The following is a 141,840-nucleotide window of genomic DNA, read 5'->3' as shown; positions in this document are numbered from 1 at the left end:
GTGTCAGCGTGTCTTTGATGAATCCCAGTTCGAGCTTTTTGCTTCAGATTGTCGTGATTAGTGTGGATGAGGGACAACAGTGCGTATACAGCCATGTATACAACTCAGTGAGGCCTCTGTCATTGTTTGGGGCTGCATTAGTGCCAGTAGTGTTTGGGCTTCACTTCCCAATGATCCCAGTTACACTGCCAGTACAGTAAAAGCATAACTGGATAATAAAATGCACAGTAAAACCCAATCAGTCATAGATCGACCTGCAAACACCAGACTGAAGCTGGTGTGACGACCTTTGGGCTTCTTAGTACCAAACATACTTTGTTGAAATGCCACAGTCCACCTGAGTGTTGCTGTGACCACGCCGGCCCCTTTGTGACCAAAGTGGAACCTCTTCATGGCTGCTTTTAGCGACATTACATGCCGATCCTCAGCGCACCGGCTTCTTGAACACGACATCCGTGCGCGTCATGGATGTTCAGCTTGGAAATCTGTTTGGGCCATATTGAAATGTCAGCATCATTGTGACGAACGCTTCCACCACCTTGTTGAATCTGTGACATTTACGGCAGTCCTGAAGTCAAAAGGGGGCCATCTGCTGCACTATGGGACGGAAATGAGTCACCGGAGGAAGCATGACTTCAGGCAGTGTTCTGCCGGTGAAGCCTGGGTCGTGCTTTTTCTTTTGTTCCTGTTAACTTAGTTGTTTTGCAGCAGTATATTTTATGCATTAATGCCCACTTACAGCAGTATACAGCATATAGCTTGAGATATTAATAAGTAATGTTTTTATTTGCAGTGTTGTAGCTAAAGTAGAACAATATCCTTCTGTGACTCTGTTAATCTTAGCCAGTTGGTCAACCTACCTACAAGGCCAAATATAAAGAGTCCTGACAAATCTACTTTGACCTAATTCTAACAAATGTCCCTCATAAGTTTCTGTCTCTAGGCGTGTTCTGTAATGATTTAAGCGATCATTGTGTAGTTGCTACCTGTAGGAACACTAAAATCCCTAAATGTAAACCGCGTATCATCTGTAAAAGAAATTTTAAAATATTTAGTGAGCAAGCGTTTCATTATGACTTGTCCATGGTAAACTGGGAAAATTTGAGTCTGATACCAGACATCCATGTGGCTTGGGCTTATTTTAAAGAAATTTTTATGAAGATTTTTAATAAGCATGCACCTGCCAGAAAATTTAGGGTCAAGGGACGGGAGAACCCTTGGTTTTCATAGGAATTATCAGAGTCCATCCATCAGCGCACCGTGGCATGGGCAAAAGCTAGGAAAAACGATTCCCTGACTGACTGGTTAGATTTCAGGAAATTAAGAAACAAATGCACGACACTTATCAAGAAGGCTAAGTCAGAATATTATTTATCTGTTACTACAGGAAACCTCAATAACCCTCAGAAATTTTGGAAAGTAATTAAGTCCTTATCTATAAATAAAATATCACAGGCTCTTCCAAAATTCATTTTAAAAGATTCTGTCCCAGTTTATGACAGAACTGAGGTCTTAAATAGCTTTAACAAGCACTTCGTAGCTACTGGTTTTTTTATTTAACTCTGTTGGAGCAGCCCCCATGACTCCCTGTACAGAACCCCAAACATATTTTGGGGAGCTTTTTGGTTTTTCTCCTTTTTCTGTCCAGGAAGTGCATAAAGCTCTTAAAGCCTTAGATCACAGGAAACCCCCAGGGCCAGACTTAATAGAGCCCTATTTTCTGAAAATAGCAGCTGATTACATTGCACAACCTCTTACGATCCTTTTTAATCTTTCAATCCAAAATAAAGAAATTCCACTTGTTTGGAAGTCTGCTTTTGTTACGTCAATATTAAAAGGAGGCGACCCGGCCATTTTGACTAATTACAGGCCAATATCAAACTTGTGTGTCTTGGCAAAAGTCCTTGAGTCTCTCGTCAGTGAGCAATTAAAAGAGTTCTTGTACTCCTAATGAAGTTCTCTCAAAACTGCAATCTGGGTTCAGAAAACAGCATCGTGCTGTCACGGCTGCCACAAAAGTGATAAATGACATACTTGCTCTGGATAAAAAACAGCACTGTGCTTCTCTCTTTATCGACCTGTCAAAAGCTTTCGACACTGTGGATCACGCCATTTTGAAGCATAGGCTTCTTTCTTTGGGGCTGTCTAGACATGTCGTCTCCTGGTTCACTAACTATTTGAGTGACAGGACTCAATGCATTAAATGTGAAAATCTGTGCTCAGAACTTTTGAATATTCACACTGGGGTGCCACAGGGTTCAATTTTAGGACCTCTGTTGTTCATCATGTATATAAATGATTTGGGACAAAATGTGTCCAATGCTAGTTATGCATTTTTATGCTGATGACACAGTTATTTATTCCTTTGGCTCAAACCTTGAAAAGGCAATAGAATCGTTGCAGAAAGCTTTTGACGTGGTTCAGCACACACTTCTGGAGCTGAAATTGGTTCTCAATGCTGAAAAGACAAAGCTAATGTTGTTTTCAAACATGAAGAGATTTCCTCAAACTGTCCCCTTGGTGTCCACTCTTGAGGGAAACCTCATAGAAGTGGTGCACACGTATAAATATCTTGGCTTTTTAATTGATGATTCTCTGACCTTTAAACCTCACATAGACAATCTTGTGAAAAAACTCAAACTAAAATTAGGATTTTTCTTTCGAAACAAATTTTGCTTTTCTTTTGAGACAAAAAAGCGTCTTGTAAATGCCACATTTTTATCTGTTTTAGATTATGGTGATCTGCTGTACATGAATGCTTCCGCCCAATGTCTTCATAAGATTGACTCAGTATATCATGCCTCTTTACGGTTTATTACAAACTGTAGGGCCTTGACCCATTGTTGTGATCTGTACGCTCGAGTGGGATGGCCTTCGTTGTCCTCCAGGAGGTTTGTTCACTGGTGCATCTTTATTTACAAGGCCCTGCTTGGATAAATGCCCACCTACATTTGCGATCTGCTCACACGGAGGAGTACTGTTTCTTATAGCCTGCGTTCAAGCGATCTTTTTTTGTTCCATTTGTCAGAACTGAACTGGGAAAGAGGGCTTTTACTTATGCTGCCTCTTTTACATGGAACATGATGCAAAAAGACTGGAAGATAGCAGATCTTATTTCATTAAATGCTTTTAAGTCCAGCTTGAGAGAGCCAGAGAAAAATGTTTTTAAAATGTAATTGTTATTTATAATATGTATGTAACTTTGTAATTTCAACGTGTTGTCGCCTCTTGGCCAGGACTCCCTTGAAAAAGAGGTTTTTAATCTCAATGGGACTTTTCCTGGTTAAATAAAGGTTAATAATAAATAATAATCCATTCACAGTCAGCCTTTTTACCCCAGACCGGGAGAACAGATCTGATTGGAGCAGAACACCAGGTGAGAGGATGATACCTGTGGAGCCGCAGTCAGACCCCACGCAGGTGCAGCGGGTCCTGGTGCACAACGATGCCTGGCCTGGTGGCGAAAGTATGCCGGCAGTTCCTGGAGGATGAAGGAGTTGATCCCACCCCATCCTCACCTGACCTAAATCCAGTAGAACACCTCTGGGAGATTATCTTTGGAGGATAACTGATCATGTGCTCATGTGAATACTTTAGGCAGCAGAAACCCGCGAAAGACCAGGAGCGAGAAAAAGAACCATCACGGATATGGATTCATGACTTTATCCGACACCACGCGTTTCACCTCAGTCCAGCTCAGGGATGCCCTGGTCCAGATCTGAGAGGAGATTCCCTTGAACACCACCCATCATCTTGCCGTGCCGATGTTGCCGATACATTAACCTCCAAACTGACATCTGAGATGTGTGGCCAGAAGAAGGCCGTTCTAGGAACAGATACGATGCTGTGGCAGATCCTCCTCTGGTACAGGAGCCGAGCTTACAGGACAAATACAGACAAATAAAGTGTGTGTGTGAGAAATGTGACCGATCTGTACAGCATAGAAACCCTAATATCTTTGTACGCTTCTCTGCTGCTGTCCAGCATTGTTGCTATCAAACGGTTTCAGACTGAAATACTGGACGTCTTCAATGTCTGTTTCTCTTTTTTGCAGCACCTACAGGATGCCCAGCCTTGGATGGATAAACTCGAACAAACGTGTAACCAGGTTGACTTTATAGAGAGACACATGAAATACCTAAGATGCCTTCAACACATAGAGGAGCTCAGGTAACACCCTCACTGTTTATGAGCAATTTAAAAACACAAAGCTTTATGCCGTCTTTTAAAGTCCAGATGCTGTGTGCATAAAAACAGAGTGCAATGATTTGTAAGTCCCATAAATCTGTATTTTATTCACAGCAGAAGATCTATTAGATGTTTAAATAAGGAAGGAAAGGAGCCAAGTTCTGCTGATTTTAAATTTGATGGCAGCAAACCTCTAAAGTTGGTACTGGGGCAACAAAAACGGGGAAAAGTGAGCGGCACTGAAACAAGTTTGAATGTTATTAAGTGGCAGCAGGTCTGTAACGTGACAGGATGTAAAAAGATTATCTAAGGAAGGCAGCGTGTCTCAGAACTGCATCAACACAACCTAATACTGCAGAGACTGTTGGATCATTAGATCATCTACAGACGACAATGTCATCGAAAGGTTCTGAGAATCTGCAGAAGTCTGTGTGCAGGGTCAAAAGTCAGTCCTGCATGTTGGGGGCACAGTGTGCCGTTCTCTGTGCCAGAGCTCGTGGAAAACAGACCGAAGCAAACTGTTGTGAAGGTCAGACAAATTGAAATCGTTTCCCCAAAACACAGATGCCCCATCCTTTGAACTGAAGAGGAGACGGGCCATGTGGCTGGTTATCAGCACTCTCTTATCAAGCCACTGATGAGAAATCCCAAAGGTTGAGTCTGTTCATCTGGATGTTTTCAGACGTCTTCAGTCAGCTGAGACTCGAGACGTGACGAAACGTTTCTCCCAATGAAAACGTCCAGATGAGCAGAACCTTTGGCATTTACTTACCTGGATGATTGAGCATGCATCTAGACTCTGATGGTACAGGGCAGCGGTGTCCAAGGCCTCCAGGGCCGGTGTCCTGCAGGTTTCAGATGTGTCCTTGATCCAACACAGCTGATTTAAACGGCTAAATGACTCAACATGTCTTGAAGTTCTCCAGAGGCCTGGTAACGAAATGGTCATTTGATTGAGGCGACCCAGGGTGAGATTTGCACATCATAGCTTATGTTTTTCTGTAACTCGGCGTCCCACCTCTCTGAGTCTCGTTCATGGCCTGTGGTCTTCCTGTTGGTGCCTGCTGTGGTGTAATGAAAGCAGTGACGTGCAGTCTTGTGTTCCAGTGCTACAGTTCAGCAGTGTCTGATGACCAGCAGTGCCTGGGAAGCCATAAGGGCAGTGGATAGCATGGCGGCTCTGGATTATGGACTAAACCAGTCTAGATGTTCTCATCTCCAGAACTTCCTCCAAGCAACTCTTAGCTTCTGGCACAAAATCATGAAGGACCGTCTGACCAGGTGGGAGCCCTCAAAGCTGCTGTGCCTTATTAGACTAAAGACATGGTGACAGGTTAATAATAAATAATAACCAGAACCACATATTTCAGAACATATGAAGCTGCTGCTGCCTCTCCCTGATGGGAGTTTCCAGGCTGCTTCAGTTCAGAAACACATTCATGAATCCGACACACGCTCCATCATCAGCTCGTTTGTAAATTTGCTGATGATTCTTTAAAACGAGCTAGCTGTTAATAAGCAAAGATGTCCCCTGACATGTGACCCAAATCCATTTTCTTCTTTCACAGTGATTTTGAGAAGCTGCTGACTCAGCTTCACTGGCCGATCATCTCTCCTCCCACTCAGTCACTGACACCGACGCCCAGCTGTCAGGAGACTGAAGGCCAGCTGGAGCTGCTGGTCGGGCAGCTCCTCGCCCTGCAGACCTCGTATCCTTGTAAATACTCCTAGGATGACTGGAAACTGTCTGCCATGTTTCTCATTTGTGACTTTAAATTGTTGGGAAATGTCCCTTCAGCTTCCATATTCATGGAGTTTTGTTAATAAAAAACTGAATGCTCTGCGTTTCTACAGGTGGGCAGGCTTAATGAATTTAATGGTAAATGTATTCGTATATAGCACTTTACTCAGTCCCTGAGGACCCCAAAGCACTTTACACCACATCCAGTCACACACACATCCACACACTGGTGATGGCAGCTACGTTGTAGCCACAGCCACCCTGGGGCGCACTGACAGAGGCGAGGCTGCCGGACACTGGCGCCACCGGGCCCTCTGACCACGTGGCCTGATCACGAACACCTGGCTGTTACTTTGCATGTTTTTATGTGGTTTTTTGTGCATTTTGGCTTCATTTTTGTTAAAGAAAAATGTAATCGGACATGTTTTCATTTGAGGTTAAAATTGACTTAATTTAAATAATTTAACTATTATTTCATTTACCTGATGTAAATGGGTGCACACGCACACACACACACACACACACACACACACACACACTCTAAGTTCTTAACATTATATACATTCCCATGCTTATATTTTGGTGTAACCAAAGAGACCTTTTAATTTCAGACGACCTTGTTTTGGGGACACTGTTTAAAAGTTTAAACATGGTTTGCAGGAGACGTGGAGACATGAACAGGAATGTTTGTTCCACCACACGCGTGCAGAGCCGTCTTTATAATAACACATGTTCCCTGCGCACACGTTGCTCTTTAACTGTCTGACAGTGATGATCTGCTGTCTCAGAGGACTTTGGACTCCAGTGAAGCTCTGTCCTCTCCTCAGATGTCCAAACCTGCTCCCCTCTGTCTGCCCATCCAGATCATGTTGTTGCCTCTCAACAAGAGGTTCAAATACCACTTCTATGGGAACCGGCAGACCAACTCTGTCAGTAAGGTGAGAGTTCAGAGGTCACTGAAAACAGCTTTGACCACTGAAACGTTTGGCAGCAACATGTCAAAGTCTGGACGCTGATTAACACAAGAGGGAACAAAGTGTTTGATGTGCGCCGTGATGCAGTGCTGCCGCAGTCCCGGATCACAGGGTTGCTGTTCTGTCAGTTTAAGGTGGGATCGCATTAGCTGTCATGATCAATGTTACAGGGAAGTCATGTTTCTGTGGCTTTATATTGAAATCCTAGTTGTTAAGCGTACATATGAGTTACTGAAGGAACCGCTGTTTGATTTCTGGATGATTAATAGATCCAAACCATCCTCTGAACCTTGGCGAGCACGTGGACAGCACCTCACCAAAAGCACAGATGGGGGTGCGGTGCACACTTTTCATTATTTTTAACTCTCGCTTTCAGTTTAACGCTTTGTAACTTTGTTCTCTTTCACGGCAGCACAAGCTTTAGAGTTGCTCACAGACTGCGTCCACTTGACAACACGCTGCAGGCAGGCGTGGAGCGTACAGCGAGTGCGCTCTGTCTGCTCCACAGTAAATTCCTCCTAATGCGGCCTTGAGCGATCGAGCGCTCCCTGGCTCCGAGGCCGGGTGCTCATCAGCGAGTGAAGTGTCATAACTTCTGCAATAAGCAGCTTGTTATTGATGCTGGGGGGCGATGGGGCCTCGAATCCATTCAGGGCGTCTCCTGCAAGAGTAAAGCATAGCTTACGAAAAGATTCAAGAAGAGGCTGAAAATTTCGCTCCTACATAGTTTCCTTAGGGATTGATAAAGTATCCTGATTCTGAAAAGGATTAACACGGAGTATTCAGAGCTGAGCCGTCGCTCTGAGAGGCGATGTCAGTAATCGTATGTACGTATGCTAAGGTTATGTGTTGTTTGGTAACACGTGTAATTACGCTGCTGTGGGTCATGTGCTGATGATGATGATCAGCTCCAGGGCATCCCCTCGTCCTCACCAGTGGGTTCAGTTGTTGTTGTGCATGTTTTTCTTTACTTGGAAGCGTTCAGAGGATGTTTGTTAGATTCTGAGTTGCAGTCTGTGCTTCTGTCATGGTTCAGACTGTCTGCTCCTGTGGTCACAGTCGTCATTGTTAGCAGGTCATCTGTAGAGTATTTTTGCAGTTGCATCCTCCTGCTGAGAAACTGGGTGCTGTTTGGAACAGGAATACTTGAGCCCTCTGTCATGGCTGCATAAACTTACCCTGTGAAATTACTTTAATCCAGGCTGTTATTTAGTCCTGTGTTTTCTACAAGAACAAGCTGTATCAGAGAGACTAGCTTTGTGACTGTCATCACAATCCAAAATAAACTTCTTTGTGTATTTTCAGCCAGAATGGTACCTCACACAGGTTCTCATGTGGATGGGAAACAACTCCACCTTCATGGAGGAAACGATCCAGCCGATCTTGGACCGAGGAGGGGTAACTCTAAGTGCCAAGGTATGCTTTCTGTTACTATGCTATAATTCACTCATTCCTAAAGTGTGGGCATAAAAGTGACTATAGGTGGACTGTAGGAGGATATTTGAAGTAAGAACTGTTTCAGCTAACTGAAATAATCGATGCTTATAAGATTCAAACACGGCTCATTAAACTGTAACACAGTAAACAGCTCAGGGCAGTTTGGGCAGTTTCTATTTCAGCGACGCCACAGAGAAGACTGACGTCAAACCTCAGAGGCAGATTTAATATTTATTACAACTTATTATTGTACAAGAGCACTACAATGTTTTCCCACCCTCTGCTGAGCAGCTTACAGGGAAGCCTCATGCAAACTCGTTGTTTCCTGAAACTGAGCAGTACCTTTGTGTTCGTGTAGGTGGAGTTGTGTCGAGGCCTGTTGTCTCTAGTCCAAGAGAAAGTGACCAGTGATGCTTCTAAGCTGCTGTATGATGATGTGCTCTTCTGTCACTTGGTGGAGGAGGTGCTGCAATTTGAGAAGGAGCTGAGAAGCAACCATTCCTACCCAGCAGAGCTGCCTGGTGTGCTTCACCTCCTTCTCGAGGATGCAGTCCTACAGAAGTGGCTCACTATGGAAAAGAAGAGTGAGTTTTTAAGGACGATTTGGTCTTTGCTGCTCCAAATGAGACCACGTTTTTCTTGGTCTCATTTGTTATGCTGTTATTTCAATATTAAATGAGCTAAACTCAGATTTTGTTTGAATGAGCTCCACCTGCTACATCACTCCAATCAGTGGAAAGTGACTGCTTTGCTAACCCCGAGTATACGTGTCGCACACCATATAAATGAGTCAGTCACAGAGGAGGTGACGTTCTTGCATCATTCACCTCTTTGACACCGTGAACTCTTTGGTCAATATGCGAAACAAATCTTACTGTGATGCTGTTAAGTCTTCATCCTGAAGCAGTTTGGACCACGTGTTTGGTTTGCAGCTGTAAAAACCCAAACTGCAGTGAATTACAGTCAAACATGAAGGACACGGTCTAATATTGCTGAGATCTTACTGAGATTGATGAAACATTAATGCTGCTCATCGACGGCGTAATGACGGTCATGCAGGGTGAAGTTTCTAACAGTAGTAGACTCTCACTGTCTCCCAGTGACACTAGGTTACTAAACAGTTTCTCAAAATTATTGTTAATGTTACAGCAAAGACTTAGCAATGCTGCATGATCCACTCCAGAGAAGTCGATTCACTCTTTTGGAGGATTTGCATTAAGTCCTAGCATCCGTTGCAGTGACGTGCCTGGTTATTCTTTAACACGGCCTTAGACTAAATGTCATTATAACAGCAAAAACACTCAGGAGCGCATTTAGTCAACAGGACGTCCTGGACCACTTTGTTGAAGTCAGATGGTGTGGTACTGCCTAAAATACAGAATCAGCTGTGTGTCAGCAGCTGCACAAAATATTTTATTCAATGGTCAGAACTCAGTGACAGCAGTGCGGCTAATCCGTGGACCCTGAGACTGACACACATGTAAAGATCTGATCGCACATATAGCCTCACAAACGTTGCCTTACAGTACCTTATATTGTAGCATAAAGGCCCTGCAGTCCTTCCAGATCATCCTGAATAATGTGACAGATTGTTTCTTTAAACTACATGTGGCTGTTCTTCGCTGTTACTGTTGCTCGTAAGATTTCATTTCATACGATAGCCTGCATTGCAATCTCATCGTCTCCAAGTTTGATCAGTAACTGACACAAATGTTTCTCTGTACATACAGTGGCAGTGGAAAAGATGGATGCCATGCTCTCGGCTGAAAGAGCCTGGAGCTCTCAGTATAAGGACATCAGTGATATGGATGATCTGAAGGCTCCAGACTGTGCGGAGACTTTCATGACTCTGCTGCAGGTTATTACTGGTAAGATTTGAGTATCGTTGTCTGCTTTAGGTTAGCTTGAGCTGTTTTGTTATGTTTAATAATATTCTAACTTATGTATAACACCATTTCACCAAAGAGCAAGAGGTGAGGTAAGGAAATGATCTTTGTTGTAAACTGCTTTATGGAAATAAATTCTATGCCGTTGGAAAGCCTGTTTTATCTTTCTTTAAATGGTGCCATGATGTAGTGAAAATGCGTTTGTGGGTTGAGTAGCAGAGTATGTTTGAGAAACATGAGAAACTTGCCAAATCTTCTGTGCCAACACCAAACAACTTTTTCTGCTGTTGACTCGTTTGGTCTCAGTTATTTGATTGGATGGTTGAAGTCTGAAGAAACGACATGCTGGAAACTGAACATTCATTTAACAAACAGGAGCTTCAGTAGCACCTGGAAGAACTATGTTTGTTTGTTTAGAGAAGTAAATGTGAGGCTTTTCAATCTCAGTACGCTTACAGGTCGCACTTACAGGTAAGTTATTACCACTAATAGGTTCTTTGTAATAAGCATAAATACAAACAGCCTGCGAGCTGCAGTGGTTTGTATCATATCTATCTAATAGACTCCAATTTGTGCATGTAAATGGAGAGTCCTCTTCACACACTGAGGTTAATTATGGAGTTCCACAGGGTTCAGTGCTAGGACCAATTCTCTTTACATTATACATGCTTCCCTTAGGCAGCATCATTAGAAGACATAGCATACATTTACACTGCTATGCAGATGACACCCAGCTCTATCTGTCCATGAAGCCAGATAACACACACCAATGAGTTAAACTGCAGGAATGTCTTAAAGACATAAAGACCTGGATGGCCGCTAACTTTCTGCTTCTTAATTCAGATCAAACTGAGGTTATTGTACTCGGCCCTGAAAATCTTAGAAATATGGTATCTAAGCAGATTCTTACTCTGGATGGCATTACCTTGGCCTCCAGTAACGCTGTGAGGAACCTTGGAGTCATGTTTGACCAGGACATGTCCTTCAATGCACATATTAAACAAATATGTAAGACTGCTTTCTTCCATTTGTGCAACATCTCTAAAGTTAGAAATATCCTGTCTCAGAGTGACGCTGAAAAACTAGTTCATGCATTTATTACTTCCAGGCTGGACGACTGTAATTCATTATTATCAGGAAGTCCAAAAAACTCCCTGAAAAGCCTTCAGCTAATCCAAAATGCTGCAGCAAGAGTCCTGACAGGGACTAGAAAGAGAGAGCAGATTTCTCCTGTTTTGGCTTCCTGTTAAATCCAGAATGATCAGGCCCCGCCCCTCCCTGAGCCTGGTTCTGTCGGAGGTTTCTTCCTGTTAAAGGGAGTTTTTCCTTCCCACTGTCGCCAAAGTGCTGCTCATAGGGGGTCATATGATTGTTGGGTTTTCCTGAATCTATTATTGTACGATCTACTGTACAACATAAAGCGCCCTGAGGCGACTGTTGTTGTGATTTGGCGCTATTATGCGGTTATTAATTTATTTGCATAGTATTAACTTTCCCCTGTTACCGTACTATTACCACTTTATTACAGAGCTGTAATAGAAAGTGCGGCCCACTTATAAAGAGTCAAGCATGGTGGTAGCATCAAACTCTTACCAGTGATACTGGTGCAAACGATTATACTGGTAAATCAACTTCATCGGGTGAAGAAGGAATCAAAAAATAACGATACGAGCTGTGTTTGGAAGGGATACAAAATAGTTTATAAAATATCTTATTTCCTGTTACTGCATATAAACATTTTTTGAATAATTTTATTTCTGTCGTCCCTCCATACTTAGAGCGGTACCGGACCTTACCTTGTCCTTCTGCACAACTGAAATTTTTGGAGCTGCAGAAAGAACTCGTGGATGACTTTCGTATACGACTCACTCAGGTAACATTCAGATTCAAAACAACAGCTGACAAAATGAGATGACAGATCAGGGAATTAGGTTAGCTCTCCATCATCTGCTCCAAATCAGTGAACAAAATCCTCTTTTTACCCAGAGACAATAATCACTCACAGTCATAGTGGATGAAGTGTGATGTCCATCCACTGCTGGACTATCAGGCACGTTCTTCCTTAGTGCAGTCCAGTTTAGTTGCATCCAGGTGACCACAGCTCTGAGCACCCACTCATGTGCACACGTTTCATAGTCTTTGTTAACCCCTTTAAGCACCAGATGGGCAAAACGTACGGGCATTAAAAAACACAATGTTTACCTCTTTGTTGATCTTATTATCTAAGCCTAAATGCAGAAGCAGTCCCGGTCTGGAGCATTTAGGTGTGTTATGGTCACAGTAGTATTGTCTCTCCTCATCAGTCTGGGAAAGGTTTTATGGCTATTTCAGAAACAGTTTTAAGTTCGTCAGTTTTTAAATGTTTTTCTGTTCGTTTCCCTTCTAGGTGATGAAGGAGGAGTCTCGCTGCCCACTGGGTGTCCGTTATTGTGCCATCCTCAATGCTGTCAACTACATTTCCACCATACTGGGAGACTGGGGAAACGATGTGGTGGGTGTTCTCTTTCAAACCTTTCTCCGTATCTCACTAGAAGTAGCAGTGACCAATCATGGAAGCGTCACTACCAGCTTGTCTGTCCAAGATGGACCAATCACTTCCAGGACACAGGGTCCCCTTGACCCCCTTATAAGAGCCCCAGGCCCCAAACCAGCCATCCTCGCTTTCTTTTCCATGAGCTCCTCAGTCTGTTCAACTTAATCTGTTCAATGATGCTGCCGTCAAGGTAGAACTTGTTTTTCTGGTTCTCAAGAACATCTGTTATGCTGTGATTCGTCGAGCTGATATATTGTTGTAATAGTGGGTGTTGTGTTACTGCTATCTGCGTGTTACAAAACGAGCTCGTCAAGTAGCTTCTGGTTTTGTGGCTATTGCTAGCTGCCAAAGCGAAGGTTTAGTACATACAGCCCCTGGATCCTCTCAGATGAACCCCAGTGGGGTGTCGTGTTTCGCCCTTGCCCAGCTGCGTGCAGACTAACCGTCTCAGCTATGACCCCCATCCCCTCTGCGTTGCCTAAATGGGCTTCAAGCACGCACAGGCATTGCAAGCAGACCCCGACTCCTGCAAACACTCCCACGTAATGCCCAGCAGAATCTGGGAGCAGCATTTGCAAGTGGCTGTGACCCCAAAGCCGATCCCTTCCTTCGCGTCACTGCAGCAAAGCCCAGTGGCGAATCCAGCTCAGCTGCTGCATGCTGGGGTCCCCCGAGGACCATGTCCCCCCAGAGGATCAACTTCCTCTCTTCAACCAGCTCTTCAACTTTGGGGAGAAGCACGGAGAAGATGAAGAGAAGGGTGTTAACATGGATATCCTTGTAGATGAAAATGAGGAGGATGCCATTCCTCCTGCCCAGGTGTTGCGGCCTGGCATCGCCATCGGTGGGGAAACTCACCCCTCCCCATGTCCGCTGTCCTGGCATGCATGAAGGAGCCGAGGCGTTACTGGGATAAGCCCTTTCACCATCAAGGGTCACTCTGGCCTGGAGATTGCTGACTGAGATTTTGGGGCTCACCGAACACCCAGCGATCAAGCATTAGATGGTTTCAGCTTCATCTGCACCGATGTGCCACACTCATGTCGGTGGGACTAACCTTCTCAGGTAAGATGGAGCGTTTCACAGCCTCCATGGTACCAAAAGGTGTATGGTCAGCCTGCGCTCAGCCTCCCAAACTGAGGACACGTGTATCGTCACTGATCTTATTCTCCAGGTCTCTCTGGGTGCAGCGCAAAGCTGTGGCCACGTCAGACCCAGCTGTTTAGGACTGAGCCTGGCCGGGACACATTGGTCAAGGTGCCGGGCCAATGTGGCCCTCGCCCTGGAGACTGTCCTGGGCTTGGCTCCAGGGTAGGACCCAGGTACCCCATTCCTGTAGGGTGCACTGGACTGTTCTGCTACTTGAGGGTTCTGTGAATTGCTTTTTGATCCTGGGTGTGGGGGCCATCTGCCATGGGAGACCCTACCAGAGGCAAATTTCTCCAGACAACATAGTCCCGTGATCACTGGGACACACAAATCCCTCCATTCATGCAGGGATGCCCAAAAAGTAAATCTTTAGAAGATCGTGCTGCATTGACCTGTTGCAGCTGAGCCAATGAGTGATATTTAAGATTTTATAATTCTGGTTCTTTTCCTTTCTTCAGTTTTTCCTACAGTTGCAGCAGACAGCGGTCTCACTCGGTGAAGAAGCCGTCCCCGGAGGCCTGGGCATCATGGAGATGGGTCGTCTGGCTTCTCTCGAGGGCTCTCTGTTTGACGGTCTCTTAGCGTTGCTGGATCGTTTAAAGGGAGATATGCTGGGAAGACTGCTGGATTTTCTCATGAGAGAAATAAAAGAAAAAGCCAAACCATATTGCCAAGAAAGGTGAGAATTACCTGTTGACGACAGGCTAATTCTTTGTATTGTTTTACACAATTTAAATCAAGTTTTAGCTTTCAGACATCTGTGTAGCTTTAGACTAACGGGACAGCAGTCCAGAGGCTTCACAACCACAACCTGGTTTAAAGATTTATTTTTGTGCATTAAAGTAATCCAGCGACAGTTTGTGTCAAACAATTACTGTTTGCTTTCCAAATCGTAAATGTATACATTAAACGAGGGCTTATGTTGTTTCACAGTAACTGCAGGACGCTTCGTCCTTCTGCTTCCAAACAGTCAAAAGTCATTTAATATAATTCCATACATCAGTTGTAATGCTTTTAACAAATGAAACTTGCTACGTAGATCTACAACAGTACGATGAAGCTTAAAATTTATATCGTAGTATCACTGAAGGTGACGAGCCTGACAGCTGAAGGCGCTGCCTCTCATACTACTTTTAAATATCCTGGAAGTAGACCAGCAATCTGAGAGTGAAGTGCTCTGTTGCTGTGTTATGGTACTGTGTTAACAGGGAGCCAATACAGGAGAAATCTGCTCTCTCTTTCTAGTCCCTGTCAGCACTCTTGCTGCAGCATTTTGGATCAGCTGAAGGCTTTTCAGGGAGTTTTTAGGACTTCCTGATAATAATGAATCACAGTCGTCCAGCCTGGAAGTAATAAGTAGTAAGAGTAAGCATCTGGTTATTTTTCTAATATTTTTAGGTCAAAATAACAATAACGTCAGTTTGATCTGAATGTGTCAGCAAGAAAACAGAAATACCAGGTGAAACAGGTGAGACTCACTACAATGTTGCAAAATAAGGAGGCGCCACCTTGTGGTGTCATCCAGCACTGCAGCATATTTACCTGGCCAGGTTATATTCCCCCCCCCACCTTTACAAGAGCTCGTAAATAACTACAGATAACACATGTTTGTGTCTGACAGAAGGAAAAATAATAATAGTTACTGTTGTTGTATAAAGTTAAAAGCCTGAAATGCTCGCGGGCCTGTGCCAGCGTTGGCTGTATTTACACTGTGGGGCTTTGCAGGACAACACTAATAAAAACTTCACATTATTTCTATTATTCAGATACATCATCAAAATAAAGTGACATCATATTTCTTATTTTTATAAAATTACATTCAATCTGTTGTTTTGATCATTATTTTTATTTATTATCGTTTCTTGAGTCCTTTTAATATTTTTTCTGCCACTAAGAAATATAACAAAGTCCCACATTACAGAGTTTCATTAAGTTTTTAGCTGTTACTCTGTTCTTCACTTAGGTGGTTGTCCCTGCTGTCACAACAAGACCAGTCCACCATGTCCCTGTCCAGTACAGCATGTCCCATGATGCTGTGCGTTAGGGACAGACTGTTGAACCTTCATCAGGTGCTTGGCTTTTCTCTGTTTCACCTGGCCTGGCAGGGCCTGGCGGAAAGACTCGACAACTTTCTCTACCAAGACGTAAGCAGTCAGTGCTCACTAAACCCACCTCACTGTTATTGTCCTTGATTTGTGTCAGAGCGTGCAAACAATAAACGTCTGCTCAGTGTGGAAGTGTGATGGAAGAGTCAAAACTGCTGAAGGTTCCCACCAAACGCTGCAGGCTGCTCTTTGCATTGGTTTATTTAATAAGAATAATGTTTACTTTATTGATCCCCGTGGGACCCGTTCACTCAGTGAAGCAGTGGGCAGTCACTAAGCAGGCGCCCAGGAGCAGTGTGCAGGGACCTTGCTCAGTGGCACCTCAGGGTAGCTGTTCGGTGGATTCGAACCCCCGACCTTCTGATCATGGGGCGACCAGTCTACCTACTGAGCTATCGCTGCCATGACGCCGCGTGTTGAATATATCGGTTGAATGTTGACATTTTTCCCTGCTGTGAATTTTTTGTTTCATATGTCAAAATATTTTTTATATATGTTTGAAAGATGTTCTTTTGAGCCACTTTCAGGCCATTTTTTCCCACATTGAACATGAATATTTCAAAAACAATGAAATATTAAATGCTCACCCTTTCTTGGCTCTGGTCTGTTTTTGGGACCAACACATTTAAAGATCTCTGAAAATTTGCCAGTTAAAAATTTAAAGAGAAAAAAAATTTGTTTAGTGACGTCTCTGAACGATACGGAGTTACACTGTAAAAGACTGTAGAATACTTTAAGTTGTTCCCTGTCCAGACATTTACTCCTAAATAAAAACAACAAACAAAAATATTTTTGAAACCAAACTAAATGTAACCTTTCAGTTTGACTTCACAGTAAATACACTTGATGTTCTGTCGGTTTTGTAGTGCTGAGCTTCCAGCACAAACGTGTCTCAGTGTATAACTTTATTCCTCTGGCAGGTGATCCTCTGTAACAACTTCAGTGATGGTGGAGCAGCTCAGCTTCAGTTTGACATGACCCGGAATCTGTTTCCTCTCTTTGGTCACTACTGCAAAAAACCAGAGAACTTCTTTAAGCAGTAAGTGTGTGTCTGTGCGTGCGTGTGCGTTTGTGTGTGCGTGGGGTAGGGGAACAAGAAGCCCTGGGTACCACAGAGTACAGGCTCAGGAAACAAATGCTACGGCAAATGGACGCCATCGTAACCGATACTGAGTTATCAGTCACGATGTCTGCGTCATACAGAAGTTTACAACTGTTCAAAATCACATTACATATATGCAAGATTATATAACAGATCAAGACGTCTTTATCCCAGATTTGTTGCAAAAATACAGAGAACAAACACAACAGCAGGAACCAGTAATGACTGTAGACAAACATAGCTGGTGTGGGGGGATCTGGGCACCTCTGCTTGGGCCGCTGCCCCCCACAGACACAGATAAGACGTCCATGTCATGAAGCCTTCATGCTTAAGAAACACTGCTGTGACCTAAGAGCGCATGTCAACTCATATTTGAAATGATATATTTTGTCCATCTGCTCTCTTTCTGCAGTGTAAAGGAGGCATGTATCATCTTGTGCCTTAATGTGGGCTCTGCTATTCTGCTGAGGTCTCTCATAAAAGAGTCTGACATGACCAGAGACTGTGCAGGTACGGGAGATCCTCCACCCGAGTCGGCGCTGAACGAGCTCGGTGTTTTCTGTTTGGCGCCGTGTGACGTGTTGATTCTCCTCTCTCTGAGAACCTCGTGGTTTCCCTCCTGATCAGTTTACTCTTTCTTTTGGTCATTAGCATTTATGTTCCTCGTAGCTTTCAGAGTTGGTCACATGATGTTCAGTAAGTTTGTCATTATTCGTTTCATCTGTTCTTTCATGGGGTATTTAATGGCTATGACATGAGATGACCCAAGTACACAACAACTGTATAAATAAACCCAAGTTGTGTAAAACAGTTCTTTTGTTGTTTTTGTGAGAGACACACACACACACACACACACTCACTCACTCACTCTCTCTGTTTTGGACAAACATAACAAAAGTAAACACAAAGTGCTGTTTCTAAATGAAGGTGTTTATTATTAAAGGAAAGAAAAATCTGTGTCGCTCCCTCTTGCAACATAAATCAACTGTGGTGCATCACATCTTTGGAAAGCAGAGATCAGTTTCTCTGACCACACCCACGCCTGGCCACACCCACTCCTGACCACACCCACACCTGTTCTCAGTCAGCAGATCATTTAAATAGAGCCTGCCTGACAAAGTGGAGTAGACCAAAGGATCCTCCAAACATCATGCGGTCATTGAAGGAAAATCAGGAACAAAATGGAAACAAAGTAATCAAGATCTCGCCGTCTGGAAAAAGTTATAAATCCATTTCTAAATCTCGGGTCTCCAGCGAACCACAGTGAGAGTCATTCACCGCGAATGGAAAAAACCTTCCCAGGAGTGGCTGCTGAGCCTAAGAGCACAGCGACAACTCGTCCAATAGATCACAAAACACCCCAGAACAACATCCACAGAACTGCCGGCCTCAGTTAAAGTCAGTGTTCACGGCTCCATCATAAGAAACTGGACAAAAGTGTCCTGCATGGCAGAGCTCCAAGATAAAAACCACTGCTGAGCAACAGGAACGTAAAGGTCATCCTGATGACCCCCGAGATGCTCTGTGGGCTGACAGACAACAGTTCAACTTTTTGGAAGGTGTGTCCTGTTCCATCTGGCGTAAAAATACCATTTCAGCAAAGGAAGATCATGCCAACAGCAAAACACGGTGGTGATAGTGTGATGGCCTGATGCTGTTCTGTGGGAAATGGAGCCACGAATTCTGCCGTCGACCAAAACATCCTGAAGGAAAGTGTCCCAACATCTTTCTGCAACCTCAAGCTGAAGCACGCTTGTGTTCTGCAACAATGATCCAAACCACAGCAGTGAGTCGTCCTCTGATTGGCTTAAGAAAAACCAAATGAAGACTGGTCAAAGTCCTGAGCTGAATCCAACTGAGACGCTGATGCAGGACCTTAAAAACACGGTTGATGCTCAAAAACCCTCCAATGTGGCTGAATTACAACAATTCTGCAAATATGAGTGGACCCAGATTCCTCCACAGAGCTGTAAAGACTCACTGCCAGTTATTACAGACGCTCAGGGGGCCCACCAGGGGGCCATCAGCGTTTGGATTTTTATTCCCCTTAAAATAAATGCATTCATTCAGAAACTGCATTTTGTGTTATCTTTGTCTAACATTTGATCTGAAACACTTTAGTTGTTTGTTTTTTTTTTTGGACTAAATTAATTCTAGTTAATTCTTTGGTGTTTACTTTTTCACTTCTGTTCTTCCTCTCATGTCAATTCTCCACAAAACTTTGACAATAACAACATATACTGCCAAAATATTAATGACAGAGGTTGCTATTTTTCTGTACCCAGATTCATTTGAAGATTTGAATAATGTAATATCTGAATGTAAGCTGTTAATCTTCACAGGAAAGACGTGCAGTGAAAGGTCAAAGCTACGTCCATCGGTTACGTTTCGCCCTGTGGGCATGGACGAATAGTCACCCTGTTACTCTGCAGGTCAGTCCGAATGTGACAGCACAAGACCGTCTGCCCTTTGTATACATGAGTGTGTTGGTGAACGTGCAGCAGAGTCACGTGAAGCAGCAGCTCCACCAACAAACATCTGAGTGAATCTGTGGCAGACGTGTACACACACGTTAGATTTGTATTGTTGATTGTCATTTATGCTTAGAAATATTTACTTATATATGCTTAGAGTTTTGTAATTAGTTGTAGATTGGTAGAGGTTTTGATCCTCGATAGTCTGCAAACTTTGTGTGTATTAGACAGCACTTTGGGAGCATGAGAGGTCATACCGTGTCTTATTGTTTTATGGTAGGATTAACGTAGTTGCGTCTGTTCGAGTCTAAGTGCTCTTTGTTTAGATGAACTGCAGGACTTCCTCACCGTGTTATCTAGGATGAACCATCTAGGGTGAGGGGGAGGCTACCCTCTTCCTGACCAAGGATGTTTGACCCTTTGATCAGCAGTCCACACACACACACACACACACACACACACACACACACACACACACACACACATATACACACACACACATACACACACACACACACACACACACAGGCAAGGTACTCTTTGTGTGTATGTAGACGTCATATGTTAATGAACTTATGCATATTCATGTAACCTCAATAAAAGAACAGTGGTACGGGAGAACGGACGAGAGCAACTGGGGTCAAGCGAAGGAACGGTGCCTGTCCGGTTCTCTCCCGTGCACGAGAAACATGAAGAAGCTTGCCTACTTGTGTCTTGCTTTGCAGTGTAATTATATTGCCTTTAACGTTCCAGCGGATGGGTTCAAGCTACAAACCTATCAACACACACACAGTATATTATTGCTATTGTGTCACTGTAGCTGTTATGTCCAAAGCTACGTTCTCATATCACACTGTGGTTCACTGTTGTGGTTTTATGGCCTCACTTCTATCTACACCAACCACCTAAAGAGCTCCAAAAACCTGCCTCATTATAAAAGCTCAGACCCCCGCAGCTGACTCATTATCAGCCTCAAACATACGTTCACAGAAAGGCTTTCTAAAACTTTTATGTCCTGTATTTTGTGTATCTTGTTCTGTAAGACATATTTTTATGTTTTCAAAGCATCCTGGAGAAACATCTGACAGAAGCTCAATATTACGGTCAGACGTAACATCTGATCGGTAACATAATGGTGTAAAGTTTATTAGTATTATTACCGACTGAGTGTTGCTGAGATGATCCACACTTTCATCTCTTAACTCAGTTGTTACCAGTCAGTACAAAATCATCTGTTTGTAGTTTAACACTGTAACACTAAGTAACACTAAGGTGACTAAGTACTTGTACTTCAGTGGAATTTTCTGGTATGTCTTGATGCTCAATCATCCAGGTAAGTGTTTCTTACCTGGATTCTTTTTTAAACTTTTTACTTTTGCTCTCGACATTTTTACACAAAGGTTTGAACTTTCTTCTCCTGACATTTTCAAAATGGTTTCATTTCATGAGGTTTAACCCAAAACATGCAGTTTGTCCATTGGTTACAGTGCTATACTCATGGTCAAAGTGAGGCAGAGGGATCCAGAACAGCATTTTTAGTCCAGGTGTCTTTAAGGCTACGTTCACACTGCAGGCGAAAGCGCATCAAATCCGATTTTTTGACCCTATGCGACCCATATCCGATCATGCTATGACAGTGTGAACGGCGCAAATCCGATATTTTCAAATCCGATCTGGGTCACTTTCGTATGTGGTACTGAATCCGATACATATCCGATGTTTTAGAAAGCGACTGCTGTTTGAACGGTCAAGTCGCATTAAATCCGCCTTTTACGTCACCGACACAAGACTGAAGCCAATTATCAGCGCCAGAGAAGCGCCCGAGAAGACATCGCGAACGCTTCCTGGCCATCCAGTGTAGATGTCAGTGAAACTGTTGGGAAGACAACGTAAACATTTTATTTGTACTGTATAATCTGCAGATTCTGACAGAAATCTGCAGCTATCCTTTGAAGCAGCGCTCCTCTCTTAAACAGCAATAAGGGTCATTATTAGGTTATTTACATTATTATGTAAATAACAAAATAACTTAAAGCAAAAATTGGGAAACGTGAAGACCGAAGTCTTTATATTAAGGGCCATCAGTCAAACAATACTGTTGCTCTGGGTCTAAACAGAGCGCGTTGTGTGTGACATCTTCTTTTGCGCATGCGGGCCGCTTTGAGCGTTCACACTAGAGAGCGTTTGCTGTCGCATTTTATTTGTAGTGTGAACGAGCAGACAAAAAAATCGGATTTGATCAAAAAATCGGAATTGAGCATTAAGACCTGCAGTGTGAACGTAGCCTAAGTTAAGGTCTCAATAATCCAGTTAAAAACAAGAGGGATCATAAAGGAAGTAACATGTTTTTACATGGAAGGTAATGCCAAATATCTATCAGCACATTTCTGTCAGCTCAACAAATATCAGCAAACTCATAAACTCTCCTTGTGCATTTTATCACACAGTGTGTCTGCCAGCAACAACCTGTACTCAGAAAATCTGCTGGAGTTCACAACAGAAATGACTCTTTTCCACTGATGTTAGGCTTCCTGTTATGTACTGTGTGCGACAGGCAGGATCGGTGGACCCAAAGTGGAGACTCACGGAGTAAACTCAAACTCAGATTTAATGCTACACGGCAGAAAAACAGAAAGCTCACTTAAACTAGAAACATTAAAAGGGCTTAAACAGGCAGAACACAGAGCATGAAACGACCAAAGGGCTACACAGAGGGATAACGAGGGAATGGGACACAGGAGGAGAGCACAGCTAAGAGAAATTAGACCTAACGAGACAAGGGAAGCAAAACTAGAAACACTGACATGAGACAGACTTTCAAAGTAACACAGGAAACACAGAGATGCAGACTTGACAAGGAGATACAGCTGACAGAGGCAGAGCAACACAGCGACAGAAACCAGAAGACTAGAAACTCCAACACTGAACCCCAAAGACTAGAAATAATAATAAAAAAGACAAAATCAAGTTCAATAATAATGCAAAACTCAGCACACTGGGTCAACGACCCAGGTACCCTAACATGCAAAAGTTGATACAGTGGAACCCTGGTTTACCCCATTTAACCAAAAATTCAAGTTACGGAGGCACTTAACGGCAACATTTCTGCCCGTGGTACGGCAAAATGCCCGCGTAACGAAATAGATAAAATAGAAAATCAAAACAAATTCAATTACATTCCATAATGTCATGTACATGTACGTATGTATGCATGCATACGCATGCTTTCTTCAACCTCCACCACCTCCTCCTCCACCAAGAACTTCGTCTTCAGCCAGCATCGCCTCACTCAAAAGGCGATGGAAAAAGGAAAAAGACCCTCTGGAACAAATTAATTTCGGGGTTCCACTGTATTCTCCTTTATTAATATTATTTTATTATTATATTCATATAGCACAAGGTTCAGTTAGCTTCAAACAAAGACAGCTGGTAGAAAAATCCTTCAAACAGCACTTTATACGTCGTACTTTGAGTGCATTTCAGTACCTGTACTTTTTCACATTTAATTGGATCAGTGAATCAGTGCTTGAACCCCAAATTTTTAACACGCCTATCTGTACTTCTACTTAAGTCGGGGGCGACCGTGGTTCAGGGGGTTGGGACGCTCATCTGTGTTCAATCCCCCTGCTCTGTCTGTCCTGGTCAACACTGGTTGTGTCCTTGGGCAAGACACTCCACCTACCGCCTACTGGTGTTGTCCAGAGGGGCCGATGGCGCGATATGGCAGCCTCGTAGTCTGTCCCAGGGCAGCTGTGGCTACAACTGTAGCTGCCTCCTCCAGTGTGTGAAATAGTGGAATTGTAAAGCGCTATATAAATACAATCATCATTATTATTACTTAAGTAGAAGTATATATGTGTATCAGAAGCTTTGTAATAAATGAATAAGACAAGAGGTAACTATATAATTAATAATCAATTCACTCTATAATCAATCTGATAACAATACTTCCTCTATTGTTTCGTGAAGTTGCTAAATGTTGGTGATGTTCTGAGGTCTTTGAACATCATGCTGCTTCTGGTCATGTGTGGATGTTTTTCAGTTTCAGAGGTGGTACAAAGTACAAATACTTCATTACTGTACTTAAGTAGAATTTTCAGGTAACTGGACTTAAGTATTTCTTTTCTGACACCGACATCTGTACTTTCTACTCCTCAGATTTCCAAAACAGGTCACTTTTGGTTTGAGACATTTGAGGGGAGATTTCTGGCGTGCTGGACATTTGCTCAGTGGGCCGATGCACTTGCAGGCTCATCGGTCATATTATTACTTTTTTCTTAGTAAATATAATTTTACATGTTATGGGCCGGTGTTGTGCCGAACAACAAAAATGAAGATTGTCTGTAAATGGTTGTAAATGACTTGCTGGCCTATAATCTGTGACACAGATATCAAACATATCTCGTGTCAGTTATTATTATTATTAAGTTATTTTAAGGCAGAAACAGCATTTCTGTCACACAGTTGTAGCTGCAGTCCTTATGTGGCAAAGGGACTTTATACATATATTCTTTATTCTGAATGTGACTTTTTCAAAGGTCAGGCCAAGAGGACAACAAAACTTGCAATGAATATAACATTAATATAACGATATTTTGAGATATTGATTATAAAGTAGAAGACAGAGTATGTACAATTACACAGAGTCATAAAGATACTTGCAAAACAGGTAATTTCCTGATGTTATATCTATTATATATGTTATATTTGCCCACGGTAAATTCTCTTGACTGCATCTGTATCAACTTGTGCAACGATGTTAGACATCACTCTTTGGTACAAGACTGGGACTTGTAGCCCGTCCAACAGAAGAGGAGGGGGCGCAAAGCGACTGATGAGTGTCTGGTCATTTCAAAAGGAGCTTTTCTATAAGTTCAACAAATATCAGCAAACACACAAATCGTTTGTGTGCAGCCTGTCGCACACTGTGTCTGCTAGCTAAAGGCACAGCTGATGTATTTCTCAAGCAGGGAAAAGAATAAAGATAAAGAATAAGGGAAGAGATCACTTCACTCAGAGATGATGAAAGACAAGACAGAAGAGGAAGACAAGTGGTTATATTTAAAGATAAGGATCTTCACTGTAAGGTGAGTATTTAAAGTTTACATAAGTCCTCATCCTGTTCTGCCGGAGGTTTCTTCCTGTTCAAAGGGAGTTTTTCCTTCCCACTGTTGCCAAAGTGCTTGCTCATAGGGGGTCATATGATTGTTGGGTTTTTCTCTGTGTGTATTATTTTAGGGTCTACTGTACAATATAAAGCGCCCTGAGGTGACTGTTGTTGGGATTTGAATTTAAAATTGAGTTCCGTCTCCTGCTGAGTCTGCTTTTGGGTCTGTTCACAAAACACACTGGCATACCCCGCCATGAAAGTTTGAAGCCTAATCCTAAAAGATATGATGGGGCCTGATTATTTAAGACCTTGTGTGTGAGGAGCAGGATTTTGAATTCTGGATTTAACAGGAAGCCAAAACAGGAGAAATCTGCTCTCTTTCTAGTCCCTGTCAGGACTCTTGCTGCAGCATTTTGGATCAGCTGAAGGCTTTTCAGGGAGTTTTTAGGACTTCCTGATAATAATGAATTACAGTCGTCCAGCCTGGAAGTAATAAATGCATGAACTAGTTTTTCAGCGTCACTCTGAGACAGGATATTTCTAACTTTAGAGATGTTGCACAAATGGAAGAAAGCAGTCTTACATATTTGTTTAATATGTGCATTGAAGGACATGTCCTGGTCAAACATGACTCCAAGGTTCCTCACAGTGTTACTGGAGGCCAAGGTAATGCCATCCAGGGTAAGAATCTGGTTAGATACCATATTTCTAAGCTTTTCAGGGCCGAGTACAATAACCTTTGATCTGAATTAAGAAGCAGAAAGTTAGCGGCCATCCAGGTCTTTATGTCTTTAAGACAGCGGTCCCCAACCCCCGGGCCTCGGACCGGTACCGGTCCGTGAGTCGTTTGGTACCAGGTCGCGAGAGTTGAGGCTCAGGTGTGAAATGTATAGTTTTCAGGGTTTTTATCAGTTTTCAGCGTTATTTTGTTATAGTTTTTATCGTTTACTCGGTTTTCCTGGGTCTTTTCACGTGTGTTATGAATAAATTTTCTTTTTTTCGGTACCGGTACTAGTTTTATTTTGTTGTATTTATCTGCGACACTTTAAAGGCCGGTCCGTGAAAATATTGTCGGGCATAAACCGGTCCGTGGCGCAAAAAAGGTTGGAGACCGCTGCTTTAAGACATTCCTGCAGTTTAACTCATTGGTGTGTGTTATCTGGCTTCATGGACAGATAGAGCTGGGTGTCATCTGCATAGCAGTGTAAATGTATGCTATGTCTTCTAATGATGCTGCCTAAGGGAAGCATGTATAATGTAAACAGAATTGGTCCTAGCACTGAACCCTGTGGAACTCCATAATTAACCTCAGTGTGTGAAGAGGACTCTCCATTTACATGCACAAACTGGAGTCTCTGTATTATCACAGTATTATTGAACATTTAAATCACCTTGAAGTGATTCTTGTTTTGTGCTATATAAATGAAACTGAATTGAATTTAGTCGATATAAATTCTTATCAAATATTAAGCATAACTTTTGCTTAGTGAATTCAGCTACACTGTAACCTTAAATCCAGAGTTGATGCTTGAAATAACATTGTGTTGTAACGGTTTTTGTCACAGAGGACAGTGAAGTTCATGCAGTGTAGCTCTGTTACAGACAACAGCTTTGTAGAAGAGCCTGGCCCATCCACTGTATAATGTATATTATTAAAAACAGTTTGTCACAAATATGCATTTAAAAAACCGACAAACATCTTTTGAAACACTGTGTTTTATTATTTATTATTGTGTCGCCCAAATCACAGCATAGATCACTATTAATGTTTCTCCGCCCACCCTCCCTCTCTTTGATATTAGAGTGTAAAGGGGAAACTGTCTGACCCTCACATGAAGCATTCAGGTTTGGAATAGGAGCACATCTGCACTCTCTGCTCTAAGACAGGATCTCCTTCTCTGCAGGATGCCTGGAAACATCCGATCAGGTATTTCAGGAACAGAATTGTGCATACAGGAGGTGAAAGGATGGACTGTGTCTTTATCTGCATGTAATCCAATCGTCCCCATGTGTGTGACTTTATAGTGGAGTTTTATTTCCTGATTTTTCGTCTTACCTTAAATATAAAAAAAATACATCTACACTTTCAAAAGGTAGGTTCTTTAGTAATAGATTACATTCAGGTTGAGACTAATGTTTTGAATTGTCCTTTGTCTCTCCTAGTCTCTGTGGTCTTGGTAGGTTTGTTGTGCTTGGTGTTCTGCAGTCAGCCGACCAGTCTGGATGCAGCCCCCCTCTGTACGAATGCCGAGGCTGGGTGTCACGTCCTCTCCCTGGCTAACCTGTTTGACCGGGTCATCCAACACTCAGCCAGAATGCACAGCATTTCAAATGACCTTCACTCTGAGTTTGTATGTTTCTTCATTGCAGTCGTCAGAAAAAGCTTTTTAAACGATATTTAATGAACAAGCTTGATTGTGACATGAGGATATGATATTCTGTCTGCAGATGCCTTTTAACTGAGACATTGTAGGTTTACATAACGTAGTCAATCAAACACTGCATTATCAGTTTATTAGATACACGCACAGTCATCCTGTTAGAACAGCAGAATCCAACCTGATGAGACAGTTTTTCAGTCTAATTAAATGCAAGGATGAACTTTTTTACTGTTAACTGAGCTGTACGAGATGTTTTCACAGTTCGCCCACACTTGCTAACATAAATCTGTATCATGTATAGTCTGCTATGCTGTTTACTGTTAAGATTTGGCGCCATATAAAAATAAAACTGAATTGAATGTGTGATAAAGACGCATCTATTGTACAGACAGACACCAGTAAGGATACAGAGATAGCAAGACATCGTATTAAGTCATTCATTGCTTTTGTGCTCCAGGCACGTTTGACATTTAGATGATATTTAACCTCTGACATTTCATTCATGTTTGTCCTCCCAGGAGCTTTACTTCCTGCCCAGTAAGAATCAGATTGGCCGGGTCAGTCGCAACTGTCACACGTCTAACATCCTCACCCCAAATGGAAAGGAGAACGCTCAGAGAATGGCGGTAAATTCACCTTTTTCAAAGTTAATCCCTCTCAACTATGCACATCATATTTACACCTGGAGTCTTGTCATGTGTTTCAGGTTCTTTCTTTTGTTGTCATAAACAACATTGTAGCTGTTTGAAACATGTTTTCCTTTCAAATGATAAAGAATTTTGTAAATTTGTTTCCCTTTGCTCTTTATGATATTACAGTAACACTCAGTGGTACAAATCCCACTCTAGTCACACCCATAATTTACATGTATGTCACTACAGAGGGAGGAGCTGACGGAGGTGATTCTAAAGCTCCTGGTGGCGTGGAGGGACCCTCTGTGGCATTTCCACCAGAGCATGACGCACTTCCACGACTTCATTGACTTCAGCTCCAATAAATCTCTTAAAATGAGTGATATGGTGCATGAGCTACGGAAAGGAGTACAGAAAGTAGTTGAGAAGGTAGTGTGTGTGTGTGTGTGTGTGTGTGTGTGTGTGTGTGTGTGTGTGTGTGTGTGTGTGCAAAACATACACAGCGGAGGAAATAAATATTTGTCCCCCAAAGAAATGAGCAGTACACACTCTCAGTGGTAGTTTGAGTTTCTCTGTCAGCTCCATGTCAGATGATCCTTCCACACATTCGTTCTCATCAGGGTTCAGCTGGTCACTGACAAGCTTCAGACACTTTGTTGAACGAGGGCTTTTGTGTTACCAACGATTAGCTTGATCGCATTCAGAATACTTTATTAATCCATAAGGACACTATATGGTTACAGTTGCTCAGTACAGTAACAGTAACAGACTCAGCTATTCAAACAATACAATATGTTACAGATTTACAAATTTAAGAAATAGCACTAATATATACAAATCACTCAATTATAAATATAAAGAATATTACAGAGGTGTAATATTTATGACTGACATTTGACTCTAACCTGTGAACTTTGTCATTTGCTATTTTACAGTAGAGCGTGTGCGAAAAGATGTAACTATTGCAGTGTTTACAGTGTGTTCAATGGAGTTGTACAGGGAGATGGCCACAGGCAGGAATGACTTCCTGTGTCGATCAGTGGTGCATTATGGGTAATCTCAGCCTCTCACTGAGCGTGCTCGTGTGGCTAGCCAGCACGTCATGGAGCGGGTGGGAGGTGTTATCCAACATTGTCTTTATCTTGGACAACATTCGCTTCTCTGACACCACCCTAAGGGAGTTCAGCTCCGTCCCCACAGCGTTACTGGCCTCTGCTACCCTCAACCTGCCGTCCCAGCATGCATCAGCACAGAGGATAGCACTGACCACAACAGCCTCATAGACAATCCTGAGCATTGTTCGACAGATGTTGAAGGACCTCATGCACTACTACCCTAGCTGCCTTGAGATCGTTCTCCTGTTGTAATCACTGATGTGAGCACAGACTGACGGTGACCAGCAGATGTTCTTGTAGTATATTTAAGCCTGTGAAGGGCAGCAGTCTAATCTATGATGCTTCACACAGCTCTGTGTTCATGTTCATGTTCAAATGCTTATTTTCCTGCAGTTAAAATTCAACCAGGGCAGAAACAGAGACAGAGCGAGACAGAGGCACTGATGTGTGTGCACTAGCATATGCACAGTTTAGATTGTCTCTGTTTGTGTAGTACTTTGTTTTGTAATTTTTTACTTAAGTGGGTGAAAGAAACTAAGTAAACACACAACAATATAAACAATTTGTCTTATCCATATGTTTTGTTCTTTTCACACCAGATGCAGATGTTGGGAATATTAAGTAACTCTGTCAGCAGCCTCATGTCTCCTGAGGCTTTCTTGGCACCAGGCAGCGCTGAGTGGCGCCTAATGAAAGACTACGAGCTCCTCTACTGCTTTCGCCGAGACTCCAACAAGGTCCAAAACTACCTGAAGATCCTGAAGTGTCGTATTGTTCCAGAGGATGGATGTTAAAAGCTAGAAACTCTTGACAAAGCTGAAGGTTTTGTTTTCTACTTATAGAGAATCAGAAACATCTCATCATGACTGCAGTGATACAACGGCCGCCCCGTCTGTCAGAATGTTTTCCATCCTCAGACAGGGTGCGATGAATGCACAGAATCACTAATTATTATAAGAGAAACCTGTAAATCGTCTGTTTCAATATATTATATAAATATTTCAAAATCATGTCTTTTTTGTTGTTTCTACAGAAAAGGTGCAGAAATACACTGAGGTCACATCATCACAGCATCATGACAAAAACTAACGATGTTCTGTCCTAATAAAAAATCTGAAACATTGTAACTAAACGTAAAAAACAAAGACAGTAAAGGACATAAACAAAAACAAAAACATGACACCTAATGCATTTATTTATCGAGGGATAACAGACAGTATTACATGTCTGACAGTCTGAAGCAGATTGTTAAATCATTTTAAGAGAAGTTCCTGATTTCAGTCTATGGGATGAAAAACATGTTGGTGGTTTCTCAGGTTTAATTAAAAAAGAAGCACGTTTACATATATGATGATGACGATGAATTAACGGTTTTCCTGAAGCCAGCTGACCAATGAACCGCTTAACTGGTGATTCTTAACTGCCCACAGGTGTGGGTTAGGGTTGGGGATGTGAGTCACCAGTCTGTCTCTGTGTGACAGACTGGTGACCTGTCCAGGGTGTAGCCTTGCCCTGTGATAGGCTTCAGACCCTCGTCATCCTGGTAAACATGAGCGGAAGAGAATGGATGGAAGAACCGCTCCATTTAACATTTACCAAAAGCATTAAAAACATCCTCACACATACATGTACAGTGGGGCAAAAAAGTATTTAGTCAGCCACCGATTGTGCAAGTTCCCCCACTTAAAATGATGACAGAGGTCAGTAATTTGCACCAGAGGTACACTTCAACTGTGAGAGACAGAATGTGAAAAAAAAAATCCATGAATCCACATGGTAGGATTTGTAAAGAATTTATTCGTAAATCAGGGTGGAAAATAAGTATTTGGTCAATAACAAAAATACAACTCAATACTTTGTAACATAACCTTTGTTGGCAATAACAGAGGTCAAACGTTTACTATAGGTCTTTACCAGGTTTGCACACACAGTAGCTGGTATTTTGGCCCATTCCTCCATGCAGATCTTCTCGAGAGCAGTGATGTTTTGGGGCTGTCGCCGAGCAACACGGACTTTCAACTCCCGCCACAGATTTTCTATGGGGTTGAGGTCTGGAGACTGGCTAGGCCACTCCAGGACTTTCAAATGCTTCTTACGGAGCCACTCCTTTGTTGCCCGGGCGGTGTGTTTTGGATCATTGTCATGTTGGAAGACCCAGCCTCGTTTCATCTTCAAAGTTCTCACTGATGGAAGGAGGTTTTGGCTCAAAATCTCACGATACATGGCCCCATTCATTCTGTCCTTAACACGGATCAGTCGTCCTGTCCCCTTGGCAGAAAAACAGCCCCATAGCATGATGTTTCCACCCCCATGCTTCACAGTAGGTATGGTGTTCTTGGGATGCAACTCAGTATTCTTCTTCCTCCAAACACGACGAGTTGAGTTTATACCAAAAAGTTTTACTTTGGTTTCATCTGACCACATGACATTCTCCCAATCCTCTGCTGTATCATCCATGTGCTCTCTGGCAAACTTCAGACGGGCCTGGACATGCACTGGCTTCAGCAGCGGAACACGTCTGGCACTGCGGGATTTGATTCCCTGCCGTTGTAGTGTGTTACTGATGGTGACCTTTGTTACTTTGGTCCCAGCTCTCTGCAGGTCATTCACCAGGTCCCCCCGTGTGGTTCTGGGATCTTTGCTCACCGTTCTCATGATCATTTTGACCCCACGGGATGAGATCTTGCGTGGAGCCCCAGATGGAGGGAGATTATCAGTGGTCTTGTATGTCTTCCATTTTCTGATGATTGCTCCCACAGTTGATTTTTTCACACCAAGCTGCTTGCCTATTGTAGATTCACTCTTCCCAGTCTGGTGCAGGTCTACAATACTTTTCCTGGTGTCCTTCGAAAGCTCTTTGGTCTTGGCCATGGCAGAGTTTGGAGTCTGACTGTTTGAGGCTGTGGACAGGTGTCTTTTATACAGATGATGAGTTCAAACAGGTGCCATTCATACAGGTAACGAGTGGGGGACAGAAAAGCTTCTTACAGAAGACGTTACAGGTCTGTGAGAGCCAGAGATTTTCCTTGTTTGAGGTGACCAAATACTTATTTTCCACCCTGATTTACAAATAACACTGTAATAAAACTGTTTTTAATAATATACACTGTAACAGCTCAAAACAAAGAAATGACACAAAAGGAGCTGACCAAGTTTCTAGGAATCAAGCAAAGAAACAAGGTTTGGAGGCCTATCTCCCCCCACCACCACTCCCCCTGCCGGTGGCGGACTCCCTCAGACATCGGTGCGTTGGTGGTTCTTTGTGTCTGGGGATGGGCGTCCAGGTACACACCGGCTCACTCCTTGGCGGCCGCTTATCGGGTCCTGGAGCCTGGGGCTCGCTCGGGCCACTTCGGAGGTGGGGTGCCCCCGGCCTCTCGGCCTGGGGCTCGGTCACTCAGGCGCAGCTGGCTGCCGGCGGAGCTCACGGGTGCGTCACTGCAACTCCCCCTGGCTTCTGCTCCGCGGCTGCTGAGTGAGCCCTCATCTGGGACTCTCCTCAGCTCTTTCTGGGACAGTGGCGCGGCTGCCCCTCTGTTGGTCTTCCTTGGTCTCTTGTGTTCTGGGGGCCTCTGGATGTCTGGAGTTTTGATCTCCTCCATACCTGCTTCATGCCCTGGAGGACGGGGCTGTGGCCCCCCCACACCCTCTAGCAGATCATTACATGAAGGAACCTTTTAAAAAAACAAAAAACAAACGCATCCATGCTCACAGGTGTACACACGGGTGATCACACCCACAAACTACACCCTTTTTGGCTCCTACCTCAAAGCACACTGTGTTCTGTTGATCTTATGTGCTGCACAATAATGTTTAATATTTACTGTCATATTCACATAGATTATTGCGATCATGTTTATTATGTTGCTCTTTTTTTGCTTGTTTTCTCTCTTTTCTTTCTCAGCAGGTGATCCAGGTGATTGATAGATGTGTTTTTGTCTGTTGGTTTTGTTGGTTTTTGCCCTTTATCCCCGTCCCTGTTTTTCTTTCTCCCGTTTCTTCTCCCAGTCAAGTCTGTGTAGCAAGTGAAAATTAAATGAAGTAAACAATAAAAGGTGAATCAAATAGACCAATACGGCAAGGCTGGGATGGCCCAGTTGGTAAAGTAAATCCGTTGGTTCTTTGCCTTTAGACAATAATTCTGATGGCAAAAGAGCCAAACAGGACAGGCGGAGAAAAAGAAACAAGCAAAGAGCTCGATAAACCCTCAAACAATGAGAGAAATCCTGACCTTATGGCAGTGCAGTCAAAACAGGTTAGGCAGCTCCACCCGAGGGATTTGGTGGAGCAGGAAATTTGCATCATTGATGTGCAGCAGCTGTGATGCTGTCAGCGTGGAAGCTTTCCAGCAGTTTGATATTTGATGAAGATCTCGATGGATGCTCCTGTTTGTGTGGACGTTGTGTTTTCAGCGGGATAAGGATGAAAGATGAATTATAGTTCGTCTCCCTGCTGAGAGCCTCGGTGTGTCGGTGCACTGGTCTGTTGAGGACCACTTTAAGCCCTGGCTGTTTGTAGAAGGACACTTCATGACCTTTCACCTCACCTGTCTGCTTCACAAACTGTGGAAAGCAGAAATCATATTAACGAGTCTGCGAACAGCAGTAATCTGTACGCTGATCTAAGTTTCAACTACAGGAAGCTGAACGAAACACGTGCGTGTGCTCATCCTGTGCTGTGGTCCAGAGATTGGGACCAAGACTGTTTAACCGTTCGACACGACAACAACTCCTGGCAGCACAGCGGCAAGAAGGTCCTGAGTTCGAGTCCAGCATCAGGCTGCGGGCTTTCTGAGCGGATACTGTCAGGCATTTGTCGTGTGTGTTATAAACACACACTTAAACATTTACACTTTGTACAACTTGGATACATCGACTTGCAATTTTCATTATGAACCATACAGGTACATACTCTCTATAGATGATCATAACTGACATAAGTATTCAGTCTTAGCTGTGCTTACAAATGTTTGCTGTTAAACTACAGCAGAGAACAAACGTGACGACAAACGTGCTGCAGTCAGTTTGAACAAAGAGTCAGAAACACGCACGTTTAATACGTTTATTGGGTAAAAAACAGAAAATAACATCGCACTGAGACCATGCTTCGTTTGTTTTTTGGAAAACACGTCACGATGCAGCTGCTATGGTGACGACCTCTGACCTTCCAGTGCCCTGTTCTACACAGGAAAGATGAATGGAGCCATCGCTGCAACATAAAGAAGAAACATATACATGTTTGCAACAACATCATCATCATCATCACGTGACTCTTGATGTTACCCAGGAAGGAAATACCTTTTCATGGTCACCACAGTGTCAATGCTGTGACTCTCCTCTGTGGGCTGCAGGTCTCTAAAAACAATCTGTGACACAGACACAAACATAAGCAGGAACCTGACAGTGATTCTAATAATAATGATGATTTTCTCTGGCTTATCCATCCTGGATCACAGGGGCAGCAGCCTAAGCAGAGAAACCAGACCTCTCCCCCGAGGCGATCTGAGGAATTTAGAGGCCAAGCCTAAAACTCAGGAACACCTCAGAGAAAACATTTCCCTGAAAGGGTGTATGTGGTCTGAGAGAATGCTGAGGTACTATGTGCCAAAGTAACATCCACATGGACCCAAGATTTCCCAGGAGAACATTGGCCAAATCATGAACTCTGGCTTGCTTCCCATAGTGCACCTGGTCTTGTCCAGGTAAGTGACAACACGGGGTATCTGTTCTAGGAGACACTTCACCATCAGTGCTGAGAGGAGCACGAGGCCACGGAGAGGACGAAGTCTCTGCTTAGACTTTAGTTTTTCTCTCTCTCATATCATCAGAGGAGAAACATGTTCAGATGAACCTCAGAAACTGCTGCAGGACGTCTCTGTCCAGCTCGGCAACAAGGTGCAGATGCTTAACATCAGCTTAACAAGCGTGCTTTCACCTTCATGTCCTCCACTGTTGTGTTTGTGTCGCAAACAAATGACGTCACCGGACTTTTGGCCAACATGGTTCCCAGCTTGTTGTGACGTTTTTCTAAAGCAGTTCGTAAACTGTGACTTGCACCAGCAGGCAGACAGGAAGCAGGAAGTCTGTTTGTGCTTACCTTGGACAGCTTCTCCGGCTGCTCTGTGATGAATCGCTGGTAAATCTCCAAACACAGCGAGGACAGTTTTCCGTCCCCCCTGAGGATGTGATGTCTGTGGGCAGGGAGGGGTGTGCCCACAGGAAGGAGAACCGTGAACATCTCAGCTCCAGACTCATCCATCTCCTCCAACACACCACAAAGGTCAGACAGAAGCCGTTAGAAATCGATTACAGTATTAACGAATGATATTATGTACAAATACATAAGTAGTGTACAAAGACTAGCTCTGCAGAGCTGAAACATTTATGTTCATGTGCATGCAACAAAGACCATGTGCAACATAAGATGTTTATCTGAGGTCTGAGTACTTTTACTAGTACGTCAGTGGAAGACACATCCACTGTGACAGAGTCTTCCTCTGGGGTAAGGCCATCTCTGCCGACCAGCAGGCCCGCCTCCAGGGCTGCGCCCACAGCGATGACCTCGTCAGGAGGTGCCGCGTTGAGAAGCTCCACATCCGGAAACATTTCACGGATCATCTGCTGCAGACGAGGAATTCTGGCCGAGCCGCCGCAAAGAACCACCTGCAACACATGGCAGCGATCGAGGAGCGGCTTTTCTATTTAACACACAGCTATGCCATCACTCGTGCATCAGTAAAGACCTGCACGCCGTACCTTGCTAATGTTGTGAGGTGTAAGACCCGCCTCCTCGAGGACGGCTTTGATTGGCTGGATGCTTTTGTTGAAGAGTGAAGAGCAGAGCAGCTCAAATCGAGCTCTGAAAGAAATAACGCACAGAGGTCGTCACGAAGGACAAAACATCTCAGTTATCAGAATCCTGATAATGTGTGTTTGGAAAAGTCATTTAACAAACGACTTTTCCCTTAATTCTGCTGCTCAATTGATTTCATTTAGTTCTTATTCGTTAGCTTTATGCTTTCAAACGTTTATCTCAAATGTTTCGTTCCACGTCCAGCTTCAGCTCAGGCTCAGCCAACGATAATATTCAGATTCTTACAATCTGTGCGTCGACACAACAGCTCACCTCGAGACGCTGCACTCGAAGTCGATACCATCATGAAGGGAGTCAACGAAGCAGTTGGCTGAACCCAGCGAGGACAGGGAGTGCTTAGCCATCTCTGCACCATTCATCAGCTTCAACATAGCCCGAGGATTAGAGCTCACATCGTGCTTAAACGTGCTGTACAACACACACACACACACACACACACACAGTGAGGACAGCTACACGGACTCAAACATACAGAAAAATCTTTAAGATGTTCGTCTGTTGCTTTGGTCCTTCTCAGTAAATCGTTCAGACTCTGATGTTCGGTTGGTACCGTTTGAATTCTGAGGCGAGGTGCTGCGCTAAGGCCTGAGTGAAAGCCTCTCCTCCGATGCTGTGGTCAGTGTGAGCGCTGCGACACAGGAACATTCCTCCATTGACCTGCAGCACTGTCACGCTCAGGGACGTCCCACCGAGCTTGTAGACGAGGACGTGACTGTGGAGACAGGACGCATCGCTAAAGGACAAGAAGATGGAAAATTCATTCAAACGGTGACTGCTCTGTCTGCTGGTAGCTGACGCACGCACGCACTACTTCTGCTGGCTGTGGGTGGGGTTCTGGGGGGTTTCCACTTGGCCGTAGTACCCGGTAGTTTTTTCGTTTCGAGGTTCCCAGCAATCAGAGCCGATCTAAAAATGTGACATCAGCAGACAGCCTACCACCGATTGGCTAGTCAGTGGCGTCACTGAGTAATGAAAGCGTCTCCTTCATGAGACCACGCCTAACGTGTCCTCCGCTGTTTGTTGTGTTTGCATACAAATGACATCACTGGACTTTGGACTGGGTTGCTATAACGACCCCTGGACATCGTGGTACTGATACCTACTCGAGTGGAGTCGAGCAGGTATCAGTGGAAGAGGTCGAGCAGAACTCCCACAAGGATTTTAGATGCTCCAGCTTTTTAAACATGTTGTTGGATAAAGTTTTTTCCAAACAACATTCACATCTGCGCCGTAAGTCGGATCAGCAGGAGCGTCGATCCCTGCTCGCCAACACAGCTTACAAAGGACCCCAAGCTGTGAGGAGCCCAAACTAATGTTAGGCTGATTCTACCAGTTGGATCAGGTGGTAGAAGTAACGGCAGTCCCATCCTCCTTAGATTCAGGAGAGTTCATGTAGGCTCGGGTACACGCCGACCACGTCAGTTTGAAACCAGTGACCATAATGAAATCTGAGGTGTTCCTTTCCTAAAACACACCTCTTCCCTGACGGCGACTCCTGTCCGATGTCATAGGCCAGCAAAGCAGCAGCAGGCTCGTGGATTAGCCTCAGGACATTGAACCCTGCAGCTTCAGCCGCGTTCCTGAAGGAAACAGAGGTGACGATTAAAAACTGAAACAGATGCATATTTTCAAAGTGACATAAAAAAGATGCACCTACCTAAGAGCACGCTTCTGAGCATGTGCAAACTCTGAGGGAACAGTAATGACAGCGTCACTTACATCCGAGCCTCCCAGAGCCGACTGAGCCGTTTCTGTGGAAACAGCCATAATCAGTCGGGTGATTACTTTACAGAAAACTGAATACCCACAATTCATTTCTGAGGCTTTACGTATCAGGACATTACAAAATCTCATCCTTCTGAAGTGAAACAAGCCCACATGACAAACACCAGGACATTATTACAGCACTGCTCAGTCCACTTTCAGTCACTGTGTAATAGCCGTGCATCGTTCTGTTGCATGACGCGGTTCAGCTGTTGGACAGATGCTCTCACACTTTAACACGCCCAGGACATGCAAACTTAACTGATGTCAGTCGATTAGAGAGTTTTCAAAAGTATCAGATGTCCAATGAGGACGATTTGATGGTGGGAAATTTCTGACACATTATCAGGACCACACGCTGTGAGAAGCTGACAATGTTGCCCCAGAAATAATATGTCAAAATATATAAACTGTAAAAACAAAAACGTGTTTGTATGAAGCTTATATGAAGCGTTTTTTGTCGCCTCGGGGCGGTGTTGTGCGATAACAGGAACTTGTTGAGTAAGACTTTGCCAACAGCAGGGGTGGGGAACCCCAAGCCTCCAGGGCCGGTGTCCTGCAGGTTTTAGATGTCCTTGATCCAACACAGCTGATCTAAATGGCTAAATGACCTCCTCAACATATCCTGAAGTTCTCCAGAGGCTGGTAATGAACTAATCAGGTGTGCTGAGCCAGGGTGAGCTCTGAAACCTGCAGGACACTGGCCGTCGAGGCTGCAGAAAGCTTGGAGGACCATCACTGAAGACCACATGAAAAATAATAAATCTACCAGCAACTTTGGCTCCTTGGAAATAATGACGAACATTTTCACACTAACAGATTTACCTTTCATTTTCTGGAAGATGAGCTTTGCGACATCTTCTGGAGCAACATACTTTGGCTGCTGTCCTGATGTGATCTCATAAAAAGGTTTGTTTTCTCTGCTGACAACCTAAACACACAAAACATCCTCAGACTCCAAAAACCAAACTGTGTTTTTGTGCCGTCATCACAGATCGTTCTAGAGAAACTCTCTCACAGACCATAAACTGGCATTTTCAGGAAGTTTAAATCTCAGCATGTGTGCCGCTGAAGGCAGCTTCTAAAAAACGAATAATGATAATATAATGCTATAATGCTTCTCAGTGTAAGTAATGCCAGTGTGTAGTTAGGATTATGTGTAAAATGTAAATAAGAAAACAAACTGCAGTTATCTGTAAATCCCTGCAGAACAATTCACTCATTATCTACTGAATCCAACATCAGAGGGATCCTGTCAATACGAGTCAGTAAATGGAGCTGTGATCTAAGGATGTAGTCAGGAGGGAGAAGTGTGACACAGGGCTGTTTAACATTAATGGATCATCAGCTTTAAATCAAACAAGACCTGAGGCAACGTTTTAAAATTGTGAGCACAGAAGAAGTGTTGAAAATGAGACGAGCTGGCTCAGCACCGCCTCCTGCCATCTGTAAAACACCAGGATCCAAACTGTGTGGATCTCCTGGCGTTTGGTCTGCAGGCTCTTTCAGAGGGTTGTTGGTGAAACCTACCTGACATTTGGTCTCCGTTCTGTGCCTTTGTATCTCTGGGTCATCAAAGCTTTTCAATCAGAGAGAAAGAAACAACACACACACACAGTTATGAGTTGCTGTCCACAGGATGTCGAGGATAATAAATAATAACAACACTCGTTCCTTCCTCACTCAGGCTACAACTATCACAGCATGAGTACAAATGTTGTCAGAAATGTAACTTTTGTCATTTCTGTCTCAAAAACATCGTTTCCTTTCTACTGGAGCTCACTGAGCAACTGCTACATGGATCAAAGCCATCCTCTCATATGTAACAGCTGATGGTCTGTCTCAGGTGTCTGACTGGATGTAGCAGCGAGTACAGGAGCCTCCATGTTCCTGCCACAGTGTTACTGTTTTTCCCAGAGGAGAAACCAGACTGATGTCCACGTGTGATGATACAATCAATCTGAACAAGCATCATCATCATCATCATCATTATTTTCTATGTTAGAGCTGCATAATCTTGCTTTTTTCCTTTGAGTTATTAATAATTACAATAATATGATGTAGGTTTCACATTTGCAAACAAAACATCGTCAGCTGTGTCACCTTCTCCCGAGCACTTGTTTCACTTTGATGACTGTGCTGGCAGCATTGCGGACCCGTCCCTGTTTTGCTGCTATACCTACAATCTGCAGAAGAGGTCAGAGGTTAAAAGGCTGCTGCAGTAGATATCTCACAGGTGCAGGAAGCAGCCGTCAGTAATGTAAGAATAATTCTGCACCTCAATGCAAAAAATCATCTTCTCCAAGTTCCAAAACCCAAAAAGCAAACAGCAGACGTGTCTGTGAAGGTTCTCAGTCATCCAGGTCATCGTAGTCTGAGGAGCTTGCAAAGAAAAGCGTCTGGACTTCTTTAAGTTGCTTGAAGACGTTTCACCTCTCATCCTAGAAGCTTCTTCAGTTTGAGGGTCAGATGGTGGAGAGTCCCAGATTTAAACTCAGTGGGAGTTTCCCCCCCACAGAGGGACAAAAGGACCCCTGATGATCCTCTAATCACATGAGCCAAGGTGTGTAAAGGGTGTGGGTCACAATCAGCCAGAGTTTCGGGTGAGCTCATTGTGAAACCTGGCCCCACCCTATCATGTGATTTCCTGAGGTCAGATGGCCCAGGATGTGATTGGGCCCAATTAGGATAGCCGCATGTTTTGAGTGCTTCCTTTACATGTGTGTTCCTTCTTTTTCCCTTCAGGCTTAGAGGGAACATTTGAGGGAGTGGTTATCCTAATTGGGCTTTTATAAAATCAGCAAAGATGCACAGAAAAGAAGATCAGACACCAGCGAGGGAGGATAAGAAGGACAGACGCAAAGGTGAAACGTCTTCAAGCAACTTGAAGTCCAGATGCTTTTGTTTCTAAGCTCCTCAGACCAAACAGCAGACAGATCTATGCTAGACAGATCTATGCTAGACAGATCTATGCTAGACAGATCTATGCTAGACAGATCTATGCGAGACAGATCTATGCTAGACACTATAAGGTGATATGACAAGACCATGACCACAGAAACATGTGACCTGTGATAACAGAGGAACTTCTCAGTTACTTTTAACACTGCAAATATTTTAGCAATATGTTTCATTGATTGGTCATCAACATTTCTTCTATACAGACATTGTGCAAAGCCAATATGATGCTTAGGGAATTTAAAATAGAAAGTAGCTCGTCCACAGAAGGACTGGTAGCTCCCCTTACGATAAGGGTTCAGATCGCGTGAACAGGTGTGAATGTGTGTGTTTAGTTAGTTAGTTTGTTTGCTTGTTTTAATCAATTTTAAATCCTGCTTTTTATTTGCTTTTGTTTCTAATGTCTCTGTAAAGCACTTTGAATCACCTTGTTGCTGAATTGTGCTATACAAATAAATTTGCCTTGCCTTGCCTTGCCTTGCCTTAGTGCTAACAGGAAAGACTGAGTGCATGGGTCAGGCACAAACCCAAGAAGTGAAGCCAAAGTCGTACCTGTTCAGTGTCTCTGTAGCCCACCACAGTTGGCGTTACTCTGTCTCCTGCATCGTTAGCCACCACATCAGCCCGTCCATCCTAAACAACACGCAGCATACATTCAGAAACACTTAAATATATACTTTGCTCAAAACTCTTGGATATTCAGATGCATCAGCAGCTGATTTCCAGGCTCACTTATCCACATATATTTCATGTATGAATCCAAGCTGCAGATCTTTGTGAAAAAGCAGAGAAGACTTCAGTCCCCGTAGGGCTCCTTAAGGAGTTCAGCTTGGCCCAAGGAACCTTGACTACATGCCATAAGACTGTTGTTTGACTGGAGTGGAAAGACATCACTGTCCTAAACTGGTTTACTGTTGAATTACTTGAAAAACCTCAAATTAACATGCAGCACAAATGTGAACTGAGCCTTAATAATCAGAGTCACGAAAGGTTTTGTGTAATCGTGAAATGAAAGGAGACAAGAGGCTGTTCAGCCTCCTCAAAGTAATATCTAATTAAGGTTTGTGGTACTTAGTTTGTATCGTCTACATGTGCCATTACAGGAAGGCAGCAATGACGCAGCTGCAAAAAGCCTGGTAGACTCCAACGTTTTCATTTTTTTGCTTTCAAGTTTCCTAAAATGTGAAACTTCTAAAACTTGCTTGGATTTAAGACCCAACATGCTGAAAGGCTGCAGTGGCCTGGGTGCAGTTTCTGTGTTCCTTTGTGCACTTTGTAACAAGTTAAGGCTGTTGTATAAAAAAGGGTAGTTGGGTAGTTTTTACAGTAACAAGCATGCAGGCCAAGCGTCAGCCTGTCAGCGCCTTTAGTCTGAATCGTGGACAAAGTAATCTTTAATGACTTTAAAAAGCAAAGGCTGGGAGCACAAGTCTGATTTACACTGCACAGTATTCACTCGTCTGCCTTTACACACATGTGAACTTGAGTGATGCTGCATTGTTAATCTTTCTAAAGTTTAATATGATGTTTGCAGCTGTGACAGTTTCAACCAGGGATGTACGCGATTACTCGCCGTCAGCAGTGATGTCACTAGTCCAGAAGTACTCGTCATGTAATTTAATTCTTTTACATTTATTGATACCCAAATGTTGTGTCCTAAATGTTATGCTGCCACCAGATGGCGCATCGTTGTTGAGAAATGCCATGAATCTGTTCATCTCATCTTTTTGTTCACACTATTATTTCTGGTTCTTTAAAAAAGCAAAAACTTAGATTGCAGATACAAGCGGCGAAAAGTTGGTTTTGTGTGAGTGTGGAGGGGCTCTCCCTGAGCGATGGAGGTCAGTCATTCAGGGGCTCAGAGGACAGCCTCTCCATCCACTGACACAGCTGTGTGACTTTATGTACACAAAAGCTGAAATATGAACATTATAAACTCCACTAATATTTAGTTCATGTTTCCTTAGCAAGCATATTTGACCCTTTTTCTTGGAAGTTCACTTAAATCACTTGGACCCTGCAGTCCACACTATAAGGTTGGGGGCGGGGCTTCGGGAAGGCCATCCAGGAGTTTAAGGTCATCTCTAAATCATGTTGGGGTGGAGCTGGACTCTAAGGTGGTGTCAGAGGTGGATGTTGTCCAAGTACAATACTGGACACTCAGTTTTCTCATGTGTTTGGCATCGATGTCCTATCGGAGCACCAAACTGTGTCCCAGTTTAAAATGCTTAGTTATTAATCTGAGATGAAGAATCTGGATGCAATCCTCTCTCCTTATTTTACCCACTGAACTAACTGAAACAATTCATTGACTTATATTCACTCTGCCAGCAGCTTATCGAGCACCGCCATCCTTCAGGACATGTAAATGTTCACATCAAAGACGACATGCGAGGTTTCATGAAGCGATACTCACCTTAAATATCGCCACACAAGCGGATGTATAACCGAAATGAACCCCAATCGCCGACATGCTGCCAGCCCTCAGCCTAAAAGACCGACAAACATGGATCCGGTTCTCCTCACCTTTGAACCGGAAGAATTTCTTCTTGGAGTAGTTCAAAACAAAAGCATGTATTTTTTCTGAAGTATTGATGTTTATTTATTTTTTTACTCTAATATCATTGTTTGTATTCATGATTTGTTTTGCAGATATCTTTGTGGCTGTATGATTGTAGTTGCCAACTAACCAGTCATATCTTTGAAGAAACGGCGACAAACGACCGTTTCCGTTTGATGTCCGTGAAACTGAAACAAATCAAATGTACATGGCTGACACGCTTTGATTCTCCTTTTGCACTAATTCTTTTATTACCGGTATTTGTAAACATATTTCAGACTATAACTAAGTACGTGTGTCAATGTCTGGTAGTGACTAAGTCATTACGCTGGGAAGCATCCAAAATAGACTGAAGGTGGCTGGGGGCGGAGCCTGATGCATAAAGAATTATGTCTGTTAAAAAAGGACACTGTTGTTAAGATAATACAAAGCATTTATGTACAAAGTAAATAAACCTCTCTGTCATTCTATTTATAAGGTTATGTGTCGTGCTTGACTGAGCAACAGTGACATCAGTCTGCATGTCCTGAGGAATGACTTTATAAACTGGGCCCTACTGACCGAGGTCATGAATATCACCTGTTGTTTACAGCTGAACAGCGGCTGCTGAGGTAAAGATATGAGACGATGTGGACAGATTATGTGAACACTTAAAGTTCTAGACTATCAGCACCAGTAGTTTAACTGAGAACATCGTCCCAATTTCATCCAAATTTGCACCCAAAAGAGAGACTGACAGACTGTGGACAGTCTCTGCGACGTCATGAACGGACTGTAGCTGAATCAGGAAACACAGACGAGAGGAAATGGTAATTACAAGCTATGATGATTGCCTTTAAGTAATGGGACTACATACTTACGTTTATGTAATATGAGCCCAGCACTTAGATGTATGCATTGAACTGAACCTCAGTCTCGAATTTTTAGAACTTTTTGGATTTCTTTTACAGAGCTTAAAAATAGCTCGATCAAATAGCTTGGGACAAATACTCGTGTACATGTAGTACAGCTTTAAAAAAGGGCTGTGTCCAGTCTGTAGTGCCTCTTCTGAAGCATCTGTGTAATGATGGGCTTAAAACACTGAAAGTTGTGGAGCTGAGAAGCATTTTAGCTTCCTGGGAGAAGAGTGTGAAGCCTGGCTGGATGATCCAGGACAAAGAGCCACCAAAGGAAGTGGTCTGATTATCAGCTACATTGATTGTCCTTATTGTACTTCAGACTCCTTATTAAACACTTATTAAATGATCGCTGAACAACTTAAAAAACCTTAAATTACCTGATAATCACGAAGTAAAAGTAAACATAAAAATGTCTGAACATTTCTGATTCCCATCCTACAATTACACCCGTTACTGCAGCTCTGCCATACTACACAGTATGTTTTTGTTATTGGGGAAATTAGAAATTCCCCTGGAATAAGAGCTGCTGCTGTGTGATAGCTAACAGTTCATATTAAGTTGATAGAAGTAACAGTAAACATACAATAAATCACATCAGAGCGCTTTTAAAACCTCGGGCATTCATTACTGCAGTAACACCGTTCACTAAAACTATGAAGCAGAGTCCTGCTGTGGGTTTGTGCAGCAAATGCAGCAGGAAATAATCCCACGCAGGGCTCTGCTACGACGCTTCACACTCATAAATTAGATTTAATATCATTTAGACACAGTAATTTAATTGTATATATATGTAACCTTACACAATAAGTAAGGATATTTTTGTTTGGTCAGCTCTTTGTTATAATAACGCTGACTGGCAGTAAACCTCGTGGCACCAATCATTCAGAAATAAAGAGCTATATTTGTGGTTAGCAGAGCTGAGTATGCAGGTTGTGCCCAGTAAAAACTTTATAATAATCCCTGTATTATATTATTATAAACTTTATATATAAAATATTCTCTGCCAGTGGCAAACAGCTTATTATGTTATTGATTGTTTGGAGTTTTCTGTAGCTCAGGCCAGACCCTGCAGTCCCCTCACACTGATGTGCTGGTGTCCATCTGTCCTGCAACCTGAATACATGGAGCAACGTCGTGTTTACCGAAGAGTCCAGACTCCGCCTACCTGCAGGTGGATCATGAGGTCACAGGTGGAGAGGAGATGCACAGTGCTCTGCTGCTTTTGGTGGAGGCAGTGGGGTGGGTGGAAACACGAGGTCCGTCAGTAAGAACAGCTGTTTCTATTCTTGTAGTTAAATCATATAAAGAACTTTGGTGCCTATCAAAAAGTTTAATGCACCTCGATTGTTTTGGTGAATTTGTCTGAATTTAGATCCAAACGTGTCATTTCCAGATTCCTCTGTGGAGATGTTACACGGTCTCCTTTTTACACCAAAAAGTCAATAAAGCGTGAAAACATACGTTACCCCAAATATACTAAATGATCCGTGAATACACCGAAGCATCAGACTTTCATGCACTTCTTGGAATTCTCCTGGATTCTCCAGTGAATTGAGAATTAAATACAAACCGTTTAGTGGTGAGAAACAACGACCTTTCTCATGTACGGAAGAATTCAAGCTTCAAACATACACAATGTATCACCTGCAGGGCCACAACCCCACACAGGAAGTCGGACTTGGCTCTCTGATGTTAAAAAGTCCTGACTATGAGTGTGACCCAGCAAGCATGCAGAGTGTAGTCGATGCAGGTGAGGGGACTCGCTCAGTCCGAACTCATCCAGCTGCCTTCCCTGCTAAACCATTAAGAAGAAAAATGAGCAGCCATGCATGAACCCACCAGCTCCACCTGTTAACAGTACGTGGAATCACTCTCACCCCATTTTCTCACTCATTGATTTCTCATTTATACAGTGAAAAAACTTATATTTTGATTCATCTTTGCTTACGAATAAATATTAGCAGATTATGAGGTTGGATATTAGGACCTTAAACCTCTCTTAGCTGTGACGTGGAGGCGGCGAGAGGAGGACTTCTTCTACGCCAGGTCACATGACACAGTTTAACATCACTATTATAATAACTCGCTGTGCACAGCTGGACTTCCAATGTGAATTAAACCAATATAGTTTTATTTTGCATAAAATATGCCAGAACAAACAGGAACCGTCTGGTTAACTTCATAAACTTGTAATGTTACAAACAAACCAAGCAAACGGTCACGTTTGGAGTCATTTCAACACAAAGCATGTTTTAGTAAAATAAACATTTTCAAATTGGATACATATTTACATTGATTACCTTATTACAACATTAATATGAAAGTCTTTAGTCTGTATAGATTTACCTTAAAAATCAGAGCAATGCAAACACTTCAGTTTCACCACCACCACAAAGTCGATACTCAGATCACCACAAGATTCCTAAAGGAATATTTATCTGAAGAGAAATCCATAACTAATCAAATCCTCAAAACTTCTGCACGTTTCCACGGACACTCCCACGGACACCACCTGGATGTGTGTTTCCTACAGCTAGTAGGAAACACACATCCAGACCTTTCACAGCAGATGCCAAAACTCATCATTCGAGATAACTTCAAATCAGGTGCTTCACACGTTCTGGATGTGTTAAAGGCAAAGTGTAGTTATGGGTTGTTCTGTCTTCCAGCTGTTTTAAGAGAATAAGGCACAGAAAATACATTTGGTTTGGCCTCAGGGAACATTTCAGCTACGTGACTGGAGTAAGCTGGGCACGTTTCAAACATGACGCCTGCTGTCGATGTTGATACTTTGTGTTCACTTTTGACAGCAGACGCAAAATTGAGTGGTTTAACGCACGCTGCTGTGGCGCTGTGTGTCACAGAAACGAATGAAGCTGAAGGATGGCTGCTGTCTGAGCCCGTGGAAGTGCAGTGTTTTCATTTTGTGAAGCTCAAACGGTTGCATAATCAAATCCATTACTTTAGACATTTTCAAGATTCCAGAAATATTCCAATCTTCTCCATCCTGCTGAGCAGACCTGTGGGGACCACAAACATAATACAAACATTGTCTATCACTCAGTGCTTTGTGGGTCAGCTGCAGCGGATTCAGGGGAGGGTGGCTGGCACGGTTGCAAACACACTGCTATGATTTGACTGTAGCTTCCCTGCTGTCAGACACAGCTCTGCAGCTGAGACACAAGCCACACTCCTCCACCACAACAATGTAATGTCATTATATTGAAGTATGAATACTGATGAGCACATACATACCTGGAGCTGGACACGTGTAGAACTTACATATCTGCCTCTGAAACGAGACATTCAAAACATGTTTATGCTAGCTGTGATCTGGCCGGTTACTCCCCGCCTGTTACAAACACCAACAATTTCAACTTAAAACTTCAATAAGGTCTTTAAAGCAGGCAAGTGTTGACTGATGAACATGATGCATTTGTAAAAACATTTCAGCGTCTCTGAAAATATAAAATGTGTTTTTACAAGAGGACAACATCTGAGACTACAAATTTGTTCTTATTGGCTTGTTTGTTAATGAGCGTTTGAATGACTACGTGTTTCTTTTCATGATGCTTTTAATATGAATGAGTGATGAATGGAGTATTAGGAACTTGCACAATGTTCTATGTTCTGTAATTGTTCTGTTTCTGAACCGTTTTTTATTCCATAGTTTTGTTTATTGTAAACAATGTTAGTCAATGTAATAAAATACATGATCTGAAATAAGAAATAAATATATAAATATAGATGATATGTGTGTACAAAACTAAAATACAGAACTAAGAAGATTTAGCAAAATATTTTCTAACCTCACGTACTGTGACCTGTGAAACAACACGTACACACAGACACAGTGAAAAACACTCATACCCCAAATATATGTGTTCTTTTTCCCCCCATGAGTTACTCTGCAGGTGAACACATCCTCCTTGGTTGGGGTGAAAGGCACATGCTTGGTCATGTGGTAGTGCCAGTTCTCTTCAAAGGCCAGGTCGGTCTGCTGAGAGCCTGGCATCTCTTTGTCATTCCTGAGCAGCTCGATGGTGATTTCAGGAGGATGGAATCCACTGACATGGCAGATGAGGGTGTTGGCGGTCCCGTAGTGTCCGGGGGAGCGGGTGTACACCTGAACCTTGGGTGAAACTGGCAAACACAAAAACAGTCACTCACTTACAGATGAAATAAAGACAATAATTTAATCCAGATGATAAATATTCATTTAGATTCCACCAACTTATTAAATATAAACACGGCAATTATCTGCGTCACAGTGTGTCACGCACAACAGCCAAACAAGGAAGTACTCGTAGTACTCGTAAAACGTTACAGCGCCTTTAAGTACAAGTTATCAGTCGTTTAATACTGTAAGTACTGTAAGTATGTTACTGTTTGCCATTTCCCAGAGATTCCACTTTACTACCTTTAAAGCCGTTTTGCTTTCACTGGGCCCGAGCGCCTTCCGCCTGATAACATCGGGCCATTTCGGAAACACAAACATGTTCAGTTACCGGAGATCACTTACTGTTCTTGACTGCCGAAAGACCTGTGAGTCCCAGCAGAAGAACGACGGCGAGACACACAAACGTCTTCATTGTTTCACATACAGACCGACTCGATATATCGCTGTTGGAGATTCGCTCGACAGAGAGAAGACAACAGTGCGTCACGATCCACACCGAAAGTGAAACCGTTCACATCGGGAGTGTTAGCTAACAGACACCGGGACGTCCAGGCAGTGCTAATGCTAACTAACAAAAAGGGGGTCTGTAACCCCGCCCACCAAAACCATGTTATGGCGCCCCGTTTATAAAAAACACAAGCAGCACAAACTCGTGACAAGACGACACGTGCCTATAATTCTACCAATAGGAAACTCCAAACGTCATGTTGCTAGGTGGAATTTACTCCGACATGTTGTTGTTCACTGTCGTTTGAGCAAATAAGCCGCCATGTTTGAGATGGCTGCCGGTGTTGTGCCAAAACAAATGTTTCCGTGTATTTTTTATGTGTAATATCTTTACGTATGTTGGTAAACAGACTTCGGTGAACAGCGTTTACAAAGAGGTTTTATATAGAATTAAAAAATTATCAGTTTTTCAAGTATCTTTACAACTCTGTGTTGTTGTACTTACATTATAACCAATCCGGTCCTTTATCCCCACTTAAAATATTTTTACTGAACTATTGTAATATTTGCTGCCATTTCTTCTGTCCTCTTGGCCAACTTACTCTTACAAAAGACATTTTCAATGTTAATGAGATTTTTTAACTGCATAAATAAAGGTTATATAAAAGCCACTGCCAAAAACTGATTGCGCCTTCTAGCTTGTTACACGAATGTTGTTTGTGGCTCAGTGTGACTTTGTGTCCTCCATGAGGGAAGCATTTGACATATGTTTCACAATTTAATATAACAAGTTACTTATAGCAGTTTAAATACGAGCAATCACTTTTTGGCACAACAGCCCGGAATTGCTGCTTTGTCAGACCTTAGAAAATCCTCTCAGGTGTTTACCTTTCCAAAGAATTTCCCACACATCGTTTTGGTGTTGATAATAACTCTTGTTCTTTCTGTGATGGGAATACTGAATGACAAAACATTTATTTTACCAGTGTATACACTGTAAAGCCCCGTGGGACGATGTACACTACTGGCTTTTCCCAAAGATTCCAAACTTACGTGAATTTTCAAAAAAAAGTATTTTTGGATCTTTAAGAAAAAAAGAAACTTGAAAATGTCTTAACTGCGATCATTATTATGGGTAAATTCTTCATTCATAAATGTCGATCTCTGACAACAAGGCCGTCCTTTTTCACTTCTCACAGTGAACAGTGAAGTTTATGGACAAAAACAAGCTGTGGCTCTGCACTGAAGCTTTTAGAAAACCCCTAGGTTAGAATTGTATTTTATTTTATGTCTTTTAATTTATTAATTTATTTAATTAGTTATTATTTATTTATTTTATTTAATTACAGATAATGAAAATAATATCAACACAATTGTGGGCTGGGGGGGCAAATGAAATATTGCACATGGCAGTGGCAAATTTTGAGTGGCACATAGTACAGTATTGCATGGAGTACGGTTTTTATTTGTTTAAATACTAATAACAGTGAAGTGACCAGTGCAGAGTGTAAAATGTACCTATGAAACTGTAGGACCGATTCTGAGTGCATCTGTGTTGTGTGTGTTTAGGTGTTGTGGTTGAAGTGTCGAATGGCTTGATGACAGACTCCTGTAACGTCTGCCAGATGGAAACAAGGAGAACAGCTGATGTGCTGGGTGGCTGTGGTCCTTGATGATGCTGTGTGCTCTGCGGAGGCATCGCTGGAGATAAATGTCCTGAATGGCAGGAAGCCTCATGCCAGTGATGTGCTCTGCTGCCTTCACCACCCTCTGTAGTGATTGCCGGCTGCTGGCAGAGCAGCTTCCGTACCAAACTGTAATGCAGCTCGTCAGCAAGCTCTCGATCGCACACCTGTAGAAATTTGAGGTGATGTTAGCGTTCATGCCAAGCTTCCTCAGCCTCCTCAGGAAGTAGAGTCGCTGGCGAGCTTTCCTGATAGCAGTGTCTGTGTGAAGGGTTGGAAAAGGCTTTGCAATTGTTGCCATATTTTTTGTACTTGTTACATTTGTTTAATTAATTTATAAAAAGTTTATCTGGTCTTTAAGTGATGACATGATGAATCCTGCTTCCGGGCCCAACGTACTCTGCATTTAATAATAATAATAATAATGGATTGGATTTATATAGCGCTTTTCAAGGCACTCAAAGCGCTTTACAATGCCACTATTCATTCACTCTCACATTCACACACTGGTGGAGGCAGCTACAGTTGTAGCCACAGCTGCCCTGGGGCAGACTGACAGAAGCGAGGCTGCCATATCGCGCCATCGGCCCCTCTGGCCAACAGCAGTAGGCGGTAGGTGAAGCGTCTTGCCCAAGGACACAACAACCAGGACAGAGAGCCCGGGGATCGAACCGGCAACCTTCCGGTTACAGATACGCTTCCCTGAGCAAAGGTCGCCCCAAAACTAAGGTAAAAAAACCCCCAACAACTGGTAATTCTTTGGGGTTTTTTTTACATTTATTAAGTCTGTTGTGTTTTTAATGTGTTTTAATTCTTTGTATCTTGTTCTATTTAATCTCAACAAGCCCATAAAAACAGTCAGGGATCACTGTCGGCTTTTCTCATTTTTTATTACCGCTAATAATTTAAAGCTCAGTTTTTAAAACTTTAAAAACTATTTGGACTATATTTTCATATAGTCCAAATACCTAAACTAGCTTTTTATGATAACATACAAATCTTCTGCAGGTCCCAAAGTCAAACGAACACTGCGGCATCACTGAGAGTTACAAACTGTCTAAATTCTTTCATCTTTAATAAAATGATCAGCGTTCTGCTTTACCAGGTGTAACAATTAAGTTTAACATCCAGGCATCCATGAAAACAGGATTTATTACATTTAGTTAGAAGTTGGCAGGAAGTTAGCTCGCTAGCTTCCACCTAAGCATGATATAGCATGTTCTGACTGAGAGGTTTCTGAAGCATTCAAACGTACAGCTCTGCTATCACTTCCAACATAAATGAAGACAGAAAACTAAACAGCAGAGATGTTTGTAGGGTTACTGAAGTTGAGCTAGCTGCTATATAATGATGTGCTACGTGATCGCTAGCTACACAGCTATGTTAGCATAGCATAAACACAGTGAAGCTGGAGGATGTGAGATGTTTGTTTAGTTTTTACAGGACTACAAAGCCTCGCGCAAATGATCGTTTTCATGATTGTCTGTCAAGAGACACTTTGCAGGACTCTCAAACTCGTGGAGACCTATGCCTGATGAACACACAGCACATTTGTTTTCACAACATAAAGAAATGAATCAATATTTCTGTATAAAATGATACATTTTAGGGTTTTTGTAAAATAATAATAATAAAAACACCAGAAATTTTCAAGAATTTTTATTATTTTACATGTATACACACATACATATAACCCATTATTCTATCATTTGAGAAACTCATTTAGGTATAAAACAGTTTATTGCATAATGGCCAAAGAACCCCTCACATATGGAAAAATATTACAACAGGGTGAAACAAACAAGGCTTTTGTGATTACAGCTGAGCAAATCCACTTAGTCAAAGGCAAACCAGCAAAAAGTGACACCCTAAATTTTTATAATCTCTACATCATACCAAAATAATATTGAGAAATTACTGTTACCTAATATGTTACTGATAATTATTCTGATGAGAAGAAACAAATCTGACGCTACACGGCGGACCGATCAGCAGCTGTGTGGATCAGATGTGACACTCTTTGGTCCCCATTGGTGTTTACATGTTTGACTCTGTAAAGAGAAAATATTAAGGTTATTCATTTCATAAAAGCACAGAAAGACAATTTCATTCACCGCTGATTCATTTATAAAAGTATTAAACATGTTTAATTTTCTTTTGTATTTTTTTAAATTTGAGGTTACTACATAATGCTTATGACTGTATATAGTTTTGGCTATCTTAACTCACCCCAACCAAAGGTTTTTGGTTCTTGTGTCCCATGAGTGACTTTGCAGGCGTAGTTTTCTCCTTCCTTTGGTGTAAAAGCGACGTGCTTGGTCAGATGGAAGTGCCAGTCCTGGTTGAAGACCAGGTCAGTCTGCTTGGCATCAGGAATTTCTGCCCCATCCTTCAGCAGTGTGATGGTGATGTCAGGGGGGTGGAAATCACTCACGTGGCAGATCAAGACATTTTCCTCTCCATACTTTCCAGGATTACGGCTGTAAACCTGAGTCTTTGGTGGAGCTAAAGGCAAGAATGAAAGAGAAAGTAATATCCTTAATAAGGGATCAGTATTCATAAGTGGTCCAGCCTGTCTGAGGCCAATTTCGTTATGATGATTTTAGACCAGCGGTCCCCAACCTTTTTTGCGCCATGGACCGGTTTATATCTGACAATACTTTCACGGACCAGCCTTTGAGGTGATAAATACGACAAAATAAAACCAGTACCGGAACCAAAAAAGAAGGTTTATTCATAACACAATGAAAAGACCCAGGGAAACCGAGTTAACACTAAAAACGATAAAAACCATGAATTTCACACACGAGCCTCAACTCTTGCGGCCGGTACCGGTCCGCGGGCCGGGGTTGGGGACCGCTGGCTTAGACTATAAATATGAAAAGACTCGCTTGCTGAAAACAGAACTGAATTGGTGTTTGAATGACTTTCCTGTTTTTGTTTTGTGGCCCATATGTTACCTGTAAATGTATTTTTATCCCCAACACGACAAATTTATTTACCCCTGATAAAATGGGACGTGCTCACATACTGATGCTTTCACACTGAATCAGTGTGAAAGTGGATTGTCCTCAACAATATCAGCAAATACAACCAAGTAATTACTTTTGCAATGAAAGGACAGAAATAGTAAGAAGAGAAATCCTTGTATTAAAATATCCTGCAGCCAGCTGAGGGCGCTCTATGTATTTACAAGAAATCGAAACCAAATCCAAAAAGCTGGGGGGGAATTCCACTCTGTTAAAAACACCATGGACGGTTTTCTCCTTACATATTTATTGTCCAGTCAAAACGAATCGTCTCTGGACTGAAACTGTTTAGAGTCGATAAACGCAGCTTTGTTTTCCTCAAATCAAAGCACCTTATGAACCCCTCCCTGACGGCTTTGTTTTGTCTTTGTTGAAAAACGTATAAAAATATGACGTAAAACTTACAGACTAACCAAACCGTGATTAAGATTTACACAAAGGATAGAAACCGTTTGACTTGAAGTTCAGACTTTTATAAGTTCAGTAAAATGACAGGACTCAACCAACCTTCAGTATTTCAGGGAGACTTTTTGAAAAAAGTACTTACAGTATTTCCCCTCCACTGCGCAGTAAACAGCTGCGATAACAGCCAAACACAGGACGGCCTTCATGTTTTCTCTTTGTAGTCGCAGATCCTGCTGAGAGCTGTTCGTCTCTCGCGCTCGCGAAGCTGGAATAAAGTAAAAAAGTGGAGCGCGTGAGGATATGCGAGCGCTGTAAGACAGCCCACAGCCACACGGGCCAATCATTCATTTCTCTCATGCTGTTACCAGGTAGAATCCTAGTAAAGAGGTTTCGCTCACTCATGACAGGCACATGTGGAACCTCCCTGGAAACTACCTGAAGTTTTAATCTCCATAGAACTATTATTTATGATATTCTGTAATTATTGTTGTTAATAATAATAATGATCTCATGCTAAAGTATTTATAGTTCCTTCGTTTCAGATTCTGTTTTCTTTTTCTTGTCTTTATTCACTTATTTTTTGTTTTCTTAACTTTTCCCCCTCAGTTTTATTCTGGTTTGGTTTTAATTCCTTTAAATTTGTATATGACTTGTTCAGGCACATTTTGGACAGCTCAACATAATTTTGGGTGATTGTAGTGCAGAAAGTAGAGCAGGTTACCTAATCAGAAGGTTGGTGGTTTGATCCCTGGCTGCTAACCCAGGCTGGTCTCCGATCCATCAGTGTGTGAATGTTAGATAGAAAGCATTTAATCATAGGAAAAGGGTGCTCGTATAAAGTGATACATGTTGTATTAAAGGACTCTGACTGTTCATGTTGAGCAGAAAAGAGCTATATAACAACCAGGCCATTTACCATAATCAGTAAGTCTTATTTCTTTATGATTTGGTATATTTTGTGCTAGCGTCTACATTTATTCATACTTTCAAAAGACAAATAATGCATCTCCTTCATTAACATACAAACAGGGGGACTCTGAGGAAAATCTACCGGATACAAGCCATGATCACCAGATTTGATATCACAAGAGAAACAAAATAATGAATAAATCCATAATTTCGTGTTTTAATCAAACTGTTCTCACTATTAGTTTTCTGTTTGCGCTCGGTTTGGTTTCAGTTAATTTCCTGTCGCCTATTTTAGTTTTTATTGTGTGAAAAATCTTTAAGTTTAGTTTCATTTTCATGACTTCAGTGTTGTGACAGACTAGCGCTGGTTAGTTGTTGTTTTCTCCTTTCATGTCCGGGGTGGAGCATATGAGGTTATCTCCCAGCTGTCCTGGATTGCCTCCATCAGATTGGCCTTCTTAAGACAGTTTGTGCAGCAGATTATACATCTGTGGTAACAAATAAAAAATGTGTTTTTTGACAGTTTCTTTTTAACATTAGTATGCCGATAATAGGTTTGATACACTCTTCATTAAAAGGATCCGAGCATTAACCTCAGGGTGTGAAGGGTTAACTCAGAGGGACAGGCAGAGCTGAGTGTAGCCCGGTAACAACTGTAAGGTAGGCAGGAGTTTTCTCACACAGGACTGGAGGTCAAAGAGCATTTCCATGTGGAAGGACCACGAGGAGAACAAATCGGGGAGTGCTGAGTCTAAACCACAGCATCTTCCCATCAATAGTCACAAATATTTCCTGCTTTCAATTGTCTAATATATACTTTTAATCATGAATTGTGCTTCACTTAACATAGAGAAGTCCACAGCTGTGCAATTCAAAGCTTTAACTACCAGATAATAAAATATGTGATCTGCAAGACTGTCTCCAGAACTTCTCTCAGTATAAAAAACCCACCACAACATAACAATCAGTGTCATCGATTTATGCTAAATTTTAGTAAATATTTGCACCAGCACTCATGGACAGGTGACAAAGACAAATTTGACCAAAGTAAAAACTCTTTGGCTCCTTTTCGAAAGGAGCCAGCTGAGGTGGTTCGGGCATCTGACCAGGATGCCTCCTGGGCGCCTCCTGGGTGAGGTGTTCCGGGCATGTCCCACCGGGAGGAGGCCCCGGGGCAGACCCAGGACACGCTGGAGAGATTAAATCTCTCGGCTGGCCTGGGAACGCCTTGGTGTTCCCCCGGATAAGCTGGAGGAGGTGGCTGGGGAGAGGGAGGTCTGGGCCTCTCTGCTTAGGCTGCTGCCCCCGCGACCTGGCCTCGGATAAAGCGGATGAAGATGGATGGATGATTGATTGATGGATGAAAACTCTTTGGCTTAAGATTTGCTTTAATGTGAACAATAACATGCTGGAAATCCCAAAAAGATGATTGAGTTCATCTGACTGTAACATTTCCAGTGGGAGCAATGTTTCTTCTCATATGATGTTACATCTCTCTTCACTCCAGTCATTGAAACAGTGCAAGTAGTTCATGACAGATTACAGGATGAACCCAACCTCAGCAACAGGACTTGTCCCTGCGAGTGGGGAAAAATAAAGGAGGGTCCAATTGCAGGCACTCGTGGAGGTGCGAAGGAGGTTTATTGTAAGACAAAACACAAGCTGAAAACAGCGAACAGACTAAAGATAACCTGAACTGGGAAAACGAAACTACTGAGCATGAAGGAGGGTGAACAGCGGCCTATGACGGCTGAAGCACGACCAGACAGACCAGCGACTACAACATAAGAAGACACGACTTAAATACACACAGAAGAACACGGGGAGATTACACACAGGTGGGGAACACAGCTGGAAGTAACTGACGAGACAAGGGAGGCAAAACTGAATACACTCACATGAGACACGGACTTTCACAATAAAACAGGAAACAAGAAACCATTACACAAAGACACAGACTAGACACGGAACTGAACCTACACTAAACATGAGACACAACCAAAGAACTAATCCCTAAACACCAATAAACAGAAACATAGAATCCTAATAATAATCAACAAAGCACAAGAGGATCAGAAAACAATCCATAATGTAAAAATAAACAAAAACCTAAGAACTCAAGAGTTGGCAGTTCATCTTGTAATCGGAAGGTTGCCGGTTCGAGCCCCAGCTTGGACAGTCTCGGTCGTTGTGTCGTTGGGCGAGACACTTTACCCTACTGCCTACTGGTGATGGTCAGAGGGGCCGATGGTGCGATATGGTAGCCTCGCTTCTGTCAGTCTGCCCCAGGGCAGCTGTGGCTACACCTGTAGCTGCCTCCACCAGTGTGTGAATGTGAGAGTGAATGAATAGTGGAATTGTAAAGCGCTTTGAGGGTCTCGAAAAGCGCTATATAAATGCAATCCATTATTATTATTAAAATGCTGGGTCAAAATGACCCAGAACCATGACAGGACTACTCTCAGCACCGGCCTACTGTGTCTGCCCACCAGCTCAAGATAGAAAATCCAAGACAGCAGTTGCTGCAAAGAACAAGCCATCACACCTCGGTGAAAGGAAAAAGAAAGGTTCAGTCTTTTGTCATGAGCAACACTCTGTGTCCCCCGTCTCTTCTCCCCCAAACAGCAAGAAAGTGTTGGGATAACCAAACCAATCCAAGTTCAAGGTTCAGTCTCCAGAATTTTACAGTACACCAGGAGCACTCTGTCAGTCTGCATCTCCTCTAGTTCATGGAGGAAAGACAAATGACACAGTGTCACCGCAGGGTCTGAAAACGATGGAGTTCGCTGTTCTCGCCGGGCTCTAGTGAGCCTCGACCTCCCGGTCAGCTATCGAGCTGGTGGGTCACAGACGTCTCAGAAAACGACGGAGCACTTTTGCAAATATGTGATGTCTTGATAAACCGAGCATATAATTGAAGTTGACACAGCTACATGAAAACATCTTAAAAGTTTATTTTGTGATCCAGAAAGAGTAATAAGAGAAATATTAAAACTAAGTAGCTGCCGCCATTTTGGAAACTGGACTTGGCTGGGCCGCGCTATGAGTTCTGGGATATGGTGGGCCACGAAGGACACACCCGACCCATCCTTTAAATCTGGGGAGAAGGAGGACGCAATTGTTGGCCACATTCAGAGCAGCCTTTGTCGCCTGGATGTGACTTCAAATGCAGCCTCCGAAGGATGCAGCCTAGGAATTAGGACATACCTGTGGTGTCATTGGAGCTTCTGCAGTTGGTCACTGGTCAAATTTCCTGCTCTGTCTTGGCCTCAGGATGTCTAGAGGCATGAATCAAGCGCACCCAAAAGGAATAAGCGCATCAGTGGTCATGTGCTCAGGGAGGGAGAGACTAAAGCAGCAACAGTTGTAACGCGGTTTTGTGTGATTACATGTGTGTTAATGAACCTGTAAGTGTTATTCCCTTTGACAGGTTAACTGGTATCATAATGGCTGTAGCTGTTTGTGAATGTTGACGTTGTGCCTCAGTATAGTGATACCACGTTGGTAGAATTATTTAATTATTTAGTAAAGAGTTAGTAGCAGTGGTCAGAATCTCCGGTGATGATTACATCCAGCGGTTAAAGGATTTTTCAATCGTTAATTGTTTAGTTTAACTGTTGTTAGCCATGTTCTTGCCTTACTACTAGCAACTTGTCAGATGTGCTATTTAGCCAACTTATGGTCTACAGTGACCCCTTGTGGAATGGTAAAATATTGCTGTGTTGCGTAGATGTGTTGTGATTGTTTCTTAGTTGTTATTGACTCGACTAATTACAGAATTGCCTGTTTCTGTTTCCAGAAAACCATGCTTATAGTAACATAAACTGTATCTTCTACAACAATGAGTTCACGTATGGCTGCACTGCATTTGGATTAAGCCTGGCAAGCTCTGATGTTCTTCAGAAGAATCAATTCTTCTGTGGAGCTTAATTAAAGACAGTTAACCAAACTCCTGGACTGCTGCAGTCTTTCTGACAGAAGACTTGGGCCGGACTGTATATCCAGCACTTCCATTATATTTATATATATTCTACAGTCACGCCAAGGCGATACCCATAGTGAAACACCTCACTCTGTTATCAAAGAACCAGGGATTATGTTAAATAACCCAACTATGTGAATAATGATAGGCTAGGCTTCTTAGAATGTGAGAGTTTCGTCAGTAATGGGGAACATTTTAAACTCCACGTGTACCACAAACCAAAGCATACATTTCAGTATTTAAGATTTCATTTCGTCAAGGTGTCATCAGGACGCTACAACACCATTCCCATAGATACAGTTGCTAGGGAAGCAGAAGAACATCATATCAAAGAAGCCCTGAGTTAATGTGTTTATCCCAGCTGGACATTTGTCAAACCTGGAAAGGCGCCTAAAAAATCCCCAGCTGATCCAGGAGAGAAGAAGGACGACTGCTGCCTAAGGGGAACCCTTCGTGATCCTGTATGTGTCCGGAGTATTGAAACAGCTGAGACGCATTTTCTCTAAACACTGCGTCTCTGTGGCTTTTAACCCCAAAACACACTGTGGCAAAAATTGGTCCATCCTGTGGGACCCGCAGGACTCTGCAGTCTGTCTACCTACAGGCCAGTGAACACTCTTTCAATGATGAGGATGTAACATCCTGGACAGGGAGGAACGCTGGTTTGAGGGCGGAGTCAACGAAGCCATTTACGTGAAAAGGGAAAGACCATCTCTGAATGGAGGAGGGGGCCTAAAGGTACATCTGTCACCATCTTACAATGCTGTGATTGCAGCCATTCCCCATTGATCAATTGTCATTAATCAATTATCTTTGATCAGTGGCTGTTGATCAATGGTCATGGCAGTTTGCATGAGCATTGATCATTAATGATGAAGGAACTGACCTCTCAGCATATTGTTCATTCAGTGGTGCTGGTTTCAGTCACTGTTTATAGCAGCAGTCAGCTGAGACTGAAGACGTCACCTGATGATGACGAAACGTTTCTCCCACTGAAAACGTCCAGATGGACACAATAAACTTTCTAGGATTTCCTTACCTGGATGATTGAGCATGCATCAAGACAAACATTCTGGAGTTTTGCTCCTTATTGATGTGATAGCATCACATATAACTATAGTTGCTAAATATTTGTCTGCCATTCATTCAAATCCTCCATTCAACTACATCCCAAAGGCGCACCATTGGATTGTGATCTGGTGGCCATCGTTGTCATTTAAGTACAGTGAACTCATTGTCCTGTTCAAGGAATCATTTGAGATTATTTAGAGTAGACGTTTCACCTCTCACCATTTCACCCTAGAACTGAAGAAGCTTCTCGGATGAGAGGTGAAACGTCTTCAAGCAACTTAAAGAAGTCCAGATGCTTTTCTTTCCAAGCTCCTTAGACTATGGAACATGTTATATTACACTGTTGCAAGTATCAGGTGGAGAGTAGACAACTGACCCAAAACCTCAGAAACATAAAAATGAAACTAGATCTTTTCATTTTCATAGATTGATTTACTGCAAATGGACTCAAGAAGTGAAAGTTATCAGGTCTTAATTTCAGTTTTAAAAGAGGTGGCCTCCAGCTGAACGTCAGCAAGACCAAGGAGCTGGTGGTGGACTTCAGAAGGAGTCAGCACAGAGAGTACAAGCCCATTATCATCAATGGAGCTTCAGTGAAGAGGGTGCAGTCCGTCAAGTATCTTGGTGTCCACATCTCCTCAGACCTGACATGGGCTGCCCACATTCAGGTTTGGGAACAGCTGTGTGAAGGACCAAAAAGCTCTCCAGAGAGTGATCCGTACAGCAGAACGCTGCTGCAGGATTGCTCTCCCCCCGCTTCAGGACACCTACACCAGGAGATGCCGGACTAGAGCAGCGCAGATACTGAAGGACCCGTCCCATCCTGGCAACAAACTGTTCCAACTTCTGCAATCTGGTAGAAGGTTCCGCATCTTCCGGGCAAGGACAGAGAGACTCAAGAGGAGCTTCTATCCCCAAGCCATCCGTGCCCTAAACACACACACCCGCCCTCTCACATCATCTATAATTGACTGAGACAGGACTCTTCCAGACACTAAACCAAGGCACAATGTACATTTCAATTCCTTTAATTTTAAATATGTTTATATTGTCTATCCTGTAAAATAGTCAGATATCTATTCATATTAATGTACAGAATTCACCTGCTTGCTGCTACTACTGCACATTCACCCAGTGTATATACTATATGTGTATATATATATATATATATATATAATGTTCTTCCTCTACACCCCCCCCCCCCCCATTTTTTTTGCACATGTCGAGGAGCGTGTCAGGCTACATTTCACTGTGTGTTATACTTGTATAACTATGCATGTGACAAATAAAGAACCTTGAACCTTGAACCTTGAAAAGAGGGTAAATACTTTGGGAGGATTTGAGGGGTTTTTTGAGCCACGTTGCAGTTCACACTCCACACCGGTTGGTGGCGGCAATGCACCATTCAGTTGTTTGCCAACAGCCGATAAAATCTAGAAGAAGAAAAGGACTCTGCTCTTCCGTAAAACAACTACGTAGCTTGAGAAACAAGAACACCTCAAGAAAACGCTGGTTTAACAAGATGAGCAGTGAAAAATACCCGCGGTCTTCTATCGAAGACGATTTTAACTACGGCACTAATGTTGCTACGGCCAGTGTTCAGATCCGTATGGGTGAGTAACAGACCCGTGCTATCTAGCTAACACTGATATCATTGGCCGTGTTCACGGTTTTCCTCTATACAGTTATTATTGGTTTCGTTAGCTTCCGATGGGTTTTGAGCTACTGTAACGCTGTTTCTTGGTTCATTAGGCTTTCTAAGGAAGGTGTACACCCTCCTGAGCTTGCAGATCATCTTGACCACAGCCACCTCTGCTCTCTTCATGTTCTCTCAGACCATCAAGGAGTTTGTTATCGCAAGGTGAGAATGAGCTGCTTCATATATAACCAGGTGCTGCTGTCTGTTTCATTTTTCTAAGGACAGGAGACAAAGAGAGTACTCCGTCTCCTCTCACGAGAATCTAAAGTTACATTATCTCCTGCGGAAGCTCCTCGTCTGCTTTCATTACATCATCCATGTTTACGCAAGAGTTGGCAGTAATGGTTAAATCCGCCTCCTCAATATGTGTAATATTTAGTGATGCCAACAAATCTCCTATCTCAGTGTTGTGCAGTTTCAAAGAGACAGAGAGTTGATATTGTTGTATCATAGTGTCATCGTATTCTTGCAAATATTAGATTTGCTTTATCATTATGCTGCACACTTGGAAGATGAATCAAAAGCAGTGTAGCTTTGTGAGTTCGTCTTTACTGCTGCAAATGTATAGACAGCAACGTTACACATTTGTACAATCTCTCACAGCTCTTTTAGGTGCACTGCCTTATGGTTAGTCTTTAAACACAAAAAACGAATACTTCTTACAGTACATCAATGAAATAAACATAAACAAAAGATGGTGTGATTCACCAGTCTTCATCTGCTGTGATTACAGCCCGGTACAGGTATAGATCCACAAAAGCGCCACGAGGTTTGGATGTGGCACCTTGCCTGGGATTACCATAATGACCCTAATGTCATTGAAAAGCACAGGATAACTACTTTGATTGCACAGTTTGACCTGAAACTGATAAGTGTGCGAGCGAACGAGTAAGTTTGTGTCTGTAATTCTTTAAAGGAGTGTGTGATGTCGTGTAAGGAGTGTGTGAGGGCTGCAGTGAAGAAAAGCGAGTATATCGAGAGTGTCAGCATTCTAAACTCTGCTTTGATCAAAGGATTTTATGCTGCTGTGAACAAGATGTTATGATGGTGTACATGTTTATTAATATTAAAAATAATGAAGTGTCCAGCCTGACAACCTTCAGGTTTTATTGGCTATTCTATTTTTGAATATTAATGCTATTTAATTAACAGAATATTTTCTATTATTTCACTTTTAATCTGGAGAATGTTACAAAAGCGTTGAAATAAATAAGTTCTATTGCAGTGATAAAGAAGGAAAAACAGTCATCAGTTATTGTAAATGTAGCCATTCAGTCCTGACGTTAGTGTCACATACAGATACGTTTTAACTGGACCTGAACACGCAGGTTTGTGAATGTGATCGTTGGAGAAGGAGGGACGTCGAAATAGAAATTCATCCCATAGTGTGTTTACTACAACTCTGACCTGTGACAGAGTTTCAAGGTCAGAGGTCAAGTTTTCTGTAAATCTTGTGGATGAGGCACGAGTGTTGATTCCCCCCCCCCATTCATTTTAAGTCCAGGGAAAAGGAGGCCGTAGCTCAGGGGTTGGAGTTGGTTGTCTGCCACTGAAAGTGTCATGGTTTGTTCCCTGAGTTGCCCCCATTGCATCGATCAGTATGTGTGAATAAAACATGTGTTTAGCGTGTTCATCAGTGTCATGTAGTTTTCTGAACATAGAAATGAACTTTCAGAGTTTGAGCCATCGTGCAGCACCATCTGGAAATCTTCTGATTGGCGACTGATTTTTCATGGCAGTGGTCCCAAACTGCCAAATGCAGTTCAGGATGTCTGGATAGAAAAGTGAAACAGTGTGAGGTTAAAGGTGGCCAGTGTCCAAAGAGGCAGCTTTGGGGTGTCCTTCAGGGAGCTCGGAGGAATTTTTCTGATGATGATTTAAAGTAGAGCTGGGCGATATGAGATTTTTTCATATCACGATATGTTTTTTTCATTTCAGGCGATAACGATATCTATCACGATATCAGCCAAATAACTATATTTGTAAGATTTAAATGTGCCGTTGCTCACAAGTAAAATGTGAAATAATCAGCAGCTTGTTTTTATTTAAATATTTATTTCCCATAATAAGTTCAACAGGGTAGATGTACTTAAGGAACATGAGACTTTTTCAGATAAATAAAGGCAAATATTGCAAACTACACAAAAGGCAGCCGCTAAAGCGTTTAAGTTTCAAAATAGAACAAATGAAACAGACTAAACTGTCAATTCCACTTAGAAACAAAATATTAATTCTAAAAATAAATCTTAGTTTGTTTTACAGAAGAACAGACAAAACTGACTAACTTTTGTCAATATCAAATAAACTGAGAACTAAAAGGAAATTCTCAATCTCTCCTTGTTGTATAGCTGAGCTTTTCAAACAGTTTTAACAGTTACTTTAGTCTGACAAAAGCCGAATGACGAATTAGCGCTTCCAGTCAGAGACTGAGGCTACGTCCACACGTACACGGGTATTTTTGAAAACGGAGATTTTCCGTTTTCGTTTTAAAAATAATCCCGTCCACACATAAAGGCAGAAATGAAGGAAAACGCTGCTATGAACATGCCAAAGCAGCAGGTGGCGCTAGATTCCTAACCGTGCAGAAATGTTGGCCAATCAGAAGTCTAGAAGCCTCGGTGGGAAAAAGTAAACAAAGCTGGGGCATAGAAGCAGAACCGAGTCGTATGTGTGGAGGGACAGTAACTGTGTGTATATGTAAGCATTTAAACACTGCAGAGAGTAGAATTAACAGTATTGTAGAAATTCATTTCACCGAAACAATAACGTGGCGCACAGTGTGACGCATGCACCAGTTTATTGTATTTCCAGACTTGCTTTCGGCACAATTTACAGTGCAGCTACTCTGTTTTTTGTCAGACTTGAAATAGCCGAAATACCTTCACACTACGGAGCTTCTATGGCTCTTCCGTTCGACAATCTCTCCGGCATTGGAACCATCATCTGTTTTCTCTTCGGTCACGCTCGGTTGATTTTTCTAGTCGGCACACTCATTTCCTCCATTACCTGCTGGCTCCATTACGCGCTGGCTGCTTCCCAAACAAACACACGTGCGGCTTGGCACTTGTGCTGTACGTAACAAGTCACGCGACGTGACGCTGCGGCTGTGATTGGTTCGGCTCTGCGCTACTTAATTTGGATTGGCTGACCTTTTTTTTTTCTTTTTTTTTTTTTAAGAGGACAAGAGCGGCGAGGTCTATCGCGATAGTTTAATTTCTCTATCGAGTAAAAGTTATATCGCGATACATATCGTTATCGTTCTATCGCCCAGCTCTAATTTAAAGACATTATTACACATCAGGCTGTGCTGAGGAGGAACGGTGGTTTTCCCAAATATGAACTTTAAAGCTCAGGAGAATTGTACGAAACCAGTTTTGCCTGTAAACTGAAATTCCTCTTCTGTTTGCACGGTTCAGTAAATTGTTGCTCTTATTTCTCTTTTTCCAAGCAAAGTGTTAAGAGGCGATGAGTGGCTGCATGTACAGTCTGATCACCTGTCCACAGCGTGCTGTCTGTGCTACCTGCTGTTATAAAATGATCCTTCGTTTTGCACATAATCTCTATGAAGCTTGGTTCTCCTTATTGTCTCACTGTGACCTGGTTCCTTCCTCAGCCCAGCTGTGGTGATGGTTTCATCTCTGCTCTCGCTGGTTCTTCTGGTGGCTCTCGCTGTGTACAGGCACCAACATCCAGCTAACCTCTACCTCCTGTTTGCTTTTGTAAGTTCTTCTGTTTTCAGTTTCTTGAATACATTTTTTAAATTTGATTGATTGTCATAACAGTCAAAATTGTTGTCTGCTGCAGGAAAGTAACGGTGATGGGCAGTGAGTCATTTTTCAGTGAACCCAGTCCAAGAATATTCGTGGTCTAATTCCTGCTCGTGATAAAACGAATGTTTTATAAGAACATACTTTTACACCAGGAGACGATGATCACCAATCATCATTGTGACCGTCGACAGGTGGAGTGATTAACTCTGATCGTCTCCTCATCACAGCATCTGTTAGTGGGTGGGATAGATTAAGGAGCAAGTGGAGATTTTATCCCCGAAGTTTGTATATTACTAGCAGGGAAAATGGACAAGCTTAAGGTTAGAGTTAGTTTGACAGGAGCCACATTTGATGACGGGGTCGGAGCATCTCCAAAGCTGCAGCTGTTGAGGGCGTTCCCAGTCTGCAATGGTCAGTATCTAAAAAGTGATCCAAGGAAGGAACGTTGGTGAACCACCGACAGAGTCGTGGGTGGTCGAGGCTCACTGATGCACGCGAGGAGCGATGCCTGGCCTGTCTGGTTTGATCCAATGGATGAGTTATTGCAGCTCAAGCTAACAAGAACGAGCTGCTACAGGCTGCCCGTGCTGACCTCTGTCCACTGTCAAAGCACCAACAATGGGCACGTGAGCCTCAGCAGTGGACCACAGAGATGAGTCACATTTTCTGGTGCATCACGTGGACGGCTGAGCGTGTGTGCGTCACTTACCTGTGAAACACCTGGCACCAGGGTGCATTATGGGATGAAGGCGAGCCAGCAGAGGCAGTGTGATGCTTCAGCTAGGAAACCTGGAGTCCTGTTACTACCTGCCTAAGCATTGTTGCAGACCATGTTCAGCCTTTCCTGGTATTACCGATGGTGGTGGCCTCTTTCAGTCGGCGCCTTGGCACGAAGCAAAAATGATTCACATTTGTTATCAGCAACGTTCGTCTGTCTCTGGTAGATCAAATGATTAGAATTACAATCATAATGATCAGTTTATTTCCTCCATGAAGAGAAGCTAACACGTATAACAGTAGCTTGTTTATGAACAGTGGGTAATATAAGTATTCAACACGTCACCAATTTTCCAAGTAAATATATTTTAAAAGACTCTATTCACAGGTGACAGTAACACCCATCAGTGCACTGATGGGCCTTTTGTGTTTAATACCAGTTTTACTCACTATAGATGTATAATAGATGAAGTAACTGATGAGGCATACTGTAAACAATGGTGGATGATATCAACTAAACAAGATGACAGAAGTTGTTTCTAAGATGGTATGAAGTCATAAAATGTTCTTGTTTTCTATTGTTTGTATTTGTGTGTGTAAAATGGTCTTTAAGGCTTTTTATATGTGACCTGTTTCAGCTGTGGTTACAGAGCCATAAACCTGATGCTGTCCAGCATGAAGCTGTAACATTCCCCACGTTACTTTGTTGCCATGTTTCCTTTTTCATTTTGAGCTGCTCAGCGGCTGCAGCCGCAGTAACTGCTGCTTTAATAATGGCTGTGTTGTTGTGTTGCTTGCAGACTCTTCTGGAGGCGCTGTCTGTTGCCACAGCTCGTAAGTGTTTAGAGTTGCATTCTGTTAGTGTCCAGCCTTCCAGGCTACCGTAGACTCTGATGGGATTTCTTTCTCTCCACAGTCACCTTCTATGATTACTCCACAATACTGCAAGCTTTGTTTCTCACCTGTGCTGTGTTCGCTGTATTAACAGCCTACACCTTTCAGTCCAAAAGAGATTTCAGCAAAATGGGAGCTTGGTAAGTTCTGTGTTCTGATGGGACTCTTTAAATGTCTGTGAAGGTTCTCAGTCGTCCAGCTCATCGCAGTCTGAGGAGCTCGGACAGGAAAGCGTCTGGACTTAAGAAGACGTCCTTGAAGACGTTTCATCAGAGAAGCTTCTTCAGTTCTAAGACTAGAAGGTGGAGAGTCACAGATTTTAAGCCTTTTGGGCAGAGGCTCAATAGGAGGTCCACGACCCTCTTGGGTCCCACAGGGCTTCAAATCTGCGACTCTCCACCTGTTGCTCTGAGAACTGAAGAAGCTTCTCGGATGAAACGTCTTCAAAGAAACTTAACAAAGTCCAGTCCGAGCTCCTTCAATGTGCCGCCTGATCACACACAAGATGTAACATGCAGATGAGATGAGTGGAGTATATAAATATAACATTCGTAGATTTTGAAAGTTGTGACGACACGAAACACCTTCAATCTGAAGCTAGAAATGTACATGAGCTTTCCACTGATGTCCTACTATCTGACGTGCAGCTCAGACAAACTGAGTCCAGCTAAAGTGGACTGTCTGTTTCATCCCTGCAGGCTTTTCTCCTGTCTGTGGATCCTCATCATTGGAACCTTCATGAGGGTGAGTGGAGGGGCCTGATATCAGTGTCACATGGGCCTAATGAAAGAGGAACAAAGGCCAACGAGTTACAAACAACAGAAAGCTACAGAGAAAAAGGGCTGATGGTATTTCTGAGCTAAGCCTACACATGGGCTGTGCACCAATGTAAAGAAGTTTAGTTGGAGAATTGTAATGTTGGACTTTTTTCCACATCAAACATTTGCTGAGCCACAGTAGGTGAACTGGTCACGGGTAGAAGCAGCAAGCTGTGGCAGTGAGACGGCGTGCACAAATGAAACCTGTAGTTTCCCTGTTGTGAAGCGTGCAAACTGCAGAGCTGGTCTTTTTCTTGCCTGCTGGGGTAAAGGGCTTGTTGAAATAAAAGGCCTTGTAGTGCAGAAGACTTCCAAGTTTAAAACCAGCCTTTGTTCTGCTGCTTTTCCTTGTATAGGATAAGATGTCAGTGCTGCAGCTGAAGTTGAACACGGCTATAAACCCGATGAAACAAAACATAGACACGTTGGTAAAATCAAACACAAACTGCTGCTGGGTGCTGTCAGTGTTAGGAGTGTGCTGGTTCTTTACCTCCTTCCAGAGAGCAGTCGGCTGAACAAGGCCGGGACTGAAGGGCTCTCTGATCTCTGTAAGGAAGCTTTCGATCCAAGTGGGAAGTTACGGCAGCCTAATCACTAGAACGTCAGGGATGACAGTATTAAATAACAGTTTGAGGTGGACGCAGAGCAGTGGTGGTTTGGCTTTAGGAGCAAACCGATGGGAGTCACTTTAAATCCCCTTGTGCTCTGTTCTCTCTGCAGCTCTTCTTCCACAGTGACGATGCAGGTCTGTTCCTGGCTGGAGCTGGGGCCTTGGTCTTCTGTGGCTTCATCATCTATGACACCAGCATGCTGATGAAGCAGCTCTCTCCTGAGGAGCACATCTTGGCCTCCATTAACCTCTACCTGGACATTGTCAACCTCTTCCTGCACATTCTCCGCGTCCTCGACTCGATGAAGAAGCACTGAGTGCTGCAAACCCACAATTTGCCTGTTCTGTGATTAATTTATGCTTGTGAGTGTTGATGTTGGTGCACCAAAAATCCCATTATTGACCTTTGTAACTGTTAAAACAATCGGTGTGTTCTTGGTAAGCTCTTTCTGTTGTTCTCTGCTGTTTGTTTGAAACCCCAAATTAACCAGCGTTGTGGATTATTATCAGTTTTTCTGTCTTGTAAAACCAACAAGTACTCGTCGTTTTGTGGAGGAAGGCCACACTGCCTGATTTGATATGGAGCCAGTGAGCAGCTCGTCTGCCCCTAATGCAGCTCATTTCTTTTAAACAGCAGCTCTACACAGACCTCTCCAGTCGTGCTGCTCCAGTTCATGCAGTTTACAGGTGAAGACAGAGCCTCACACTGAAAGGAGAGCTGGATGGATGCAAATGCAGGAAGCATTGAGAAAGGAAACACTGACCAATCAGATGTGTTCACAGACGTGTGTGTGTGTGCACAAATCTGATTGGTCAGTACTTCCTTTCTGAATTTGATTGGATTCTGAATGATGCACACACACAAAGATTTGCAAACAACATTGGCTTTGTTAGAAAATCTAAGCACATCTTTAAAATGAATAATAATTTTGTCAGTACAGTTTTCCACGACGTGAACCAAACGTGCTCATAGAACGATGCTGATAAGTAATTATATAAACTGTACATCACGTTGAAATAAAGGTGAAAATACAGAAAAGGTCTCGGACCTGTCTGAAAAACACAGGTTCTGTTTAACTTTGCAGATCTAAGTAGGCTTAGAGAAAAGCAACACGTCCTGTCACAATGTAAAGCAGTGTGTCCCAACCTGTGAGAGCCACGGCTTTGGTATGATGTGAACAGGTTCATGTCTGAAACCCTCCAGTGTTGTTAAATTATGACAAATCTCCAAAGAGGAGTGGGCCAAAGTTCCTCAGTGATAACAAAGACCCGCTGGTAGTTATCACAAACGCTTGATTGCAGCTGCTGCTGAGGGTGACACGAGCAGTTATTAGGTGTAGTCAAGTAGTTCATGACATCAATTTAAATAAAATTAGAATTTAAAAACTTCTAAACTAATATTAAAATGTATTTATTTATATGACTGTTGTACAGCAGTCCATCATCTGAAATGTGTGACAAATACGCAGAAAGAGAAAAATTAGGAAGGAGGCAAAACCTCTGTGTGCACATTTGTGAACGGCCCGCTGTTTTAATTTGTTATGCATAAGATTTACTGCTGAGTCACCACAGACTCACTCCCCCTCTGTTAATGGTCTGCCAGATGAATACATGCTGATTTATAAAAGTGTAAATGCACTATCTAAATTCTAAAATTGTGATATTTACTTTTTAATTTATGAGCTTCTTGGTATTGTTTTAAATTCACTGTGTTTGTTTTTGCAAGTCTATACATGAAAAAGACTTTATTAAAACAATTAGGTGAAATCATGGTCTTTATGTGTGTGAAACTGATTATATAATGATTGTATACATATGATTGTTAGATTCATTTTAACTTGATTAAAACAGTAAGCTGTTAATCTGTTGATCTGAGTAAATGTGTGTGTGCTAATGAACAACAGCACTGTATGCATTTCCAGCATTTGCCTGCATTAAGTTTGGCTTTATCTGTTGACACATGACATATGATTGAAGTTTGTTCGGTCTTGTAAGACATCATTAAAATCAGTTATAGGTTATATCTGTAAACAGCAAAAACAACAGAGAAGCTTGTAGAGAAATGTGGAATAGATCTAATGAACACAACCCGAAAGCCAGAAGTTCAAAATCCAGGCCCAGAAATCTTCCTTCAGAGTAACACGCCCAGGATATGTTGCTACCATGTTAGGCATATTCAACAGTAACTGGGAACTTTTGTTTTGAAATCCAAAAATATATTTTCAAGTCAAGTGGCTTTATTTCCAACCATGTACAGTGGTGCAGCATACGGTGAACCGAGACAGCGTTCCTCCAAGACCACGGTGCTATGTATGACAGGAAATCAACACAGGACTGCAAGACATATGTAAAACACCCAGCTCGCCCCTGTGGGCGGTCTATCCTTCAAGCTGAGGTCCTCTACCAGAGGCCTGGGAGCTTGAGGGTCCTGCAGTATCTTAGCTGTTCCCAGGACTGCGCTCTTCTGGACAGAGATCTCTGCTGTTGTTCCCGGGATCTGCTGGAGCCACTCGCCTATTTTGGTCAGCCACCACCATTTTGTCCGTCTGTATCTGGAAGTCCCACAGGATCTTAGCTCGGTCATTCTCCACCACCCTTGGGGGCATCTCCCACTTTGACCTCGGGACTTCCAGGTTATACTCGGCACAGATGTTCCTGTACACTATGCCGGCCACTTGGTTATGGCGTTCCATGTATGCCTTGCCTGCTAGCATCTTGCACCCTGCTGTTATGTGCTGGATTGTCTCTGGGGCATCTTTACACAGCCTGGGGTCTTGCCTGGTGTGATAGACCCCAGCCTCTATGGATCTTGTACTCAGAGCTTGTTCTTGTGCTGCCATGATTAGTGCCTCTGTGCTGTCTTTCAGTCCAGCTTTGTCCAGCCACTGGTAGGATTTCTGGATATCAGCCACCTCCTCTATCTGCCGGTGGTACATACCGTGCAGGGGCCTGTCCTTCCATGATGGTTCCATCTTCCTGATGTATTCTTGGATGTTCGTTGTCTCATCCTGGACTGTGGTGCTGACACTCACCAGTCCCCGGTCCCCTTCCTTCCCTCCTCAGGACTTGCCTGACCCTCTGCAGGTACTTGGTTATATGTATATATGTGTGTGTGTATGTACATATACAGTACATATATAGTACAGTAATGTACTTACTGCGTAAAGTAAGTACTGCAGTACTTCACCTTGTCTGCAGTGTCAGTCTCCATATGTGGCCACCACATGAGCTTCTGCCCAGGCCCTTCATGCGTCTTTTCCTGGTTGTGACTGATGTAGCTGTTCTAACATGGGCGTCCACCTCGTTCTGCCCCCCACAGCACACACCCACCCTGCACACTCATCTCTTGGTGTCTCTGTCTGTAGGGCTTAAAATCAGAATGCTGTGTAGTTCAACAACCCCAAATAAGCTTTGAGCTCTGTCACTGATTTTGGGGGTAGCGCCCCCTGCACTGCTTTCACTTTAGCCAGCACTGGATGTAAGCTTGTCTTATCCACCCGGTGTCCTAAAAATGTCACTTCTTTCTCTGTGAACTGACATTTAAACTCAGGGCCGCCTCCTCTAATCGCTGCAGGACTTCATCCAGTCTCTGAAGATGTTCTCGTTCATTTTTTGGACCATTTACTCCATTCACTGAGTAGTAAAGTGGAATTTGTAAATAAAAAAATAACAACAACAATTGTTTAAAAAACAGAAAACAAACAAACGGGAAAAAAAGTAAATTTATTTGGAAAATATTTTATTCACTGATGCAGATTTTTCAAAGCAAAGCCTGACTGGAATTACTGGAAGAATGACGTAAAGCGGTTCAGTGAGTCTGTGACGTGAAATTACTTTTATTACCTAACAATTTTGATTTAATGTGATTGTTTTCTCTGACTCTTTTTCCTTTTTGTGTGATTTGTATTTATTTATATTTTTCATATTGAAATTGTATGTTTTTCGTTGTTACCGTGCCTTCAGTTGTTAGATGGTTACTTTTGTTTGTTTACACGTTCAATAAAGCTATTTGTTTGAAAAAAAGTAATTAGATTTTTAATATGCGCACAGAAAAAGTGAAACAAACTATTATTTGAAAACATCCGCGACGTAATAAAGGGGTGTCTGCGACATATTTTCGCAGCTTGTTGGTGATTTTGAACACAGCCCAGTTGGTTGCCACTTCACCTCTACGTCATTTCCGTCACAGAACCGTCTTCGAGGTCTTTTCAAGATGGCGTCAACACAGTTAACGGATGAGGAGCTTTTTTTGGAATTAAAACGCTTTGGTTTCACTCCAGGGCCCGTTACTGAAAACACTCGTCCGGTGTACCTGAAGAAACTCAAGAAGCTTCGCGAGGAGCAACAGCAGCGAGGACTAAGACCTGGTAAAACCCGTACTATCGGTGCCATTAACAGTACCACTGGCGGCGGTAGCACAGTGGCATCTAGGCCAGTCAGCCATGACGTCACGCACCTGAATACAAGCAGGAGACCGGGCCGGAAGTCCTCCCTCCTCGGCTTCAGCTCCGACGAGTCTGATGCTGAAACCCCACTAAAGAGGAAAGGCCTCGGTCCCAGTGGCAGAGCGAACAGAAGCTCCAGTTCTCAACAGCAGCCTAAGATTAGGCCTGCCTCACCGCCGAGTGTGGCTATCAAGAGTCGGTACGACCACAGTGCGACACCAAGCAGCAATTTTTCCCTGGGTCAGAACGGAGAGAGACGTGTCTCACTGGGCTGGGGAGTCGGTGACAGACCCAGTCCCGATGCGGGACTACGGCGTTACGACGACTCAGGGGACGAGGACAATTATGAGGAGGATATGGAAAAGAAATCTCGCTCTTTAAATGGTCGCGGGGCGTCTCGCCTGAATGCTAGCAAATTAGCTGGAGATTACTCAGACTCGGACGAGGAGGAAGTTAGTGGGCTTGGCGTCGGCGACCCAGAATGCGACAGATTGGAGCCTCGACGAAACCACCCCAGTGTGGCGTTATCTTCCGACGTTACTGATCGAGGGTCTGCGACCGATGGGCAGAACACAGAAGCTACGCCTCGTCGTTTTCTAAGTCGAGGTGAGGATGAAGAGGAAGATGATTTAAGGAGAAGGGACTATAGCCGCTTGGGAGACTCGCGGAGTCACACACTTCCAAGGAAACCCATCTACAGGTCACTTACCGAAAACCACAAAGGCAACACCGGTAAAAACAGTCCGGCCACCGGGGAGGACGGAGCATCCAGAAGCAACAGCACCGAGCTGAGACCGCGCTTCTCCACCTACAGCGGTCTGTCGCAGACGTACGGGCGCAACCACTCTACTCACACCCCTGCTCCCAACCATTCCTACGGCCACGCAGCGCTCAAGAGAAACGTGTCTGCTCCCGAAGATGAGCTTCTCCAGCAGTTCAAAAGGGAAGAGCTAGCTTCCTCAGGTAGTTTTAGCGCTCACTACCTGTCCATGTTCCTGCTCACAGCGGCGTGTCTCTTCTTTGTGCTGCTGGGCCTCATGTACCTCAGGATGAGGGGTTCAGGAGCCATGGAGGTGGATAACGTCAGTGAGTATCTGGGCGAACTGCCTATTTGGAGTGTTAACGTTTAGGGACTGTAATGCATGCAGTTGTTTTATTGCCTGGTAATGTATTCAAGTGTTTATTCTTTGTGTATTTTGAGTGGATGTTCCTGCTGAACAAACACCAAAGTTGGAGAGATTCCCAAATACAAACAGATCCAAAGATGAGCATTTTTAGACTGGCAGGAATCTGTACAGTCAGTCTGCCCAAGCACAGAACAGCAGTCGGACGGGGACGGCGCTCCAAATTCACTTCCACCGATTTCTGAGTTGTTTTTTGTGCCCCTACAGATAAAAGGATTATGTGACTATCAAAAGAATCACGTTACACTTAAAATGATGCACAATGTGCAAAAGCTACGAATGCACACACTAACAGTTTTATATTTAACAGAAAAAGTAATTTATGGATGTTTTTCTCAATCCGTGTACTTTGGAAACTTTTATGAGAATTGTCCTGACTGTCTGTCTCTTCTTCATTTTCAGTTAATAGCCCTCCCCCAGAGTTTGACACACCTAATGTAAGTAAATACTTTCTTCAGGCTCCCCCTACTCTTTAAGTTAAGAGGTTTTCAAATGTACAGCACAGAAAATATGATTAGATTAACAGTGTGTACCATTTCAGTAACTTGCAATGCTGATTTATTTATTTTTTTGGTGTATTTGTCACACGTTTCAGATCATCAACTGAATTGTGACATTAGATATCAGATAATCCAAGTTGGTACAAGATGATAAATGAGGATTTGATCTGAACACAGGTATACAGATCTAATGGGCCATATGTTGAAAAGTAATTGCCTTCTTGTTTAATCATTAATTAACTACAACTTAAAGAAACGTATGAACAGGTAAGAAACAAAGACTCTGACCTCCATCAGTCTGAAGAGGGTTACAAAGCCAGGCTTTGGGAGCAAACTGTGGTGAAGGCTATTATCCACAACTGAAGAAAACTTGAACCAGTGATGAAACTCCCCAGGAGTGGACGGCCTACCGAGAGAAACGGAGAGTTATCAGATAGTCTCACTTGCCTCAGTACAGGACAGTGTTTATGATTCAACAATAATTCAGTTTTATTCGTATGGCACCAGTCACAAGAGCAGTTACTGAAGGTGCTCTGTATTGTAAGGTAGAGACTCTACCGTATACAGAGACAACCCCAACAACCCCCCGTGACCAAGCACACAGTGGAAAGTAAAAACAACATTTAACAGGAAGAACCTCTGGCACAACCAGGGGAGGGTGACAGACTGTGGAAAAGAGCAAACGATGATAGATAAATAATGATTACATACAGAGAGGTGTGTAAGCACAGTGAGCGAACAAGAAACACTCAATGCATCATGGGAAGCCCACAGTAACCTAGGCCTATTGCACTGTAACTAAGGGAGGGTTCAGGGTGACCGGATCCATCCCTGACCAGATGCTTTATCCAAGGGGAAAGTTTGAAGCCTAATCTTAAAGGTAGCGAGGATGTCTGTGCCAAACTGGAGGTGGCCCTGAAAGCTGAAGGCGCTGCCTCCCATTCTACTTTTAAATATGAACCATAAGTAAGCCTGCAGTCCGAGAGTGAAGTGCTCTGTTGAGATGATATTGTTATGAGGTCTTAAACCCTGTATGCGAGGAGAAAGATTTTCAGTTAGGTTCTGGAATGAACTTGGAGCCATGAAGCCAGTGTGAGAGATGATCATCAATGCCCTCGTCCCTGACAGCACTCTGGCTGCAGCGTTTTGGATCAACCGAAGGCTTTCAGGGGAGTTTTTAGGGCAGCTGAACAATAATGTATCACAGTAATCCAGTGTGGAGGTAATAAGCGCACGAGCCAGTTTTTAGCATTATTCGGAGATGGGATGTTTCTAATTTTAGAAATATTGCACAAATGCAAGAAAGGAGTCCTGCATATTTGTTTACTTTGCACATTGAATCCTCATCAACAACAACTCCAAGGTTTTACTAGAGTCGGTGTAAAGTATGTGGTTGGACATCATGTTTGTAAGCTTTTCAGGGCCGAGTACAATAACGCCAGTTTTGAATGAATTTAGAAGCAAGAAATTAGAGGCCACCCAGGTCTTTGTCTTTAAGACAACCTGTCGTCGTATTTCATGGATTGATAAAGCTGGGTGTCATCTGAATATGAAAACATAGCTATATGTTTTCATAATATTAATAATACAACCTAGCCAAGGTTGGCGTCCCATTCTGATGGACATGTATGCAGAGGGGATTGTTACTGCTGTTTGAAATATGGGCACTCGGGGAAAGTCTTTGCTTTCAGTTGTGACTTCTTCCCTTCCTATAGCAACACTTATGTCATGATATTGCCTGAGTGCTGCCACCTATTGTTCACAAGAATACTGCAGCGGCTTCTTGCGCCCTAACAGCAGGAAAATCAGCGGCGGTGAGCAATGCGAACGCTACAGTGGGTTTACTGGTGCCCTGAGGGAAGCATCAATAAGACAGAGATGGGGTGAAAATGCCGTCCACGAGAGCTCGAAGCTAAAACCACTGCTTACCAAAAAGATCGAGGCCGTAAAAACAATGAACAGATTTGGTGGCTACATGAAAAACAAGTCTGCAGAAGTCCTGTAGAGTGATAGCAACGACTCATTGGCAGTTATCACACATGCTCGATTGCACTTCTTGCTGCAAATCATGGCGTCACCAATTATTAGGCTTAGTGGGCAGTTTTACATATTACATAGAACCACACTGACAGCCAATCAGAAGACACACCTTCTCATTTAATGTTGTCTTTATTTTTGCTGCTTTCTTCATTGTAGATACAAACTGAAGACATCAAATATATGAAACAAGATGGAATTATGTAGCAAAGAGAAAGTTGATAAATAACTCTAAATGTGTTTTATATTTTAGACTCCTCAAAGTTGCACGCCGTCCACAGTTTGTTAGCGTTGCAGACAACCTCATAAAGCTCATCGGAGAATACCAGCATGTGCAAAGGAAGAATCTCAAGCATGTTTTGAGTTGTTTTACACTTCTTTGTTAGCTACATACATACACATGAAGATAAAGAAAAAGCATTAAATGAGAAGGCGTGTCCAAGCGTGTGACAGTGTAGGTTGGATAGCTTTTTAAAAACATGATGTCATCATCTGAAAATGACATTTTCAGTTTCCTCAGTTTATCTTTGTTCATATAAGATCTGAAACATTTAAGCACAACAAACATGCAAAAATAAACACATCAGTTTGGTGGCCAACATGTTTTCACAGCACTGCGCCAGCAGTGTTCCTAAAGTTCTGACAGATGTTGACTCGCTGTCATTAGCAAAGTGGGGTATCTGCACTTCCCAGCTTAAACAAAACAACACCGTGGAAAAGTGCTACCGTACTTCAATGCTTTCTATTTTAGAATATCTCAACCTACGTAGTGTTTTGCCTAAAGCTGACCAAGCTGCAACAAACAGCAGATAAAAAAGCTCATGAAGAGCGATTTCTGTCAGAGGCCTGTGTCCAACTATTAAACTGCAGGTCAGATAACCTGCCTGACACCTGATGACATGGCACCATGACCATGAATCTACTGTTTATTCAGATAATGCTTCAAATAAGAACTACCCACAGTGGATTAAAGATGGCTGCTGAGTGGAGGTAGAAAAACGCATGTAAATTTGGTGCTAATACTTTCTGGCACCAACAAGTACGCTCGTGGCTCAAAACAAACACCATTTCTGAAGATACACATAGTAAAATAATCCTATTTGTCCTCAGACACATCTAGACGCTGCTTGGGGTCAGTCGGCTCTCTGAAACGATTCCTCTGCCTCCTCAGCTGGGCCTCGTCACGGAGTTTTGACTCAGAAGTATTATGATTCTGATCATTTATTCTTACTTCTCCATGTTTATATCTGTGTATAAAAACAAAGCTGACACTGTGAGACTTGATCAGAGGTGTGAGCATCACAGCAGAGGCCTTTGTGTCAGAGTAACTGAGGATCAAACAGATTTTGATGGTAAACTGGTCTGTGGGTACACTGAGACGTGCCGTCGGGTGAACGATCCACGCTCTGTGTTTACGTCTTTGTGTCCTGCTCTCGTTTGGTGATTGTTGAAATATTTTTATGAACTTTGACCTGAGATTCTGGCAAATTTTATACTTGAAAATCATTCAGGATTCAATGAATCAATAACGCTTTATTCAAACTAAAATCCATTTGAATTGGGAAACTGATTTAAAAAACAAACCCACGTCTAGTCTCAGCTCCCACTGCCACACTGCCCACCGGAAACATGAACGTGACCTCCATGAAATTCTTCCTGCTGCCCAGAGTCGTTCTTCCTTTTTATTGTCCAGAAACGTCTCTGCTCATTGGGATGATGTCGACTCTTTTCACAACGTGTTTTTTAAGAACTTAAATCCCCAACATGTTTGTTGTGTTTGTGTTTGACCGAAAGATTCAGAGTGGCGTGCTGCTTTTTGGCCACGCCCTCTGCGTGTAATGGCCTTTTTCTCTGCAGAGATTTTGTCAGTAAAATGAATAAATATGCAGATCAGTGCAGTTTTGTTGGTACTTTCTAATATAATCGGGCGTTTCTTTTTACAGAAGGATGTGATCCAAAAGCTGCTGCTCAGTCTTCATGACCACTTGGCCTTTGTTGCTGGTAATGATTTTAATTTTTATTAACTGTATATGGAAACGGTTATTTCACAGTATCAGATTTATGACAGCACAGTTACCTCATCAGCTAATGTGAACACAAGATTTTAACATATTTGCTCCATTTTTACATCGTTTAACTTCCTTTGAAATTTGATTTAATAGTAAATTTTCAGACACACACAGAGTACAGAGAATGATCATTATGGGACATTATGTGGTGATTCTAACAGGCTGTATTATTGTCCTTACAGAAACATATAGCACAAACAGATGTCTGTGACATTTGTGTGGTCTGTCCGCTCATATCAGCTCGTCGTTGTGTGTGTGCTGATCTGGGGAAGTTGGATTAAAGCGAGATTATCATCAGTTTAATCTTGTGATTACAGGCCAGCATGACTGTGGAGACCCAAATCATCCAAACCGGAGTGTGTCCATAGATGAGGCCTCGCTGTATTTACTGGTACATCCACACAACAACACATTCAATAGGAAACGTCAGCAGTTCCATCTTTTATCACACAGTTAAATCAAAGTGTGGCAGCAGTCTGATTGCTGTCCATGTGGAGTAACCAGGTTAATGCAGCTTACTCGTATGTGCTTGCACATGTGAGTCTTCATGTATAAACATCATAGCACCTGGCTCTTTAAGTGAATCAGCAGAAATTGCTTAAAATAAATGAGAATCATGTCTCTTCTTTCTGTGCAGGCTCAAAATAAATCGTTTAAAGGCTTAATTAATGACTCTCTGGACTGGATCATCCAAAAAGGCCAGGAATTTGGCATTAGGTAATGTTCAGCCTCTTTGAAGAGTTCCTCGCTGCCTCCGTGAGAGCGACACGTGCACTCACTTTCTGTGCCGGTGTTTGCAGGCTGGTGGGAGCGGTGCCGGATGAGCCGGTGACTAAGGTGTCTGAGATCGCTCGGCTGGAGTCCACTCATCCCAAGATGTCCTTCACGTGCCGTTTCCGCCGAGCCTTCTTCACCATCATAAACAGAGTCCTCCTCATTGCAGTCGGTGAATAAACCACGTTACACAAACTGTAAACATGGAGTTTATAATGAGGACTGTGCAGGTGGGTGCTGTCCCTCACGAGATGATTCAGAAAGCCTTCCCCTCATGGTAGCGGGGGCAGTTTCTGCATCTGGTTTGTGAATGAGGGGCGAGCACCTGACGTGAGTCATTTTTAGAAGGAATTATCAAACATGTCTTTGCAGTGTGTCGTGATTTAGACACAGCTTCTTTTTTTAATGGGATCTATTTTTTAGTCATTTGTAAAGGAACACACATTTTGTCTTTCGACTGATGTTTGGAAATCAGTCAAACCCCATCCAGGTGTGAGATCCATGTGGTGTTAATGCCATCATTTGATGGTCTGCTGCAGTAGCTGCTGTTGGCAACTAAAGTGTGGTCTGCTACAAAGACACTAAAATGGGGCCAAATTGTTATTAAAGCAAAACCCACCAAGTTTCTGGTCACACAGGTGATGATTGTTTCATGCATTTTTCTCAATAAATGATATAAAAACTTTGACACTAAACAGAAAGATCAAATAGTTTGTAGGTGAGCAGGAGCGACATTCTGTTGTCAGCTGATTGATAAGAAATGGTTCCTTAAAACAAGGATAAACGAATATTATGACTAAATATACCCTGAATACGTTCTTGTCAGCAGCACCAGCTTCAGTGATTCATCCATCAGAGTTTAGATTGATACAGATGTGGAGGCAGTGTTTAGCTGGTCTGTTTGAACCTGTGAATGCTGTGTTTGTCTGCACAGCGGCAGCTTGTGTGTGGAGCGTGGTGTGCTACGTGAAGTATCGCTGGAGGAGAGACGAGGCGGAGACGAGACAAATGTACGACATGGTGGAGAGGATCATCGGTAAGGACCGCACCATATTCACTTGGATGTCAGACAGGAAGTGTTTGCTTATGAGTTTGGTACCTTCTTCCTATCCAGATGTGATGAAGACTCATGGTGAGGCTTGCCAAGAGAACCAGGACCTACAGCCCTACCTGCCCATCCCGCATGTCAGAGACTCGCTGGTTCAGCCGCAGGACCGGTAAGTCCCATCTTTAGTGTTAGACCTCAAAGCAGTTTCCTCGGGTAATCAGATTACTGATTTATTTATTTAGTTATTTTTTAATTTCTTTGGTTGAGGTGGGTCTGAACTTTTTGTACGTTATAAGATTTAACTTTACATCGTTGGTCTTTGAGGAAATTTCACATTTCTGTCCAGACGTCAGAGCTGGATTGAAACTCAACTCTCCGTTTGTGAAAGGTATCAATAAGTAGAATTACTGTGTAACTAGTATGTAACTCATTTTGCGATATAATTTGAAGCACGTGCGGTAACGATATATAACGATATGTATCGCGATATATTCTTCTGTATAACGTATTTTCCACACTTAAAATCCTTTAATGTTCTCAAAAATCGAGAGTGGGCCTTATGTATGAATTCTGGTTGTGCTTACTGACCTCGGACCGATTTTGGCAGAAATCTGTTAAAAATGTTTTGGTACAGCTTTGATAAGCCGCACAGCTTGATGGATCGTCAGAGCATTACGGCTGCCGTAGGGAGGAGCTTCATGGAGTAATCTGGGTCCAAAACTCCGTCAGCTTCAGGTCCCAAAGTCAAACGAACATTGCAGCATCACTGAGAGTTTAAAAACTGTCTAAATTCTTTCATCTTTAATAAAACGATCAGCGTTGCTGCTTTACCAGGTGTAACAATTAAGTTTAACATCCAGGCATCCATGAAAACAGAAGTTATTAAATTTAACGGAGTTAGAAGTTAACAGGAAGTTAGCTCGCTAGTTTCCACCTAAACATTTCATACCATGTTCTGACTGAGAGATTTCTGAAACTAATTAAATCGTACAGCTCTGCTGCCACTTCCAACATAAATAACCAGTGTGTGAATGTGAGAGTGAATGCATAGTGGCATTGTAAAGCGCTTTGGGTGCCATTATAAATGAAGACAGAAACTAAACAGCAGTGACGTTTGCAGGTTACTGAAGTTGGACTAGCTGCTATATAATGTTGTGCTACGTGATTGCTAGCGACACAGCTATGTTAGCATAACAAACACAGTGAAGCTGGAGGGTGAACTTTTTTCCACTCGATAAAAGTTAACGTGAGGGATTCTGGTGGTCAGGGACAAATGCAGTCGCATAGCAGGATGCTGTACACGGGCCAAACTTCAGTCAGGAGAACAACTGAGATCATTCATCCACAATACGAGGTTAGTGTTTAATATACTGCAACAACATGGGAACAGAGCAGCTGCAGAGGATTCAGCATTAATGAATCAATGTTACGGAAGAGGAGGAAGTGCAGTTTTTGGCTTTCCCCATATTCCAAAAGTGCTTCATCTCTTTGCTGTGACTGTCGCCCGCCATCATTTGCAGATGATAATGGTTGTAGCTGCTGCGATTCTTTCGACCAAAACAGGCGCAGCTTGATGACATCATCAACATGCGCTATCGCGATAGAGCGGTGTAGTCAAAATCTGTCACTGGCCAAATGTATATCGTTTATATCGCCCACCCCTATGTGTAACCTTTGGAAGGTATTTTTCTGACGTGCATTATTGTTATTTCTTCATTTAATCTGGGGTGGAATAGGGGGTTATTTGTTGGATTTAATTATAGATTTTAATTGTTTCTAGGTATTTGATACATTTCCATGAGTCTGTATCCCACATCATGGACGGGATATTGTATAAGAGAAATTCCGGGTTGTGCCCAGTTGGGGTACTGATGATTTGGGGATTTTGTTTTGCAGGAGGAAAATGAAAAAGATTTGGGAGCGAGCCATGAGTTTTCTTTCAGCGAATGAATCAAGGATTCGAACAGAGACTCAGAGGATTGGTGGAGCAGACTTCCTGGTTTGGAGGTGGATCCAGCCTTCTCTTAATTGTGACAAGGGCTCCTCCAAAGTCTGGCAAGGAAAAGGTAACGCACTAAAGAGCGTCTAGTTGATCAGATGGCGTTTCAGGCCACTTGTTTGTCTAAATGCTGATGGACCTAATGGCACGTTAACCAGTCTGTAAACTTTATGGAGATGTTCTTACTGCGATCACCTGCCCGTTAACAGTTTGATCATGTTGCTGTTTCAGCGTTTCCGTTGGACCGGAGGAATTCACCTCCCAACAGCCTGACCCCATGTCTGAAAATCAGGAACATGTTTGATCCAGTCATGTAAGTTCTTTCTTCTACATGTTTGATGATCTGTTAGGATCACATACATCACTAAAGATGTCCCAGGGTAGAGGACTAGAACGTTTTCAAGACTAAGTACGTTATAAATGGAAAAGATGAACATGTGTTGTTTCTGAAAGTACGGACCGACCCTGTAATCAGCAGCTCAGGCTGGTGGTAGTGACACGGTGTGGGGCTGATGTTATCGCCACACGTTGGGCCTCTTGGTACCAGCTGAGCATCGTTTCAAAGCCATCAGCTGCTTCAGTCTTGTTGCTGACATGGATACGACTCCGTGTCACAGAGCTCATTGTACTCTAATGTTCTGTCACTAGATCAGTCTTATGGAGCACCGTTGGGATGTGATGGAGACTTTTTGGAAAACAATTGTTGATGGATTGTAATATTAGGATATTAATGTTACCATAACCATTTAATGGATGGAGAACGGTGCTCATTCACTGCATTGTCCAGTTTGGTGGAGGTGGGCTGTTTTTAAGCAGTCGGCCTTGCCCCCTTACTTCCAGTCAAAGGAACTCTTTGTGCTTCAGCACACCAAGACATTTTGGACAGGTTCGTGCTCCCAGTTTGGGGATGGGCCCTTCTTGTTCCAACATGACGGCACCCAAGGACACAAAACAAGTCATTAAAAACATGGACGAGTGAGTTTGTTGTGGAAGAACTGGAGTTCTGACCCCAACCCAAGAGAACAGCTTTGGGATGAAGCAGAGGGGGAACTGCACACCATGCTGTAACGCCCCCAGTCCCCAAAGCCGGCACCACAGACACGCAACTCTGCTGTTGGTGTTTGTTTAATTTACCGTTTCTTGACGGAGCAGCTTTTCAGTCGCTCGTCGTTTTCTCCGTGCCCGTCGCTACTCTCTCTCCCAGGCCCCGCCGTCCTACTGGGATTAGATGACTGCTGTCAGCTGGGACAGCCAACCTTCCCCCGGCACCCCACCCTCAACCCTCTGCTTCACAGGCATTCTCATCCAACACCAGTGTCTGACTGCACACATGTTCTTCTGGATGGTCAAATATTCCCATGAGCACACACCTAAACCTTGTGGAAAGCCTTGCCAGAAGAGTTGAAGCAGTTAAAGCTGCAAACAGTGAGTCTGCATATCCAGGCGTCCATATCTACAAACAGGCTGTTGTGAGACTCGACCAGTTCACCAGGCTGTCAGTCTCCCTCCTACAGATGGACTCGTCTGCACCTGAGATGAGCCCGATGATGGGCTGGTGACTAAAGGTGCAGCTGTTGGTGAACAGGGAGGAGAAAGTGTAAATAGTCCTGGGGGAACTGGTGTCGATGCACTGAGAGTGAGGCATGCCTGCCTAGTCTGTCCGACAGGAAGTGATCCAGCTGCAGGTGGAAGCTGGGACGATTTTATAAAAAGCAGAACTAAAGTTCCCAAAAGTTCCCAGACAACTTTCTGCAGAGTCCAGATGTTGGAGGGGAAATGCAGTCCCGTGTTAAGAGCATCGTCTGCTGACCTGTTGGCTCCGTGTTATTTGTTCCTGCTAAAGGTTGAAGCAACAATTTCCTTGCACATTTAGCAAAGTCCTGTCCAGCAGCTCTGCTTTGGGTGGAAAGTTGTTGGAAGCTGGTGTTTTATATCATTTTAAGAACTACACGTTTGTTATCGCCCTTCTGTCCTGATGGAACAGAGGTGACAAACGATTGATGCTTCTGTCCTCAGTGTTTACAGACGTGACTTTCTGCTCTTGTTACCTGATGTTTTCAGGGAGGTGGGGGAGAACTGGGACCTAGCCATTCGTGAGGCCATCTTGGAGAAATGCAGCGATAATGATGGCATTGTCCATATAGCTGTGGACAAGACCTCACGAGAGGTACGTTGTGCCTGCCCACAGTTTGGCTTTAATGCTGTTAGCTGCACGTGTCACTCCCGCCTCCTTTATCTTCACAGGGCTGCGTCTATGTCAAGTGTCTCTCTGCAGAGTACTCAGGGAAAGCCTTCAAGGCGCTTCATGGCTCCTGGTTTGATGGTAAATCACACATGATATGTTATTCACAATAAAACATGAAATATAGCGAATGTCTGAGAAAATATACAGTTTTAAGAAAAAATGATCATATTGAATTTGATGGAAGCAAATAGATACCGTAGGTAAATCTCCCAAAACTCTCCTAATGAAAGTGGACTGTAAGTGCAGCTGGAGCTGCTGCCAGAGTCCACGCCAGTATTGATGCTGCTGAACAGGAGCCAGGATTACAGCTGCTTTTCAAAGTTTTGATCATCTCCATGATGCTACTCCCGTGCTGCAGTTAAAGGAACCACTGAGATGTTTGGATCAAGTTCAGTGACGTGCTGTGAAATACAATCATGTTCAGCTCACATTTGCTCCTCATTGAGTTCACACAGAGTCTAAAGCAGCGTCCAAATAACCTGATTGATTTCCTCTGATAGATGCGAGATTATCTCCCCCTTAGAACAGTTCTGCTCACAGCTCAGGTGCTGCTGTCGAACATGTTCAGTTTAACCAAAAACATGGAAGAATTTTATACGAATGACTGGAAAAAATAGTTTTCTATGTCAAACCCTCACGTAAGGTTTTATAATGCACAGCCATCATTACTCATGTGATACATGAAGAGCACAGAAAGGGAACATGTTTGTCAACCCTGTGATTAACATCAGTTTCTACTGTAAATGAGAGCAAACAGGACACGTTGTGCTTCAACACTGAGGAGCCTCTGATATTCACTCTGGGCTTTAGCAGGATTTCCCTACAAAATGATATAAGCCATGTAAGTAAGGATGGTCTGTAACAAGGGGAACAGCGATCCAAGGATGGAACTCATTCAAGACTTTGAACATTAAACTAAAATATGTGTTGAATATTAAAGGTAGGGCTATGAAACGGAAAAGAGAGAATTTAATTTGGGGGATTTTTAACATCGATATCAGTAACTGAACTTCAACAAAGACTGGCTACATGTTAGGCTAAAAACAGAAGTTATTAGTGTGAGATGGTTTTGTCACGGAGGCCCAAACACACCAGCATACTATCAATAAAATCGGTCTGGTGTCACGCATAAGAAAGTTAAAGTGTGACTCCAGAGTCGGCCTGTAAGTAAGAATTGAATAAAATAAAATGGCAGCTGCTTGGATGCCTGTCAGAGGGAACTGCGTCTGATCCAAGTCAAGAAGTGTTTTTGTGCCTAAAACCAAAATTTAAAACTGATTCGAGCGCCAGACTGAAAAACCACTGCTGGAGGATCCGTCAGAGGCTCCAAAACATCAAGTCTAATAAATAATCACATTTAAAGCAATAATCTGTACTCTTTGAAACACTGTCTACAAATCACTGTGGTTTATGTCAGCAGTACCAATTTAACAAAAATATCAACAGACATGATTTAGATGCTCGAAGGACAAAAACCCGTCCTTCAGGCGTTTCACGTGATAGTTTTCCAGCTTTCTGAGTGACGATGCACGTGGCCGACAGTGAAGTAAATGCAACCTGTAGGTGAACCCTCGTATGCTACGCATCTGCTAGAGGTCCAGTTTGCCACAAACATTGAAAGAATCAGCTTTATGGGAATACATGTCGCTCATATTCATGATTTATGACCCTGTGATGGGTTGGCTCATGTATGGAGGAGCACTGCAGTGATTGCTTCTGTTTCACAGGTAAGCTGGTGACGGTGAAGTATCTACGCTTGGACCGCTATCACCAGCGCTTTCCACAGGCACAGGGCTGCAGCACGCCGCTCAAGGCCTCTGGCCTCGCCACAAGTGTCACGAACACTACAGCCCACCTGCAGCATCACCGCTCAGCCAGCTCCCCGGGCTTCTCGTGAGGGCGGCTCGTGTTTGAACCTCCTACCGTGTGCTCCTCCCACGTCACAGCACCAGTCTGATGTTGCTGCTTTATAACAGGAAAGCCTTCAGTGTGTCACAGCAGAGCGTTTTCATTTGTTTCAGTTTACTTTTCTGAAAACAGGAAATTTGCAAGAGAAGATGTTCAGCAGTGTTTGTTTTTTTCTTAATACTCTTTATATTAGAAACGTCACAGATTTTAGAAGTAAGCAAAGCTCTTGTGGATGTTTAAGGTTTTTGCAGAGACTCCAGTCTTCTATTATTCGTAGTATAAAGTCCTGCTATAATGGAATACGTTTGGCCATGTACGGCTGCATGTGGCAGAGCGTGCCTCGACATAAACTTTCAGTACAACAGTGTATTTAACCTGTTTAGTACCATTTAGTAAAGACAGGCTTCTAGGTTGTGCTGTAAATATGTGAAGCACGAGCTTTACGACATCTTTGTACTCAAAGTAAACCTTCGGCGCACATTTTTCACGCCGCGCTCGGCAGTACAAGGATGCACGAGGTTTAGCTGGAAGAGCGGAGCGTCGGTCGCGTCGTGGTCGCGTCGTGGTCGCGTCGTGGTCGCGTCGTGGTCGCGTCGTGGTCGCGTCGTGGTCGCGTCGTGGTCGCGTCGTGGTCGCTGCGTTTGGTTTTTCAGCCACTCTTTGGGCTCGATTTGGGGGACAGCAGCCCGCGGGGCGCCCCAGTACTCTGCTGTTATAGCAAAGTGTTTAACATTCACCTGGAGCTCTCATCTCTTGTTATAGTCCTTTATATACCCGAATCTTTTTGTTTCTCTTGTTTGTTTCCCCTCTTACGTGTTGGGTCGTTAATGCGCCAGCGTGTGGTCTTTACATGCGTGGCCTACAGAACTGATCGTGTTTCCTCACCTGTCAGCCTCTTGTACTGATACAACCACTGGTTTGTCTCTAAAGCACTATCACGTTTTTTACAGGTTAGAATACTAATTTCCAAATATTCCAGAGACTGTAAGGAGGCCAAGGATTCCAGGTGGTCTGAACAATGAGCGTTTTCCTTTTTGCAGTGTGAAGTTGAACAGATGGCGCAAACTTAAAATGCTCAACGGCTGCTGCAGCAGTTTGCAGTAGACGACCCAACGGTGCCTTAAACCTTTCCCCTTTCTTTTCATTGTTTTGAACTGGTGATGCATTACTGGATAATGTAACGGGCTTAACAAATGGAGAAACTGTTTAAACTGTTTAAAGTGTGAGTAACGCCAGTTCTGCGTGACATCTTGAGATTTGGTGTTTTGTAGCAGTTTCTTTTGATATGAAACCAAAAGCTTGTATTTATTTAATTTTTGACAACCGAGCTGATATATTCTTATGTCGCTGGACCGGTTAAATATCTTTTCCTCCATCAGGGATGACCTTATATTGTCAGGACGTGTACAACATAAATAAAGACTTTTCAGAAATCAGCCAGTTGTTAGTGCATCAGTGTAATCTATTTTTGTACGTGTCCGCCACAGTGATTACAGGGGCTGCATGTCAGTGTTTCATGTGATGGCTCCTCTGCTTAAACGCATACACCTGATGTTTTATGTAAACCCTGTGTATTGATATAACTCAAATATGCCATTATATGCAGTTTGATTTCTCTTGTATGGGTGTGGTTCGACTTTGGGATTTGCAAATAATTTCAGACATTTTAATGCGATTTGTAAATTGTACAAACTGCTCATATTAAAGGTTTATTAGTTTTTATATTTGTACACGTGTGTGTGTTTTCTGCCGTTTGTACGCGAGACGGAAAGAGTTTATACATTTTATTTATTTTAATTCAAAGCTGCCGCTTTAACAACTCCGGAAAAACCGGGAATACCGTCCGTGGTTGGAATTATGGAACGGTAGCTCGCGGGACCGTGAAGGGGGAGGGGCTTGGAGTCGCCGAGTGAAGTCGTGGCCATAATTGGACATGTGCAGGTCGTTTTACCCGGACGCATGTTTGGTTGCGCCGATAACCTTCCGCTGTTTGCCTATGACGTCAGCTGGCTTATGCTCCGAAGAGTCGCCGGCACGGGGAGCTCCTTCCGCCGCCAGCCGCTCGTCAGCGTCGCGGTCCTGCTGCTGCTCCTCGCTGGTACGTTACCGCGTTGTTAGTAAACCGGGAATGTCTTCGTCCATCGGGGACTGTACGAATGTAAAACACTCAGATTTTAAAAACGGGGCGAACATTGAAACGATTTAGTTTCCAAATGAAGACCGAATATTAAGATGGGGATATGCTCGGCGGGCAGAGACGGGTGGGAGTGTGGAATAACTTTAACACGCGTGTCCTCGTTTCCTACTGAGTGCATACTTGCTGCAAATATCGGTAAATGTGGTGCGTGTTACATAATCCCACTCGTGACGTAATCCACGGTGCTACACCTAACTGACATCTAGTGGCCGAAGGTGTCGCCATCAGTGTTGGTCAAGTTACTTGAAAAAAGTAATCAGTAACTAATTACTGATTACTCCCCCAAAAAAGTAATCCCGTTACTTTACTGATTACTTATTTTCAAAAGTAATTAATTACTTAGTTACTTAGTTACTTTTTAAAAACACGATTTACAACCTGAAGAGGTGATAAAGCGATAGATCTTTCAGCCCAATTCTACTTTTTCTACATAATCCATCATACAAAATGTAATCAAATGGAAAAGTCTCTTTTTTTAACTTGTTTTATCAGTTTTAATCTTTTAACTTTATGCATCAAGCAAAACATTTAATTATATGCAACATTCTCTGACTTGAATAAATTAGTTTAACATTTAAACCTATTTTCTACACATTCCAGCACATAAAATAAAATATTTTTTGTGTTTACACTCAGTCTTTCAAATAGATGCAAGTAAAACACAGCAGAAAATAAATAAAGTCAAAGACTCAGCGGTCCTTTTGCTCTATTTTCACCTGTAAAGCAGGAGCAGGGTAGGCGGAGGGTTACCCTGGTGCAGGTGTGCTGCGGTCAGTTGAAGAATCCGCGCGAGTGTCTCTGTGAGTTTCCCATCATGTCGTAGCTACTCGGTGCTTGCTCGGAAGTTTAGGGGTTTTTTTCGCTGTAAAAAGAAGTTTTCTTCCCACGCACAGCGGACACTAATGTTTTTGTCACTTTTTATGGAATCAAACTCAAAGTAAGGTCAGTACTTCCACACTTTAAACGCTGCACGCGCATACTCTCTCCCGCACTCGATATATTATCCATTGTTGATCTGCACACAGCTGCTGTCACCAACGTCGCACTTGCTTACGTCACTGTCATGAGACATTCTCGCAAAAAAAATCACGGTTTTAGTAACGCAGTAACGCAGCGTTCCTACGGGAAAGTAACGGTAATCTAATTACCGATTTTGCAATAGTAATCCCTTACTTTACTCGTTACTTGAAAAAAGTAATCAGATTACAGTAACGCGTTACAAGTAACGCGTTACTGCCCATCTCTGGTCGCCATCATGACGTATCTGGTGAAAATCTCACGAATTGTCACAGTTGGAGGGTTTCGTGTAGCTGCGTTCCCGACATGAAGCACCAGCCCCGTGGCTGCTCTCGCACTGCTGGGTGTGCAGTTCCTGGGAGCACCCAGAGCTCTAAGCTGAAACCTGTATTTACAGTTTGAATGGACGTATGTAATGCTGTCCCTTATCCACTCTGAAGCAAAACTCTGTGCTTTCCACACGTGTGTATATAATGTAACCATTTTACATTACAGGCCACTTTCACACAGTACTATAAAAAGTATTTCATTACCTATAACACACATATGTCACACAAACGCACAATTTACAAGATGAATTTCAAAATGTATTAGAAGAGAGAGAGAGAGTGTGTGTGTGTGTGTGTGTGTGTGTGTGTGTGTGTGTGTGTGTGTGTGTGTGTGTGTGTGTGATAGAGAGACATGGATCAGCTCCTGCAGCCACGAAACAGCTGTTTCAACAAGAATTCATAGTAAATAGTTAAATGCAGCCATGCTGGTGTTCAGCAGTATTTACCCACAGAACTTACCTCAAAACAGTTTAACTTATGAATCACAGCCAGTAGATCCCATTCATACATGTTTTCTGGGGTTAATAAAATAATCCAAATATGATAGTCCTCTTTTCTCTCTCTCTCTGTCTTCAGTGTGACTGTTATGGCTGTCCTCGTCAGACGTGGCCTTTTTGTGGCCCTGCATCATGCCCTCAGGCAGGGTAGCAGCTCAGTCTGCCACCCTGCATTGCCTGCTGCTCTTCTAGGTACCTGCTGCTCGTCTAGAGTAACCTGTTAGTTTAGGTGTAAAATCATCCATATAACCAACGTTGGCTGTGGTTCTTATTTAGTCAAAGAAGCTGTGTGTTTCAATCAATCTAATGTAATCCAGTGCTTAAAAGCATACCGTATACGTACTGTACATTATGACCAAAAATATCAACACACCTTAGTGCTACATAAACCATGCATACAGCTGTGTCAGCTGCAAACACAAGCATTTATAAAGAGATGATAAGTAGGCTACTGAAGTGCTGTGGTTTTAATGTGTCAGGACCCACTGATGGAAACATCGTCACCAGAACTGGGCTTGAAGTATTAAAGTACCGATCGTACAGTAGAGCCGCGACTAGTGTGCTGGATGGGTTTGAGCTAAATAATGACCTGTTTAAGAGCCAGTGGTGCTGGTTTCAGTCTTTATGCAAATGTGCTGTTTTTAAGTAGGGCTGCCACGATTAGTCGACTATTAAAATCGTCGACGACTGATTTAATAGTCGACGCGTCGTTTGAAGCTTTGTAAGATCCCAAAAGACGCAGGAATAAGTAGCAGGATTTAAGAGTGTAATAACGGACTGAAACAGAAGATGGCAGCACTGCATGTACAAGGATGCCGGCTGCCGTTAAACCCCGAAGAAGAAGAAGCTGTGTCCCAGAATTCATAGCGCAGCCCAGCTCAGTTTCCAACAATGGCGGCAGCTGTTAGTTGTAATATTACTCTTTCTGGGTCACAAAATACACTTTTAAGATATTTTGAGGCGTGAATGTAGTTGTGTAAACGTCAGATACCTGCTCGGTTTACAAGACATCACATATTTGCAAAAGTGCTCCGACGTTTTTGGAGATCTGACACCCACTAGCTCGAAGCTAACGGGAGGTCGAGACCTACTACAGCCGGGAGGAACACCGCTTTCCCGGCACATCGTGCCTCGACCTCCCGGTCGGCTTCGAGCTGGCGGCCTCCGAAAAATGTGGCTAAAACTTTTGCGAGATCTCGCAAAAGTATTGCGAGATCTCGCAAAAGTCCGTCTTAATTTTTTTTCCTCCCTAATTTTTTTTTTTCCTCCCTAATTTTTTTTTTTTTCCTCCGTAATTTTTTTTTCTCCCATGTCCCCTGGGGGGCTCCGTACAGGTTAAACATGATATATGAGTCACTTAGATAACTTAAATGTTGTTGTTTGGCTTTTTTCAGTGTTTTATTTGTTCCTGAGTAAATCGGTTTGGCTGAGATTAAAGTTATAGTTTTTACACAGCTGAATAAACCTCAAGCAGACAGCTGATTATCAGAAGTGTGAGATGCTCGAGAATTTTCTCCGGTGTCCTGTTATAGTTTAGATAGCAAGGAGTTTATTAAACTTCACCGAAACAATCTGCAAATTTCATTAAAATTGAATAAACTATCATCTTGTCTTTATTTTTAGTTAGCACAGACCTTACACACTTAAAGCTGTAAGCTAATGATAGTTATATAAGAGCAGATGCTGCTGGTGCAATAAGCTGTACGTTTAACGTCCAATGGATGATGAGCTGATTAGTCGACTAATTGCAAAAATAATCGGTGACTAGTCGACTATCAAAATAATCGTTTGTGGCAGCCCTATTTATAAGGTTGGAAACCTGCAGCCAGGTGAGACTGAAGCAGTCACCTGATGATGATGATGCTGAAACGTTTCTCCATTGAAAACATCCAGATGAACAGAATCAACCTTCTGGGATTGACTTGGATGATTGAGCGTGCATCAAGACATGTAAAAGACGGCTTGAACACACCAGGATGTCTTGTAATGTTTTGTAATACAATGATGAGACAATCTACAGAGGTGAGGTGTAGGCACTAAACAGCTGGTGCCAGGACAACAACCGTTTCTCTCAACGTCAGCAAAACAAAGAAGTTGATGTTGGACCAAAGAGAAGAACACCTGCCCACCCACATCAGCGGTGCTTAGGTTCCTCGACGGGAACATTATCAAGGACATCTCCAGGACTCATGGACAGTGTAGTCAGGGAGGTGTGTCAGCGCTTATACTTTCTAAAGGAGGCTTAGGAGGTTTGGCTTGAACGCCAACATCTCCTCAACCTTCCGCAGAAGCACAATCGAGGGCCTACTAACAGGCTGCGCGACAGTTGTCAACAGCTGAATATCACTACAAGGAACGACACGCGCCTCCCTGACATTAAAAACATCTGTGAGCAGTTTTCTACACTTTCAGAAAGCTTGTATCTGTTTTCACAGCACTGAGTTCATCTGTAAAAAAAGATCTAATCCAATATTGTGTCTACAGATGACGGACAGCCTGGTAAAGAACCAGTTTTAAGGCATTGATGCACTTTGTATTAGCAGCGTGTCAGAAACGCTGAGGTAAACCATATTACACAAGATCTCTGCTGAAAATCAGCGACAAGCTCTCATTGAGTAACGGTTCATGAAGTCGGCGTCATGGACGAGGAATCTGAATGTGAAATATTTGGTTCAATTGTCATTAGTAATGAGGTATAACAGCCATCTGCAGAACACCGTGGGGGAGGCTGTGTCATTGTTTGGGGCGGTTTGTCCACTTGTGGTGTTTGGCCGTCTTGTCAAAGCTAACAGAATAATGAAGGCAGGAAAGTACTGTCAGATTATAATCCCCATCAAGTATCTTTTGAAAAGCCTCTGACTGGATTCAATCTGCAGCACGACTGTGATCTCAAACACGATGGAACATTATTGGTCACAAAGGAGTCTGGGATCACGTAATCAAAGGGAGTCAACATCCAGAAAGCCTCGTAATGTCCTTTGATAAGTGTAGAGACGGGTTCCTGAAGACTGCTTCAAGACATTAACTGCCTAAGAGCGTTCAGGATGTGCGGAGAATAAAGGGGGTCGCACTCTGTACACGTCACTTGTGCCGTATATGATGTATTTCATTTATGTTTGCATGTTTCAATAAGTCGTTGCACCGAGTTTTGCACAGTTCTTTACTTAAGTTAACATTTCTGTAATGATAGTGTTTATGAAAGTCTGAATTATAACGTGATAGCCTCGTTGATGTTATCCCGTACTTGAACGAGGCAGACCTGCTCATGTTGTGATAACCTCTCTCAGAGAATTCATATGTACATGAATGTTTAAGGCTGTAAACGACTGTTAAATTGTAGAAGCTGCTGCCTGTAGTCTCGTACTGTAGCAGTCTGACATTCTCTGCTGGGTCATCAGGTCATCTCATCTGAGACTCTGTTCGTTTGTAACTGCTCGTGATGTTGTTTCACCCTCTGTCTGCTACTCTTCATACAGCCCAGTCCTTGGTTGCAACCCTGCTAAGGGGTGTTTGGTTCTAGTGCTGGGTGGAATACGTTTCTCCAACATCCATGTCGGGCTTCAATCTGCTGCATCTAATAACCAAGAGTCAGCCTGTAGCTCTGAGGTCCTGCAGTCTTCCCTCAGGTCCACTGATTGGGTGCTGTGTGCCTGCTCTGCTTTGCCTCACTAAAACTTTAACACTCCTGGTGTGTCAGCCTGACTTTACATTTTTCCAAGATTTTGCACTGATAGATGTTTGACAAACACAGACTTGGTGCCAGTTTGTGTTTTCCAGTAAACTTCATCCTGTAAGAGCTGCTTCATGTGTTGCCAGGTCCTAGATTTGGCTGAAAAATGAGTGCAACCACTGTAACTCGTCTTTAGTCTCTGACCTGCTAGTCTAACAGATAAACGATTCACCGCTTGGCTTTCTTGCAGCTTGCATGCACTGAGTGATTTTGTTTGTGACGTTGCACCACATCCTGCTCGTAGATTCTTGCAGTCTGAAATGGTGCCAGTGTGTTTTTTGTTTTCCTGGACAGCCAGTTTTACCAACATGCACATATGTTCTCTGTCAACCCAGAGGAGCATCTCCGTAAAAGCCTTGCACCTTTCCTTCAGTTCGTACATAAATACAGAGCTTCTCAGGTGGATATGATCCATTTGTAGAAATCCATTTGGAACATTTTGATTGTTGAGGTGTAAACAATCCAGCTTATTCATCTCAACTGTAGCACAATCTGTTTTTTATTGATCCACCTGCTCTTAGATGTATTCATGTTGTTTATATGACGGTGTGCAGTGTAGTTAATACTTGTTGCTCTCTGTGCCTGACCTCTCAGGAGCATGTAGGACTAAAAGGACATGGCCTCTGAGGTTCACACAGGAGGAGCTGAGACAGCGCCTCACACCAATGCAGTACCATGTGACCCAGGAAAGAGGAACTGAGAGGTACAAGTTAGTTTTTCAAAATAAACCACTGAGGTTCATTATGTAAAAACTGTGACCTGGTCGATGTAATCACAGAAGTTACTCTGGAAGCCGTACTTCAACCCGTTCAGTATTTGAAACTAAATCATGAAACTGTCAGCTTATAGTTGCTGCCAGCTGACAGATTATTGCTTACATCATTTATGGTGATGTTTTACTACTTGATCTAAGTTATTACCAGATAAAATCAATCCGCTTGTTGTTCAGTTACATGAACAGGACTGGGATCAGTTTTATTTACACAGTTCCAACAACAGTCGCCTCAGTGCGCTGAAAGGTCCGAACTGAAGTGCATCACAGCTAAATGAAGTCAGTGTCGTGAAGTTTCACTTCGTTCTTTTCCACAGCGCCTTCAGTGGAGAGTTCGCGTATCAAACAGATGAAGGGACCTACGCCTGTGTCGTCTGTGGGTCGGCCCTGTTCAGGTAAGACTGCCCTGCTGTTGTTGTGTGACTGTTAGCGCAGTGCTTCAGTGCTGCCGTGTGCATACGTACTCGCCTGCTGCCCCTCAGCCTCTGTACACGGGCACCTGTGGGATAAAGGTGAAATCATAGCATAGTTCTGGTCAAGCTCATCTGAGAGTTTCAGTAGATGTAACTTTGGTATTAATGTGAAAATCCCAGGTGACTTCCTCCTTCAGTTGTCACATTCACAAGAATTTCTGAAAACTTGACCTTGTACTTGAGGTCGCCAGTACGCCATCAGCTTTTGATGGCTGTGGGGTAAAAACGTAAAGGTCAGTAGAACAGCTGACAGTAGGAGACGTAGCACGCCACTACAGTTTAAAATAATATGGCGAATAAGACACAAACCAGTATTTTTCTTCATGGCATTTTTATTTTCTCTCGTAGTTCCAACTCTAAATTTGACTCCGGATCAGGTAAGTTAAACTTCACATTTTAAAAATGTAAAAGATTATTTGAATGTACTGTATGTAAAGCTACGTGTGTGCTAAGAACGAGCTCTTACTGCCTTAAACTGATACTGTACAGCACGCAGGAAACAAGCTGAATGTGGGACACGGTCAACAACAGGCAGACGTGTAGCCGCAGGAGTTTCTGACTTGTTTATCAGTCTTTTGTAAATGTTGGAACAACTTTTATAAACACATCAATAACAATACGGTGTGGTCCAACACTTCTGTTATTATAGTTTATTTCCACTAGACAAACAAGATGAATATTTTACAGCTGCTGAACAGAAAGAATGAAACTGTGGATCAACACAATCATACGTGGCTGTAGTGCGTCGTAGTTCATGTCGAAGTGATGGTCATTACACTTGGCTGGATGTCTCTTTTGTTATGCATTGTTGTAAAGTTTTCAGGTCCATGAATATGAAAATAAATATCGTTAAATCTGCTTCTGACTAAAAGCTCTGAGCTGGTTTGATAGAAAACAAAGTTTCACTTCATGTAAACAAACAACCGACTCTGTAAAAGAGATTCACAGTAACTCCGACAGACAAACGTAGCTACAATGTTACAGATGATGATGCAGCGTGTTGTTACTAGACGACGTGATGCTGTCATGGTTACAGGTTGGCCATCCTTCAGCGACCTCATGAAGGAGGAATCCATTACTAAGGCTGATGACTTCTCCTATGGGATGCACAGAGTAGAGGCTACTTGCAGTCAGGTAAACTCGTCATCAACAGCTGTTGTTTACTCTTCTACTACGAGGTCGTCAGTCTGTCACAGGGCTGACACAGACAGACAACCATCCACTGTCACACCTGTGGGCCAGGTGACCTAACCCCACTGCATGTGTTTGGACTGTGGGAGGAAGCCACACAAACACAGGGACACAAGCTGTTAGCCCGAGGTGCTACCCACTGGGCACTAAAGTGGATGAAACTTAGATGTATTCATGCACTGAATCATTTTAGGCTGTGTTACTGTTACTGATCGCTATTTTCAATTAGACAGAAACACATCGTTTCTCTCAGATCAACGTTTGCCAAGATTCAGTATGACTCACAAAAACGTGACTCACAGCACTCATGTTTCTATGTTTCACCAGTCGTTACGTTCACTGTGACCCAGGCTCAACAAAATGTAGCTGAAGGGTTTTTAGAAAGCATAACATTTGCCACCGGATCAGAATCAGACTGCTTTCAAACAGTCTCTGTTCTTGGCGACTGAATTTTCACCAAAATGATGCAAATAAAGTCATGTGGAGAATATCGTTGCCATTTATCAGGATCAGGAGTAAATCTCTTCCTTTCTGCTTCAGTGTGGAGCTCATCTGGGACACCTGTTTGACGACGGTCCGAGACCCACAGGGAAGCGATACTGCATCAATTCTGCCTCACTGGCGTTTCAGCCTAAAGACACCGCGCCCTCTGCCTCCAGGGGTGAAGCTGAGGGTGGAGCTGCCAGTAGCTCTGCGAGCGATGAGAAGACTGAGCTGTAAAGAAAAACAGAGGAAAGAAGAAGAAAGCCCCTGAGATTAGTTCTATTCTGACTTACTGTGTAAGAAACAGGTGATTATGCGGTGATGTTCAGGATTCAGCCACTGACCAAATATTCTCTGTGAACAGTCATGCAAGAAGGAAGTTGTGTATTTCTTTTTGAGATGCAGATAAGGAAAAGATTAGAGGAAAAATAAGCTGTTTTCAATCATTTAATGATGCGCACAGGAACACACTTCATTTAAAGTTCTTGTTACTCTCACTTATTAAAATTTGGTTAATGGATTGACTTTGGATTTTAAAAACAAACTGCTGTCGTCTCGTTCTGTCACACCAACCCTCTGCATGTCCTCCTCTACATTCATCAATCTTCACTCTGGTCTTCCTCTTTGCCTCCTGCCTGCACCGTCCCTCCTCTGCAAATGTCCTGCCCATGTTATCCTGCCCATCCAGGAAGAAAACCCAGCATTCATTCCTCGTGTCTTTAGCACATACCTCCACCTTTGTGGGGGCTCACCTGCCGGCTCCCTACTCTCAGTACAGATCCCAACTATTGCAGTCATGGAGACTTCTGTCTGACCTCATCTGTCCACCTCCGTCCCCTGCAAACGAGGACGGGCTCACAGCCCTGATATAATCTCACCCCCACCATGAACCTGTCTTACCTGACCCCAGGTGCCTTGCTATCCTCATGCACTTCCTCTCTCGTGCGTTCTCTAGATCTTTCTGACCTTCTTTGTATTTTTTCATCAACACTGTGGCGCTGCTCTGCTGCTCACTGATTGTTCCTGGATTCAAAAACTTGTCCCTACATGTTCATGGTATGGCTGATCAGCTTCATCCACCCAAAACCTTTCATTTCCTGTGTCTGTATTTGGATTGTGTCTGCAGAATTAAACATGATCTGGTTTGTAGGCATGCACACACAAACATGTAGACATTGTTATATCGTCACTTTGAAATGATTAGATTTTATGACCATATATTTTTGAAGACATGGTTGCACACTTATATTTTATTAATGATATATACACTTGCTCCTTCTTTAGCTCTACCTTGGGAAATATTTGCAGTTTTTGGTCACAGTGTGAATTGAAATAGTTAACTGGTGAATAAAAAGTATCCAACACTATGACTTGCTGCTTGTATATTTGAAACTGTAACGTATTTGTGGGTAGTTCCCAAGGGACCACAAGGCAACACGAGACGGTTGTTAAGGGCTGGACCAGTGAGCTGAACGCTGCTTGCTGTGAGTTTTATCTTCTAGTATCACAAAGAGCAACAAAGGCTTCTTCTGGTAAGAGTAGATGTTACGATTAGGCAATGAAAGTGTGAAGCAGGTATAGCAAAACCCAACATGAAACTATTAATTGTTTTTGTGAACATTAAACTTTATACAAAGTGTTCTTTCTATCAGTACCTGTTATCTTTTTGTAGTCTGATTACTTCAGTTGCCTTGAACACTCACCGTATGTCTGAACCTGCTGAGGTGCACGGTTGGTGGACCAGTCCACTAGTCCAAAAGCTGGACGGTCATGGCCAAGTAGGCTGTTTGTACTCGCTGGCCTTTTGATTAAGAACACCTTGCTAGAACCGGACTAGACCTTCCAGAAGTGCCTTAATTCTTCATGGAATTGCTTCAACATTACTGGAAACACTGGTCAGAGATTGTGGCCCATATTAACGTGGTAACATCACACAGATGCTGTAGATTTGTTAGCCGTACATCACTGATGCAAATGTGTTGGAACCCATTTATAAGGTGTTCTTTTGGGTCAAGACTTTGGAACCCATTTGAGTCCACTGAACCCACTGTCATGTTCAAGAAACCAGTTTGAGCTGAACTTTATCCACACTAATCAGTTGATGTCTACTTCTAGCAGGACAGCATGTCATACAGAGATGAACTTAGTAAGCAACAACACTCAGGGAGGCTGTGGTGTTGAAAATAAGCAGCTGTGACCTCTGAGATCCAATCTTCTTTAAGACAATGGGATGGAAAACTGTTCTGCACCAAACGTTTGTACTGGGTCCCCCCCCCTCTCTTTCTGGGTGTCACATCCTCTGAGATGACTTGTAACTTCAACCATTGTCACCATTGTTGACAGACCCTGTCACCGCTCTCTTTATGTCCTTCCTTTAACGTGATTTAAAACATAAACTTTAAAAGCACTAAATTACATTTAGTTAACAGACTAAAATTTATGTATATATAAATATTATGTAAACCCTAGTGATTAAATAAAGAAAATCTTAAATAGGAATGTTGGGGGGGGGGGGGGGGGGGGCAAATGGGATATTGCACAGTGGCAGGAATGAGCAGCAGCACAGACTGAACAGCACAAAGGTTTTATTGGCAGTTAGTACAGTATTGCACTTTAAAAAAATACCAATAAAGTGAAGTGAGCAGTGCAGATTATACAGAGTACTTGTGAAGCTGCAGGTAGCTTCTGAGTGCGTCCTGTGTGTGTGTGTAAGTGTTGTGGTTGAGGTGTCGTATGGCTCGATGGTAGAAACTGTTTTTAAGTCTTGTAGTCGGAGCAGACAGACTCCTGTAACGTCTGCCAGAGGAGAACAGCTGATGTGCTGGGTGGCTGTGGTCCTTGATGATGCTCTGTGCTTTACGGAGGCATCGCTGAAGATAAATGTCCTGAATGGCAGGAATTCAACCCTCCTCATCTTTTCCAAGTGTTTTCACACTATTTTTGCATTTGGCTGGGTCAGTGTCACTACTGGTAGCCTGACAGGGTGTGTAGATCACAGAGAGATTCCACAGGTAGTCCAGCTCTTTCAGGATGGCACATCAATACATGCCACTGCCAGACGTGTTGAAGCCAACAGAACCACACTGAGGCCGCCTAAGTGAAGGAATTAATTTTATTTTCCATTGAAATCTGATGTATTTTCAAAGTGTTCCTTTAACTTTTTCAAACAGTCTATTTAAAAATAAAATCAACCTCATTCTGAATCTTTACCTTTGAATTAGTGTTAAACTAGTTACATTCATCGCATTTAACTGACGCTGGGGTGGCTGCAGCAGGTCATCTAATTGAAAGGTCGGTGGTTTGGGGAACATACTGAACCTCACAGCTGATTCACTATATGGTACATCACATATAGTATGGGACATATATACACCTCCCACAGACTAGACACCGAGGTTGCCATTCTCACATCCTGAGGCAAAGCAAGACCTTTGGTGCTGTAGACGGATGAACTTCTGTAATCCAGCAGGAGAGTGAGTCTCTGTTTAGACAGAGCTGGCAGGTCACACATTGCACATTCTGAGTGTGGTCAATGTAGGTATATGTAGCACACGCAACGGACACACAATGGAAACTCCTCTGCTCCTCAGATGCAGAAGGAGAGAAGCAAAAGCTCAGAAGCTCAAATTCCATAAAGCTATAAGCTGCAGGAATAACCCTGGGTAAATATGCAGTGTTCAGGCGCAACAGAAAGTGAGAAGCAATGCAGTCTTATATGTAGGGATGGGTACTGATAAGATTTTCACGATTCCGATTCCATTTTCGATTCTGTTTAACGATTCGATTCTTTATCGATTCTTTATCGATTCTTTTTAAAAAAGGAGAACACTAAGGTCGATTAGCTTAGAACTTTGTTTTATATCTTCTCTTTGAACAAGATAGAAATTTAGGAGTAACATGGCCTTACAAACCTAACAGATCTTAAGAGATCCAGCCCACGGCTCTTTAATGGGGTGTCACAGGGTCCCCAGGAAAAAAAATTGTAAATGTAAAATAATAAAATAAATATTCTTCTGTAGCAATCAGAGATGGGTGTTACTGTAATCAGATTACTTTTTTCAAGTAACGAGTAAAGTAAGGGATTACTATTGCAAAAACGGTAATTAGATTACCGTTACTTACCGTTAATTACCGTTAATTACCGTTACTTTCAATAACTAATTTTTTCACTTTCAATAACTAATTTTTTAGGCACGCTGCGTTACTGTGTTACTAAAACCGTGATTTTTTGCGAGAATGTCTCATGACAGTGACGTAAGCGAGTGCGACGTTCGTGACAACAGCTGTGTGCAGATCAACAGTGGATCACATATCGAGTGCAGAGAGAGTATGAGCGTGCAGCGTTTACAGCGTGGAAGTACTGACCTTACTTTGAGTTTGATTCCATAAAAAGTGACAAAAACATTAGTGTCCGCTGTGCGTGGGAAGAAAACTTCTTTTTACAGCGAAAAAACCCCTAAACTTCCAAACAAGCACCGAGTAGCTACGACGTAATGGGAAACTCACAGAGAAACTCGCGGATTCTTCCACTGACCGCGGCACACCTGCACCAGGGTAAACCTCCGCCTACCCCACTCCTGCTTTACAGGTGAAAATAGAGCAACAGGACCGCTGAGTCTTTGACTTTATTTATTTTCTGCTGTGTTTTACTTGCATCTATTTGAAAGAGTGAGTGTAAACACAAAAAATATTTTATTTTATGTGCTGGAATGTGCAGAAAATAGGTTTAAATGTTAAACTAATTTATTCAAGTCAGAGAATGTTGCATATAATTACATTTTTGCTTGATGCATAAAGTTAAAAGATTAAAACTAATAAAACAAGTTTTAAAAAGAAACTTTTCCATTTGATTACATTTTGTATGATGGATTATGCAGAAAAAGTAGAATTGGGCTGAAAGATCTATCGCTTTATCACCTCTTCAGGTTGTAAATCGTGTTTTTAAAAAGTAACTAAGTAATTAATTACTTTTGAAAATAAGTAATCAGTAAAGTAACGGGATTACTTTTTTGGGGGAAGTAATCAGTAATTAGTTACTGATTACTTTTTTCAAGTTACTTGACCAACACTGGTAGCAATAACAAAGTATGACATCAATTATTCTGTAGCAATTACACAAGAATATCCAGTAATGTCCCTGCCTACAATTAAACACATTCACTTACTGAAAATCATTTGCTGTGGCAAACGGGTGCAAACCTTTGACCACAAACTGAGTCACTGCTCGGTGACGTTCGTCTATCCTGGCCTGAAAGGAGACGCTACCGGCAGACTGCAGCGAGAACTGCCAGCATCTGAGCCAGACTCTGTCTGTCATCATGGTCACTAAATGCACAGTAATGGCAGGTTTGTAATAAGGCAGATCGCGCTAACATAATATGCACTGTTAGTTGATTATTTACCTGCCGCATTAACGGGAGAGGACGTGCAAACGTTACCGCTGCTGCTGGTTGAGATTCACGAGTCCGGAATTAAAAACACGACATTCATTTAAGGTCATCGCGTGTTTGTGAGCAAATGCTTTTGCATGTTCGTAGTGTTTCCTCCCTTAAATGAAATATCTACTTTTCAAGTATTGCAAGTTGCCCTGTTGTCATCCGTTCTCGTAAAGTATAACCAAACTTTTGAGCGTTTGAGCCGCTTAGGCGCCGTGTTTCCTGCCAGGTAAATGACGCTCCGCAACGTGGTGACGTCATTCGGGGAAACTGGAATCGATAAGGGAATCGTTTGCAAAAATGGCAAACGATTCCAAGGAACTGAAACAGTGGGAACCGGTTCTCAACAAGAACCGGGTTTCGATACCCATCCCTACTTATATGAAAGAAATGTCATATCCACAGAATCCATGAGTTCAAAGAGCGAGGGCCACAAAGGGCATCCAGCACAGAAGTCAAGGCCCATGAAGGGACGCTAGCCCCTTTCAAAAAATCTATGGCAAGGACATGTGCAGCTGGTGTCACCTCATCAAAGCCAATATGAGGAGGAGATGTAGCTGCTAAGAGAAGGTCTGGCCTCAGGGTCAGATGGCCTGGAACATGAGCAGCTCTTACAGGCAGAAAACAAACACTGCACCATAACAACAGAGAGTGAGACAGCTTTAACAGAGGAAAGGACCGCGTCCCTCCCTACCTGTTTATGTAAAAGACTGCTGTTGAAGACAACACCATGCAAAACAACACCCTCTCAGTCTAAGACCCTGGTGCAGGAGCCTGGACTCCCTCCAGGGACGATCTAGTTACCCTCAGCCTCCCCCTGAGGTGACACGATGCACACAGGCTGTGAGAGAGTGTCCACCACCATCTTTAACAGTCTGAGTGGCACTAAGCAATCGTTGATGCCATTGTGCCCAGTAACCATAACATTGTTTGGAAATGCCATCTGTGTCCCAGCTGAAACTGAGCGAGGCAGTGATAAAACATGGCCCCTCTGTGGTCCGACTAATGTATCCAGTCGCAAATCGAAGAAAGAGATCTGCTGACTTGGAGTTCGTGAGCTCTTTTTAAAGTTCACTAAGAAACCCAGTGCCCGAATGTGGAACAGAACCAGCGAATGCAGGAATGCAAACCTGAGAAACTGCCTGTGGCTCAGGTGTCTAGCCATGTTAGATTGTCCTGTGGACCAAACGGGATTCAAAAGCTGTCTGACTGTTAGAACTGGAACGTTTGTAGATATTTGTTCAAGACTTGCAGGGCCCATATAACCTTCAGGATTGACTGTTTGTGGGCCAAAATCACACCTGCATGCCTCTAGAGTTTCCATACAAGAGGCAACTTGAAACTGTCATCACCAGCAAAAGCTTTTCTACGAAGTATTAAATCAATTTCAGTATATTTCTCATTATTACCCTTAATTTATGGACATCTGTAGTTTGATTTCTTTGCATCCGTGGATTGGATGGGTTGTTACCAACCAACTCTGGTGAGAATTTAATATTAATAGCACCTTTAGAAATGTATTTACTTATAAAACTGGTGATGCATTCAAAACTTATTGGGGAACAACAATGAAATATAATGGGAACACTTGACATGGTCACCTGAACATTTAACACAGCCCAATTCCACCCATTCTCACAGCTAGGAGGACTGAGGCTTCTTCGTCCTGGGCGTTGGATCCTGCCAGGGGCCTGAAGGTGGGCCTTTGCTCTAAGCCGACTGGCATAGAACTCGACCAGGAGGCTGCGTTCTCACTGGTGGCACACCCACAGCGGTGGCAGTGGGCGCCACTCTCTTATAAAATTAATTTGATACATAGAAAAAAAACTGAACAAGTGAAGCATTGTGAATACCTGAATGCACCGTACTATATAAATATTCAGACCCTAGGAATCATATTTCCAGCTGAATTCAGAATTTGCTTTGGGGGTTTTGAATTAATTTAGTGGTTTGATTGCAGTACATCAGTTTCATGTCTTGCACTTGAACTATGTTAAACTGCACTGTCCCTTTTAAATAAAATAAATTCAAGTTGATTTGAATATATGTGACAAAATTAGGATTTATTTTGTGTATCCATTCTGCAATTGAAACGTCATTAAAAGCCTGCGCTACACTGACATCTGGTGGAGGGTCAGGCAAACAGGAAAGGTAAATGAAAACTAGTTCATGCCAGTGCTGCTTTTATTTTGAAAGTGTGACTTTTATTTGTGTAGACGTGCAGGTGAATCCTCATGTCGGATGCAAAGAGAAAGATTAATACCACATGCCGCTGCGCTCTGAAATATCTTCCGTTTCTTTTGTCACACACAAACTTCTACCCTCGTTGGCGTTTGACTTTCCTACGAAGAACACATCCGGGCATTTTGAGCGCACTTCATACGTATTTTGGCTGCGACTGATGACGAAGTTCACAAACGACAGCGTTCTCTGTGGCGAAACATGTCACCCAGAAATCCGGGTACGACGCTCGGTAAGTAAACGCATGTACGGGCAGAACGTCCGCAGTAATCGTGCTCCCACGTTACCGTGACCCAATAGCACGATGATTTTGTTACCAAGGAATATTCACGTCGTCATTTTGCTTTGCGCAGGATTTCACGCTGAAACTTTGAGTGTACGATGCTAAGTTAGGACAGGTGAAGTCAGTGAAGCAGTTAGAGGTGACTGACCCTGAGAGCACGGATGTTACTGCACACTAACAAATAGAACCGGAACAAGCAAAGGAAGCGTTTTAATCCTGCTTTCCGACGTGTAGCTAGTTTTTACTGAGCAATCATGTGACAGCTGGCTCTACTGTGTAATTGAATACTCATGAGGTCTGATTAAGACCTAACACAGCACTGCGGTCTGCTGACAGTTTGTTTCGGACTAGAAAGAAGAGCACGTGGGTTTACCTCGTGACACTACAAAAGTTTAAAGAATGACAAAGTTGATTTATATTCTATATTTCCACAAATGTCCTGCTGTTATTATTCTTCCCACTCACTCCTTCTGTGATTTGACGATGGCCACCTCAACATCTACACAGTACACTTTAAGTAACCTGCGCTCAGAGTGGATGTTTGTCAGTCCAACCAGAGTCACCTGTGAGGCACCTGCACCTGTACTCTAGTGTATTTGTAAGGGATGAGCACAGAGGTCGTATCTGATGTATGAACATGAGATCAGGTCAGAATGAATCCAGACGTGTCACAGGTTAACCTGGCGGTCACATTAACAGTTTGTGTTTTCTGACATTTGTTGAGCTGATGGAAAAGTGGCATCTGAAATTATGTGACATAAAAAAACACGTTACTCTTTATGCTCGCTGCTCTTCTGCAGTGCTACATGCTAAAGTAACATGAGCACAGCTTATAGACACCTGACTATGGTGCTATACATTATGCATACATTTCATTGTCTTGTGTCTTTCATCTCTTTGTATTTGATAGGCCCTTGTGACTGACAGACCATTTACTCAAGTAAAGTACAGATACCTGAAAATTCTACTTAAGTATAGTAACTAAGTACTTCCCACCTCTACAAATATGTTTAAAACAACGACTGATGAAAAACTCAGCATTTTCATTCTTTCAGACTGTTGGTGTGCCACAGAAAACAATCCGACACTACCATAAGGGAAAACACTTAAGCCCTTTTCCCATTAGTACCTACTCAGATTGACTGGTTTCCATTACCTAATGTGTGTGGTTGTTGTTATAGCAACGTGACCATTGTCCCATGACGTAATTGGTACACAAACACTACAAGAAAGGAGGTCGTCGACGTGAGGATACACCTGCTGCTCGGTGTGTCTTTTTGTCACACTCGGGGACCGTGGCGTTGTTTTTGTAGCCTTTCCTTCGTTGCCTGGGTTCAACAATGGTGCTTTTGATTTTCATGAACAAGACGCTCTCATGACTCACCGAGTGATGCCACTGACTAGCCAATCAGTGGCATGCAGTCTGATGACATCACATTTTAGTACCTGCTTGCATCACTTTGTAACCCCAGGTGAGCAGGTAATATATTAGTACCTCATACCAGGTACTATGACCAACTGCAAAACCCTGAAAATCGCAGCGAATCATGGCGAGTCGATCTTAGTAGGTACTAATTAGGGCTGCCACAAACGATTATTTTGATAGTCGACTAGTCACCGATTATTTTTGCGATTAGTCGACTAATCAGATCATCATCCATTGGACGTAAAACTACAGCTTATTGCACCAGCAGCATCTGCTCTTATATAACTATCATTAGCTTACAGCTTGAAGTGTTTAAGGTCTGTGCTAACTAAAAATAAAGACAAGATGATAGTTTATTAAATTTTAATGAAATTTGCAGATTGTTTCGGTGAAGTTTAATAAACTCCTTGCTATCTAAAATATAACAGGACACCGGAGTATATTCTGGAGCATCTCACACTTCTGATAATCAGCTGTCTGCTTGATGTTTATTCAGCTGTGTAAAAACTATAACTTTAATCTCAGACAAACCGATTTACTCAGGAACAAATAAAATACTGAAAAAAGCCAAACAATAACATTTTTAAGTTATCTAAGTGACTTGTATATCAAGTTTAACCTGAGTAGACAAAGACAGGCTTTCTAACACGTGGGGGGTCCGGTGTTATCCCCGGCTCTAGTGAGCCTTGCCCCCGGCTAGCTATCAAGCTGGTGGGTAACAGACGTCTCCGAAAACGTCGGAGCGCTTTTGAAAATATGCGGTGTCTTGATAAACTGAGCAGATATTTGAGGTTTCCACAGCTACATTCTCGCCTGAAAATATCTTAAGTCCTGCCATCTTCTGTTTCAGTGCGTTATTACACTCTTAAATCCTACTACTTATTTCTTACAAAGCTTCAAACGACGCGTCGACTATTAAATTAGTCGTCGACGAATTTGATAGTCGACTAATTGTGGCAGCCCTAGTTCTAATGGAAGGGTACAGGCAGGGTGTTGGTGTTGATTGCCCGGATCTTGTTCTTTCCAAGAGCGAGCATTCCCAAGATCTTGGGTATTTGGTGGTTTCGGCTCCTCTTCATGGTTCCCATTCACCTGCAAGATTCTAAGGTACTTGTAGCCGTCCTCAGTCTGCAGTGTCACCTACTGGTAGTACAATCCCCTCATTTCTGACCATTTTTTTGTCTCTTTGTTGCTCCAATTGCACGTCTCCAATATGAAAGAAATTCTCATGTCGTTTCTGTAGAGCCTCATTCACTCCCAGCATACAGCTTGAAGCCATCCATGTTAGGGCTGCAGCTATTGATTATTTGAGTAAATAAGTTTGATTATTCCATCGATTATTTTGATAACAAATACTTTGGTCTTATTAATGAGCAATAATAAATATTCAAACGATGAAAAACGGAGGTCTTTCAGAATAAACTATTCATTGTATGGTTTACCTCAACTTACTCTAAGACTTACCGTATTTTTTGGACCATAAGGCACTTTAAGCAAAACAAAACAGTCAGATAAGTCAAATTTTACTCAGCTCATTCTTCTTGCTTCCTCCACTTCTGTACCATTGATTCATTAATGTTGAATTCTCTGCAGCTGCTCTATTCCATGTTGTTGCAGTACATTAATGACTAACCTCATATTGTGGATGGATTATCTCAGTTGTTCTCCTGACTGAAGTTTGGTCCGTTTACAGCATCCTGCCATGCGATTGCATTTGTCTCTAACTAGGGCTGCTCAATTATGGCAAAAATGATAATCACGATTATTTTCACTGACATTGAGATCTCGATTATTTGATGATATTTATTTAACAATAACAATGTGTTGAATAATGACTTTAAAGATTGTCAAAAAATAATATAAAATAGTGTGCAAATACTGATAACAGTGCAAATGTTTGCAATATAAAAAATAATTGAAAAATGTAAACATTAATGTTTAGTGAACTTTGCAGTGTTGCTCTGTGGTGCAGCTACGACACTGTAGCAAAGTTTACACACTGTGTCTAATTGATCCACGTCTGACTGAACCCATAATGTTTCCACACCACTGGAGCTTTTTTTTTTTTTACCTCTTTTCAACCAACTGCAGTCACTCTCCTCTCCAAATAACTTCTGCTTAGCTTTCCGAGCTTCCCTCTGGTCCTCTTAATCAGCGGTCCCCAACCCTCGGACCGGTACCGGTCCGTGAGTCGTTTGGTACCGGGCCGCGAGAGTTGAGGCTCAGGTGTGAAATGTATGGTTTTCAGGGTTTTTATCGGTTTTCAGCGTTATTTTGTTATCGTCTTTATCGTTTACTCGGTTTTCCTCGGTCTTTTCACGTGTGTTATGAATAAATTTCATTTTTTTCGGTACCGGTACTAGTTTTATTTTGTTGTATTTATCCGCGACACCTTAAAGGCCGGTCCATGAAAATATTGTCGGGCATAAACCGGTCCGTGGCACACAAAAGGTTGGAGACCGCTGCTCTTAATTGTTGTGACGCGTGTTCGAAATGCAGAGAGGTGCATTCGATTTGCCACACGGAGCAGTGTGAGAGTAAAGCACGAGGGAGGGGCTAATAATCGGCTCAGTCACTTTTAATGATCGTTGAAAGCCCAGATTGTAATCGAGATTAAAATTCGATTAATTGAGCAGCCCTATCTCTAACTATCAGGAACCCTCACGTTAACTTTTATCGAGTGGAAAAAAAGTTAGCATTCAACCTCCAGCTTCACTGTGTTTATGCTATGCTAACATAGCTGTGTTGCTAGCCACACGTAGCACATCATTATATAGCAGCTAGCCAACTTCAGTAACCCTACAAACGTCACTGCTGTTTAGTTTTCTGTCTTCATTTATGTTGGAAGTGATAGCAGAGCTGTACGTTTGAATGCTTCAGAAATCTCTCAGTCAGAACGTGCTATATCATGTTTAGGTGGAAGCTAGCGAGCTAACTTCCTGCTAACTTCTAACTCTGTTAAATGTCATAAATTCTGTTTTCATGGATGCCTGGATGTTAAACTTAATTGTTACACCTGGTAAAGCAGCAAAGCTGATCGTTTTATTAAAGATGAAAGACTTTAGACAGTTTTAACTCTCAGTGATGCTGCAGTGTTCGTTTGACTAATGGCGTCAGACTTAAACACCAGATTGTTCCAGTATTACTGAGTCTCCAGCCTTTGGCGGCTGTTCTCATGTTGTTCCCCTGATGCTGAGTTTCTACCTTGTATGGCTCAAAGCTGACTTACTCTCCTGGTTTCTCTCTGGTGTTCCTCTTTGGGGCAGATAGCTGTGAGTCTTTGTAAGATTCAAGCTTCTTTGTCACGTGCATAGTTATACAGATATAACACGCAGTGAAACGCTCCTCAACTGTGCAAAAAAGAGAGACAGAACTTTATATACAGTGAATGAGTATTTACAAAGAGGACATTATGTGCAGCAAGTGGGTGGCATTATATAAATAAAGATAAGAGGCCTCACATACAACAGTTTGTTGTGCTTAGACACCTCATGCTCACGTCCCTCTGTGCTGCTTTGATCTCTGCCTCTGGTATTGAGAGGACATCTGATTGAAATACTGTTGAAATCTCCCAATTCTTTGAATCTTTGGGCTGAAGGAAGGACAATACTCGGTGTATTTATGCTCAATCAACAATCATTTATTTCCATACAATTCAATACTTAAGAGCATAAGGACCATCATGATGGGGAGACATGCCTGAAGAGGGTCACAGCAAGTCTCAAAATGGTGACGGGTTGCTCAGCTTTTTATAGTCTCTAGTGGCCCCCATCTAGTCGTAAAAGCCAAAACATCACATTCTTTCTCTGTTACAGCGCCTAAGTTATGACCTCGGCAGTTGTTTCTCTGCTTTCTGTAAGGTGGGGGTGTGGAATGTGGTCTGTCTATCTCCCCTGTCTTAGACACAGAGTCTCCTTCTCTTCATGATTCAACAATTAAGCATGTCAAGAAAACAGTGTAACACATTCCCAGCAGATCAAGGATACAGAGTGATGCACATTTATCTAATGAACTAATATGTAAATATGTTCTGTTAACTCAAAAGTATAATGAGAACTAAACTACATACAGCTCACACACTCTATATTAAAGGGTATAATATGATCTACAGCAGTATTCTAATTCAACTACTTTGATTACATATATAAGGTAACATATGATAACAGAATAATATCACAATACTCTCTGTGTGTTTCAGCCACTTTAATAAAGTGAGTTTGTTTCTGTTCTTCTGTGTTCATAACAGACCTGGAAAGGATATCCAAAGTGAGAGTGAACACACAGGCTGTGTTGAAGAGGGCTCAGTTTATCCAAAGACAGAAGATCCCCAAGAAACAGTGGCAGGTGAGCTGTGCTGTAAGCTGTGGTGCACGATGACAACAAGCCCACGCTGTCTTAACTTGTAACACCAAAATGCATTTATGTGTACGTACATGTAAGCACACCTCTGTGGTCATAGACAGTATTAACTATAAGGCGGGTTTCAGGGCTACATTTTTAACATGTCTCACGGTGTATCCTTCTCTGAGCGCTGTTTCCTTGTGTGTCCTTGCAGGCTGCGTGGCTGCTGAAGGCCGCGACCCTGATCGACCTGACCACTCTGGCCGGAGACGATACGGCCTCCAACGTGCACAGGCTCTGTTTGAAAGCTATCCAGCCAGTTCGATACGACCTGCTCAAGAAGCTTGATATGCACGACAAAGGTCCGCCCTCACGTCTGTCAGGAAAACTGATAAAATGAAAACAAGCGTTAGTGTCATAAAATAATTATTAGTAAATAATGAGCTAGCGTATCCTGTCACGATAGCTTCAGTGGTGCTTAGTATTAATTCTCAACGTCTCTCTGCTGTTTTGAATATTGTTGTGTTGAGCATCATTAGTGTAAAAGGAATCACAACAAATTTGTATTCATTTGCAGTTTTCCCAAATCATGCCAGCAAAATCCCGTCGGCATCACGTGAGAAACAAGTAACGGCTGTTTCCATGTTACGATTTCACCTGTCAGGACATAATGTGTAAATCACAGGTCGCAACATCGGACAAATATAATCCTGCATCAACAAAAAGCCGTGAAATGTATTTATTTAACACAAACAAAAAGTCGTGTGTGGCAAAACTAACCTTACTTTAAAAGCAGATTTTCCTGTTTGCTGAGAAACAAAATAACCATTAACCGTTGTTGCTGCGTCCCAGTCAAAGTCCAGATCAGGGACGTGACGGGTCATTAATTCTAAAAGAACCTCTGAGAGCCTCTAACACCGGGCTCACTGGATGAAATAAAAAGATATTACACGTGCATTTTAAGTTTAATCACGTTCATCGTTAATCTCATAATGTTTGAAACGTGCGTTACTCTGCACACACAGTGTTGGTCTTTATTAGTGTCCACGTCTCTGTGCAGAACAGGGTTACACATCACTGTGGTTACGCGCTCATGTTCCAGTTTGCTCTGACAAAGACGCACAGCTGCTTTTTCCCTTTAAAGCCAGTGTGAACAGAGCGTTGGTGGTGAGGACGGCTGTCGCTCATTTATTCACAGACAAAGTCAAACACAGGAGGCTTTGAACCATTAACATCTCACAACCGCATGAATTCAAATGTTTTATTTACCTTTTTCTGCTACCATGATCTCATTGATCAGTTTTATCATCCTATTTGTCATCGTTACCTGATGAGTAAGCATGCCAGACTGCTCAGACACTAGTCCGCCTGCAGAGGGAGCCACAGGCCAGTTTATCACCACGTTTCTTCTTCTTTGCTCTGATCCCTGATGTCAGGCGTGACAACAGCAGCGGTGTGTGTGTATCCATCTCGTGTGACTGATGCTGTCGGAGCACTTAAAGCGGCCGACTCCAGCCTTCCTGTCGCCTCAGGTAAGTCGTAGCTATGGCAACCCTGTGTGTGTAATATAGAAAATGAAAGGCTTGTGCTGCCTGGGCTCCACTGTGTTATCTGTTTCTCCCAGTGGCCACTGGCTTCCCAGCTGGCCAGACTCCACTGGAGACCCGCCTGCAGGAAGTGCGCATAGCAGTGAGTGACGGCGCGACGGAGATCGACATCGTCATCAACAGGATGCTGGCCATTACAGGACAGTGGGAAGGTATGCTGCAGCCTCACTGTCGTTACTGTGGTTGTATGGAAGGATCTGTGTGTTGAATACTGATGTCTGAGCCTGTAGTAAGAGTTTCATACGTGATGAAATGCCAGTTACAAAACAAACCATCGGCTAATCCAGTAATCCGCCCGTTTCCTGTCACTTCTGTCTGCGTCATGAGGGCAGCAGAGAAGGTGAGGCCTCCCTCCCTCAGTGTCGTCGTCCCCCCCCCCCCCCCCCCCCCCCCCACACACACACACACACACACACACACACACATGGGCGTGCACTGAACACGTCAAGTGATTTCAGTTTCGTGTCTCCCTCTGCAGCCATGTACGACGAGATCCGTCAATTTCGGGAGGCTTGTGGCCCCGCCCACATGAAGACCATCCTGGCTGTCGGAGAGCTCGGCTCGTTCACCAACGTCTACAGAGCCAGCATGGTCGCCATGATGGCTGGTCAGTCTCACAGCAGTGTGTGTGTGTGTGTGTGTGTGTGTGTGTGTTCATCTGATAGTTTAATTACACTTTCTAGTGAAGCTGATCATAAAATAAAAACTGCATGGTTCCAGCTTTATATTTGTTTTCTGTTAGTAATTTCAGTTTAAAGACGAGCAGGTTGGGCTGTGGATGTAATAACAAAGCACTGTGTTAATGAAACGCTGCATGTATGAAGCTTCTTTACTCCATGGAGGCCTTTTACAGATGCAACTCAGTCTGTCAAGCTCGATTTAAGGTTTTACGACATGTTTAGCGGCGTCTACAGAGTGTGAGGTCACTGGGCTGTAGTTTATATTTGCTAACTGCTGAAAGAACCAGTAACCCACTGTGTGTGGGGTCATTTACTGCCTCTGGCTGCAACAGCATCCCATCCACTTTCACTTCCTGTTGCTCGAGCTGTTCGTCGTTCTTTGTCTCGCTGCACTAAAATGTGAAAGTCTGTCTGTAGCTGTGATGTTCAGGTTTGTATAAATGAGTGAGGGGGGGGGGGAGTCTAACAGAGATTTCTGAGAGTTTGCTGATGTTGGGATTCCCAGTCGTGCTTTGGTAAGAAATGTTGTGTTTGTAGTGTGATGCACATGTAGCAGCTGCTTATGATGTTTGGGGGGAAATCATTAAATGATTGCATGTTGCAGACGTCTGCTCTCTGCTCTGCCAACAGAGAGATGGAGGGAACTATTAGCAGCTACGAGCCGACCCGGTGATGTCGTGTCCTGCACAAGACTAAACTTTAAACACGTATCACACAGTTACGTCTGTGACCGTTGTTGAGAACAGGGCTCCATGATGTAAATGAGCCTTTATACATGCAGGCTTCATGTCCACGTAACGCTGGGTTCATGGTTTTGATCAAAGGTGTGAAATCATAAAGATTTTTCGGCAGAGTCACAGATGCCCTTTGGGCTCGCAGCAGGAAAGGCCTCCAGTGTAAACTCGCTCTCCAGGCTCTTCACTCTGACAGCTGTTAAATGACTGAGACTAGCTTACAGAATAAGTTGATACACAGGATCTCAGACCCGTGTTTTCATTGGTCATCTGTTCTGTCGTGTCAAATGAAGCACGTGGTCACACAGGCTGTATGACAGTAGCATGTTGATCTGCTCCTAACTCTGCTTTAATAACAGCTGATCTGCACTCACTGCCTGCATACCTGCAGCGTATGTAGAAACATTTACGCCATGTAACAAAAATTGCTGACACGCACGCACACGGGCGCATGTGCACGCACGCACGCACACAGGCACACATGCACACACGCGAGCGTGCTTAACCAGCCGTCACACAGGCACACACACAGGCACACGTACACACACACACACACACACACGTGCACACACACACACAGGCACACGTACACACACACACACACGTGCACACACACAGGCACACGTGCACGCACACAGGCACACATGCACACACGCGAGCGTGCTTAACTAGCCGTCACACAGGCACACGTGCACGCACACAGGCACACACGTGCACGCACACAGTAAGCCGATTACGGACCTAAATTGTCAGGCGCTCTGATAGAGATCGTCATTAAAATACATTGCTTTTGTCACCACACTTGCTCCTTAATCTCCTCTTGTTCCTATGAATTGCATATGAGATTCCTGAAATTGAATGATAATTTTACCTATTAATCTCTGATATAGCCTTTTTTACCCCGCCGTTCCCCGCCAGTATCTCCCTGCCCACGCAAATGAATAGAGCTTCATTACCGCCACCCACATTTAATAACCGTTATCCATTATCTGGTAATTAAGACTCCGTATAACGAATCTTAAGGATTACGCCAGTTTGAGAAAGAGGGGAGAGAAACTGAAAAAATACATATAACATGTCTTTAATGAACTGTAAAATTTCCATCTTGTTCTGTTCGGTAATGAACGGTCATTATAAATCAGGGAGGCAGGAGGGCGGCGCCTCTTTTTTCTGCCCCTGCAGTTTGTGGGTAATCTGTTAAACTGCGTCATTTCATCTTCTATTTTTATCAGTCTAGCTGATAAAATATAATTGGCTGTGAAGGAAGGCGAGGAAAGAAATAATGATTTTTATTGATGAGCATTAAGCTGTCGTTTGTTGCAGCAGCTTACGCTTTTCTCCGGCCGCGCTGTCGGTGCAGTCGACCTGCATGGGAACGCCGGCCTCGAGCCGTTTGTCGTCCCGTCGGACAAATTTGAAGTCGAAACCCGACAGCTGAGCGATGCAACATAACCTCAGTACGTGCTTTTGTTGAAGACATCTCATCTGTTCCAACACGGCAGGTTCAGACTTCATCAAGACGTCTACAGGGAAGGAGGCTGTCAATGCTACTTACCCTGTTGCCATAGTGATGGTGAGAGCCATCCGTGACTACTTCATGAGTACGGGCCACAAGGTACAGTGGGCGTGAACACTCACTGACTGTAGAACAGTTACTACATTTATTATGTTCATGAAACCAGCATCACGTTCACTGTGACTGATGGACGGAAAGTCTTTGACATGGAAAGAAGTACTTGCATGAATGTGGAGTCATGTGTTGTATGAGCAGCTTGAGTACTCGAGTAGATGAGAAGCATTTTATCAAACAGCAGGAACTTAATTCTGCTCAGTTTCATTAAGATGCAGCAAAAATCTTAATGTAAACATTTACATGGCAGCGCTGCAAGACAGGTTGAGTCACCATGACGTGCGTCTACATCAATAACCAATCGTAGGCCAGTCGAGGCTCGCCACAGTGTGCTCTCTGTATTTAGTGTCAAAACGGACGGTTTTGATTTTAGTGCTGTGGAACCAGGTTCAAGCAAAGTTCCTCAGATTAAAACACTCTTTATTAGTTACACCGTGTTAGTTCTGACCTGCTTTTGCCTTCAGAACTTTATTGTCAGTGTTGCGACAAACAACTACTACTGAAAAAGTACCAGGTACTGTGACCTAATGGAAAACCCCGCAAACCGTGGCGATCTGAGCTGAGTAGGTACTGATGGACCAGTAGAGCCCCTGGTCCATCAGTAACCCTGTCCCCCTGCCATGTGAAAGCCGGCAGGGGGACAGGGTTGTACTGATGGACCAGGGGCTCTACTGTGTGAAAGCTGGCAGGGTTGAAGTCACCAAAGATGGAACCTCGGGTGCTGAGTCTGTAGCCGGGCTCTGGCAGAGTGGATAGTGTCGCAGCAGAGGGAGGAACGTAAACAGCCACAGATGTCACATGGGTCCAACTGCTGGTTGACGCATGTGCACGTAACATTTTTTAGGCGTGTGTATTTCCAAGTACCACCTTTGTAGATGTGTCATCGTGCTCCAAGTGTGTTGTGTGTTTTATTGACACACGTGTGCATGCCTTCTTTTAGGTGGGCTTTAAGCCAGCAGGGGGCATCCGAACAGCTGAAGAGTCTTTGGTTTGGCTGACTCTTATCAAAGAAGAGCTGGGTGATGATTGGCTCTGTCCCGGCCTGTTTCGCCTGGGAGCCAGCAGCCTATTGGCTGACATTGAGAGGCAGGTGGGTACGCAGTAAACACGCAGTAGATGTGACATGTCTTGTTTTACACAAGGTTTTTACAGATGTTTTTGCTTGGACAGATTTATCATCAGGTGACTGGACAGTATGCAGCGTATCATGAGCTTCCCATGGCTTGAATTCACCTGCTTCACGTTTTAAAGAGAAGCTCAGAAGATCCACACGAGCCTCATTCGTAAATCTGCTGCTCCTTCAAGGTGCTTTCAGTGTCCTGATGAATAACCCAGCTGGTAATTTAAAGCTTGAAGCGAAGAATGTGATGAAGATCAAAGTTTTTTACTTGTTATAATTTAACAATCGCACTTCATAAAATAAACACGGAGTGGAAAAACAGTTTGTTTCCTGTTTATTCTTATAAATGGGGGCGATCGTGGCTCAAGAGTTGGGTGTTCGTCTTGTAACCGGAAGGATGCTGGTTGGAGCCCCGGGCTCTCTGTCCTGGTCGTTGTGTCCTTGGGCAAGACACTTCACCTACCACCTACTGGTGTTGGCCAGAGGGGCGATGGCGCGATATGGCAGCCTCGCTTCTGTCAGTCTGCCCCAGGGCAGCTGTGGCTACGACTGTAGCTGCCTCCACCAGTGTGTGAATGTGAGAGTGAATGAATAGTGGCATTGTAAAGCGCTTTGGGTGCCTAGAAAAGTGCTATATAAATCCAATCCATTATTATTATTATTATTATTATTATTATAATAAAAGTTGGTAAACTGTAAAAGATGCAGCAGAGTGTAAAGTTGAGTTTAGTTTAAAGTTATGTTGGCTGTAGGTGTGTCAGCTGTCACATCACAGCCTCATTAAACATTTATACTGAAGCTCCAGAGAGTAAAATGCAGCACATTAGTGTTGGTGGAGAAAGACAGGAAGCAAAACGGTCTCAGTCCGTGTTTTTTAAAGTTTCTCCTGAAAGCATGAAGAATGTTTAAGGAAAAAAACATTACTGATCATTTTGGGAATAAAGTCAAAATTTCAATATTAAAGTCGAGATTTTGAACTCTAAACTCTGGTAAAGACGAGATGTGCTGAGCAAAAACACACAAAGGCCCAGCTGGACTTTTGCTGTCAGGTGACCGTGCAGCACCATGCTGTGTGCAAGAGATGCACCATCAGCTGAAACCAGAGTGTGGCTTTTGCAGCAGTTTTACGTCACTCGTGGCAGAACCACCAGTCGTGTCAGCAGTGATGGCAAATATAAATGAGCCATCAGAGCAACAGATCTGCGATAGGAAGCGTGCGGCTTATGCTGCCAACCATAAGTGATCCTGACCTGTCCACTGATCTGTGCTGAACGTCTTCCTGAGGATTAGACGCAGGGCTTGAACAGCATACAAATACATTTGAGGTTCATCTCAAGGCAGAAAACTTTTTCTTTTATACTTGAAGACATTACAGACGCTGACCTTGGACGAATGAGTCGGTGCCTTGTGGAGTGATGGGCACGAGCTTTTTCATTCACCTTCCTCCGAGGGGTTGCCTCAGCTGATCCTCTGCTGTCACACGATCCCTGCACACTCACTGCATCGATGAATGTTCTCTGTTGTCTTCCTGTTTTCCTTCTGCCTGTCAGCTCCATCTTCAACATCACCTGCCCACTATAGCCACTATCCCTACCAAGTAAGTGGGCTAATCTAAAGACAAGGTTGGTGAGTAACTAAAATAATAAAAGAAAAACAAGTTGTTTTTTCTAGTTTGAGAAATGGCATCATGTCTTTGAGCCACAGGGAGTTTGGGGGGTTAGGTGACTTCCAGAGGAGTAAGGATACACCGTGTTGTCACCAGGATGTAAAAGCAAGAAACTTTGTTTTGCAGGGAAGCTGCATTTTTTGATTCAGAGTGTTTGCCAGTTCAGTGACCCCATGCTGCCTGGCTGGAGGGCAGGAGTGTGGTTTGGAGTCGGACCCACGGCCCTTTACTGCTCGTCTTCCCCCACGTCTCTTTCTCCCTCCCTGCTTTCTCGTCTCTCTTTGCAGCTTGGATTTTGGGTTCTGTTCTGGTGAACTGAAAAAGAAATTATCTGCAGACATAGATAAGCTTTGAGAGATTCCCATAAACTGAATTGTTATTATTAATAGATAAAAATTCACCAGTTGCTGATGCAATGAAGTCATTAAATGTATCATCTGAAAGCAGAAGTGAATAGAAACCCCGTGGGAAGGAGAAATGGGATTGGTCTAGAGTCCACAGTAAGGGGGGCACAGCTGGATGACAGTCAGAGGGAATCACTTTAAACTGTCAGTGAAAAAAATCAATACAGGAATAAGATTAAAAAAATGAATATGTCCTTGTTTGTGGATTAAGAAGTCTCCAAGAGTCAACACAGCCATCATGTAGTTAAAATAAGATGTAGATCTAAGTGTGGGGGATTAGGCGCAGGTGTGACCACGAGCGGTCCGTTTGAATGAGTGGCAGATTTCCCAACGACATTTCAGGGTAAAGTGGTCTCTATCTTGTAAATGTGTGTCTGTAGAAAAGTTCAGCTTTGAGGTGAGAGAATCACTTAGATCACTTAACAGGATGTTTCACATCTTTAAAATTCAGTTTAGTAATCTGAATAATCGACTACATCAAGATTCTGGAGGATATCAAACATACTGAGAGTCATTTAAATAAAAAGGAAAAAAACACTGAGTCACAGCGTCATAACTAAGAAACAACCCTTTCTTGGAAGCAACAGTTCCTCCCAGTGTTGGAACATTTGCTGTCAATGTGGATTTCAAAGTTTCCATCCTATGCTTGGTTAGAATGGGGGGGCATCTATTTTGGAGTGTCCTGTATGTGATAGACAGTAATTTTGGGGCTTTTGAGATCAGGTGTTTGTATTGGAGATTACGCGTCGGAATTTCAGGAGCGGGACCACGCCTCCAAACACGCTCCCTCCGGTTCCCTCAGTTCTGCAAGCTGATCATTCTCGTCTACGTGCCCCTCCCTCCTTGTTCTCAATTCTTTAACTTCTTCACTTCTATTTAGTGCATGAGGATCTGCCAGGGAGGCGTCACCAGTCGCCTTCGAGGTCTTCCCCAAACTGCAGCTCAACTGTGGGCCAGCGAGTGAAATTGGACTTGATTAGTGTGAGATAGCGATAAGACGACAGCATCAGCAGACTGCTCAAGTTTCTTCTTGGTGTATTTTATTTTCTGTCATCTTAAAAAACCCCGGTTGTCCAAACCTCACTGGTTTCATACAGATTTGTACACACCTGAACCTCATCAGTCTCTCATTAACAAACAGGTTAGCCAAAAAACAAAACACTTCATCTATCTTACAAACTCATTTACTCTCAAATGGTTTCAAAAGTAAAACACTTTATGCAGTACAACTCAAAAAGCTTAGTTTGTACCCAGTGATGCAGTCAGTGACATCATGAGCCTTCATAAACAGGAAGTGCTGGGCCGGCCCCGCCCACACACCTGCTCTGGATGTGAGATCTGAACAAAGGGACAAACAACGGTAAGTGTAACCAAAGCAACGTCAACAAGCATAATTCAACAAAAATGTTCCTTTAACAGAAAAAGGACCTGATGGTTCAATAGTGTTAACTTTAAAAACATATACATGGATGTAAACTAACATAATGCAACCACAAACTAACCCGGGATAGTAAGTAGAGCAAAGCTAGAACAGCACACTAAAGCATTGTGGGTTTAGTTTAGACGTAGACTGCTTTATCTTTGCTCCTTTGCAGTGTTTCGAAGCTGACACGCGGGGGTTTAGAAATACACAATCCAGAGATCTGAACCAGTCTGGAGCTCGGGATCATTGAAAATAAATGATTGATTCTTGCTAAGAGCATCATTTTTATTGAACGGACCCTTCACATGAGCGATGTGGGTAGAGATTTCCATCTAGACACATCGTCTTCTACGTTCTTTCTTTAAACAGTTATGGACATATAACACTGTGGAGTATGTCAAAGCTTGCAGCACCTCCATCCTCTTAAAATTTATGAATTATTATAAATTTTTATTGTTACCAATTATTGAAACATTTTTCTCTGTGTTATTTAATTGTTGAAGCAATGAGAAAATGTGTTTTAATACAGTCAGATATTTGAATTCTGACAGCTGTTTACAAACATCTGTCATTTCTACTCTTTACCAAACAGGCTTGTTACTTGAAAGTGAAATGCATTTGAGGTATTTTTTACATCATTGCATGGCTTCATGAATCAAAACCATTTCAGCCTAAACAGGAACAGATCCAGTCCAGTAGCTCCCACCCACCCCATGAGGTGCCGTCACGGGAGGCTGTTCAGCTGAAAGGACTCCTGCCTGCGGCTCTCTCTGTACAGCTTTTATAAGCACTCATACGTGCGACAATAGTATCTGCACCTCAATTTCAGCTTCATTTATATTTCAATTTTGTGTCATATATCAGAATATTTATATATTAGAGCTATTCTGTAATATACTCTAGTATTTTATATTGGTCCTTTAACGTGTTCTGCTGCTCTTTTACTGTCTCGGAGCAGCTGTGACTTCCTCTGGGAATAATAACGGATTCTGATTCTGATGGGCGTAATCTTCTGAGCTGCAGAGTCACCAAGAAAAATAGCGTCCTGTGATTTGCCCGAGAGAGCGGTAACGCAGAAAGCCACATTGATTCCTTGCCAGGTAATTAGGATGCTGGTTGTGATATGCAGCCATTGATTTCTTATGGTAGCCAGTTTATACTCTCGGTTTAAGACAACGGTGACTAAATTCCAGCGTAGCCAATAATCTTAATGCCACGAGCCAGGCACAGATATTGATTTAATTACAGAATGCCTCCTAGGTTCTGGACACGTACAGTTTTTTATTGATCAGCAGCAGCCTCCACATCAGCACCATCACACGACAATCAGTGACAACAGGATGGAGTTGCATAATAGGGTGAATAAACTGACACGTTTAATCAGAGTTTGGAGGGTGACCTCAGCTGATCAGTGAAAGCATTTTTACTGCAAACTGTGGCAGAATATTCAGATATAGTGTGGTGAACGTATCCAACCGGATTTCTTCTCTCTGGTTAGCGTACAACAAGAACACAGTGAATCACAGCCAGGTGGGACAAACTGTTCAGTAAGACTGGGGATGATTAGCAATAATTTATTTAGCCAAAATGAAACGTATGGACAGATAGTAAAAATACTGTTTAAGCAGTGAGACTGGTAATCAGTTCATGTTTATTACAGTGAACCTGAAACGTTTAAAACAGGAGCTAAAGGTCATACAGCAGGAATGGAAGTAAAACACAAATAGATTATTATAGGAAAAAAATCCAAACACAAGATTCATAAGGGAAATTCACAATTTCATAACAAAGAACAACTAAAGCTGTTTGTGGCTGTGTCAGAGTGAGGACTTGGCTCCTCCCCCCACTGCGCTGTTATAGGAGCTGCCATGTTGCTACTCTGTGCAGCTCCAGCTCGCACACCTGCTGGACACGATCACGCTGTCCTGCACTTTCTAAGACGCCCGGCTGCTCCAGCTTTAACTGCTAATGGTTTTACTGCAACTGACAGATTTAGAATTAAGTTAAATATATTTATATTTATTTAAAAAGACACATCTTAACATCTTATAATACTTACATTATTCTTCTCTACTTGTCAGCCTGTTAGCGGCTTGTTGTTGGCTCATTAGCCGTGCTACACCCATGTGTTGGTCTCACAGTCAATGTTTGAATGATTCGTCCACAGATCCAGCCTCTTCTCATTATAAATGAAGAAAGGGTGGAGTCTGGTTGCACTTCCTTTGTGCCTTGGGGAGGGCCAACCTGGCCCAGAAGCTGCTGCTGGTCTTCTAGTGCTCCTCAGTGGAGAACGTGTTCTCTTACCGCCTGTGAGTTTAGTACGCTGGCACCACCACTGAGAACAAAAGGCCACGCAGAAGGTAATTACAGTTTTCCTTGATTGCCTAAAGAAACTGGGATCCCCTCAGTTTTCATCGTCTCTGAGCAGAGCAGGAGACGCCTCTTCCAAATGTGTCAACCCTTTCCTAACACAGCTGTCATTCAAACAGCCCAAACCTCACTGTTTTAGCTAATGCAACCAAACAGCTCCTAAATATTAGAAACCATCTAGATCCGTATGAAATCACCAAAGCACCTGTTTGACACGCCTTCACTCAAATCTTCAATTAGCACTCAGTCTGCAGGCCTTCAGAGGGGGTCTGTGCTGTTTCTCATCAGCGTGGATGGAGGAGTTCTAAGAGGAAGAGGAGTCTGTGTGGGGTAGAGGTGTAGCTGGAAGGTCTCAGATGAAACCCGGGGAACTGTTATTGATCACGTTATCAATCACGGCCTGAACAACCTGTTCTCAATGTCTCAGTCTTCCAAGTCCCGTGTTTTCTATGAAGAGTTATAGTTTCTGAATTTTGCAACTGATCCGTTTCCAGTTTTACTTGGTGGATGAGTTCATGCATTCAAAGCTTTGTTTCAGTGACATCAAGTGGCAAAACAGGAGACAGCAAAACAAAAGGTGTGTCCTAAGTCTGCATCCTTCCCAGGACCAGGGCTTCACAGTCAGGCTGGGCCTTCAGAAGATCGTGAAGGTCAGAAGTGTCGTTTGATTGTCGGGTTTTTTCTGTGTCCAACAGTAATTTTAAGATTAGCTAGCAACACTTAGCTAATGTTGTTCATGAGTAGAGTCAGCTCACTTTGGTAATGTAAATATAATATGGCCAAAATGTAATTTATTGTATTAATAAATAAAATGATTGAATAAAAAATGTACAGCTGTAAAATTGAACCGTTTCAAACACTGAGATCATCTTCTCAAAGACGAGTATTTTTTGCAGTGTGTGCTGCAGTGTGTATAAAAGAGAAATATTGTTCTTTTAATATTGCATGCTATGATGAACTGTGTGTTTTTGATAAAATGAGGAACAGACTGATTAAATGTTAAAGAAATATTTTACAGTTATGGCATAAATCATGCAGGATAGAGATCAGAGCTGAAACAGGCTGAAACTGGGCAGAGATGATACAAACACATCCTTTAAATTATGATGTAACACTGTCGATGCAACAAAGTGAAAGAAATATTTATAAAATATTTGTTTCAACTATTATAAAAATGATTAATTATAAAATATTCATTTTCAGGCACATTCTGCTGTCTCGGTGTTCTCCGCTCCCTCTTTGAGGGACCCAAACAGTTTGCTGAAATCTCATTATTGAGTGAAATCTGTTGTTTCACAAACAGAGGGGTAATCTTTTGTTTGGGGTTTCCATGACAACCGGTGAGTTTTCAATTTCCGGTATCTGAGTTGGTCGTCCCAGAAACTGTGAGAATAACCGTCATCCTGCCATCGCCTCACTCACGACCCCCTCCCATCCTGTACACACACTATTCCCACAGAGCAAAGCTGCTATGGCCCACACCAGACACAGTGGTGGTCCTGTGCTGTGTAGACCACTCAAAGTGCTCTATAAAACACATTCACCCACTCAGAGACTTTTTCTAACTACCAGGGATCGAACCACTAACCTTCTGATCAGCAGACAACCTGCGCTACCTCCTGAGCTACAGCCACCCAGTGGTAAACACGAGTAAACCCTCACTAGGTTTGAGATAAAGTGTACACTCACAAACCTGCAAACCTGCATTTGAAACGTTGGCTACCATAGCAGTATAGTATTGCAACATGGCATTTGGGTCTTCTAACTAAAATAGGAACATAAATGGTGCCTCATTGCCAGACCTGACCCACATCTGGATGACATACACCCTGCCAGTCAGTCAGAAGTGCCAGCTTGATGCCCCATCCAGGCCAGACCTGTTTTCTATGTGGGTTAAATCATGTACTAACAGAGACGTACAAGAGAGACGTAATGTTTAATAATCCACATTTCCCTGTTTCCCTGGAGCGGATAGACTAGGAAACCTCTCATCCGAGGACCAATCATGTTAACATTCAGTTTTTACCAGATGCAATAAAAGTTTTTACTGCTCTGGTGCAGCAGCCAGAGAGATGGAGGTCCATGCAAAACTCATTTGAGATCAACCGTTCACTCACCTTTTGATAATAAATTTATAATCTGAGCATAAACCCAACAGTATGCTGGAGGGATGACTCAGAGGCTATACCTAGAGGGTAGTAACGGTCATCAATGATAATGTCCCATGGTTCATTAGTGCAAAGTGTTTTCTTTTTAACTTCGCCCCCTAGTTTGTGCCCCCTGTGCTGCTTTTATTTTGAAAGTGTGACTTTTATTTGTGTAGGGATGCACGTGCAGCTGAATCCTCATGTCAGACACGTCAGCTCATGTAATAAAAAAGAGATTAATACCAACTGCTGTGTTTCTAACAAGGTCTGGACTGTAAAATGTTTATTTACAGAAGTCAAAGAAAAAGCTGTGAGCTTATTCTGCAGTTCACAGGTCGCTGTGTTCAAGGACTACAAGCTAAATCACTCTGCGACCAAACATGCAGAAAAATACAAGAACTCGTCTGAAGGGTCAAAGAGTCGATGCTTTGTTAGCTACAAAACTACACATCCAGGCATGCAGTGATGTCATATCCCCCAAAATCATTCAAAGATGCAACAAGCTGCTTTCTGATGGTGGACTCTGCAGGGCTGTGTCCATATAAATCAGTGCACATGTCGAAGCCCAAAACAGACTTTTCAATTCAATTATTTATTTTTAACAAGACAGGACAAGAAAATCCCAAACAAGGCAAAGAAGAACAAATCCCGGTCGGCCTGTTTGTCCTGCAGAAAACATTCAGTTCACAGGACGACGTCATTGTCAGAGTGGGCTTCAAACAACAAAACCAAACTTCAGGGTGAAGTCAAATGAGACCCAATTCCACCTTAAAAGTAGAGCAGTCTCAGTAATAATCAATACTGTTTAACAGTAGAAATCAGGCTAATGCTAACGCTGGTATTTCATAACCAAGTTTCTCTCACAAAAACAAACAGTTGTGTTTCAGTGCAGAGCAGAAAGCCCACACCAAGTCCTCCAACGAGCCTCGCACAGTAGAAAGGCTGATTTTAACAAAGCACTTACTCTGCTGCACAGACCACGTCCTGACGTTCCTGCTTCTCCTCTAAGCTCCCACAAAGGGATATAAATCTCCCCTGGGCAGGATAATTACCGAGATAATTTTATCCATAATGATACTTGTCAGTCAGGAGTGCTGATGAAATTAAAGAACTTCTTCTTTGTGAAATTTCTCCTCCAGATTTATCCCGAGATTTATGTGTCAGAGGAAGAAGAAGAGAGGAAAAGAAAGTCGGAGAAACTTTTCCGTCTATAGTAGGCTCCATAAATCCCTGCCGTGTGAGCGGTGCGTACGTTTGTTACGTGGCCTCAAGCTAAAAATCAAAGTCACATCAAGCTAGAATAAAGGTTACAGGCACGCAGATCCCTGTTGTTATATTTTATGTAAATATTTCAGAGTGGCAGAACATAATGTTCTCCATGTATTTATTCTTCATCACTCAGCTCGACTCTTCATTGACTGTATCTCTATCTGAGGACGGATTTGTCCTGATTGATTTGACCTGCAGCAAAACTGTCAACTCTTTAATCCTCAATCTGAACTCTGAAGTCTTCGGACTGGACCTGCATCCTGTCATTAAGGCTCGGTGACAAAGGTAAAGGCCTCCTGTGGATGAGAGCAGACAAAAAAGGAGGAAGAAAAGCCGTCACTGCCTGAACGCAGCGAGAGACGCGGAAGCAGCACCAAACATTCCTACGAGGATCACCACGTCAGGGTTTTGTTTTTAAATTAACGTGGAAGAATTGGGGCCGCGTTGTATCGTTGAACAAAGGCAACTGAACGAGTGCTTATGTTAAAGTGTGACAATGACAGAATTAGAGCAGGTTTCCTCAGCTTCGTGCTCCCCACAGGGAGCTTTGCACACAAAAGAAGTACACTTTCATTGTCACTGGAAATTTCCTTCATTAGCATTTTCTAGAAAATGGGGCCACATGAAAAATAAAAATGCCACCAAGAGACGCCCGACGAGATCCAAACCCTGGAGACTTTCAATAGAATCGGCTGTTTGGTGATTATGCAGAGTTTCAAATATCTGAGAAACATCCTAAGGTGGATTGTAAAATTCAGTTTGCTTTCTTTAATGACACGAGGAAGACGTGTCAGTGTCGTTTCACCTGCAGCGTCTGTCTAAGCATTAAAATCGGGACAGGATCCCTCAGAGTCTCGATGCTGGTGGTGTTGAAGATGAGGCTCGGGTGGAGCTCTGTCTGAGGTGGAGACGGGGAGGAGGTGGGTCTGAGTCTGAAAGGGAGAATGATGAAGAGCACAGATTTAAACTGTGCAGAGAGGAGGCTGATTGTCTCAAACAAGGCAGACAAGAAGATGATTGGACAGAGAAATGATGTCAGTGTAGAGACTGACAGTGAGGGAAAGTAGGAGAGATGTAGAGACCAGACGAGCAGCAGGAACACCAAACGAAACTTCATCTCCATTATCACTGTGCTATCTGATATGTTAGCCTTCTTATAAATAGCAGGTTCCACCTCGCACTCCTTAAATCCTTGTTAATCGACAGTAAATTAGGTACCCTCTCCTAGATGATCTAATTGGAACCCATTTATTCTGTTTGCTTGACGAGCAGCAGCTGCACTGCCGAAATGAAGAAACTGAAACATGAAGCAGAGTCTCGGCTTTTGTTGCAGCATTTTCCTGCCTAAGCTCCTGCACTGATACACTTTGGTAATCACATTGTATGATATGTCATCAGGTGTCACTCAAACAGGTTTTTGACATATTGCAGGGATTTGGACTGCAGATAGGTAACAAATAAACACGTTATTGAAGGATTATAGATGATATACAGTTCTGAAACCCTATGTTCTATAATAGAATAGTATGCAGCTAAACAGTGTGAATCAGAGAGTTTTACTTTGGTCATATTTAGTAAAATGATGCAAAAAATCAGCAAAGATTTTTACTTTGTTGATGACTTTAAGTCATTGACTGTGTGTGTGTGTGCGCGCACACACTTAATCCAAAAAAAGAAACTCACAATCGGAGTGAAAGTTCGACACCCTCCGTGTGAGTCGACCATCCCGGAGAGACACTTGGATGTTCTCAGCACAGCCACTCTGTGCCTGATGAGAGGACGCATGCCTGAGGGTCCGAGCTGCCACCTGAACCATCAGTAAAGTGAATAAAAGACAGGTGACCCTCAACCAATCAGAAAACGTGACGTAGGCTGTTGATGATCAAAGTCCTAAAGAAAACCCAGAAAGCTGGCAGTCACCTCTGAAACATGGGGGCAGTTCAAAGCTCTTGATGGGCTGCAGCACAGTGAAACACTGAGATGTTGGAATGTTTACGGGAAGGCAGACAACAGAGACCTAATGTTTGATAATCCACATTCCCTGTTTGACTCTTCGTGGCTGGACTGAGCATTTGCTCGGTGGGCCGATGGGTCAGTTGAAGGGCTTCTGCCTGTCGGCCCTACAAGCACTGACCCACTCATTCGTTATCATTACCAACACTGTATTGCTCCGGAGCAGCGGGCCCTCCCCTACCTTGGCTGTGTGCTCGCACACTTTGGAGAACTCAGTTTGGTGTGGAAGAAGTGGAAAAAGGTGGAGCTGTAAAAAGACAGTAAAAACAGAAAGTGTCAGTTTGCCTGACATGTAACAAGCAGTACCAAGTCCTCGCAGTCACAGGAGGCTGCTGCTAGCATTAGCTGTGCAGAAATGCAGGGGGAGAAACTGCAGCACCAACACAGACAGAGGAAGCGGAAATTGGTCTGTTTTACACCATAAAGACTCGAGTGGATCAGAAAACGTACAGACGAGGCGGAGTTGGTAAGAAAACAAGTGTGAGTGTGTGCAGGGAGAGTGCTTTCCACTCCCGGATTAAGGAGGGAGTTACAGCAATGATGGTAAAGCAACATTAACTCATCATCACCAGCAATAACAATAATGAGAATAATAACACTATTATAAGAAGAATATAGACAATAACTCTGGAATGTATTTGTTGTGTTTAAAGCTCGTTGTTTTATGCTGCATAGTTGGTTTGTCTCATATTTGTGTTTCGTCCTTGTAGCACACAGACGTGCACTGTAGCGTCGTTTCAGATTCACACTCGGACACTAACATTAACAGAGAGAAGGCCGTCTCTCAGGAGCGACGATCTTCCTGGACCGCTGATGGTCCACGAGGTCCAAAGACGCTTTTCTTTGCGCTCCTGTTTAAATGCAGGCTTGATTATCTTATAAGATGATTCTGAAAATTGTTCAGCCAATGAGACGACCTCACTCGCCGCATCCTGCCAACCATGCTGCATGATCACATGAGTAAAAGGTGCAGCTCTCATATTCACGTAAATATCAATCACACGTTTTTCTGTTGCTGTAAAAACACAAAAACAGAAGTTTAAACTTTTTATTCTACAATCTGTCACATTTTGCAGCATATTTCCATTCATAAAAAACCAAAGCTATATAAACAGTGGAGAGCAGGAGCGATACACCAATAATTAGTGTGGGATATTAACGTGACACCTAATTGTTCTGTAAATAGTTAAATAACACCAAAGCCTGAAGCATTGCTTGTAACGATTTCCACATAACGCTGCAAAATTTGTGCACGAGTTTTTGAAATTTACAATTTCTATTTGATTTTAATGGTAGAAAAGAATTTGCTAAAGTTTTTAATACTCAGATGTTTTTTTGTCTGTAATTTTTGGTTAATTGTGTGAATACAGTTTGTAAATGTGAGGTTGAAAAGAATGATACCAAAAAAGCAAGAAAAGCATTTTTAAAGGTGAAATAAAAGGATAAAATCAAACGTAGTTTCCAGCAGACTCCAGTGTGGTAAAGCCCTAAAGCACATCTAAGAATTAAAGCTGAATGTCTGGACTTCACTGTTGTTAACTGATGAACACAAAGAATAAATCCATGTGTAGTGAGATTCAGATTTAGGAGATTTTAAAGCATTCATTATAAAAACATAAAATCCCCTCATTGTACTGCAGCTTGCATTAAATTAATATGAGCTGCTGGAGACGTTGAAAGTAAAATGTAAAGAGCAGAACCTGCTGTGGTTCCACTAGAGGGAGGCATTTTAAAGTCAGCCGAGCTGCTCCGTGTTAGAAGTCACGTGGAGCAGATGTAGCTCATGAATGTGCTTCAGCTCAAGCAGGTTTCTTCATTAGATTTCCTGAACTGCTCCTGCGTGCTGCATTGTGTCCTTCACTGTAAGTAAAAACTCGTTTGTTCCTCCAGGGTCTGTCCCTTTCCTCAGACCAGAACAGGTACGTTTATAACCAACAGCCTCAGACACGCCCACTACGCCTTACTCACAACGAATGCAGCATAACTGGGACTGTGTCGACATCATCAGTTCAATTCCAGTTTTCTGTAGCGTCATCAGCAGAAATCCTAAAAGGTTGAAAACTTACAATAAAAAAAAGAAACAAGCCCCCAAAACATTAACACTGAAACAACCACAGCCATGAGCAGCACTTATAGGTAATTCCCAGTGTTCAGATAATATTTACCCATTTTACCCAGTGTGTGTGCGTGTGTGTGTGTGCGTGTGTGTGTGTGCGTGTGTGCGTGTGCGTGTGTGCGTGTGCGCGTGTGCGTGTGTGTGTGTGCGTGTGTGTGTGTGTGTGTGTGTGCGCGTGTGCGTGTGCGTGTGTGTGTGTGCGTGTGTGTGTGTGTGTGTGTGTGCGCGCGTGTGTGTGTGCGTGTGTGCGCGTGTGCGTGTGTGTGCGTGTGCGTGTGTGTGCGTGTGTGTGTGTGCGTGTGTGCGTGTGTGTGTGTGCGTGTGCGTATTGTATGTTTCTTTCTTTTTACTAACAAATGACTGATGAGTATTTTACTTAAAACAAGCACGCCTCAGCTGTCAGCCATTGTGTTCATTCTGTGTGGGAAACAGTTAAAGTAAAAATCTCTTGACTAAGTTAATATTTTTAATTGCTGCCATATTTTCAAACTATGTGAAGATCCCTGACAGAATCTGATGGATTATTAATGTAATATTTAAGACTAAAGTCAACAAGTAAATAAATAATAGATATTAATATTATAAAAATTGTACATATTTTTAAAAAAATAATTATTTATTGAATTCTGATTAAATAAACACTAATGTGGATGTTTCCCATCCATCTGTACGTCAGCACAATATGAGGGTAACATTTGTGAACACAGACATACATGATCCACTTCATATGTTTTAGTCGACGGTAGCACAGAGCCAGTAGCTTGTGCTGATCCCAGTTATGGGACTAAAGGTAATTACCATCGGTAATTTAAATATTATTGATTTGCCCTCTTGCATGATGGAATTGAACACTTCAGCCAAGCAACCAGTTTTAATCATCCATCTGTGAGTTAAATAGAGTGGCGGGTGGGAGATTGTGTGGGTGGCAGGCTGCAGACAAAACTGATCTTTTTCTTTTTTTAAGAGTAATTTTCTGATAAGTCCACTCTTCAAGAGGCCGTGATTACTAATCAATCAGTGTTAACATAAAAGCCCCTTTTTTAACTTAATTACAATTTTGGTGTTTTTAGATAACGAGGACTTTGCGCATTGTGTGTTTCTGTGCACAAAGTGGGATTGACAAAAAAAACGATACTGGCAATTCATTCATTAAAATATTTGCAAATCTCTTTCATATCTTCTTAATTATACTGAACCATAATGGAAGCCCAATTAATAAAAGCAGAAAACTCCACCTGGGAGACACACTTGTGCATTCTTCACTTTTCATTAGGTCATTTCTCACAAAGGATCGCTATTTCTAGTTTTAATATTTTAGTGTTCTAACTTAAGTTTTAGAATTCTCTGCAGGTAGCGCACTACATCATTTTGACAGTTCAAAGTACTGAAACCTTTGGAGTAAAGTGTTTTTTATTAAATTCTATTAACATAATTTATGCTTGTCAGACACCCAGCCTTAGCAGAAGCTGTGTTGGAGCTGTGGTGAAATTCCAGCTCAATATTTCATCCGCTGGTTCCCTCAAATGAAAGAATGGGCTGCTAAGATACATGTGACACAGCGGTGATGATTAGTGCCAGAGACAAACTGCCCAGCGCTCTGTGTCATCTTTCACTTATGGCACAAACCACAGAAAGTGTCTAAGATGAATATGTAACTCTTAATGTACCCATCACTTCAAAGAATTCATCAAATACATTGTGTTCTCCGCGTTTGTCTTTTGTAGCAATATGATCGATATTTCAAAATTAAGTCACCAAAATCCATCCATCCATCTGTCCATCCATCCATCCGTCCGTCCATCTGTCCATCTGTCCATCCGTCCGTCCCTCCATCTGTCCATCTGTCCATCCGTCCGTCCCTCCATCCATCCGTCCGTCTGTCTGTCCGTCCGTCCGTCCGTCCGTCCGTCCATCCATCCATCCATCCAGCCATCTGTCCGTCCCTCCATCTGTCCATCCGTCCGTCCCTCCATCTGTCCATCCGTCCGTCCGTCCGTCCGTCCATCCATCCATCCATCCAGCCATCTGTCCGTCCCTCCATCTGTCCATCCGTCCGTCCCTCCATCTGTCCATCCGTCCGTCCGTCCGTCCATCCATCCGTCCGTCCGTCCATCCATCCGTCCGTCCGTCCGTCCGTCCATCCATCCGTCTGTCCATCCGTCCGTCCGTCCGTCTGTCCATCTGTCCATCCGTCCATCCATCCGTCTGTCCTTCCGTCCTTCCGTCCATCCATGTATAATACAATACAGATACATAAAAAACACTCCCAAAACAGAATAAATTATTACAAATAAAAATCTTTACTGCAGACACTAATTTTGTGTTGTAAGATTTGAGTTTCATGCTTTCATAGTGGTACTTGGGTACTTCTCAGGTGGTACACACAGTAAAAAGTTTGAGAAACACTGATAAGTGTATGTGTGCTTTTGGAAAACATTTAAAGCTGCTGTACAGAATCTTTGAAACAAGCTTAAAACACTTTTAAAAACAGAGCTTCTACTTCTCTTTACAGCTCCTCACTCCACCAGGGCTGTTTGGCTCTTTCTGATAGTGTGCAAATGTGGCGCACATACTGCAGCAGTCATACAGACAACTGGACGGTCCAAACGTTGGCCTACCTATTACTGGCTGAGGTTTTAGTAGAGTTGTGGCTGAACCACATAAAAATATCTATACTTGTGTTGTTAAAATGTTATGTCTCAACCAACTACTGTATAATTGTTATATTTTTAGCAGTGTGTCATTAACAGCAAATATTGTCAAAAAAAGTAAGAAATCTTTGGGGGTGCTTTGATTCATTTTGGGGGTGCTGAAGCACAGAAAGGCCCTTTTCTGTCACCATGGGTACCTGCTCCTCCTCCATTGCCCCTGTTACCTCTGGTGTCCCCCAGGGGTCTGTGCTGGGTCCTTTGCTGTTCTCTTTATACTTGTTACCCTTGGGCCGAATCTTTGATAAATACAACTTTTCTTTCCACTTCTATGTGGATGACATTCAAATCTATTTTGAACTAGCTGAGGATGTCACGTCGTCGTTGCAACACTTCTCCGATTGTATGAATGAAGTTAAAATCTGGCTACTGAGCAATTCTCTCATTCTAAATGATAAGAAGACTGAAATTGTAGTCTTTGATACTCCCTCCTCTCGGGCTGAACTAACTGGTATTTTTGGGCCCTTTGCTGACTCCCTTTCTGACACTGTGAGGACCCTGGGTGTTGTCTTGGACAGTTCCTTCAAGTTGGACAAACGTGTCCTCTGTAGTTAAATCGAGTTTCAATCAACTACGTCTAATCTCTAAGGCCAAGCCCTACATACCATGTAAGGACCTGGAGAAACGTATCCATGCCTTTGTTACATCCAGATTAGATTACTGTAATTCCCTTTACACTGGTCTCCATTCTGCCCTTGTTCACAAACTGCAGCTCGTTCAAAATGCAGCTGCGCGTCTCTTAACTGGAACTGGCAGGTTTGAGTCTATTACTCCAGCTCTTTCCGACCTGCACTGGCTCCCTATTAAATTTCATATTGATTTTAAAATCTTATTGCTCACTTTTAAAATCATAAATAGCACCGCACCCAGCTATCTTAGGGATCTCCTTAGCTTTTATACCCCTGGGAGAGCGCTTAGATCAAATGCTCCTGGTGCGACCTAGATCTCGGCTCAAGACCAGAGGTGACCGTGCATTCGCCGCTGTCGCATCCTACCTCTGGAATAACCTCCCTCAAGCTATTCGGGCGTCTGATTCAATTCAATCTTTTAAATCTCAATTAAAAACGTATTTGTTTAGCCTTGCTTTCCCCGCCTTCTAGAGCCCACATTTGTAAGTGTACTGTAACTTATCTTTTTTGCTTTATTAATGTTTATAATGTTTTAACCTTCAGCCTTTCGGGTTGTGCCTACTATGCCTGGTGTATTATTGGTTAGTTTTGTCTCCACCTGTTGGTATATTTTATTTGTATTTATTTTATTTGTATTATTTTATTTATTTGTATTTATTATTGCTCTTATCTCGTTCTGTGAAGCACTTTGACATACCTGTGGTTTTTAAATGTGCTATACAAATAAAATTGCACTTTAAACGTTTTTTCTTCCCACTGCCATCACGTGCTTGCACCACAGCATTTTCTCTCTGTTTAGTAGAATTTGAAGCAGCTGTTGTGACAGTTGACTCAGGAATTGACTCTTTTTCTGCAGTCAGATTTATTCAATGACTAACGACATTTTAATTGTGCAGTTTATATTAAAAATCAATCAGTGCAATTATTCCTGCCACATAATTGTTTGTACATGTTAGCTAGAATCATGAGTTTTTACTGATTTCTTTTTATTCTTTATGTAACATGTAGCTCAGGGGTGTCCAACTCCAGGCCTCGAGGGCCGGTGTCCTGCAGGTTTTAGATGTCCTTGATCCAGTACAGCTGATTTAAACGACCTCCTCAGCATTTCTTGAAGTTCTCCAGAGGCCTGATAATGACCTAATCATTTCATTCAGGTGTGTTGCAGGACAGATCATAGCTATAACTTGTTCCCTGTATTGCAGTAACACTAAGTTCCCCTTGGATAAATGATAAATTATAGAAGACAGTTTGGCATCTTGTCCCTGTAGGCTGTCCCAGGTAAGTCCGGGGCCTCATTTGTGCTGTTTCAGGTTGGGAGAACCTTTAGCGGAGCCTCAGTTAATCTCTTTGGCCAAGCTGCTCAGAGAGAGTCTTGCTCAAGTGGTCTGCTTCATCTTAAGACAAACACTTCAGCCTCCACCAGCAGCTCCGCTTTTCTCTGCTTTCTCTCAGATTCAGTCTGTTTCCTGTGCTACCCACAGATTTTAAAACCTGCAAATACTGCAAGAGGTGCACGTGAGGTTAAAGGCTCAGTGTTGGAGGTCACCAAAAGATGCTTTCAGGACTTTAACAGCATAATCTCATGTCACCAAATAAATGTTAGAGTGGAGGCACAGTCAGGTGCAACATGTTGCACATTTAACAGCAACACAGTGATCTTTCTTTATTACACTGCTTTGTATCCATATGGTTGATGACACACGTTCTCTCCAGTGTACACTTTTGCCTCGTTGTGACACGGACAGGAATCACAAAAACGACATTATGCAACATACATGTTGTGTATTGAATAGTCTACAATACACAACAAGAAACAAGATGGTTAAATAATTAAGTAAGGGCCATATACTATGATATACTGCAAGAATTTGTATATTTACAACAGTGACAAAAAGAAAGAAAAGTAAAAGTGAAGATAGAGTGGAGTGAAGCGTTTGCTCAGTGACTTCCTGTCCCCGACTCGGACGCCTCCAGATTCTGCAAAAGCAAAATAGCACTTTGTACCACAGGCTGAAAACGTGTTGGTGCACACATTAAAGGATCTGAGCTTCCTTAGAAAGCATCACAGTAGGGCTGGGTTTTTATAATCGATTTATCGATTAAAATCGATTCTGGCTTGGATAATGTAAAAGCGATTCATTAAAATCCTGAATCGATTTTTTAATATAAATTTATTTTGCCCGAAATGCCAGAATCTCAGGTGAAATCTCACAAACTTTCAACAACCACCAAACAGCTAAGACAGTAAATGAGAGCAGGTAGACGGATTCTGCACAAAGACTTAAACACACAGCGCGACCCGCGGATCAGAATCAGTTAGATGTCGCCTTTCTCACAGTCGGGGCTGAAAGCCGACAGCTCGCTGACTCTGATGTTTCGGTGGGTCCGCGCTTTGTGTTCACGCCCTTTATGCGCTGATTCTAAAGCTGTTAGTTTGATGTCTCTCCAAACAATATTGACCGAACCAGCAGCAAAAGAAGATCCGAACTATGCTTCACATAAACATCGTCATGAATTCACTCCGACTTTTACTGTTTTGCTTCCACCGCGATGCACAGCTCTCTCTCTCTCTCTCTCTCTCCCCTCTCTCTCTCCCCCCCTCTCTCTCTCTCCCCCCCTCTCTCTCCCCCCCTCTCTCTCTCTCTCTCTCTCTCTCTCTCTCTCTCACAGTTTCCCGTCTAAAAATCTGTTTTCTTCATTATTCGCTTGCTTGTTACGCACAGGTCTACTGCTGTTTACAGGCTGTCGGACGACGTTTTTTTTCTTCGTTTTATATTCTTCCGAAAAGAAAACCTAATTTCTGCCGTTCAATACTGAACAAATTTAAAGTTTTTAAAATTATGCAAAATGCAAAACGCCGTGTCTCTAATAAAACCGCTGTAACTTCAGAGGTAACGTTCATGTGTTGATTTATGGTTTTCTTTCGTTTTTGATGTACTGCAGAATATTTTTATAAAATCCCAGAACAGGAAAACCTTCATGTTTTTCTGTGTTTTATCTTCAGCTACTTTGACACAAAGGCCTCTGCTGTGACGCCTACACCTGTGATAAAGTCTTGCGTGTGTCAGCTTCCTTTTTATAGATACAAAAATATGTAAATGTGCTGATCTGAATTATAATATTTCTGACTGTCAAAATTTCCCAGATTAAAATCGAATTGAATTAAATCGAATCGTGGATCAAAGCGATTCGGGACGTGGTGAATCGGAATTGAATCGATTCTAGAAATCAGTGACGATACCCAGCCCTAATCACAGCATCACTCTTAGTCCTCCAGTTAAGTCTATTATTCAGGTGCATGCCCAAGTACCTGCAGCTGTCCACTCTTTCTTCACCATCTCCTTTTGTCTTGCTGACATTTAGACAGAGTCGATTTCTTCCTGACCACTCCACAGCCGAGAGTCAGGACGCTGCAACAGCATCACCCACCCTCACAAGAGGCTGATAAGCAAACTGAGTAAGAACCAGTCTCATCAGCACCTTCATGACATGTGACGTTAAGGCAACTGGTCTGAAATCATTAAGGTCAAAAGGGGTGGCTTTCTTTGGTACTGACACAAAATGTGATGTCTTCCGTAGCGTTGGTACCTTCTCCTGCAGCAGGCTACGCCCACACTAATGCGTTTTCGTTTGAAAACACTTCGTTTTCTCTCCGTTTTGGCTCCCGTCCACACTGAGACGACGTTTTCCCGCCGCTCTCAAAAACAAATACATTTGAAGACGGTGCGTTTGCGTCGCAGTGTGGACAGCGAAAACGGAGACTTTCGAAAACGATGACATATTTTAGTCATGTGATGCAGTCATGTGACCAATTAACCAAAGATAGCAGAGGGCATTATACAGCAGTTGTTTTGTTTGCTCTCAGTTTTGACAGCCCTGTTAAAGATTAATATCAGTCTGTACATGCTTCTCACTCGCTTTTGCAACTTTGTACTTTTGTGTTACTCGCAGCAACAACTCCGCCTCATTGTTAGTCCATTTAAAATACTCGGTGTTTTCCTCTGTGTTTTGCTGCGATGTTTCAACGAACCAGAAAGTAAATAAACGGCAGAAATGAGGCAGGCCGAATCTTCATGCGTTTCATGCAGGACTGGAACGTGAGTGTTTTTGGCTGTTTCAACGTGGACGCACAACTCTGTGAAAACGACTGAAAACGATAGTGTGGATGTAGCCTCAGATTGAAGAGTTACTGCAGGATGTGAGAAAGCCGGGCAGCACAGGACTTCAGGATGCTGGAAACGACATGATTAAGGCCTGCAGCTTTACCTTGGTGTAGTGGCCCCAGTTCTCTCCTCACGTCACAGTCATTTATAAAAGGGAAATTTGTGAGGAGGGTGTGGATGTATGGGGGAGGGAGCATGTAGTGGTGCATTGTTTGGTGGCCGAGGCGGTGTTAAGTAGGGCTGGGTATCGTCACTGATTTCTAGAATCGATTCAATTCCGATTCACCACGTCCCGAATCGATTCGATCCACGATTCGATTTAAATCTGGGAAATTTTGACAGTCAGAAATATTATAATTCAGATCAGAACATTTACATATTTTTGTATCAATAAAAAGGAAGCTGACACTCGCAAGACTCTATCACAGGTGTGAGCATCACAGCAGAGGCCTTTGTGTCAAGGTAGCTGAGGATAAAACAGAAAAACATGAAGGTGGTTTTCCTGGCCTGGGATTTTATAAAAATATTCTGCAGTACATCAAAAACGAAAGAAAACCATTAATCAACATATGAACATTACCTCTGAAGTTACAGCGGTTTTATTAGAGACACGGTTAAGCGTTTTGCATTTTGAATAATTTTAAAAAGTTTAAATTTGTTCAGTATTGAACGGCAGAAATTAGGTTTTCTTTTCGGAAGAATGTAAAAGGGAAAAAAACGTCGTCCGACAGCCTGTAAGCAACAGTAGACCTGTGCGTAACAAGCAAGCGAATAATGAAGAAAGGGAAACTGTTCTTGAAGTACAGAGAGAGAGAGAGAGAGCTGTGCATGGCAGTGGAAGCAAAACAGCAAAAGTCAGAGTGAATTCATGACGATGTTTATGTGAAGCGTTTGGATCTTCTTCTGCTGCTGTTCGGTCAATATTGTTTGGAGAGAGATCAAACTAACAGCTTTAGAATCGGCTCATAAAGGACGTGAACACAAAGCGCCGACCCGCCGAAACATCAGAATCAGTGAGCTGTCGGCTTTCAGCCCCGACTGTGAGAAAGGCGACATCTAACTGATTCTGATCCGCGGGTCGCGCTGTGTGTTTAAGTCTATGTGCAGAATCCGTGTTCCTGCTCTCATTTACTGTCTTAACTGTTTGGTGGTTCTTGAAATTTTGTGAGATGTCACCAGAGTCTGGCATTTCGGGCAAAATAAATTTATATTAAAAAAATCGATTCAGGATTTTAATGAATCGCTTTTACGTTATCCAAGCCAGAATCGATTTTAATCGATGAATCGATTATAAAAACCCACCCCTAGTGTTAAGGTTGGCAATGTGTGAGGAGGGCAACAGGAGGTCCAGTAATGAACCTGCTGATAAACAGATTCAGCTCATTGGCTCTGTCCAGGCTACCCCCCGACTGCTGATCTCTTCAGTTCAGCTCAATTTCAATTCAATTTTATTTACACAGCACCAAACCACAACAACAGTCGCCTCAAGGCGCTTTATATTGTACAGTAGATCACACATTAATACACACAGAGAAAAACCCAACAATCATATGACCCCCTGTGAGCAAGCACTAGGGCGACAGTGGGGAGGAAAAACTCCCTTTTAACAGGAAGAAACCTCCGGCAGAACCAGGCTCAGGGAGGGGCGGAGCCATCTGCTATGATTGGTTGGGGTGAGAGAAGGAAGACAGGATAAAGACATGCTGTGGAAGAGAGACAGAGATTAATAACAGATATGATTCAGTGCAGAGAGGTCTGTTAACACACAAGAATGACAACCCACAGGTTTATTTCGGAGGCCTTGAAGGCCACGGCAGAGGCCGATGCTTCAGAGTATGAATGCGTATGAATGTATGTTAGTTAGAAAGCGCTGACAAAGCATAGACAACAGTGCTTGCATGAATGCGTGTTGTATAGAGCACTTTGAGCACTCCAGGAGAGTAGAAAAGCGCTATATAAGAATCAGTCCATTTACCATTTACCAAAATTTAAACTACAAAACTTACAGTGTTCACAGGTACTCAATGTTTGCCCCTCTGGACGCATAGCAAATGTCCTCATGACAGTTGTCCCATAGTTTTTCAAGCATGTCTGGAGTCACAGCAGCCACTGATGTTGTTATGCTGCCTACTGGCAACCGTGGGAAACTCATGGAAACTCGTAAATCTCCTGTTTAACGATTGAAAACACAGTCGGTGTTTTCAATGTCATTATCAGTGAACAACTATAGAATTCAAACGCTTTGAAATCAGATTATTCTTTTGATACACACTGAACTGTATATTCTGCTGCCAGGACCTCAAGAGCTTTAAAAGTAAGAAATAAAATCTTAAAATCAACTCTAAAGCAGATGGAAAACCACTGTAGAGTCATTAAACTGGTGTAATATATGGAGAAGTCCTGCTCCTGCATTTTGAACAGTGTGAAGTCTATTGATGGGTATTATTTGATATTGTGTTCAAATAATTAAAATCTTACTCTCAGCTGATTCGTCCATTCTAACCATCATCATCTGGCCACTTTGAAGAATTGTGTGTGTGTGTGTGTGTGTGTGTGTGTGTGTGTGTGTGTGTGTGTGTGTGTGTGTGTGTGGAAGGTGGCTTGCTGTAATCTTCCGTTCATGGTTGAATTGGTAGGCTGGGGCCTAAATGGACATCTGGTAGAAGTTACTGCTACATCAAAAGAAAGACCCTGAGACCCAAGAGGCTGAAAGTCTGCACAGTCCTGCTTTCACTGACTGTTAGTTTGTTTCTATGTGTCCTCATTGCATCGAAGCTACTGACAGTGATAACTTGTGTAATGCTTTCCCTGGACACACGCACGCATGCATGCACGCACGCACACACACAATGGTAGTAAACAGTGCAAAAGTTTGCTTATACAGACATAATAAGCACAGATGTAATGTCTCCACAGATAGTTTGAGATTAGGATCTGAGATACTTCTTTAAAGCAGAGGAAATCAGATAGATACTACTTTGATACAAAGAATCAGTTTTATGTTTGTCTTTTTAAGAAGCAAACATTGCGTTGTGTTTTGTGACCTACTGATTCTGCATTTTGTTGTCCTTTGGTACCGACAGCAGAGCTACGCTTTCGCTAGAAAACTCAAATCCCACACAAACAAAAGTACATTATGCCTACAATAAAGCGCTAATGATCCAACAACTGGGATATACTTTCCAGGATGCCTATCACAATGTAGGGGCCAAAGGATAAGGAGCCATTAAAGCTGTGTTATCTGTTCCAGATAGCGTTGGTATGTCTGTAAAGATCATTATTTTTGCCCCTGCAGCCACTTGGCAAAGGGAGCAGGACTATCCACACACCCAGGATCAGCTGTAAACCATGGATGAAGATGCTAACAATATGCAGGCTTGGAGCGAATCCGTTTTTGAAGGTTCTTAATAGCTGTTAAAGCTCACGAGTGAAGGGTTCTGCATCGTAGTTTTTCTTTATGCTTTGTAAGGTCAGTGAAAATGTCAAGGACATGTTTCTACTGCTCTCAAGGTTACATGTCTTCAGGAGGAGGGAGGGCAGTGCAGATCCCACTGAGAGCGTCTTACACTGTGATTAGAAAAGACTCTGGAGTAAAACGAGGTGTTTAAACAGTCTCCAAAAAAGAATGGATGCTACCTAAAATGTAAATAACAGAATGCAGACAATGGTACAGAAAACACATCAGTCAGAAATTTTACTTAAAAAAATGCTGCTTTTGAATTTGATAACAGCATCATGTACAGTCTTATGGCACAATAATCAAGTAATAACTATTACTTATTTCTTTATCTTCAAACACTAATGCATTTGTCTTTAAACTGCAACAGCTCAATTCCTCACTTAGCGACACTGTTGTCAAAACAACAGTTTTAATTGTGCTCTAATATGTATACGTCGTCTTTAGGTTTAAAGCAATTTGCAAATTTTAATTTATTTTATTTGGTTTAATCCAAACTTTTACTGAGAAAAGGGTTTTCAAAAATATGCAAAAGACACAAGTGACTTTATCAAGGTTAACCAAGGGGTTAGATCCACTCACAAAGAAAAAGCGTGTTACACTGTGTTAGTGGTTACACTTTCCTTAGAGGGGCTGAAGCTAAGGAGAGAGAGCAAGTCACCTACTGATCGGTGCTTCGATCCCTGGCTCCTCCAGTCTGCATGTCAAGTATCCTTGGGCAAGATACTAACCCCAAGTTGCTCTGCGATGCGTCCATTGGAGTGTGAATGTGTGTGAATGTAGTTAGAAAGCACTACGTATAGAGAAAGTACTTGTGAGACTGAGTGTGACTGAGTGAATGTGGCATGTTGTATAGAGCGCTTTGGCTACGTTCACACTGCAGGCGAAAGCGCATCAAATCCGACAAATGCGACCATCTATCCGATCATGCTATGACAGTGTGAACGGCACAAATCTGATATTTTCAAATCCGACCTGGGTCA

General features: G+C 42.8%; 9 protein-coding genes across 13 annotated transcripts in view; 6 read left to right on the top strand and 3 right to left on the bottom strand.

Moving 5' to 3' along the window:
* The window catches only part of rint1 (RAD50 interactor 1), a 24,344-nt gene extending 6,375 nt beyond the window's left edge, over positions 1-17,969 (top strand). Inside the window, exons 3-15 of the mRNA XM_085376198.1 lie at positions 4,055-4,170; positions 5,296-5,469; positions 5,757-5,897; positions 6,699-6,867; positions 8,209-8,319; positions 8,699-8,924; positions 10,071-10,208; positions 12,005-12,099; positions 12,613-12,717; positions 14,367-14,587; positions 15,872-16,052; positions 16,934-17,052; positions 17,528-17,969. Coding sequence (XP_085232324.1) covers positions 4,055-4,170; positions 5,296-5,469; positions 5,757-5,897; positions 6,699-6,867; positions 8,209-8,319; positions 8,699-8,924; positions 10,071-10,208; positions 12,005-12,099; positions 12,613-12,717; positions 14,367-14,587; positions 15,872-16,052; positions 16,934-17,052; positions 17,528-17,738 — 2,007 coding nt within the window. The 3' untranslated portion in view covers positions 17,739-17,969. The remainder of the gene's footprint in view (positions 1-4,054; positions 4,171-5,295; positions 5,470-5,756; positions 5,898-6,698; positions 6,868-8,208; positions 8,320-8,698; positions 8,925-10,070; positions 10,209-12,004; positions 12,100-12,612; positions 12,718-14,366; positions 14,588-15,871; positions 16,053-16,933; positions 17,053-17,527) is intronic.
* Positions 17,970-26,604: 8,635 nt separating this feature from the next.
* Positions 26,605-29,621, top strand: prl2 (prolactin 2). The gene is made up of 5 exons (XM_085376339.1): positions 26,605-26,626; positions 26,863-27,050; positions 27,599-27,706; positions 27,962-28,141; positions 29,427-29,621. The coding sequence occupies exons 1-5, from the start codon at positions 26,605-26,607 to the stop codon at positions 29,619-29,621; spliced, it is 693 nt and encodes a 230-aa protein (XP_085232465.1).
* A 4,299-nt stretch (positions 29,622-33,920) lies between these two features.
* hspa14 (heat shock protein family A (Hsp70) member 14) lies at positions 33,921-42,938 on the bottom strand. Its single transcript, XM_085376809.1, has 14 exons — positions 42,839-42,938; positions 40,975-41,055; positions 39,568-39,650; positions 38,995-39,043; positions 38,290-38,395; positions 37,358-37,451; positions 37,176-37,280; positions 36,251-36,412; positions 35,953-36,108; positions 35,583-35,685; positions 35,274-35,489; positions 34,924-35,088; positions 34,125-34,192; positions 33,921-34,035 (listed from the first exon to the last, which is right to left on the bottom strand). Exons 1-14 carry the CDS (start codon positions 42,893-42,895, stop codon positions 33,957-33,959), a joined length of 1,524 nt encoding a protein of 507 aa, XP_085232935.1. The 5' UTR covers positions 42,896-42,938; the 3' UTR covers positions 33,921-33,956.
* A 3,141-nt stretch (positions 42,939-46,079) lies between these two features.
* Positions 46,080-48,634, bottom strand: LOC146615517 (beta-2-microglobulin-like). The gene is made up of 4 exons (XM_085376604.1): positions 48,404-48,634; positions 47,752-48,024; positions 47,137-47,173; positions 46,080-46,901 (listed from the first exon to the last, which is right to left on the bottom strand). The coding sequence occupies exons 1-3, from the start codon at positions 48,471-48,473 to the stop codon at positions 47,160-47,162; spliced, it is 357 nt and encodes a 118-aa protein (XP_085232730.1). The 5' UTR covers positions 48,474-48,634; the 3' UTR covers positions 46,080-46,901; positions 47,137-47,159.
* Positions 48,635-51,875: 3,241 nt separating this feature from the next.
* Positions 51,876-53,886, bottom strand: b2m (beta-2-microglobulin). Its single transcript, XM_085376810.1, has 3 exons — positions 53,770-53,886; positions 52,423-52,698; positions 51,876-52,244 (listed from the first exon to the last, which is right to left on the bottom strand). The coding sequence occupies exons 1-3, from the start codon at positions 53,831-53,833 to the stop codon at positions 52,231-52,233; spliced, it is 354 nt and encodes a 117-aa protein (XP_085232936.1). The 5' UTR covers positions 53,834-53,886; the 3' UTR covers positions 51,876-52,230.
* Positions 53,887-61,023: 7,137 nt separating this feature from the next.
* tmbim4 (transmembrane BAX inhibitor motif containing 4) lies at positions 61,024-69,884 on the top strand. The gene is made up of 7 exons (XM_085376454.1): positions 61,024-61,202; positions 61,342-61,450; positions 64,902-65,007; positions 66,576-66,609; positions 66,692-66,809; positions 67,368-67,413; positions 68,208-69,884. The coding sequence occupies exons 1-7, from the start codon at positions 61,112-61,114 to the stop codon at positions 68,412-68,414; spliced, it is 711 nt and encodes a 236-aa protein (XP_085232580.1). The 5' UTR covers positions 61,024-61,111; the 3' UTR covers positions 68,415-69,884.
* A 2,414-nt stretch (positions 69,885-72,298) lies between these two features.
* On the top strand, positions 72,299-86,879 carry lemd3 (LEM domain containing 3). 2 transcript variants are annotated; one of them, XM_085375774.1, is made up of 13 exons: positions 72,299-73,628; positions 74,129-74,163; positions 78,207-78,264; positions 78,650-78,723; positions 78,970-79,049; positions 79,133-79,278; positions 80,041-80,142; positions 80,221-80,323; positions 82,051-82,220; positions 82,385-82,466; positions 84,215-84,320; positions 84,398-84,476; positions 86,126-86,879. In XM_085375774.1, the coding sequence occupies exons 1-13, from the start codon at positions 72,311-72,313 to the stop codon at positions 86,293-86,295; spliced, it is 2,523 nt and encodes an 840-aa protein (XP_085231900.1). In that variant the 5' UTR covers positions 72,299-72,310; the 3' UTR covers positions 86,296-86,879. The 2 variants fall into 2 exon arrangements, with proteins under 2 accessions (XP_085231900.1, XP_085231901.1); XM_085375775.1 differs by lacking the exon at positions 74,129-74,163 and having other exon boundaries at positions 72,299-73,660.
* A 1,367-nt stretch (positions 86,880-88,246) lies between these two features.
* On the top strand, positions 88,247-98,466 carry msrb3 (methionine sulfoxide reductase B3). 4 transcript variants are annotated; one of them, XM_085376192.1, is made up of 7 exons: positions 88,339-88,404; positions 93,823-93,972; positions 94,671-94,779; positions 95,166-95,243; positions 95,670-95,698; positions 96,358-96,455; positions 97,053-98,466. In XM_085376192.1, exons 2-7 carry the CDS (start codon positions 93,897-93,899, stop codon positions 97,230-97,232), a joined length of 570 nt encoding a protein of 189 aa, XP_085232318.1. In that variant the 5' UTR covers positions 88,339-88,404; positions 93,823-93,896; the 3' UTR covers positions 97,233-98,466. The 4 variants fall into 4 exon arrangements, with proteins under 4 accessions (XP_085232316.1, XP_085232318.1, XP_085232317.1 ...); XM_085376191.1 differs by lacking the exon at positions 93,823-93,972 and adding an exon at positions 90,426-90,538 and having other exon boundaries at positions 88,348-88,404; XM_085376193.1 differs by lacking the exon at positions 88,339-88,404 and adding an exon at positions 90,518-90,538.
* A 6,247-nt stretch (positions 98,467-104,713) lies between these two features.
* dera (deoxyribose-phosphate aldolase (putative)) lies at positions 104,714-116,802 on the top strand. The gene is made up of 9 exons (XM_085375841.1): positions 104,714-104,903; positions 110,627-110,724; positions 110,936-111,083; positions 112,158-112,253; positions 112,346-112,480; positions 112,807-112,935; positions 115,245-115,357; positions 116,313-116,462; positions 116,543-116,802. The coding sequence occupies exons 1-9, from the start codon at positions 104,873-104,875 to the stop codon at positions 116,597-116,599; spliced, it is 957 nt and encodes a 318-aa protein (XP_085231967.1). The 5' UTR covers positions 104,714-104,872; the 3' UTR covers positions 116,600-116,802.
* Positions 116,803-141,840: the final 25,038 nt, after the last annotated feature.

Source organism: Diplotaxodon limnothrissa, linkage group LG17 (genome assembly GCF_057381915.1).
Source record: "Diplotaxodon limnothrissa isolate DT_005_m linkage group LG17, D_limnothrissa_male_GT1.1, whole genome shotgun sequence".
Taxonomy (NCBI): Eukaryota; Metazoa; Chordata; class Actinopteri; order Cichliformes; family Cichlidae; genus Diplotaxodon; species Diplotaxodon limnothrissa.
The sequence above is the reverse complement of the archived record's forward strand: the minus strand, read 5'-3'. Positions and strand labels throughout refer to the sequence as shown.

What these genes read in the sequence shown, in the direction of transcription:
- dera (XM_085375841.1), top strand. Translation starts at nt 104,873, where the DNA reads ATGTCACCCAGAAATCCGGGTACGACGCTCG. An exon ending in GCTTGATATGCACGACAAAG is followed by an intron (nt 111,084 to 112,157) that starts GTCCGCCCTCAC and finishes CCCTGATGTCAG; the next exon opens with GCGTGACAACAGCAGCGGTG. An exon ending in CATTACAGGACAGTGGGAAG is followed by an intron (nt 112,481 to 112,806) that starts GTATGCTGCAGC and finishes CTCCCTCTGCAG; the next exon opens with CCATGTACGACGAGATCCGT.
- lemd3 (XM_085375774.1), top strand. Translation starts at nt 72,311, where the DNA reads ATGGCGTCAACACAGTTAACGGATGAGGAGCTTTTTTTGGAATTAAAA. An exon ending in CCACTTGGCCTTTGTTGCTG is followed by an intron (nt 78,265 to 78,649) that starts GTAATGATTTTA and finishes TTGTGATTACAG; the next exon opens with GCCAGCATGACTGTGGAGAC. An exon ending in AGGCCTCGCTGTATTTACTG is followed by an intron (nt 78,724 to 78,969) that starts GTACATCCACAC and finishes CTTTCTGTGCAG; the next exon opens with GCTCAAAATAAATCGTTTAA.
- tmbim4 (XM_085376454.1), top strand. Translation starts at nt 61,112, where the DNA reads ATGAGCAGTGAAAAATACCCGCGGTCTTCTATCGAAGACGATTTTAAC. An exon ending in TCTACCTCCTGTTTGCTTTT is followed by an intron (nt 65,008 to 66,575) that starts GTAAGTTCTTCT and finishes TGTTGCTTGCAG; the next exon opens with ACTCTTCTGGAGGCGCTGTC. An exon ending in GCTGTCTGTTGCCACAGCTC is followed by an intron (nt 66,610 to 66,691) that starts GTAAGTGTTTAG and finishes TTCTCTCCACAG; the next exon opens with TCACCTTCTATGATTACTCC.
- prl2 (XM_085376339.1), top strand. Translation starts at nt 26,605, where the DNA reads ATGCCTGGAAACATCCGATCAG. An exon ending in ATGACCTTCACTCTGAGTTT is followed by an intron (nt 27,051 to 27,598) that starts GTATGTTTCTTC and finishes TTGTCCTCCCAG; the next exon opens with GAGCTTTACTTCCTGCCCAG. An exon ending in AGAACGCTCAGAGAATGGCG is followed by an intron (nt 27,707 to 27,961) that starts GTAAATTCACCT and finishes ATGTCACTACAG; the next exon opens with AGGGAGGAGCTGACGGAGGT.
- msrb3 (XM_085376190.1), top strand. Translation starts at nt 88,266, where the DNA reads ATGTTTGGTTGCGCCGATAACCTTCCGCTGTTTGCCTATGACGTCAGC. An exon ending in CCTGCTGCTGCTCCTCGCTG is followed by an intron (nt 88,405 to 94,670) that starts GTACGTTACCGC and finishes CTGACCTCTCAG; the next exon opens with GAGCATGTAGGACTAAAAGG. An exon ending in CAGGAAAGAGGAACTGAGAG is followed by an intron (nt 94,780 to 95,165) that starts GTACAAGTTAGT and finishes TCTTTTCCACAG; the next exon opens with CGCCTTCAGTGGAGAGTTCG.
- hspa14 (XM_085376809.1), bottom strand. Translation starts at nt 42,895, where the DNA reads ATGTCGGCGATTGGGGTTCATTTCGGTTATACATCCGCTTGTGTGGCG. An exon ending in GAACGGAGACCAAATGTCAG is followed by an intron (nt 38,396 to 38,994) that starts GTAGGTTTCACC and finishes TTGTGTGTTTAG; the next exon opens with GTTGTCAGCAGAGAAAACAA. An exon ending in GCTCAGAAGCGTGCTCTTAG is followed by an intron (nt 37,281 to 37,357) that starts GTAGGTGCATCT and finishes TGTTTCCTTCAG; the next exon opens with GAACGCGGCTGAAGCTGCAG.
- b2m (XM_085376810.1), bottom strand. Translation starts at nt 53,833, where the DNA reads ATGAAGGCCGTCCTGTGTTTGGCTGTTATCGCAGCTGTTTACTGCGCA. An exon ending in CGCAGTGGAGGGGAAATACT is followed by an intron (nt 52,699 to 53,769) that starts GTAAGTACTTTT and finishes TCTTGCCTTTAG; the next exon opens with CTCCACCAAAGACTCAGGTT.
- LOC146615517 (XM_085376604.1), bottom strand. Translation starts at nt 48,473, where the DNA reads ATGAAGACGTTTGTGTGTCTCGCCGTCGTTCTTCTGCTGGGACTCACA. An exon ending in TCTTTCGGCAGTCAAGAACA is followed by an intron (nt 48,025 to 48,403) that starts GTAAGTGATCTC and finishes TGTGTTTGCCAG; the next exon opens with TTTCACCCAAGGTTCAGGTG.